A 122,563-nucleotide genomic window follows, 5' to 3' on the forward strand; every position below is an offset into this window, starting at 1 on the left:
AAGTCTGAGAATTGACCATTGAATTTAACGAGGTGGAAGTGTTCATCCCCTTTCAGTTAACAAAATCATTCATTCATTCAAAATATATCAAGTGCGGGGCTTCCCTGGTGGTGCAGTGGTTGAGAATCTGCCTGCCAGTGCAGGGGACACGGGTTCGAGCCCTGGTCTGGGAAGATCCCACGTGCCACGGAGCAACTAAGTCCGTGCGCCACAACTACTGAGCCTGCGCTCTAGAGCCCGCGAGCCACAACTACTGAGCCCACGTGCCACAACTACTGAGCCTGCACTCCGCGCGCCTAGAGCCTGTGCTCCGCAGCAAGAGGAGCCACAGCAATGAGAAGCCCACACACCGCAATGAAGACCCAACACAGCCAAAAATAAATAAAATAAATAAATTTATTTAAAAAAAAAAAAAAATATATATATATATATATCTCTCAAGTGCTGTGGAAAACCAGTGTCCAAGATGGTCCGCAGTGATTCTTTCCTCCCCACACTGAATAGAGCTGAGCTGTTGACAAATAGGATGCTGCAGAAATGAAGGTGTGTGATTTCCAGGACTTGGTCATAAGAGTCATGTGTCTGGAATTAGGTAGCGGTGATGATGGCACAACTTGGTGAATATACTAAACAAACACTGAATTGTATACTTTAATAGTGTGAATTTTATGGTAAGTGAATTTATCTCAATAAAAGAAAAAAATATATACATATAAAATGGAAAAATTAATGAGGTGATATGAATCAGATCAGTCATGTCAGTCATGTCAGTTTCCACAATAAATGTGAATTAAATGAGTATTCTACTTAAAAAAAAAAGAAAGACATTGTTGCTACCAGCCTGCCCTCTGAGATCTCTCACTCTGGGGAAAGCTAGTGCCATGTTGTGAGGACACTCAAGTAGCCCCAAGGAGAGATCTGTGCAGCTGGGAACTGAGGCCTCATGCCTACAGCCAGATAAATGCACCATCTGGGAGGGGGACCCTCCCGCCCAGTCAAGGCTTTAGATGACAACACCCCTGGCCCACGTCTTGACTGCCACCTCATGAGGGGCTCCAGGCCAGGACCATCTGACTAAGCAGCTCCCAAATTCCTGACCCACAGAAACTATGAGATAATAGATGTTGGTTGTTTTAAGACACTAAGTTTTGGATAATTTGTTACACATCAATAAACAGTACAAGCACTGACCCTGCTTCAGACAGTGGCAACGGAGAAATGGGAAAGGCATGGGCATTACCCCTCGGACTGTTGCATTACAGGGGAATCAGCTCCCGTACAGCACTCATCACGGTGCATTTTATTATTTTTTATTATTATTATTTTTTTATTTTTTGGCCGTGCCGCATGTGAGATCTTAGTTCCCCGAGCAGGGATCGAACCTATCCCCTGCATTGGAAGCGTGGAATCTTAACCACTGAACTTGCCAGGGAAGTCCCATTGCAGTGCGTTTTATATCACCATTATCCCCACTTCTCAGGTGAGAAAACTGAGGCTCAGCAAGGTCAATGACATGACCACTTCGTTATTCATGACACAGAGAGACAAGGGCTGTGATAGCTGCCTGCATCCAGGGCTGTGCAGTCACAGAGAAGGGAGCTTTTAACTCTGTTGGAAGCTGGGGAAGCATAACTCAAAGCTTCTAAGTGGGAGTGGGGGGGGAGGATGGATCTTAGAAATCAGAAGCAAGAGAGGGCTGTGGGAGACTTTATATCTTTAAAAAGTATTTAACAGCAGAAAAATCTCATTGTTCCATCTTTTCCTTCAAGTCCCAACTCAAATGTCACCTTCTTGGTGGAAGTTTACTGGAGATACTCCCATAATGCCTTATCTATTTATTGAAAAACATTTATCGAGTCCATACTGTATACCAAGCTTGTGCAAGGAGTCAGGAACACATCAGGCCAGTTCAGTCTTCAAGAGACTCTGTATCCGGTTGGGAGATGGATTTGCTAATAAGTACGGCAGTTTGAGCTCCACAAACAGAATATCCAGGGAGATGCTGTATAGCTTCATGGCAAAGAATGCCAACTTTAGAGAAAAACAGACTGGAAGGTGGGGTGGAGGAAGGGTGTTGGGATTCTAATGGCTATACAAAGGAAGAAATCCTCAACCCTTAAAAGACGGTTTCATCGAAGAAGTGACATTTGAGCTGGGTTTTTTTTTTCGGTTTTTGGGTTTATTTATTTATTTATTCAGTTGCACCGGGTCTTAGTTGCAACCAGCAGGCTCCTTAGTTGCAGCTCAGGGGCTCCTTAGTTGTGGCATGCAAACTCTTAGTTGCAGCATGCATGTGGGATCTAGTTCCCTGACCAGGGATCAAACCCAGGCCCCCTGCATTGGGAACTCAGAGTCTTAACCACTGCCCCACCAGGGAAGTCCCTGAGCTAGGTTTTGAAGGATATATTAGTGACAAACGCGTGATCATCACATTGTGCTACTTTGTTTTTCCAGCTTTATTGAAATAGCATTGACAAATAAAAATTGTATACATTTAAGGTGTACAGCATGATGATTTGATATATGTGTACATTGTGGGACAATCACAATCAAGCTAATTAACACATCGATCACCCCACGTGGTTACCATGTTGTGCTATTTTTAATGTGAGAAATAGTGATACACATAACAAAAGAAGTATCGTGTGGGTACAATCTCTGTGGCAGATCAGGGCAAAGCTTGTCCCCAGGATTTATTCTCCCCTTCTTCTTTTAGATTAGAACTTCCGTGTTTCAGCTGAAGGTATGGCAGCTGAATATCACTTTTCCCTATCTCCCTTTTAATGAGGTGTGGCCACATGCTTAAGTTCTGGCAGTGGGATGGGAGAGAGAATAAGATACAGAATTTCTTTAAAGGGCATCCCCTTGAAGAGGAAAAGTGTGCGTTCTCTCCCCCTGCTTTCCTCCCTGCTGATCATCACGTGGCACAGCATCTCAGACCATGAGATGAGAGCCACACGTTGGGGATGGCAGGGCAACAGGATAGAAGGTGCCTGGGACCTTGTCACCAGGAAACCACCATGTCGGTCCTGGGCTCCTTATCCTCAAACTGTTGATAGAGAAGCAAACTTCTATCTTGTTGGGCTTTCTTAGAGCCACCAAGCCTGTGGCCAACAGATATGCAGACATCATGGATTAGCGCCTCCAAAACCATTCACTAGCCTCCTTTTCTTTGCCTTCCTCTGTTACAGAGGCTAGGAGTCTAAAATACTTATCTTGGGAATTCCCTGGCGGTCCAGTGGTTAGGACTCTGTGCTTCCACTGCCGGGGGCCTGGGTTCAATCCCTGGTCAGGGAACTAAGATCCTGCAAGCTGCGTAGTGTGGCCCCCCAACCAAAAAAAAAAAAAAAAAAAACTTTTATTCTGAGACTCCCATGCAGCCGAGCATTGCCATGTGACTCTGCTTTGGCCATTGAGATACAAGCAAGATTCCCAGGAAGGACATCCCTTTATGAATTTTTTAAAAACTCACAAAGAGAAAGCTTTTGTCTCTGCCTCCTTCTGCCGACCTGGAGCAGCTGCAGCCTTCTTGTAACCATGAGGACAAATGCCATATGATGAAGATGGCAGAACAGAAATGTGGGAACCTGCTCCCTAAAGGCATCCTTGAGCAATAGAACTGACCCCAGATTTCCTCTCCCAGATATATGGTGTCATGCCATATATATATGGTATATATATATATCTTTATCTTCAGAAGCCACAGAGTCTTCTGTTACCTATAAACAAACACATTCCTGAATGATCCATTATGGAATATAAAAGCTAAAAAGAATCTTAGAAAGGTTCTAGCACAGTTAGAGTCAAAGTATGTTCCTAAGAACACTAGTGTTATGGAATGTTAGTTGGCATGCATATTAAAAATGGAGAAGGTATTTGTCAAAGAGCATGGGAAGTTCTGAGTTAACAATGGCAAACAGGTTTTATTTCTGCAGGACTTGTCAGGGCCTTCAGGATGCCAGTGGACCTATGAATCTTTCTAAGGAAGGTATGCCTAAAGCTATTTGACTATAAAACTCCCTTTTACTGGGGACCATTTCTCTGATTAAGTTTTCTCAGAACACACTGAAGGACAGTCCCTGTGTTTAGCATATGAGAACCTGAGACCATTAGCTCTCCTGACACCCAATGAAGGATCCATGAGACCACTATTGTCAGAGGCACACTTTTCTTTGTTTGCTTTTGGCCGAACCACACAGCATGAGGAACTTCCCCGACCAGGGATCAAACCCTCGTCCCCTGCAGTGGAAGCGCAAAGTCTTAACCACTGGACCACCAGGAAAGTCGGCACACACTCTTCTTCGTGGAGGTCACGTGAACTAATTACAACCCCTCTCTGGAGTTTTCTAAGTCTTCTTTTTCTGTCTGGATGCTGGAGAGACTTAGTAGTCTATGGCCAGGGTTGCAGCCTCATGGGGACACGGGCCTGAAAGGATCCCCTCCCCACACGCACCCCAAACCTCCATTTCTGGCTGACACTGAACTCTGGGCGGATGGGGGAGTGGGGTGAACGCAAGGTGGGACCTCACCTTCTACCTCCAGCAATTATGGGCCTCTCTCCCAAAGGCCCAGGTCTCCTTGCAGGAGTTCTGGGGCAGGCACTCTTCTCCCTTTGACAGCACGCAGTGCTTCCCAGGCCTGAGCAAAACAGCACTGGTGTCTTGACGTTGAGGGGGTTCAGGACACACCACCCCAGAACATGCTGGTTTGGCATATTGACAATTTTGAGGTAAGGCACTTGGAAAACAGCAGATACCAAAAGAGATCTCCAACCTCCCCTTTTCTTCCTGAAAGCAGGAGATGAAAGATGCCCCGTGAAAGATGAAAGAATGCCTCCCCTATGAAACATGGCCACCCCCTCACTGCCACCACGGCCGCCGGAGGCGTAGAACATTCTTGTCACCAGAGACCAGGCAGGGGGGGGAGGGGGTGCTTTGAGCCCAAGAAGAGTCTGCACAAACTTTGTTGAAATAACCCTTGTCTGCCTTTAGCATCCCCATATATTTTCCTTTTTTTTTTTTTTTTTACCGCGCCACAAGGCACGCAGGATCTCAGTTCCCCAACCAGGGATCGAACCCACACCCCCTGCAGTGGAAGTGCAGAGCCTTAACCACTGGACTGCCAGGGAAGTCCCAAGCATCCCCAAATATTTTATTTTATTTTAATTTTTTAATGAATTTTATTTATTTATTTTTGGCTGCGTTGGGTCTTCGTTGCTGCGCGCGGGCTTTCTTTAGTTGCGGAGAGTGGGGGCTACTCTTCGCTGCGGTGCGCGGGCTTCTCATTGCGGTGGTTCTCTTGTTGCGGAGCAGAGGCTCTAGGTGCGCGGGCTTCAGTAGTTGTGGCACGTGGGCTCAGTAGTTGTGGCTTGTGGGCTCTAGAGCGTGGGCTCAGCAGTTGTGGTGCACGGGCTTAGTTGCTCTGCGGCAGGTGGGATCTTCCTGGACCAGGGCTCGAACCCGTGTCCCCTGCATTGGCAGGTGGATTCTTAACCACTGCGCCACCAACAAAGCCTCCCGTATATTTTACTTTTTCATACTCTGTTCAACCGAGTATATAAGCACTTAGGCTTAACTGCTTTCTGAATCTTCATGTCCATGTAAAAAAATTATTAAATTATTAAATAAAATGTACACTTGACCCTTGAACAACGCAGGGGTTGGGATGCCAACCCCTGGGCAGTTCAAAATCCAAGTGTAATTTTGCAGTCAGCCCTCTGTTTCCGTGGTTCTGCATCTGTGGACTCAACCAACTGTGGATCGTGTAGCACCATAGTATGTATTTAGCAGAAAAAATTTGCATATAAGTGGACCCACGTGGTTCAAACCCATGTTGTTCAAGGGTCAACTGTATATACTTTTCTCCTGTTAATCTGTCTTGTGTCAACTTAATTCTCATGTCCAGCCAGTGACCCTAAAAGGTAGAGGAAAAGTTTTGCCTCTCCTACAATATTATCTGGCTTAATTAACAGCCATATTTTCTTTTCTTTAAAGTGAAATATCATTAACTTTGCCTTCTATGCTTTGTCCTTAGATGCTGTTCCATCCATGATAGGACCATAGCCAGGGATCAAACTTCATCTGAGCAGCTGGCCTGAGTCTTTCCAGGTAGGATCAGTGGGGAAGGTCAAGGTTGAAAAAAATTATCTTAGGAAAAGGGAGTCAGATGTTCAGAGAATGGACCAACCCTGGAGGGAAAGAGACAAGCTAAGAGACCAGCCCTGGGGGAAGGGGTTTCCAGGCTCCAGGAGTTGAGACTGGACCCTCTGCCCTCCTTTTCTTCTCTCTCCACCACACTCTTCCTGTTTTCCTTAGTCTCCCTCCTCTCAGCCCCCATCCCATTCTGTTCCATGGCCAGAGGCAGCTCTGGGGGAAACAGGGACATAGCTGAGCCTCACTAGGCACAATACAAGAAAAAGCTAAATCAACTACTGCTCCCATTTATGGAGAATTTTCCTCAACGTGCTATAAATACAAGCAGACTTGAGTTGTATCGTACTTAGCTTTATTGCTCTCCGCAGATACAGCATTTTTTATAAATTGAAGGTTTGTGGCAACCCTGCATCGAGCAAATCTATCAGCACCATTTTTCCAACAGCATTATTTTTAAATTAAGGCATGTACTTTGTTTTTTTAGACATAATGCAATTGCACACTTAATAGACTACAGTATAGTGTAAACGTAAATTTTATACACCCTGGGAAAACAAAAAATTTGTGTGACTTGCTTTATTGCGATATTCACTTTATGGCAGAACCGAGCCCGCAATATCTCCAACGTCTGCATAAACTGTTGCACGTGCAATGCATATGTATTCAGTATGTATATGCATATATATATATGCACACATACGTTACGCACATGTATATACTTTTTTGTTATATATTTATTTATTTATTTTTGGCTGCTTTTGGTTCTTCGTTGCTGTGCGCGGCTTCCTCTATTGGGGCGAGCAGGGGCTACTCTTCCTTGCGGTGCGCGGACTTCTCATTGCGGTGGCTTCTCTTGTTGTGGAGTATGGGCTCTAGGTGTGTGGGCTCAGTAGTTGTGGCACACGGGCTCAGTAGTTGTGGCACACGGGCTTAGTTGCTCCGCGGCATGTGGGATCTTCGCGGACCAGGGCTCGAACCTGTGTCTCCTGCATTGGCAGGCAGATTCTTAACCACTGCGCCACCAGGGAAGTCCACACATGTATATCCTTAAGACAACCACTGAGGTAGGCACTGCTATTAGCCCCGTGTGGGAAATGAAGAACTGAGCTACAGAGAGGTTAAGGAACTTGACCAAGGCCAAGGTGGAGAAGCCCTGGGTTTGGGTCCAGACAAATCATGTTCCCGATTCCACCTGCTTAACCACTGTGCAATACACGGAAAGGTTTATAAACGTGTAAGGGGCATCATTAGGAAATTTTTTTAAACAAGTGCACATTTGATTCGAAATATGTATGCATCTGGGAATACTTCAAGCCACCAATTCTTCTGATTTCATATTTTTTTTAATGAATTAATTTATTTATTTATTTTTGGCTGTGTTGGGTCTTCGTTTCTGTACGAGGGCTTTCTCTAGCTGTGGCAAGCGGGGGCTACTCTTCATCGCAGTGCGCGGGACTCTCACTATCGCGGCCTCTCTTGTTGCGGAGCACAGGCTCCAGACGCGCAGGCTCAGTAGTTGTGGCTCACGGGCCTAGTTGCCCCGCGGCATGTGGGATCTTCCCAGACCAGGGCTCGAACCCGTGTCCCCTGCATTACCAGGCAGACTCTCAACCACTGTGCCACCAGGGAAGCCCTCATATTTTTTTAATACCAAAATATTATAGCAGCAGAACTATCGGTATTACAGTTCTTAAAAAGAGCACCATATACAAGGATATTAAAATCTCCCAAAGTGGCTTTGCAATGAGGAATTGCTAATTGCAAATAAAATTTAGAAGGAGGGGAGAGTGGCTGAGTAAACACAGTCCTAGACACGGGGTGTGTTGGGTGCAGGATTGGAATTCCACAGAAGGCCTTTCGGCGTGGCTGTACAAGAAAAGGGAGCCCTTTGCCTGCTATTTTATGTTTGATCAGGTCCTCCTGTTAATAAACTTTCAGGGTTCCTATTGGGCAAACTCCCGGCCATGCTGTAAAAATGCTTTGTCCCCAGAACATATTTAAATTTCAAATGCATGCCTAATATAATAAGCCCAAGCCTAGTGCGGGTTAAATTCTCTGCATAACTTGAGGGGTTATTTCATTTCACTCCAGCTCTTTGGAGTTCTGCAGTTGGGTTTTGTCCACTGCCCCCTGCCCCCAAGCCTGTCTTCCTTTCTCTCTGCAATCTGCTAGTGGCAATTAGCCTAAAAGATATACCTTTGTGCTCTGGTTTGGTTTAAAAAGGCATTAATCTTGGTTATGGGGGATACGCTATGCTAATGTGTGTTTTATTTTCAGCAAGTCTTATTGATCTGTACTTTCCATTCTTCCTTATTAATGTCCAGCAGCCTAACTTTTAAAGGGTCAAATTTCAAAGAGACAACAACCTCTCCTTGGGAAGTACTCCCCCTCATATTTCTGGAAACACAAGTAGACTATTTGGCCCCTGATCCATATGCATGGATGGGTTCATGTGAGCGTCCTGGGGTTTGAAGGTTTGCAATGTAGGCCTGGAAGCTAAGGGTACCCAAAGGAACATTTCTTACTGCACAGCTTTTATAGAACGCTAAGTGGTGGTAGTGGTGGAGGGATGGGGGGAATGGGCGTGGTGGAAATCAAAATCACCTCTTCTGAGTTTGAGGATCTCTATCTTCTGTTTCGGGACTCTCTAAATTTACCATTTCAATAGTTGCCTGGTCCCAGTGCTGTACTGCCATTTATGGAAATTCTAAATGTAGTCACTTCAATGGCTATTGTTAATGACAGCAACACAAACTTAAAAGGAGAAAGATAAGATCGCTCCAACTTCTGGACTTAGCCTTTTCGAATAAATTTCTCATTTTGGAATCATTTTAGTTTTACAGAGAAATTGTAAAGATGATATTGAGTTCCCACATGCTCTCTTTATCCAATTTCCCCTAATTTTAACATCTTACATTTCATGGTACACTTGACAAAATTGAGAAATTAACATTGGTAAAACACTATTAACTAAATTCCAGATTTTGTTATGATTTCATCAGTTTTTCCACTGACTGATGTCCTGTTTCTGTTTTAGGATCTAATCCAGGATACCACTTTGCATTTTTAGGTTTTTTTTTTTTAACTCTTATTTTGTTTTCATCACATTGACCTCCCCACATCATTGCTTTTTGTTTTGTGGGGTTTTTTTTCTTTTTGTTTTTGCTATTAATAATAAAAAAAAAAATCACAGGAGAGCACAATCTTCTGAAAGGAACACTAGAGTCTCTTTATTTATTTCCTAAATGGTGATATGCATCCCACTGGTGGTACACATGAGATAATTTTAGGTGGTATAACAATGAACGTTTTTTATTTAAATAGTTATATTTTTTAATGGCTTTTGGAAAAATATATAACAAGCCAATAAGTCCATTTTACAGACATCATTTCCAAGGATGAGGCTAAATGTGAAAAAGTGAGTCAATATCAAGATGGCTTAAAGGAAAATATTATGTAAGTGATTGTACAAGTGATTCACAGATAAGGGAAGTGCTTACAGGGCTGAAATTTGGAAACACTTGGTCTCTTTCAAATCCTTCCTTATGCACACTAGGAAACTGAGGCCTGTGCCTCCACTGCAAAGATCACTTCTTCCCCGGTGGCCCCATTCCCATGGAGGCCGCCTCTCCGCAGAGCCAGGGTACAGTTCCTGGCTTGTCTGTGTGTCCTGCCAGGTGATGGGTGCAGTTACGGGCTTGAGGTCATTCTGGTCCATCAGACATGAGAGCAAACCTGCCAGGGGCTTCAGGAAGGTTTTCTTTTGTCTTAAAAAAGGGATGCAGTCATCAATAGTGGGCAGGACCTGTAAGCCATGGCACCTCCACAGAATGAGGAGTTCTACACCGCCGTAAAAACAACCAAATCCCACTGTGGAGGGATCGCTAAGGCATGTTGCTATATGAAACAATCTAGAAAAGTATACTGTTGACGCTTGAACAATACAGGTTTGAACTGCATGGGTCCATTTATACGCACATTTTTTTCACTAATAAATACTACAGTGCTGCGGAGTTCACGGTTGGTTGAATCCGCAGGCACCGCCGGGGATAAAGGAGGGCCGACTATGATTTATACGCGGATTAACCCCTACCTTGTTCAAGGGTCAGCTGTATATAGTATATTATTAACCATCTAAGAAAGGGAGGAGGTACAAATACAAATACATGTTTGCCTATATTAAAAAACAAATAGTGGAAAGATGAAATAAAAACTTTTTTAAAAAACTGGTTACCAACAGGGAAGGGAGGAAAATGAGAAGAGATGGGCCAGAACCTTCTCTGAAAACTACTCTGGTAATTTCACTTTGGTCCCATCTACGTTTCTTACATAACTGAAACTTAAATTCGGTTTTTTAAAAAAGCAAGCCCTAAAATTTGAAAACAAATTAAAAAAAAAAAAAAGAAAGAAAGAACCTAACCGTATATTTACTTGGTAGCATAACTACACAGAGAGGAAAAATTTCAAGGGACTTAAGTCCCAAACTCCTTCTGAAATGGAGTAGCTCAGATCTCATAATTTGACTGTGTATCCTTGGCCGGGTGTGTGTGCCCTAAGGACAAAAAACCCTGCAAAAACAAATCTTAAAAACGATTTTTCTTAATCATATTGTTGGTGGTCAAGTTGATACTGCTCTTCTTAGACGGTTATGTATATATTGTGGGATAAAGCAAATATTTGTCTCTTAGGTCAAATGATTACCTTAAAAAAAAGCCTTTTAAATAAAATTTTATTGCAAATTAATATGTATTTATTCTACAAAATGTTGAAGAAGGCAAGTAACCTTAATAAAAATCACCCATCCTCTTATCATTCAGAGATAACCAATATCAGCACTGTATATCTTTTTTTTTTTTTTTTTTTTAATAAATTTATTTATTTATTTTTGGCTGTGTTGGGTCTTCGTTTCTGTGCGAGGGCTTTCTCTAGTGGCGGCGAGCGGGGACCACTCTTCATCGCGGTGCACGGGCCTCTCACTATCGCGGCCTCTCTTGTTGCGGAGCACAGGCTCCAGACACGCAGGCTCAGTAGTTGTGGCTCACGGGCCCAGTTGCTCCGCGGCATGTGGGATCTTCCCAGACCAGGGCTCGAACCTGTGTCCCCTGCATTGGCAGGCAGATTCTCGACCACTGCGCCACCAGGGAAGCCCCAGCACTGTATATCTTTAACTCATTTTCTGTGCATGACTCTGTACTTCTCTTACAAAAATGACATCATGCTGAATATATGTTCAGAATATAACCCATTTTTCAATTTTTTTATTACTGTATGACATTCTTTCCATATCTCTAACCTAAGCGTTTTTCTGCATCTGCTAGTCTGTAAACTCCTTAAGGGTAGGGGCTTTGACCAATATTTCTCCAACTTTATTCACATACCCCAAACTCAAATTTTGTCATATATGCATTGCACCTCTTCAATTATTTACTTAATATTTTCCTTTAGACAACTCACATTTTTTTCTTAGCCTAACCTTATGCAATTGTGTTCTTGAAATTAGAGGCTTGATAAACTAGTTATACGTTCTGCTAATATGAATTAATATAAATACATAACTGATAATGTTCAAATGTTCATCTATGTATGGTTCTAAATCATCTTGTGCACAGCCAGAGGTGTGCATCAGATTTTGGCAAAGTTCTATAGCGTCATATTTAAAGGCTAAATAGAGTTTAGATTTTTTTTATTATTGTCTTTGTATATGTGTACACTTTCTATGAGTTTTAATGCTCTTTGAGAGGTGTGCGACCATCACCACAATCAGGATACAGGAGTGTTCGGTCAGCCCCCAAAATGCCCCCCTGCTGCCCCTTTGCAGACTTCTATTTTCTGGACAGCCCATGATCTCCCACTGTTGGGTCATGGAGTTGTTTCCTAGTTTTCTCTTTGATGATTAACTCACTTCCTTTAAGTATTGTTGTGTTTGAAGCCCTCTGCGATAGCTTCAAATTGTAATCAATCTGAGTTTTCTAAGCACTGATATAAATATCCAGAGAAACATAACTTATCTATTTTTTTTTCTTCTACTCTAATTTTCTATATCCCCTCAAGATTTTATGCATTTATAAGGAAGTCATGGTTTCTGTTGTTTCTGAGCACAATTAAACAAAGATAAATGGTATAAATATTTCAAAGATGAAGCATCTTGGATCTAATACACAATCCACATGGGTGTCTGATTTTGGCTTGGGGATTTTCTGTTCCGTTCCCTCAGTCCTTTCCCATGCTCTTGTGAGAGGCAAGCCACCCTTACATGAATAATACTTCCCAGCACACATGTCCCCTCTTCACTAGCCTGTGTCCGTGAGAGACATCACTAATCAATCACTGCACTCTTCAACTGATCCCCATTACAACTCAGAATCCTTCTCAACCCAGCATTCCAGGCAGTTGGGTGGAGGTAGCACACCACATGAAATGTTTTTGCTCTTCTAATTCAGTCTCAGGTTGAGGTTGAAATAATGTCTCTATCTTGACCTGTTGGGTCTCTTAGCCCACAAGTCTTCAATCCTCACACCTGAGTTCACTTATCCCCACTTGTAGACCCAGCTCCAAGGCTTTACTTAGGGCTGGGAGGAGGATGTAAGGAGTAGCACAAAGTAGTTCTTTGGGGTGATGGAACTGTTCTGTATCCTGGTTGTAGTGGTGGTTACAAAAATTGATACATGTGTTAAAACACATCAAACTGGACACCCAGAAAAAGTCAATTCAAAAAATGTTAACACAAGTGAGCATGGGTGGTGTTATGACAGAGGTGACTTTGAATCTACCGTAATTTATAAAGAAACGAAGTATTGAACTAATTTCCAGCTTGGGTGCTTCACTGGGGGTGGTATACATCTCATACGTAAGTGGACTTATGTCCTGACCCCGTTGAGGGTAGGAAGTGTTGGTCAAGGGCAAAGAGAACTATCTGGTTTTGAGCTTTTCTATTTTGGTCACAGGTGTTCTCATTTCCTAGCAGACAGGGTCCTTCACGGTAGGGTAGTTGTTAACTAGTTAGGGACCCCAGAGCCTTCTCCCTGCCCGCCTCGTTGCACTGTGAACTCTGCTCACACAGGCCTCTCCTTAACTCCTTTGCCACCTTTGGAACTTGGACCACAGGTGTCCTGGAAGAGCCACCTTTTACCCCTTCCCCTCGCTTTCCCTGGTCTGAATCCTGCCCATCCCTCCAGCTGCCTTTCCGTCCCCCGGCCAACCCGATGACAAGATGACTCCCATTTGAATTCACACAGTGCCTGTCCTGATCTGGGCCAAGGGAAGCCTTTCTGGAAATGGACTGGGTCAATGCAGGGTCAGTTCTTAGCGGGAAGTATGTGCCCCACATAGTAATTCATTACGCATGCTCAACACACAACTGGTGTTTATTGGAGCTATTCTAATGACCACCTAAAGCCATGGTTCTCCAAATGCGGTCTCAATCCAGCAGCGTCAGCAGCATCTGTAAACTTGTTATGAATGCAAGTCTTGGGCCCCAACTAAGACTTACTGAATCAGAAACTCTAGGGGTGCTCCCCGACAGTCAGCCTCTGTACAAACTCTCCAAGTGATTTTTTTTTTTTTTTTTGGGTGTGTTGGGTCTTTGTTGCTGCGTGCGGGCTTTCTCTAGTTATGGCGAGCAGGGGCTACTCTTCATTGTGGTGCGCAGGCTTCTCATTGTGGTGGCTTCTCTTGTTGCAGAGCACGGGCTCTAGGTGCGTGGGCTTCAGTAGTTGTAGCACGTAGGCTCAGTAGTTGTGGCTCGTGGGCTCAGTAGTTGCGGCTCACGGGCTCTAAAGCACAGGCTCAGTAGTTGTGGTGCACGGGCTTTGTTGCTCCGCGGCATGTGGGATCTTCCCAGACCAGGGCTCGAACCCGTGTCAGCTGCATTGGCAGGCAGATTCTTAACCACTGCGCCACCAAGGAAGTCCTTCTCCAAGTGATTTTTTGCACTCGCTGAGAAACACTGAAGTTCGAGAACCACTGGTCTCAAGCATTGGTTTATCCTGGCTGCACATTACGGAGGCCTGTTAAATCCCAACATCCAGGTAAGAAATGATGGCATCTTGGACAAAGGGAAAGGAGTTAGACTTCATCCTCTGAAGGGAGGAGGGTCAAGGAACTTGCAGATATATTTTAAAAGCCTCACATTCCGCCTTACCTTGCTTTATTTTTCCTTAGAGTTGTTATCACTCCTGACACATTATGTGTCTACTTCCCTGTGTGTTTGTTGTGCTCAATATATATATTTTTGAGTGAATCATTCACCATGTGGTAATGCCTGTTACATTTGGAAAAAAAATCAGACTGTTTGCTGGGAATCCAACGGGAAAAAAATGTCTGCTGACAGAGGAGGAGACCAGAGAGGCTTAAGAAAATAATGCCCTGTAGTGGCGAGTACTCAGTAGCTGAGAGCGTCCAGCAGGGTTGCTTTCCCGGGGGCTTTGGCTATAGCAAGTCAGCTGTCCAGGAGGATGGGGAACAGCTAATGGAGGTGCCTTAGCATCCAGATCCTGGAATTATTCCTGATCTGTTGTTCACGTGACAGACTGTTGCCTTCTCAAATGGGCTGCTTGTTCCCAAAGAGAAAGGGCTACGTCTTAGTGTCTTGGTGTTCAGTACACATAATGCAGTGTACTTAAAATTCATTGGCTACTTAATTGAGAGACACCAGGCCTGGTGGAATAATAATACAGCTATGGTTTATTGAGTGTAAGCTGGGTGCCAGGTACAGTACTGAATGCTGATGTGCATTGCCTCAAAGAGTTGTGTCCATTTTATGATGGGGACACTGAGACCTAGAGAGATAAAAAAAAAGAAGGGTCTGGCACATGGAGGGGACTCAGTAAATAGCTGTAGAATGATTGGACTCCTGTTATGTGGTTATGCCTCCACATTGTGTACACCCAACCTCTGTTTACTGTGTGGAGATTATAATTGGAGTAGGTAATTTTTCTTTTTTTTTTTGGCTGCGTTTGGTCTTCTTTGCTGTGCGGGGGCTTTCTGTAGTTGCGGCGAGCAGGGGCTACTCTTCGTTGTGGTGCACGGGCTTCTCATTGCAGTGGCTTCTCTTGTTGTGGAGCACGGGCTCTAGGCATGCGGGCTTCAGTGGTTGTGGCACACGGGCTCTAGAGCACAGGCTCAGTAGTTGTGGTGCACGGGCTTAGTTGCTCCACGGCATGTGGGATCTTCCCGGACCAGGGCTCGAACCCATGTCCCCTGCATTGGCAGGCGGATTCTTAACCACTGCGCCACCAGAGAAGCCCCACAATTTACTTTTAAAGTTAAGGAAAATTTCCCAAATCAGGTGCCTTTAGAATCATGTTATCCTCACCTCCACCTCTGTCCCTTCATTGCATCATCCTGAAGGCAAAAACAGACCTCTGTCCCTCCCCCTAATGCCCATCGTCACTATGCTGATTCACATATATCAGATACTAGACTTTGGGAGGGAGAGGGGCTGGCAATTATAAGGGAGAAGTAAGTATTGGCCTCCTTCCTTTATATTTAGAGTGTTCTTTTTAAAAAACAAAAACAAAACAAACAAACAACCTGGTTGCACATTGGTATCAACAAAGACCGTGTTTAAATTTGGATGCTGAATTCCTGGTAACTGAAGGGTTTGAATCATCCTCTCATGCTTTCATTTGTGTCTATTGCACAGTGATTCTGTGCTAGTCATTGTGATAAGCACTAGAGGTACAGCAGTAAGAAGACACACTGACCTAGGCCTTTCAACCCACCACAACAGCAGAGAATTAGAGTTCAGCTCTCCCTTGTCATTAGCTGTAAAAATTATTTTCTAAACGCATCTACCAAGAGCCCCCATGCTAGCCTGTTAGCCCCACCTGAGTGGCTTCAAACCTGGCAGCCCCATCCTCTTCCTCAGGGTGCTTGAGATTCTGATAATTCCTCTGGAAGATTCTCTCAGATTTGTCCTCCAACCATGTTACCTGTTCATTCAGCTTGATGTGACTTGAAATTTCAGAATTTGATTTTATTTTGTGGGATGTATTTATTTTTTAAATTCAAAAAAATTCTGTTCATTATTTGAAAATTCAAATATTGTGTGAATATATGGTATAAAAGTGAAAGTCTACACCATGTCCCAGAGAAAGCCACTATTACTAGTTTGGTGTATTTTCCATTCTTTTTTTAATGTATAAATTAACATATATTATTATCTTTTAAGAGAATTATACTCTTCATACTATCTTTCGACTAGCTTTTTTCTCTAAACAATACATTCTAGATGTGTGCTGTTCAGTACAGTACTATGAGCCTCCTGTGGGAATTCAAATTTAAATACATAAAAAATTAAATAAAATTAAACCTTCAGTTCTTCAGTTACAGTTGCCACATTTCAAGTGCTACAGGTGGCAAGTGGCTACCGTATTGGGCAGACATAGAACATTTCTATCATCACAGAAAGTTCTATTAGATAGCACTGCTCTACATAACTTTCCATGTCCATCTATAGACTTTCTATTTCATTCATTTTTTTTTTACCTCATCATTTTGCTTTGTATGAATATACATCAATATACTTAATCATTTCTACTGCTAGACATTGAGTTTGTTTCCAGTTTTTCACAGTTGCAAACAGTGCTGCAAAGTACATCCTCATACATAAAATGTGCCTCACTTGTGCCCTGACTCTGCAGAATGAAATCCCAGAAGTGAAAATGCTCAGTCAAAAGTTATAAAACTCAATTTAAATTTTCAGTTTTTAAAATAAAACCTTTGTTCTCCAGGAGCTGAGACTGAGAATAGACGTCCCTATTGGTTAATCGGTCTGATTATATATCAGTATAGGGTAGAAGAAAGGAAAATGGTCTGTGGCTTTGGGTAATTTTACTATCCACAAATTATAGCGGTACAATTTGTGAAGTTGCATCTTAAATGGAAATTTGGTTTTAAAGCCAGTGTGGAAGGTAAAAAATACATAGAGTCATAAAATTGCCCTCAAAAAATCTCTTAACTTGTAAATAAACGTCATACCTTCTCTTAATAAGTCTGACATAGCCTGTCATTCCTCTATGGCAGGAAGCACTGAATGTTTAATGGGCCAGAAGGCAGATAAAGAAAGGGCCCCACTTTGGCTATCAGTTTTCCCATCCATGAAATAAGTAGGTTGAAACTCCCAAACACATTTCCAGGCAAAATGGTCCATGACTCCCAAAAATGTACTGGCTAGACAATATCCCTTTAGTGACTGCCTGAAAGAAATAAACATAGCACCAGAAAAGCCAGATGTATAAAGAAAGTAAATAGTCATTCGTTCATAAAATGTTGTTAATGAATCCAGTATTATAACACAGTGCTTCTCAAGCCACTCACTATTTTAGAATATTCAAATAGATTGTACATACACAGATTTCCACTTCTGGCCATGATGGAATAACAGAGACTAGATTTATCCTCAGTCCTTAAATAATTAAAAAACAAAACCGCACTAAATATGTGAAGCCTACCTTTTCAGACATTGGGCAATAGGAAGATCTTGACAGGTTGTCTGAGAAAAAGGAAACAAATTAGTGAAACTTTGATTGCTGGATTTCTGCCTGGAGGCACAGTCAAGAGTGCAGAACATTTCTCCAAAGAAGGCATACAAGTGGCCAACAGTCACATGAAAAGATGCTCAACATCACTAATGATTACAGAAATGCAAATCAAAACTACAATGAGGTATCACCTCACAATGGTCAGAATAGCCTTCATCAAAAAGTCTACAAATAATAAATTCTGGAGTGGGTGTGGAGAAAACGGAACCCTCCTACACTGTTGGAGGAGGAGGAATGTAAATTGGTGCAGCCACTATGGAGTTCCAGTATGGAAGTTCCTTCAAAAACTAAAGATAGAGTTACCATATGATCCAGCAATCCTACTCCTGGGTATCTATACAGAAAAGACAAAAACTCTAGTTTGAAAAGATACATGCACCCCAATGTTCATAGCAGCACTATTTACGATAGCCAAGACGTGGAAGCAACCTAAGTGCCCATCAACACATAAATGGATAAAGAAGATGTGGTATATATATATATATATATATATATATACACACACATACACATATACATACACATACATACACAGTGGAGTATTACTCAGCCATAAAAAAGAATGAAATAATGCCATTTGCAGCAACATGGATGGACTTAGAGACTATCATACTAAGTGAAGTAAGTCAGAGAAGAAAAATATCACATGATATCACTTATATGTGGAATCTTAAAAAAAAATGATACAAATGAACTTATTTACAAAACAGAAACAGACTCACAGACATAGAAAACAAACTTACAATTATCAAAGGGGTAAGGAGTGGGGAAAGATAAATTAGGAGTTTGGGATTAACAGATACACACTACTATATATAAAATAGGTAAACAACAAGGACTTACTGTATAACACAGGGAACTCTATTCAATATCTTGTAACAACCTATAATGGAAAAGAACCTGAAAAAGAGTATATATATAGAACTGAATCATTTTGCTATACACCTGAAACTAACACAACATGGTAAATCAACTATACTTCAACTAAAAAAAAGATTTAATATTGTAAATATTAAATACACTTAAATATAAAACAAGAAAAATTAAATTTAAAAAAATTTTAAAGAATTAAAGTAGAACCTACACTTGTGTGCACATGTTGCCATTTATGGTGCTCATTATCATTTTGTAAATCTGTTCACCTCCAGTATTGGTGCCTTCAGAGCAGAAAGATTCCCCTTTCCTTTCATCACCAGTAGACCTGCCATTCATAAACCATCTCAACTTCTATCCATCTTAAAATATCTTGGGCTTCCCTGGTGGCACAGTGGTTAAGAATCCGCCTGCCAATGCAGGGGACACAGGTTTGAGCCCTGGTCTGGGAAGATCCCATATGCCGTGGAGCAACTAAGCCCGTGCACCACAACTCCTGAGCCTGCACTCTAGAGCCCATGAGCCACAACTACTGAGTCCACGTGCCACAACTACTGAAGCCCGCGTGCCTAGAGCCTGTGCTCTGCAACAAGAGAAGCCACTGCAATGAGAAGCCCACACACTACAACAAAGAGTAGCACCCATTTGCCACAACTAGAGAAAGCCCATGCACAGCAACAAAGACCCAACACAACCAAAAATAAATAAATAAAATAAATAAATTTGTAAAAAAAGAAAGAAAATAAGGGGAGAGATACCCCCTCCCTTTAATTAAAAAAAATCTTAATTTCACTTGAATTTTTCAAACATGTTGGACAAAGTTTTATTTTATAAAATGGTAATAAGCTGTTATAAAAACTACTAATACCCCAAATGAAATTGGATGCATGTCATAAGTAGATGATTCAAATTAAGGAGTGCCAATCATGAAAATATATTCAGCAACATGTAACCTTTTTTACAAATAAAAGAAATGTAACAGTAATGAAAAAGAGAATGCAGAGCACAGAGGAAAATATCCTGCACAGCATGGCTGTCTCACTAAGTTGAGACAGATATTGGAGTTCAAAAAGTCTGAGGTGACTGGAAGTTGTTGGACAGAATTCCAGAAAGAAAGGAACAACACAGAAAAAGAGCTCTAGTGATCTACATAAGGAATCCTTTCAGTCTTTGCTGAATATTATGACATGTGTCCACAATATTGAGCAAAGAGTGACTGGGAAGCTTTAAGCTGAACAATTCTCAGGTCTCAGACAGAGCTGGATATTTTCAAATTCCTACCATCCCGATTGGAGAGCTCTCATTGATCACTCAGGATATTTAGTAAAGACCACAAAAGGGCCACATCTTAATAGTGAGGCTAAACTACCCCTAGATATCCCTGGATTATTCTAGTTGTTTCCTGACAAAGGTTATAAACAAGCCTCAAAAGCATCACACTGAACTGCAAGTAACTTAACTGCCTGCTAGAGCAAAGTCTAACATTCTTCAGAGGAAGGCAATGAAATGCAGATATTCAACAATTTAAAATCACAGTGTCCAGCATCTAATAAAAAAATTACTAGACAAGCAATAAGGAGGAAAATATGACCCATAACCAGGAAAAATATCAGTCAATAGAAACAGACCCAGAATTGAAGAGATGAGGGAATTTGCAGACAAGGGCATTGAAACAGCTATTATAACTCTGTTCAAATATTTAAAGGAAAACTTGAAAAGTGGGGAGAGAAATGAAAGATAAAGAACTAAAAGGAGGGCTTCCCTGGTGGCGCAGTGGTTAAGAATCCGCCTGACAATGCTGGGGACACGGGTTTGAGCCCTGATCCGGGAAGATCCCACCTGCTGTGGAACAATTAAGCCCGTGTGCCACAACTACTGAAGCCCACACTCCTAGAGCCGTACTCTGCAACAAGAGAAGCCACTGCAATGAGAAGCCCGTGCACCGCAATGAAGAGAAGTCCCCGCTCACGGCAACTAGAGAAAGCCCACATGCAGCAACAAAGACCCAACTCAACCAAAAATAAATAAATAAATTTATTAAAAAAAAAATAAAAGGAACTGCTAGTGGAAAAATTACTGGACGATATTAACAGTTTTTTAGATACTGCAGAAGAAAAGCTCAATGAATGAAGACATAGCAATAAAAACCATCCAAATTGAGAGACAGAAAAGACAAAAGATTGAAAAACATGAACAGAGTCACAGTGACCCATGGGACGATATCAAGTGGTCTAACATATGTGTAATTGAGGTCTCAGAATAAGAGGAGGGAAGGAGGCGTGCAGAAAAAATATTTGATGAAATAAAGGCCAAATTTTTTCAAAATTTGGTGACAACTATCAATTCACAAAACGAAGAAACTAAATGAACCCAAAGCAGATAAAAATAAAACCACAAGAAGATATATCATAATCAAATTCCTGAAGTTTTCCTCTGCCATTCTGGTGTGTGCACTCGACTCTGTTCCTCACCATGTCTTCTCACAAGACTTTCAGGATCAAGCAATTCCTGGTCAAAAAAAAGGAGAATTATCCCATTCCTCAGTGGATTTGGTTGAAAACTGGTAATAAAATCAGGTACAACTCCAAGAGGAGATATTGGAGAAGAGCCAAGCTGGGTCTATAAGGAATCGCACATGAGATGGTACACATATTTATGCTGAATCAAGGTCATTTGCATCTTACCATCTCACCCTGAAAACCACTACTATGTGGACAACTGGATGTATTTTATTGGGAAAATGATTTTTCTCTTTGTTTTAGTTTATCTGCACTAGTAGTTTGGCTCAGAAATAAATATGTGAGAACCTTTTGTTGGAAAAAAAGACAAAAACAAAAAACAAATTCCTGAAAACCAATGACTAAGAGAAAATCTTAAGAGAAAGCAGAAGAAAAAAAAAAGTCATTGAATATACAGGAAGAAAGAGTTACATTTCTTGTTAGACATTATGCAAGTCAGACACAATGGAAGTGCTGAAACTGTCAACCTAGAATTCAATACCCAGTGAAGATATCTTTCAAAAATGAATGCAAAATAAAGATCATTTCAAACAAACAAAAATGAGAGAATTTGTCACCAGCACTGCAAGAAATGATAAAGAAAATTTCTCAAATGGAAGGAAAATGATATCTGATAGAAAACTGGATGTACACAAAGGAATAAAAAGTGCCAAAAGTGATAAATATGTGGATAAATATAAAATACTTTTTTCCCCTCTATTTTTAATGTCTTTAAAAGATCATTGAAAAAAAAAAAGATCATTGAAGTACAGCATGGATAAAGGGGAAAAAAAGAAATTTTACAAGGGACAAACCTAACAAATACTACCTCAGATAGGCACTCAAAGTTAACATAAACAGTGTTGATAGTTCGTACCCTCGATGTGATGAGAATGGCTTTACTGCCATGGTCTTCCTCCCACAAACATATGACATCAGACAAATCCCAGTTGAGGACATGCTACAAGATACCTGCATACTACTCCTCAAAACTGTCAAAATGAAACAACATGAACAGTCTGAAAAACTGTGACAGCCAAGAGGAGCCTAAGAAGACATGACAACTAAATATCATATGATATCCTGAATAGGGTCCTCGCACAGAAGAAAGACATCAGATAAAAACTAAGGAAATCTCAATAAAGCATGCACTTTAGTTCATAATTAAGTATCAATATTGATTCATTAATTGTAATAAATGTACCATGCTAATGTAAGATGTTAATAATGGGGGATACTGTTTTTACTGTTTAAAGTAAAATTGACTGTTTAAAGCAAAAATGTCAAAGTATTTTAACATTTATAACCAAAGTAGTAATAAAATTTATGACAAATAAAGCACAAAAGACGTGGGGGAAATGGAAAGATCTTACTACAAGTATTGTATCATTTGATGGTGGACTGCAATAAATTAAAATACATATGATAAACCCTAGAGCAACCACTAAAAAATAAAAAGATATAGCTAATAATCCAACAGTGAAGATAAAATGGAATCCTAAAAAATAACTCAATTAACCCAAAAGAAGGCAGGAAAAAAAAAAAAAAGAGCAAATGAGACAATAGAAAACAAAGAGCAAGATTGTAGACTTAACTCCAATCATATCAAAAATTACTATAAGTGTAAATGACCTAAATATTCCAATTAAAAAGTCAGAGATTGTCAGGCTACATAAAAAGGCAAGACTCGGGCTTCCCTGGTGGTGCAGTGGTTAAGAATCCGCCTGCCAATGAAGGGGACACAGGTTCGAGCCCTGGTCCGGGAAGATCCCACATGCCGCAGAGCAACTAAGCCTGTGCACCACAACTACTGAGCCTGCGCTCTAGAGCCCACAAGCCACAACTACTGAGCCCACGTGCTGCAACTACTGAAGCCCACGCACCTAGAGCACGAGCTCCACAACAAGAGAAGCCTCCGCAATGAGAAGCCCATGCACTGCAAAGAAGAGTAGCCCCCACTCGCTGCAACTAGAGAAAGCCTGCTCACAGCAACGAAGACCCAACACAGCCAAAAATAAATAAATAAAATAAATAAATTTTTAAAAAAATACATCATGTTAAAAAAAAAAAGGCAAGACTCAACTGTATGCCATCTCCAAGAAACCCATTTTAAATATAAAAATATAGAGATTAGAAGTAAAGAATTGAAAGAGATACACAATGCAAACACTAAGCAAAATAAAGCAGAGTGGCTATACTAATTTCATACAAAGTAGACTTCAGTACAAGACATATTACCAGGGATTAAATGGGACATTTCAAAATGAAAATGGGAAAAAAAAAAAAAAAAAAATGAAAATGGGGTCAGTTCACCAAATGACATAATCCTAAATCTGTATATCCTTAATAACACAGAACTGAAAGAATAACACAGGCACATAGTATGGAACTCAAAACAAACAAAAATATGAATTGTTTGACACATTGACTGGGAGTTTATCTGTGAGATAAATTTCTATAAATTGAAGTGCTGGGTCAAAGTACATATTGATTAAAAATTTGATGGATACTGCCTAATTGCTGTCAAGGGGAGATGGTGGGGTAAAGGAACAATTGCTGTTAACAGTAACCTAATAAGAATAAGAATAATAGCTAAGGGACTGCCCTAGTGGCGCAATGGTTAAGAATCCACCTGCCAATGCAGGGGATGCGGGTTCGAGCCCTGCTCCAGGACGATCCCACATGCCACGGAGCAACTAAGCCCATGCGCCACAACTACTGAAGCCCGTGCACCTAGATCCCGTGCTCCAAAACAAGAGAAGCCACCGCAATGAGAAGTCCGCGCACCGCAACGAAGAGTAGCCCCCGCTCGCCGCAACTAGAGAAAGCCCGCACAGCAACGAAGACCCAACACAGCCAAAGATAAATTAATTTTTAAAAAAAGAATAATAGCTAAGATTTTTTTGAGTACCTACCATGTGCCATACTGTTCTCATTTATTAACTTTTTACTCTCATGAGGGAGGCACTCTGCCTCTCGCATTTTATAGAAGACTTCTGGGCTAGCGGATTATAAAAGGGAGCGTGAATGCAGGGAGGGCAGATACTGCAAGTTATGCGTATCACAAATCCTGGAAATCTTCGCTTACACTCATCCTTAATTTTTCCTGTGTGACTGGGTAGCTAAAAATGGAGAATAGAGTAGCCAATTCATCTTCCACGACTCTCTCGGAGGATTGCTTTGCTTTGCTTTGCTTTGCTTTGCTTTGCATTTTAGCTCTAGAGGCTGGAAACTGCCTTCCAATACAGTTTTCTTAATGGACATTGAAATGTGAATTTCATGTAGTTTTCATGCATCATGAAATAATCTTCTTTTGATTGTTTCTCAACCATTTAGCCAGAATAAAGTGCTTCACCTCAGTTGAACACCATACCCCTCCCTTTCCAAGATTTTCACCTCAGCACCACCACCCTGCCCCCACCCAGCTTAACATGCTTCCTTCTATTGTGAAAAGAAAATTCCATGAATGCAGAAGCAGAGACTCATGGATTTTCTTTTTTTTCCTCCTCAAGGTGCTTACCTAAGATGAGCTTTGTGATTGGAATGCAAAGGGGCATCAAATGGACTCCCAATCGCATTAGGGAAGATAAGCAGTTATCAGATGGTTTGACCGATTGGGTGGTGAAGTATTTTCCTGAGGAAACCACTTTCGGTATTGCCTTCAGAGGGGCTTAACAAACTGGTTCTCGCCTCCTAAAGTTATGGTTGCTGACTTTGGCTTTGGGTATACTAATTTTTTTTCTGATCAGTTGCTGCCAACACAGGTTTTGATTTTACAAATTAAAAGGGCTGGAAAATCTCCCAATTATTTTGCCCACCAAGGCAATCTCCAAATCACTGAATGTGCTCTCCACTGTAATCACGGGTCATCTGTTTTCTAAAATCAGAGTATGGGACAAAATAAGTTTCTTTTAGGGCTTTCTTTCAAGATGAAATCTTCCATTTCTAAAAGTAAAATTCCAAGCTGAATTGAGAGCCACTGGCAGTGCCTCCTAAAGTGAAAATTCTTGGGGACTTAAAAAAAAAATTCTCAACTGCCCCCAAAACATACTAATCATTTTTAATCAACTTTTCCTTGTCTTTCTGACTACAGACATTCTCAGCATTTGGAAAAGCCCATTCACTGGACAAGTTGTAATATTCATTATAATCATAAAAATGACAAGGATTTTTAAAGCCAGATGCCAACCCAGTGAGAAAGAGCTTAACAGGACTTTTGGGCTGAGAAGCCCAGGGAGATTTTGAGTCTGCAGTGAGTAACTTGAAGGGAAATCCTGACTCCAATTATAAAGCAAAGACAAAATCCCCTCAATCCTTTCAATACATCCAACTTCTCTGGCCAAATTGTGTTCTTTCTCCTCCCCACACCCTACCCCCTCCAGCATTTCCATAAACAATATGGCTATCAGGCCAAGCCTCTTGGTCAGCAAATAAAGGCAGAGAGCTAAGTAAATTTGCTTCCCAGCAATTATTTTTGTGAGGTCACGGAGTTAAGCATTAAAAGAATACTACTGCGGATGGGGGTATTCAGTAACTGTATGATTTGTGCTGCAAAACTGACAAAAGGAGCCAGCCACTCTTCTACTTTTATACCCACAGAAATCATTGACTATGGGGTCTTTGTTCCCTAAATTCATCTAAGAGGAATCTTTCACATGAACGCCCCTGCATTCCTGCTAATCCCCTCCTGCGCTCTGCTTCCCAAAGAAAGTCCATTTGGTCATTTGGTCTGAGTCTCCACCTGCAATTTATCAGGATAATTATGACCTGAAAAAAAAAAGAAAGAAAGAAAATAAAGCAAGAACAAAGAAAAAAAAAATAAAGAAAAATCCACCAAGATCTTTAGTATCCAGAGCGGGAATGAGCAAACTTCTTCTGTAAAGGGGCAGAGAGTGAATATTTTTAGCTCTGCGACTCATACAGTTTCTGTGGTGAGACTGCCCACCAATGAATGTGGAATAAAAACAGTCACAGATATCACTTAAGTAAATGACGGTGGCAGCTGGGTTCCAATAAAACTTTATGGACACCGAAATTGGAATTTCTGTAATTCTTATGTGTCATAAAAGTAGTATTCTTTTGATTGTTTCTTGACCATCTAAAAATGTAAAAACCATTTTTAGCTCATGGGTGGATTTGGTCCAGGGACTGTAGTTTACAGACCCTTGATCTAGAAGAATCTGGCCTTGGAAACCCCTTTTGGTCTGAATGATGTCATTCATATTTGATGGGTCTTGCTCTTGTCACAGGCAGGTATGTACACTTGACAACACAGCTGGACAATGATTTCTGGATTTTAATATCCTATTCAAAAACGTAGTGAGGAATTCCAGGAATTTAAGCCAGGAAACTGGACTTCATGCCACATACACTGAAAAATCCTCACCAGGCTTTTTTTTTTTTTTTTTTTTTAATTTATTTTTGGCTGCATTGGGTCTTGGTTGCTGCGTGTGGGCTTTCTCTAGTTGCGGCTAGCAGTGGCTACTCTTCGTTGCAGTACGTGGGCTTCTCATTGCGGTGGCTTCTCTTGTTGCGGAGCACGGGATCTAGGCACGCGGGTTCAGTAGTTGTGCCTCACGGGATTTAGAGCACAGGCTCAGTAGTTGTGGCGCACGGGCTTAGTTGCTCTGCGGCACGTGGGATCTTCCTGGACCAGGGCTCGAACCCGTGTCCCCGGCATTGGCAGGCAGATTCTTAACCAACTGCGCCACCAGGGAAGCCCCTCACCAGGCTTTTAATTACAAATTAACCCATCCAAATCCTAGGAAACTTAGCATTCTGGTCAAACAGAGAGCTGTCACCCAAGTGCCTTCCTGTAAACCATGTTCCTCAACCTCAACACTATTGATATTTGGGCCAGACAATGCTCTGCTGTGGGGCCATTCTGTACACTGTAGGATGTTGGCAGCATCCCTGGCCTCTACCCACGCTAGATGCTAGTTGCATCTCCCAAGTTGTGACAACCGAAAATGTCTCCAGCTGTTGCCAAATAACCCCCGGGGGGACAAAATCCCCCCCAGTGGAGAATCACTGATCTAAATCAGCTCTGTCAGTAGGACTTTCTGTGATGATGGAATCGTTCTATATCTGGACTGCCTACTAACTATGAGACGCTTGTGGGTACTGAGAACGTGAAATTTGCTAGTGCGCCGGAGGAGCTGCGTTTTTTAAATTTATTTAACTTTAATTACTTTAAAGTTAAATTTAAGTAGCTATGTGTGGCTAGCAGCTACTGTATTGGATGTGCTGCTCTAACTCGTGACCACCGCCCACCTGCCCAACCCCAAAGCAGGACGGGAGAGGATGCACGGCTTTGAGTTAGGAGCAGGGACTAGAGTCAGACACTGATTCTGACGTTCGTTCATTTATTCCATCAACGCAATTTATTGAGCACCTAAAATGTCTGGTACTGTGCTGAGGATACAAGACGAACAAGAGGAATGCAGTCCCTGTCCCTATGGGGCTTTCAGTCTAGTGACTAGAAGAGAGAAAAATATAAATTTAAGTAAAGTAATTGAAAGTCATGATAAGGGCTCTCTGCAATAGAAAAAGCAGGCTGGGGGAGGTTCTCTTTTAGATCAGATGTTCTAGAGACGGCTCTCCAAGCGATATTTAAATTAAAATTGCAATGTGAATTGTTTGACACAATATACAATGGAATAGAACAAAGGCCTAATGAATGTTAGCTGCTCTTCTTCTTAAAAGCCAGCATTCCTTGACTTTTATGACATTTCTTCCTTGCCAGGAACTCTTCTAATCCTCACAACAGTGTTACCTCTATTATTCCCATTTTACAGATGAGGAAAACTGAGGCATGTTAACTTGTTCAACAGTGCACATCTAGGATGTGATAGAGTTAGGGTTAGAACCCAAGTAGCCAAAAAAGGGTATCTGTGCCTGCTATTATATGAACTTTAGCAACTCATGTGAATTTTCCAGAGCACCCTGGGACCAAAATATACTGGTGTCAGTTTTTAAAGAGCCAGGCCTTACAAACTAGAGGTAGGGAAATAATAATAAGATGTGCTTTCCTGTCCTGGGGAAGAAGGACGTCTGCATTCCTCATCTCTTGATTAGATTCTCCCAGCCACTGAGAACTCTATGTAATAAATTGTAACTCATCTTGAGTGTGTGAAATCTCTTGTTTCTGGGTGCTAGGAAAAACACTGACTTTGCTGCATAATTTCTGGTGAAATATGAGGCACTGAGTCAGCTAGGAGACTCTCAGCTGAACATGAGTGAGAAATTTCAACTCTCCAGTAGTAGCCCTGAAACCTTGACCATCAGAATGAGGAGGCTGCCTCTTCTGACGGCATTCACACCAAGGTAGTCCTCAAAAGAGAGTCAATTCTCATCATTCCAGAAGTACATATTTTAGCCTACCGACTAAAATGTATTTGTAACCCCCAAATCAACACTCCCAGTTCTTTCTCGGTCTTTTGCAGACATGTTCAGAGCTATCCAGACACATGCTCTGCCTTCTCGGTTCAACTCTCATACTGTAAACGGTGTCCTTTTATCCATCCATTTAGTACCATATTTCTCACATCCTTGTGCTTTTTGTTGATTTCATTGTTCAAAATGGTCCCTAAGTGCAGGGCTGAAGTGCTGGCTACCTACCATTCCTAAGCTCAGGAGGCTGTGATGTGCCTTAGGGGGAAAACACAATGTTAGATAAGCTTCCCCCCAAAACCAGTACTCATCAGCAGTCACTCCCCTTCATCCCCTCCCTCCAGCCCCTGGCAACTACTGATCTAATTGTGTCTCCGTGGATTTGCCTATTCTGGACATTTCATGTAAATGGAATCATACAGAACATAGTCCTTTGTGTCTGGCTCCTTTCACTTAGCATAACATTTTCAAGGTCCATCCATGTTGTAGCACGAATCAGTACTTCATTCCTTTTTGTTTGTTTTTATCAGTTTCTCCTTCTTTGTTTTTGTTTGTTTTGGCATTTTAAAAATTTACCCTCTTAACAATTTTCAAGTGGACGTTATAGTGTTTTTAACTATAGGCACATCCTTGTACAGCAGATGTCGAAAACATTTTCATTTTATATTTATTTTTTATTTATTTTGGCTGCGCCGGGTCTTAGTTGCAGCATGTGGGATCTCTAGTTGAGGCATGCGAACTCTTAGTTGCGCGGCGTGCATGCGGGATCTTGTTCCCTGACGAGGGATCGTACCCGGGCCCCCTGCATTGGGAGCGCAGAGTCTTACCCACTGGACGACCAGGAAAGTCTGAAAACTTTTTCATTTTGTTCGGCTGAAACTCTACACCTATTGAATAGCAACTCCCTGTTTTCCCTTCCTACGAGTCCCTGGCAACCCTAAACCTGGCCACCACCCTTCTGCTTTTTATTTCTATGGGTTTGATTACTTTAGATACTTTATATAAATGGGATTATGTAGTAATTGTCTTTTGTCATTGGTTTATTTCACTTAGCATAATGTCCTCTAGGTTCCTCCATGTTGTAGCATATGACAAGATTTCCCTCTTCTTTTAAGGCTGAATAATAGTCCTCTGTGTGTATATACCACATTTTATTTATCCATTCATCCATTGGTGGACGTTTAGATTGCTTCCACATCTTGGCTATTGTGAATGACGTGACGATGAACATGAATGTACAAGTGTCTCTTCAAGATCCTGTTTTCAATTCTTTAGGATATATACCCAGAAGTGAGATAGCTGGATCATATGGTAGTTCTATTTTTAATTTTTTGAGGACCTCCCATACTTTTTCCATAGTAGCTGTACCATTTTATAATCACACCAACAGTGTGTGAGAGTTTCAATTTCTCTACATTCTTGCCAACACTTGTTATTTTCTGGGGTTTTTTTGATAGTAGCCATCCTAATGAGTGTGAAATATATCTCCTTGTGGTTTTGATTTGCATTTTCCTGATGATTAGTGATGTTGAACATCTTTTCATATGCTAGTTGACCATTTATATATCTTCTTTGGAGAAATGTCTATGCAAGTCCTTTGCCCATTTTCTAATCAGGTTGTTGTCATTGTTATTGAGTTGTAGGAGTTCTTTATATATTCTGGATATTAACCCTTTATCCAATATATGGTTTGCAAATATTTCATTGTTTGCCTTTTCACTCTGTTGATGGTTTCCTTTCCTGTGCAGAAGTTTTTAAGTTTGATGTAGTCCCATCTGTCTATGTTTTGCTTTTGTTATCTGTGCCTTTGGTGTCATATGCTATAAATCATTGCCCATTCCAATGTCATGAAACTTTTCCCCTATATTTTCTTCTGGGAGTTTTATAGTTTCAGGTCTCATGTTCAGATTTTTATTCTGTTTCGAGTTAACTTTTGTATATGGTGTAAGATAAGGGTTTATCTTCATTCTTTTGCATGTGGATATCCAGTTTTCCCAGCATCATTTGTTGAAAAGACTATCCTTTCCCCACTGTGTTATCTTGGCACCCTTTTTGAAGATCATTTGACCATATAACGGGTTTATTTCTGGACTCTATTCTGTTCCATGTTTCATTCCTTTTTATGACTCCCTTGTATGAATATACCACATTTTATTTATCTATTTATCAGTAAGTAGATGTTTGGATTGTTTCCACTTTTTGGCTATTAGGAATAATGCTGCTATAAATATTCATGTACAAGTTTTTGCATAGGCATATGTTTTCAATTCTTTTGACAATATACCTAAAAGTAAAATTTCTTGGTCAATGGAAATTCTATGTTTACCATTTTGAGGACTTGCCAAACAGTTTTCCAAAGTGACTGTACCATTTATGTTTCCACCAGCAATGTATGAGCTTTCCAGTTTCTCTATATCCTTCTCAACACTTGTTACTGTCCAGTTTTTAAATTATAGCTACCCTAGAGGGTGAGAAATGGTATTTCCTTATAATTTTGGTTTGTACTTCCCTGATGACTAATGATGTTGAGTATCTTTTTATGTGCTTACTGGCCATTTATGTATCTTCTTTGGGGAAATGTCTATTCAAATTTTTTGCCCATTTTTTATTGAGTTATTTGTCTTAAAAATAATAAAATTTTTAAGTTTCAAGAGTTCTTTATATATTCCAGATACTCATCCCTTATCAGATATATGATTTGCAAATATTTTATGGCAAAGAGTTAATCAGGCAGTGAAATGATCAGATTAGTGTTTTACAAAGATGACTTGTAGGGCTTCCCTGGTGGCGCAGTGGTTAAGAATCCGCCTGCCAATGCAGGGGACACGGGTTTGAGCCCTGGTCTAGGAAAATCCCACATGCCGCAGAGCAACTAAGCCCATGTGCCACAACTACTGAGTCTGCACTCTAGAGCCCGTGAGCCACAACTACTGAGTCTGTGTGCTACAACTATTGAAGCCCGCGCACCTAGAGCCCGTGCTCCACAACAAGAGAAGCCACTGCAATGAGAAGACCGTGCACCACAACAAAGAGTAGCCCCTGCTCGCTGCAGCTAGAGAAAGCCCAGGCACAGCAATGAAGACCCAATGCAGCCAAAAATAAATAAATAAAATTTGAAAAAAGAAAAAAGATGACTTGTACAAGTTCATTCATCCTTAGCTGTTTACCAAGGGATAGTTGATAATGGTACCCCATGGATTTCTCTTTATGTTCAACTCATCAACTAGGAATGGTATGATTTTTTTTTTTTTTTAATTTATTTATGGCTGTGTTGGGTCTTTGTTTCTGTGCGAGGGCTTTCTCTAGTTGCGGCAAGTGGGGGCCACTCTTCATCGTGTTGAGCGGGCCTCTCACTATCGCGGCCTCTTGTTGTGGAGCACAGGCTCCAGACGCGCAGGCTCAGTAATTGTAGCTCACGGGCCTAGTTGCTCCGCGGCATGTGGGATCCTCCCAGACCAGGGCTCGAACCCGTGTCCCCTGCATTGGCAGGCAGATTCTCAACCACTGCGCCACCAGGGAAGCCCAGGAATGGTATGATTTTTACAAATATTAGTTGTGGCTAGAATAATGATACATTTATATGTACATGTCACCATGTATTAGACACTGTCTTAAGCATTTTACATGTTTTAAACTCATTTAGTCCTTCTGTAATTACTCTCATCCATCCCATTTTATAGATGCAGAAATTAAGGTATAGAGAATTTATGAACCTTGTCCAGGGTCACACAGCTAGTGAATGATGGAGCTCAGATTAGAAGCCAGGTTTCTGGATCCCAAGTCTGAGTATTTAATCACAACACTGCAGTGAGACTCGGGGGCAGCTGGGGATCTTTCTTCTCATCTGAAATCTCATTCCTAGTTTGTAACCTAAGGTAGGCTCTCAGCCTCATCATTCTAAAATTGGGTTATTTAATTAGGTAATTCCCAGTGCCTTTTTCTTCTCGAAAGTCTGTGATGCCTTGGCCACATCTCTCTGAACCAGGCGTTTAGAGATGGCTTTACAGCTCTCAATCAATCTCATTTACATTATCCCAGAGAGACAGTTTTATGTTGAGTGATTTGGGGCAGTTTCTGCAGTCACATGTTCTCGAGTTCAAATCCCAGCTCTGCCACTTGGAGGCTGTGTGACCGTGGGCAAGTCACTTAACCCTTCTGAGGCCCAGGATCCTTACCTGTTACATGAGTGTACTAACAACTGTCCCCCTTTTTAGGTTATTTAGTAAATTAAGTGACGTAATGCATTCACAGCACCTTGCTCACAGTTTACACCCAATTACATAATTGTAAATGAAAATAAATAATAGTAATTTAACAACCAGCGACATAGTTATAATTGGTTTCATTTTACTAATAAAAACATTTGGGGTCAGTGACAGTGAGTGACGGGACAGTCCCAAGACCACACTGTTGCTAAGTGTCACTTCAAGACTTTCACCCTAGCCTTCCAACACTAAATCTTGTGGGGTTTTCCCCCCATAAATCTCCCCAGAGGACCTAGGAAACAAACATAGATTTCACCTATGAATTATTTATTCAGTCAGACTCTGGAAACACCATAAAATCTTGCATGACAAAATAAGTCACACACTTTTTCTTCATATTTCACTCAAGGGAACTATAATCATATGTTTTCAAGTTAAATATAAATGGTATTCCATTGAAAGGAACTATGAAAATCAAATCGGGATTGTGTGAAATACTGATATTACAATTTAATAGCAATGAAAAAATATCAATCTAAGATTCAATTATGAGACTTTTAAATTGAGATATTGACATATAACATTGTGTAAGTTTAAGGTGTACAACAACAACATGCTGATTTGATACATTTATATACTGCAATATGATTACCATCAAAGCCTTAGCTAATACCTCTGTCACATCACACACTTATCTTTTTTGCATGTGGTGAGAACATTTAAGATCTAGTCTCTTAGCACTTTTGAAGTATATAATACAGTGTTATTGACCAATTATAAGGTTTAACTGAGTAAAGTTAGGAAGGGTCAATATATATTGTGATATATAGGATTTTCTTTAAAGAAAAAAAAATTCCAAATGAGAAGGATATGAAGGATTAAATTATTTCCTTTTTCCTCAAATTATAAACTCCAAGATTAAACCTGAGGTATCTCTTCCCATTCCAGAGGCTGATTTGTTTTTCATCACTAATAGGTAACATATCTTTTTGGGGGGGGGGGGAACCAAACCCTCAGCCTTAAATGACGCTTATTTCAGGAACAATGTTGACTGATTAGGAGAATATCACTGTATTTATTTGCCAAGGAATTCTTCTCCCTGTTGAGAAGCAAAAGTCATTACTTTTATTTTCTTTCTATCAGCACCACTGTTCGGTTCCTCACCAGTGAGGGGAGAAACGTGAACAGTCAATCCCTAGGGTCCTTTGGTCCAAACTCAATGTAAAATTGAATTCATGCCGGGTGGACCCGGCTGAGTTTCTCTGAAGTGAGCAGCTTGGCAAGGAGAATCCTTGCAGACATTTAATAAGGTTTAATTCAGTTTGTAGCTGAAGCAGCTTGGGCGTGTAAATTGCCGGAAGCACCCCAGAACTAAGGATGCGCCCTCGGAAGCTTTGTCAGGAAGGGGTGGTATCAAGGATCATAAATTGCCCTGTGGCTTTTCAGGATTTTATGAGCTCCCAGGCCTCTTGCACAATAGGCTGCAGGATGACTCTTAACACCTCATTAAGGTTGTTTTTTACCAAATGCTAATAATAAAAAAGAGCCCTAAAAGCCTGGCTCATTTTTATTCAGAATCCTCTCCTCTGGAATATAAAAAGATGTCATAAAATGGAAATACAATGGAGAGCCCACATCTTGGGTAGACTCATTAAAATGTTGGTGTTGACAGAAATCTGAGGAAGTCAAGGCTGGGCCCCTGGGTGGGAAACTGTCTTGCCCTCCTGGTCAAGGGGCCTCCAGTCTCTGGAGAAATGAAAGGCCAGAGGGGCCCGTGATCCCTATATGGCTTCACCTCCAACTGCGAAATATCATTTCAAACTTTTTCTTTCTGATCACAGGACAGCTTTGCCAATGGGGCCTTTTCTTCAGCTGTCTCCAAAGTTCTTTTATTTATTGTATATTCTATGGCACCTATTAGGGCCAAAACTAATTAAAAAAAAAAAAAAAGGTCAGTGCTACGAAGAGGGGTGTATTCATAAATCCCAGGACAATGAGAAAAGTTACTGCATCTGAGCCCCAGAATTTGTTCTTATCTCTGGAGACTCTGGCGTGACACAGTGCAGTAGAATTGGAGACCCACTACATCACTGTCTAGCTGTGTGACCCTGGCACATTTAATGTGGACCCTGGGACCTCTTCTCCCTGTGCCCTGTCTCCTGCTCTGTAATCTAAGACTGGGAGTCGCAATGCCTACCTCTGAGATAGGTTCTGAGGATTGAACAAGATGATGCTGGTAATATGCTTGGTATGAACCCTGGCAGACAGAAAGCCCTCGATGAATGGTACTTAGTATTAATTCATTCATGCATGCAACATGTATTTCCTGGGCACCTATTTCATGCCTAGCACTGTTCCAGCATCAGATGAACACAAAATCTGTACCCTCCTAAACTGACCTTTGAGTAATTGTTCTTCGAGGTACAGGAAGCTGAGGGCAGGAGGGATCTAATAGCTACTGTGCCCCTTGCAAGGCGTGAGATTCTAGGTGAATCTCTCAAGCTCTGGGGTGACAGGATCCATCAGAAGCCGTGGGCCTTTCCTTGGTTTAGACCAGAGTTTCTCAACCTCAGCACTATTGCCATGCACAGCGGATAATTCTTAGTTGGGGAAGAAGGGGGCCGTCCTGTGCGTTGTAGGACATTTAGCCGCATCCCTGGCTTCTACCCACTAGATGCCAGTAGCATCTCCCCCCCAAGGTTTCGACAACCACAGTTGTCTCCAGACATTGCCACGTGTCCCCTCGGGACAAAATCGATTCAGTTTCCTCATCTCTGAGCTGGAATAACAATCTTATCTATTTCACAGATAGTGAGATGTGGGAAGGGAATGAAATAAAGCCCTGCCTGGCGCATGTAAGCCTCAATAAAGGGATGCTTTCCTCTCTCACCTCTGGAGAGGACTTTGGTGTAGCCAGACTTTCCCATTGGTCACAGGTGCTCTGAACTCCGAGATATGCTGAATTTGGTGGGGAGATCTCACCTCGTCCTGTCTCGAGAGCACCCAGGCGGTGAGGCGAGCAGGAAGGGATCTGTGCAGCCACGGCCAGGGTACATCTGTGAGTGATTTATTGACCACCTTTCCAACTTGGCCTTTGCCAGTGAAAAGGTCCAGACAGTTATAGAAAATTAGACTTGACTTTTGAACATGCAAACGCAGTTCAGGTGCAAGTCTGACCCTCTGGGGCCTGCTCCTACCCTCCTGGTTAACGAGGAAAGCATGCTTGCTTCCAAGTCCTTTTTAGTGGGAAGCTTCTGGAAACCCCAGAGATCCCCATTTGTGCAGGAGGCCAATTAAGAAACAAGAGGAAAGAGAAATAGAGCAATTCAGAGCATGGGCTGTGGAGACATGGATACTGTTTCAGTGTGACCTTGGGCAAGTCATTTCCACTTTCTGAGCCTCAGTTTCTTCATCTGTCAGATGGGAATCATAATAATAACACCACCCCCATTTGGTTGTGAGGATTAAAGGAGAAAAAGCAAGTAAAGAGCTATCTTTGCCTAACCCACAGTAGAACCCAATAAATGGTAGCTAAATATGAAAAAAAAAAAAAAATTCCGTTGCCCTGCTGAGTCCCAGGCATTGCTTGTCCTCAAGGCACAGAGGAAGTAGGTTGACCAAGCCACCCAGTTTTTGCCTGTGACTTTCCCAGGTTTAATCCCAGGAAATTCTTCAGTACCTGGCAAACTAGGGACAGTTGGCCGCCCTAAGGAATGACTTCAAAAGTGATTTTCTGGTTCAGTGTCCTGGGTAGAGAGCCCAGTAGGGTAACACTGTGACTAGCTGGTGGTTTGGGAAAAGCCGTGAGCCCCTCACCACATGGGCGGCTCCAGGAGAGAAGATGCTTTGTTAGTTTCGAGGGGAAGTTTACAAGCACTCTTCTTGAAGGTTTAATGGTCCCAGGTGATTTATCTTATCTGGAGAGTCATTGCTATAAGGAGAAACCTGCTTCTCCGAGCTTCTGCTTTCCTTTACCATCAAACCTTTCATCTTCTCTGAGAGTCGTCTCCATCCTCCATAAATAACCTTATTACGGCCACACAAAGGCAGGGCCCTGCCGCCTGCAAGACTGGACTTCTCAAATCGTGGTTTCATAAACCAGTTTGACCAGAACATGGGAATACTTCATAGGATCTACTGGGATATTTTAAATGCATGGAGAGATGCAGAGGGACTAGGGTGGCAGGTCAGTGGGATAACGAGCCCAGAATCGCACACGACCTGCTCTCAAAAGTGGGGACTTAAGGAGAAGTTATCCACTGAACTACCTTCCCCTGGATGTCTCTGAGTACTTAAAACAAAGAATGCCTTCCCACGGTAAAAGTCCTACCAAATGAGGTAAACAACAAGAATGTTTGTATATCGTTGTGCTTTAAACCAGTACCGTCCAATAGAACTTTCCACATTGACGGAAATGTTCTATAATCTACATCATCCAATATGGTAGCCACTAACCAAAGTGACTCTTGGGCCCCTGAAATGGTGCTAGTGTGACCAAGAACTAAATTTTTAATGTTATTCCATTTTAATTAATTTAATTTTAAAGAGCCACATGTAGCTGGCGGCTACCATATTGCGCAGTAAAGTTTTAAAATAATAAACAGATTTACAATAAAAAATATCACTGTGAAGCCTGTGCTTATAATTTCCTTTTCAGATCCCAAAAGTATGGAGGGAATTTAACAACTATATCAGAGCAGTGGTCCTATGCTTTTGTAATGTTATGTGTGCTGGTCATGTCAGAGTTACACACCAACACAAGGTTAGGTATGAACCAGGTCACTGGAGCTTTGCTTTGCTTTTCATACCTGTGATGGTCAACAGAAAATTTGGACACTTAGAATGAATTAAACCTCAGAAAAATTTTTGCTAAAACATTATTAAAACGTTAAATTACAGAATGAATGCATCTTGTATTAAAGATTGATGAAAATATTCAAACAATTAAAAAGGTGTATAAAATGAAAAGTGAACAGCAATATATACCACCTGTAAATTATTTCAGACTTTTTTCTCCATACATTTTAAAAAGTATGTGTGTTTATGGAAAATCACTTATATATATACATATATATATGTGTGTGTGTATATATATATATATATATATATATATTTTTTTTTTTTTTTTTTTTTTTACAAAACTGGGATCAATTATGCATACTGATCTACATCTTGCTTAGTTTTAATTTTAATTTTAACAAGAAGTAGCTTAAAACTTTTCTGTTACAAAATTGTCAAAACCACATAGAACAGGGCTTCCCTGGTGGCGCAGTGGTTAAGAATCCACCTGCCAATGCAGGGGACACGGGTTTGAGCCCTGGTCCGGGAAGATCCCACATGCCACGGAGCAGCTAAGCCCATGCGCCACAACTACTGAGCCTGTGCTCTACAGCCCGCAAGCCACAACTACTGAAGCCCGCACGCCTAGAGCCCGTGCTCCACAACAAGAGAAGCCACCGCAATGAGAAGCCCGTGCACTGCAACAAAGAGTAGCCCCCACTTGCCGCAACTAGAGAAAGCCCGCGCACAGTGAGGAAAACCCAATGCAGCCAAAAAAAATAAAATAAATTAAAATAAATAAATAAAAAAAAAAAAACAAACCACATAGAACAAACAGAAAGTCCACATCACAGCTCTCCTTTTTTACTCCCTTCTTAGAGTCAGTATCGTTGTGGTGTGTAGTCGTCCAGATTTTTCTGTGCGTTTGTACCCATATAAAAATTCATACCTTTTGTGTATTAAAAAATACATAAATTGGATCAAACTGTATATATTGTACCCTAACTTTCCTTTCTCACTTGAAAAAACTGCCAATGTTAGTAATACTTGGAGTATCCCTCATTCTCTTAAACTGCTTCACAGATTTTTTTGAATGTGAATGAAACAGTTTGTTTGGCTATATCTATCCATAATGGAGAGTTAGCTGGGTTCTAGTTTGTCATTACTAATACCACGCTGCAACACGCACTTCATAACCACCATGCTGCCTACATTCCTTGTGGATATTACCCAGGAGCAGGGTTGCTGCGGGGAACGTGACCCACATTTAAATTACCTTCTCTACTGGATTGAATGCTGTGCTCCTAAAATCCTTTTCCTTCCCAGAAGCTCAGAAGGTGACCTTGTTTGGACATAGGGTCATGGCAGATGTAATTAGTTAAGATGAGGTCCTACTAAAGTAGGGTGGGCCCTTAACCCAGTGACCGGTGTCCTTGTAAGAAGAAGAAAAAGAGACACGGACAGAGACCCAGGAAGACACCATGTGAAGACAGAGGCAGAGATCAGAATGATACAGCTACAAGCCTAGGAAGAGCCAAGATTTCCAGGAGCCAACAGAAGCTCTTAGAGCCTTCAGAGAGGGCCTGGTCCTGCTGACACAGTGATTTCGGAATTCTCGCCTCCAGAACAGTGAGGCAATAATCTCTGTTGTTTTAAACCACTTACTTTGTGGTTGCAGCCCTAGGGAACTAATATACCCTTAAAATATTGACACTCCCGCTAACCAGCATATAAGGGTTCCCGATAGCCCTTAAGTCCATACCCTCACCAACACTGAGTGTTACCCCTCTTTTCTTTTAAGTAAATGTTTTATTTTGAAATAATTTAAATTTACAGAAAAATTGCAAATATAGTACAGAGTTCCCTTATGTCCTTCATCCAGCTTCCCCCAAAGTTCACATATTACCGTGTTATTGTGCATTTGTCAAAACTCAGAAATTAGCACTGGTAAAATACTGCTAACTAAACTACAGACTTCATTTGGATGTCACCAGTTTTTCTGTTCCAAGAGCCAACCCAGCAAACCACATTGCATACAGACTCTATTTTTTTGTAATATAGATTTTCATTTACTACCTGGAGGAAAGCAATTTGAGAAGAGTCCTTCTTATCTTTTAACAAAAGTTTTAATAATCGTACATTTGGAACTATTTCAAATATTCAGAGAAATGCAAACAAATAATGGAACAGATAGACCTGTTTTTACACCATCCAGATTTAATAAATGTTAATACCTACAAGTCCATGATTCTTTATCTACACTCACAGAATATAAAAAGCCCTGAAAACCAGTACCTGTAGCTGATGGGAGGCTATGTATAATCCTAATATTTCACCTAATTTGAAATACAGACATTTTATTGCAAATATAGCAATGTGGTTGATTACAGGGGATGCCCCAGGTTCCACGGGGAATATTGTGGATCTCTATCAGATTAGTTTCAAATATCTTTTTATACAATTTTAAAAGGAAAAATATCATAACAGATAGAGCTAACATTCCACCCACCTTTCATGAGCTCATTTCCCTCTATCCCTCCCCCAGGGAAAACCCCCAGCCTGAAGTTGGATTTTCTCTTTCCTGGATGTTTTAATGCTTTTTACTAACATATACTTATGAAAAGAAAAGATATCATTTTGTATTCTTCACTACAAAAATAAGGCACACTTCATGAAGTTTCAGTTTTATCATTCATACTATGTCCTTTGATTAAAATGTCAGAAATCAATAGCAAAAGGATGACTACGGAAACCCCACACATTTGGAACATTTAAAACACATTCTGAAAAAGTCATGGCTAAAGGAGAAATCCTTATTGAATTTGGGAATTATTATAACTCAACAATAATCAAAATGCTACCCAAATCTTAGGGGTCGCGACTAAAGCAGTGCCTAGAAGACTGTGAGGGAATTAAATGCTTAAGAACATAAGTCAGAAAAATAGCAGAATAATCTCAAAAAAACAGAGGAAGGAAATAATAAAAATAAAGGCAGAAATTAACAAAATAAAAAACAGAGACACAAAAGAAAGGATCAACACAATCAAGAATTGGTTCTTTGAAAGTCTAATTAAGATTGACAAATATCCAGCTAAAATATCAAGGAAAAAAACAGAACAGAACAAATAAACAATATCACAAGATGGTAACTATGCATACAGCAAAGTTTTAAAGCACAAGGACATGAGGAACAACTTTATGCCAATAAATTTGAAAACTTGGATGAAATGGTTTAATTCCTAGGAAAATGTAACTTGTGAAAATGAGCTCAACCTGTAGAATCAGATTTTTAAAAGAATTTAACAGGCTGATTCTAACGGTTTTATGACAGAGCAAGTGACCAAGAACAGCCAAGGAAACTCTCATGGAAAACAACTTAGGAGAAATGCACCCTGCCAAATATTAAAGGTCATTTTCTAAATCTATAGTTAATAAGACAATGTAGTATTGGTGTAGGGAGAGAAAACAAAACCAGTGGAATAGAGCAAAGAGCCCAGGAATATAGCCATGGAAAAATTTTAATTATAATAAGATTTAATCTATTATTAAGATGATAGTGTACCTCTGTGGGGAATGAAAGAGAGTCAATGAATGGTGCAAGATAATTAGTTATCCACAGGAAAAAAAATAAAATTAGATCTTGTCCTCATACCAGACATAAAAATCTATTCCAAAGGGTGAATTTTATAGTATGTGAATTATATCTCAAAACCAAAATATATTCCAGGTGATTAAAGACTAAACTGTGAAAAGCCAATATTTAGGAGATAATATAAGGAAATATTTTCATAAGCTTGGGTTATGAAATGATTTCTTGGGGCTTCCCTGGTGGCGCAGTGGTTGAGAATCTGCCTGCCAATGCAGGGGACACGGGTTCGAGCCCTGGTCTGGGAAGATCCCACATGCCGCGGAGCAACTAGGCCCATGAGCCACAACTACTGAGCCTGCGCGTCTGGAGCCTGTGCTCCGCAACAAGAGAGGCCGCGATAGTGAGAGGCCCGCGCAACACAATGAAGAGTGGCCCCTGCTTGCCGCAACTAGAGAAAGCCCTCGCACAGAAACGAAGACCCAGCACAGCCATAAATAAATAAATAAATAAATTTTAAAAACAGCTACAATTGAAATGATTTCTTACGTAAGACACAAAAGACAATTCATAAAGAAAAAATTGGTAAATACAAATACATTAGAATCCAGTGAATTGACAAATACAACTACATCAGGGGACATCACAAAGAAACTGAAAAGATGAGCTAGGAGAAGATTACATTTATAGTTATTAGAAGATTATCCAGAATGTGTAAAGAACTTCTACAAATCAATAAGAAAAGACAAAGATTTAACTGAAAAATGGACAAAATATTTGAATGGGCATTTCTCAGAAGAAACATAAATGCCCAATAAATGGATAAAGGATGACCAACCTCATTAATAATGAAGAGAATGTAAATTAAAATAACCAGGTTGGCAAAAACTAATAAATTTGAGAGCATCAAATGTTGGTGAAGACATAGGACAGGGACATCCCAGGTGGCGCAGTGGTTAAGAATCCACCTGCCAACTCAGGGGACATGGGTTCAAACCCTGGCCCGGGAAGATCCCACATGCTGCGGAGCAACTAAGCCTGTGCACCGCAACTACTGAGCCTGAGCTTTAGAGCCCTTGAGCCACAACTACTGAAGCCCACGCTCCCTAGAGCCCATGCTCATCAACAAGAGAACCCACCAAAATGAGAAGCCCACGCACCGCAACGAAGAGTAGCCCCCGCTTGCCACAACTAGAGAAAGACCGCACACAGCAGCAAAGACCAACACAGCCAAAAGTAAATAAATAAATAAATTTATAAAAAATAAAAACACTCATGCCTGGGTCCCACCGAAGGGATTCCAGTTTAATTTGTCTGGGGGTGAGGCTCAGGCATAAGGATTTTATGAAGTTTCCTGAGTGATTCTAAAGTGCAGAGGTTGAGGGAATTCCCTGGCAGTCCAGTGGTTAGGACTCCGAGCTCTCACTGCCAAGGGCCTGAATTCAATCCCTTGGTCCAGGAACTAAAATCCCACAAGCTGCACGGGGTGGCCAAAAAAATAAGTAAATAAATAAAAATAAATAAATAAAGTGCAGAGGTTGAGAACCTCTGATGGGAACAAATAAAGGTAAAGAGGAGAAGAATTTTGAAGAGAGTCCTGGGCACGCTACACATTGCCCACAAGGTCTGCTTTGTAGCCTGCTCTGCATTTGTCAGATCTCATCTGCCCCTGTATCTCCTCTTCCTGAGCTTCTCACGTGGAGCTCATCAATATCCATGGACGGATGAATTTACTGACTCTGAGGACAGTAGAATCGCTGGGCCATTGAATCTCAGAGTTTGAGGTGATGTTAAAGGTCATGTCACCTCTGTGACATCCCCACCAGGAAGTTTTCAGCCTCTGGTTACTCCTATCAGTGGGGGACTCAGTATTGCTGAGATGAAAGTGGGAAGGAGAGAAAAAGTCAGAGAAGAGCATCCCAGGTAGACACTGGGTGGCAAGCTGGAGGCAAGAGAGACCACTTAGCACCAAGGGCATCTGTCTGGGGACAAGGCAACACTCCTTGCCTTGTCCTGAGGAGTGTTGTTTCCTGGAATGAGGACTTTTCCAGGGAATATTTATGCCATTCCTGGAGACATCATGGCCTTTCCAGGAAAAGGAACTTCTACTGTCCTTTGATTTCTTTTCTGTGATAAGATGCTGGTCCTGGCTTGTAAGTGTCTCACCAACCTAACCACGACGTGTTCAGAGAATCTTTCCCCACCCTGACCTGAGCCTCAGGTCCAGGCCAGTACATTTAGAGGGAACTCACATTAATTTAAACGAACGGTATGGGACTTCCCTGGTGGTCCAGTGGTTAAGCATCTGCCTACCAATGCAGGGGACACAGGTTCGATCCCTGGTCCGGGAAGATCCCACATGCCACGGAGCAACTAAGCCCATGCACCACAACTACTGAGCCCGTGTGCTGTAGCTACTGAAGCCCGCATGCCTAGAGCCCGTGCTCCGCAACAAGAGAAGCCCCCGCAATGAGAAGCCCGCGTGCAGCAACGAAGAGTAGCCCCCGCTCGCCGCAACTAGAGAAAGCCCACGCGCAGCTACAAAGACCCAGAGCAGCCAAAAATAAATAATAAATAAATGAATGAATAAATAAATAAAAGAATACGGTATTTAAAATATTTTTTAAAAGGATGGTATGTTAGGGAATTCCCTGGCGGTCCAGTTGTTAGGACTCAGCGCTCTCAACTGTGTGGGGCCAGGTTCAATCCTTGGTAGAGAAGCTAAGATCCTGCAAGCCGTGCAACGTGGCCAAAAGAAAAAAAAAAAAAAGAATGGTATGTTGGTAAAGCTTAGAGAAAGACTACTATACCTTTCTCTCTACATAAAATGTTATGATTCTTATAAGGACCCATTATACTTATGCAAATCCAGCTCTATTAGCTCAGCAAAAAACTAGATAGATAGATCGATAGATCAATAGACCGATCGATAGATCGATAACATAGATAGATGATAGATAGATAGATGGTAACAATAATGACAAAGCACACAATAATTTATAGAACTTTTTCCCTTTCAAATTTTACTTGGCGATGCAATTTGGTCTTCTCAACAACTCTGTGGAAATCATTTATTTTTTTACCCCATTCACTGAGGCTCAGAGGTTTTTCATTGCTGAGTCCAAGGTCCCAGACCCAGAATTAGTAAAGTTCAGAGACAGCCCTGGGTCTTCCCACAGTTCTCCCCAGGGACCCACCTCCTCCCTGCTGAAAAACCAGAGGGTCTGCCATTGGGGCACAACATGAAGATTCTCAATGCACCACCCCTTTTGCAGCCCTGGAGTTGTGTTCGCAACAGAAAAAGGAGCAGAAAAACGAGAAACTGAGACATCCACACGAGGGTGCATGGGCTGCCATCAAGTCCACAGAGGGTGTGACAGAGTCGACTAGTGCTCTGCCCACTTTTTAGCAGAAACAGAGATGAGCTCCAGCCGCCCTAAGGGACGCGCACACGCCCCACCCACACTCCTGCTGTGCGGTCACATGACGGGCTGTGCGTGGCCGAGCTACGAGGGGCTCCCAGGCACTTCCTTCAGGATCACGCCCTCCCTCCGCCCTCTCTCCTTCTGGAGGATGTGGAGGAGAGCCAGCTTGGACCATGCTGCGTGGGCTTTCTCTAGTTGCGGCGAGTGGGGGCTACTCTTCATTGCGGTGCGCGGGCTTCTCATTGCGGTGGCTTCTCTTGTTGCGGAGCACGGGCTCTAGGCGCACGGGCTTCAGTAGTTGTGGCTCACGGGATCAGTTGCTCCACGGCACGTGGGATCTTCCCGGATCAGGGATCGAAGGATCGAACCCGTGTCCCCTACATTGGCAGGGGGATTCTTAACCACTGCACCACCAGGGAAGTCCCCAAACCCACATCTTAAATAAATACCCACAGAAGGGCAACTAGTGTTGGTTCCCTAACTAATACCTTCATCTGACCTGGAGTCCCTGACCTCGCCCCACCCACTCACAGGCCAAGTGATTCTTTCTATGCAGGGGTCAGCAAACTTCCTCTGTAAAGAACCAGATCGTAAATATTTTAGACTGCGTGGGCCGTACAGTCCCTGTTGCAACTACTCCACAATGCTGTTGAAGCAAGAAAGCAGGCATGGGTGACGTGTAAACAAATGGACACAGCTGTATTGCAATAAAACTTTACTTATGGGCACTGAAATTTGAAATTTTCCATATGATTTTCATGGGTCATGAAATATTGATTTTTTTCCCCCAACAATTTAAAAAAGGTAGAAACCATTCTTAGCTCAGAGGTCACTAAAAAATAGGTAGGGGGCTAGATTTGGATGGCTGTGGTTTGCCAACCCGTGATCTTCTGCAGTCCCCTGGCCAGAGTGATTGATTTAGAGATGGTTGAATAACCAAAGATGGCCAAACCAGAGTCAATCCTGGGTTTTCTGTTGAAACTCTTGTAAAAGAGAAGCTCCTTAATTTCTTCTGGGGTTGTTGATGGGTTTGTCAGATGTTGGCTTGAATGAGCCAGGAAAGCAGATCCAGAGACTGAGAGAAGTTAGGACCTGATGGTACAGGTGGAGCCCCTGGATCCAGCCATACCTGCAGCCTAGAGGTTTATTTATTTATTTATATTGTAGCAAAAATAATAATAACAATGTGAGATTACTCTCTTAATAAAATTTTAAGTACCCTGTACAGTACTGTTAACTCTAAGCACGACATGGTACAGCAGATCTCTAGAACTTTTTCATCTTGTATAATTGAAACTTCATACCCATTGAACAGCAACTCCCCATTCACCCCCTCTCCTCAGCCTCTGGCAATCATCATTCTGTTTCTATGAATTTGACTACTCTGGATACCTTATTTAAGTGAGATTATTCAGTATTTGTCCTTCTGTGACTGGCTTATGTCACTTATTATGCCCTCAAGGTTCATTCATGTGATAGTGTATGATAGGATTTCTTTCTTTTTCAAGGCTGAATAATATTCCCTTGTACGTATTTATCACACTTTCTTTAGCTATTCATCCCTCAATGGACATTTAGGTTGCTTCCACACCTTGGTTATTGTGAAAAAGGCTCTTCAAGATCCTGATTTTAATTCATTTGGATAAATACCCAGAAGTGGGACTGCTGGATCATATACTAATTTTGGTTTAAATTCTGGTTTAATTTTTGAGGAGTCTTCATGCACCCTAGAGTTTTAATTCCTGGAGTTTGCAGTTGCATGAACCTGAACCAAAGCATTAGCACAGAGGGGCAGTATAAGAGGCAGTTATTGGATTCTAAAGTCTGACTGCTGGATTCAAATCCACCTTGTAACTTTGGGCAGTTTTCTCATCTGCACAATCAAAATTTACTTATTAAGGAAATATAATACTTACTGAGTGCTATGATGTTTCTGACACAGAGGACGGTGACTAATACAGAAAAATCCCTGCCCTCATGAAGCTTACATTCTATTTGAAAAGGTAAGTAGATTAAAGAAAAGGAAGTAAAATATATGGCAACTTTTATAGAGATAAATGCTAATGAAAAAAGATTAAAGCAGGAAAGAGTTATAGGAAGCATAGGAGGGGGTGTAAAATTGCATGTAGGATGATCTGGGGAAAATATCTTTAGATGCTGAGTTTTTTGTTTGTTTGTTTTGGGGTTTTTTGGCTGCGTTGGGTCTTTGTTGCTGTGCACGGGCTTTCTCTAGTTGCGGTGAGCGGGAGCTACTCTTCGTTGCAGTGTGCGGGCTTCTCATTGCCGTGGGTTCTCTTGTTGCAGAGCATGAGCTCTAGGCGCTCCAGCTTCAGTAGTTGCAGCCCGTGGTCTCAGTAGTTGCAGCACGTGGGCTCAGTAGTTGTGGCGCACGGGCTTAGTTGCTCTGTGGCATGTGGGATCTTCCTGGATCAGGGATCGAACCCTTGTCCCCTGCATTGGCAGGCAGATGCTTAACCACTGCACCACCAGGGAAGTCCCTAGATGCTGAGTTTTGAGTAAAAACCTTCAGGAAGTGAGGAGCAAGCCATACAGATACCTGGTAGAACGGAACCACATAGGTAACAGCAAGTACAAAGGTCCTGAGGCTGGAGCATGCATGGAGGCTTCAAGGAACCGCAATGAGGCCAGTGTGGTGGAATTGGAGAGAGTAAGAGTAAGACGACCAGGAAATTACATCAGAGAGGGGATGGATCTTGTATATCATAGTCAAGATTTTGGCTTTTACTCTGAGTGGGGTGAGAGCCAGGGGAGGGTTTGGAGCAGAAGAGGTATGCAGGCTCATCTGGGTTTTAACAGGATCCCTCTGGCTGCATGAACAGACTGTGGGGTACGAGGGTGGAAGCAGGGAGGTGGGTAGAGGAGGGAGGCAGTCCTACAGGGTGTTGTGAAGGTCAAATGGGTTAGTTCATGCTCAACCAGTTTTATAATGTTAAAAATCCCTGTCTGGCTTAATCTGTTTCTGTCACTTACAACCCAAAAATAAAACAGGCCCAATACCTCACATTCAAATACTTAATAACAGCTCATGGTAATTCCAAGCTTCTTTCTTTAGTCTCTCCTGATAGACACTGAGTCTCATAAGGACAGGGCCATTGACCAGTGTCCAGGCCCTGTTAAGGGCCAGGATGAAAAATGGCAGCTCCTAGAGGCTGAGGCAAAAGATGGTATGTGAAATGCTTCCCTGCCATTGAATTGTCGCCAGGAGGGAAATTTAAGAGTCAGTTTCTCTGGAGAGTTACTGCAGCCCCCAGCCCTGCTGCTCGGCCCTCAAGAGAGAAACCTGGAATTCCTTTCTAGGAGAGCTTTCCTTTACAAATCCTGTTAATCTAAGGAGTCCTGTTTTCTCTATAAATAAGGCAACAATCCCCAGGGTGGCCTGGGCAGTATCCTCTCAATGCATATGGTATTTGGTACAAAATGGAGGTGAGGGAGTTTGTGGAAAGAAGCAGGGAAGATGTGGAAGAAAGCCAGAGGAGCCTTTTACTTTTGAAGAGCGTGATAGACCGTCACCCTTGAACCCAAATTATGCTGTTTGTTTGTTTGGTGGGGGCCCTTTGACAAAAGGTGCAGCATCGCACTGTTACCGACTGTGTTGATTAAGCCATGTTCATCCACTGAGCTCTTAGCCATCAAGAGCACTGGGAGATGAGTGGGTATCACATATCTTCCTAAACAACTGCCAGGGCAGGACGGAAGTTAAACAGTTTCCCAGATTTTCTCTCTCTGTTCCCTTCAGGATGAAATACTCCCTACAGCCAGAGGCCTAATTCTGTCTTTTCATCTAAACTGGGATCTCCACGGAGTCAGGGGTTATGTTTTATTTGTTTTTGTAATCTCAACGATCTGGCATAGAGCATCAGGCAAGGGAGGCATGAATGAGTGGATGATGGATGGATGGATGGAAGGATGGATGGATGGAGAGATAAGTGTATGGAAGGAAGGTAGGAAGAAAGAGAAAGAAGGAAGTTTGGAATGATGAGTAGATGCATGGAAAGAAAAAAGGAAGAAGGAAGGAGGGAGGGAGACAGAGAGGGAGAGAGGATGGATATATGGATGGATAGAGGGATGGTGAGTGAGTGAATACATGGATGGATGGATGGATGACAGATAATAATAGTGAAATTTTTAAATTTTTAAAATTTATTTATTTTTAGCTGCACTGGGTGTTCGTTGCTGCACACAGGCTTTCTCTAGTTGCAGCGAGCAGAGGCTACTCTTCGTTGTGGTACGCGGGCTTCTCATTGCAGTGGCTTCTCTTGTTGCGGAGCACGGGCTCTAGGGCTCGCAGACTTCAGTAGTTGTGGCACACAGGCTCAGTAGTTGCGGCTCGCGGGCTCTAGAGCGCAGCCTCAGTAGTTGTGGTGCACGGGGCTTAGTTGCTCCGCAGCATGTGGGATCTTCCTGGACCAGGGCTCGAACCCGTGTCCCCTGCATTGGCAGGCAATTCTTAACCACTGCGCCACCAGGGAAGGCCAATAACAGTGAACATTTTTAAGCCCTTATTATGTGCCAGGAAATTTACACAGATTATTTAATTTCATCTTCCCCACCATTTTCAATATATGGAAAATAAGCTTCAGGAGAGCTAAGTCACAAACCCAAAATGACATAAAACTCTGCCTGAGTCCTGAGTGAGCATGCTGAACCATTATATCCTGCTGCTGAATATATGGATGGATCAATGAATGAATGATTTGTCTGCAGGCAGACTTTTCTTTTTTTTTAATAAATTTATTTATTTATGTATTTTTGCCTGCCTTGGATCTTTGTTGCTGAGCACGGGCTTTCTCTAGTTGCGACGAGCGGGGGCTACTCTTCGTTGCGGTGCGCGGGCTTCTCAATGCAGTGGCTTCTCTTGTTGCAGAGCACGGTCTCTAGGTGCGCGGGCTTCAGTAGTTGTGCCACGTGAGCTCAGTAGTTGTGCCACGTGGGCTCAGTAGTTGTGGCTTACGGGCTCTAGAGCGCAGGCTCAGTAGTTGTGGCGCACGGGCTTAGTTGCTCCGTGGCATGTGGGATCTTCCCGGACCAGGGCTCGAACCCGTGTCCCCTGCATTGGCAGGCAGATTCTTAACCACTGCGCCACCAGGGAAGTCCCCTGCATGCAGACTTTTCTTAAAGGATATACAAAAGCTAAACAAGAACAAAACTGATGTGTCCAATGTTACCTTTTCCAGCAACAAATGGAAAGTTTTCTTCCCATTGCTTTGCAAACCAGACAATGGAGATTGGAGCATTAAGAGGAAAAAAAAAAAAAAAAAAAAAAAAAAAAAAAAATATATATATATATATATATATATATATATATATAGTGTGGGTGTTTAAGGAGATTCCAACTTATAAGTTGTTTTGGGGCCCTTGACCATAAAAGGGCTAGAAAAACTATGGATGGAGCCGTGGTCAGAGAGCCTAGGTAGAAAGTGGATTCTTCCCCTGGTTGTCCCCATGTGACCGTAGAACTCACTTGGGCGCTCCAGACCTCAGAATCCTATGGGTCCAGTGAGTAGCATGGACGGGATGATTGTGAAGTCCTTTTCCAAGACTGTTCAGTTTACGATTTACACTCGCCCTTGGCCAGGACAGGACAGAGTCCCCACTGTGCCAAGAGGCAGTGATGGGGAAGTGACTAAGCCTGCAGCCTCCGAATCAATCAGCCAGGGTGCCTGATTCTGACTCTGTGTGGCCTTAGACTGCTGATTTCACCTCTGTGCCTCAGCTTCCTCCTCTGTAAGATTAGAGTAGACATTTATATCCTATAGGGTGGTTGGGAAACATTCCCACAGTGTCTGGCCACCGGTAACCTCAATTTAATGTTAGCTCTTGTTGTTTTCTTAAAATTTGTATTCCTTTGGGACTTGTCTGGTGGCACAGTGGTTAAGAATCCGCCTGCCAATGCAGGGGACACGGGTTCGAGCCCTGGTCCAGGAAGATCCCACATGCCGCGGAGCAACTAAGCCCGTGTGCCACAACTACTGAGCCTGTGCTCTAGAGCCCGCGAGCCGCAACTACTGAGCCCGCATGTCACAACTACTGAAGCCCACGCACCTAGAGCACGTGCTCCGCAACAAGAGAAGCCACCGCAGTGAGAAGCCCACACACCACAATGAAGAGTAGCCCCCACTTGCCACAACTAGAGAAAGCCCGCATGCAGCAACGAAGACCCAACACAGCCAAAAATAAATAAATAAATATTTTTAAAAATTTTTTCTGTTGTTTCTGTTATTCATTACAAAATTAAAGCTACATAGGTAATTCATCTTTATTTTAGAATAAAGTTATTCAAATATAGAGTTAAAAATAAATCAAAGTGGGGGAAGTGGCGGGGGAGTGATGGTGGTGTGATGAGGAGATTGGGATTGACGTATATACACTAATATGTATAAAATGGATAACATAAGAACCTGCTGTATAAAAAAATAAATAAAATAAAATTCAAAAACAATAAATAAATCAATCAAAGCTTACCTTTAGTGCCCCATAGGCCATTACTCTCCCCAGAAATAACCACTTTGTATATATCCTTCTAGAATTTCTTTTTACGTGAATACAATCATTCCATGTAAAGCGTTTCTGCCACTTGCTCTTTTTACTTAGTTGTGAGACTTGGAGGGATTTCTGCAGAGTCGTCATGGATCTGCCTCACTATTTTTAATGCTGCATTGTATTTCATGGGTGGTTTGTGTTATAATTTATCTAGCTATTCTTCTATAGATGGACTTTCTCCTTTTCTTTAATTAATTTTTAGGTTCATTAATAATACATGAATATATTCTCTGCAAAAAAGCTAAAATATTCCAAATAAGACTAAAGTCCCCTTTGATGACCTACTTGCCCATCTTCTTTTCCTCCCCTCCCCCATTAGAAACCCCAGCCGTCCATTCGGAATGTAGGTTTCCAGGACTTTTCCAATGCATGTCCGTAATTATGCATTGTTTTGTGTTTTCTGTGTTTTGTCTTGCAACTTGTTCTAAGTCACTCAGTAATATATGTAGTTTCCCAAGTCTATATAAACCTGTCTCTTTCTCTTTAACTCCTGAAGAATATTTCTTTATTCTAGCCAGAGTTTGGATATATCCCATGGCTTAATAGTTTAGTTCCCTATTGATTGACATTTAGGTGGTTTCTAGTTTTTCTCTCTCAGCCCGCATCCCTATCCACCAGTACCAGGGACATTCATTCATCAGTAATTTGAAAGCAGCATATGTGATACAGAGTAACCAACCAATGAAAGCCCTGTGCTCATGGGACTTTAAACTTAGTTGCTTTTAGAATCTGGTGTATTTGTTTTCCATCAATTTAGACAATGTGACCTAGTGGGAAGAGAGAGGGCTGCAGAACCAAATAGCCTAGCCTCTTACCACCTCCAGCAAAGTTACTTCTCCTTCAGAGTTTTGATACCCTCAGCTGCACCCCTCATAGGACTATTGTGAAGACTGACTTAAATACTGTGGGGGTCACCTGCCCCTTGGGGGACCCTCAATAGCTACGGATTGTCACTGTTAAAATACAGCCCATCTCTTTCTATCTCCCAAAGGATCTGAGGTGTCTAGCTTAGACTTTTCATGCTGCTTTTTTTTTTTTCACATCTTTATTGGAGTATAATTGCTTTACAATGTTATGTTAGTTTCTGCTCTACAACAAATTGAATCAGCTATATGGATACATATATCCCCAAATCCCCTCCCTCTTGAGCCTCCCTCCCACCCTCCCTATCCCATACCTCTAAGTTGTCACAAAGCATTGAGTTGATCTCCCTGTGGCAACCTCTTTCTAAATTGACACTTAAATAACAAACCAAAAAAAAAATCTGAATATTTAGATTTCCTGCCAATTATAAATCAGCATTATGTGGTGATGCATGACCCTCAAGAGAGAAGGACACTTCTAGGAGGCTAATTCTGACGATTTCGGGCTTTTCCCACTCACCCCAACCCGATAATTAATAGGAGCCAGGAAGAAGCGCCTGTATTTCTAAGTGCCGATTCCCGCTGTACTGGCACTCCAAACATCTGAGGGAAAAACAGTTTGTTAATTGCTGTCTAGACAGTTTATTGCAGCAATAAGATCAAAACCCAGAATCCTAACGTTTGTGGTATGAATCATGCAGACTAAACAATTGTTTTATTGCACTTACAGAGAAGTTGATTTATAACATCACTGGGTAATAAAATTCCTTCATGGTTTATCCAAAATAATTTTGCTCCTTTTACACCACTCTGTGATAATTCCACCTCTCTGGGCTGTTGAAATGTGTTCTCTGTCACATGTAAAGAGCTTCTTATCCGATGTCTTGTTGTCATCAAGGGCCAGGGGTCCATGCGTCCTGGTAAAGCCTTTGTGAGGGCAGGCAGCCTGAATGGGGCGGTTGTCATAGCTGCATCTGCCCACGCCAAGACAACTGGCAGTCCCTGAACCTGACAACCTCTTGTTTGTTGGCAAAGGCCAATATGATGGTTTCACCCCATTGACTAGTTCCTGGATGAAATGGACAGAACCGACCAGTTCTTTGGTGCCTCTGCAAGCCTGGGCCAATGCTCCCTCTGCTTGCAGCCATGTCTGCACCCTGATAGCCTGTGGAATATGAGAGAAAGAAGGAACAATCCAACCTGCATCCGTTATTTCCTCCCAAACCCCACAGCTGCCAGTGGAGCAGGGCTGCCTGCCTGAAACAGTGGCTCAGAAAGTCTAAGTGTCTCACTCAAGGTCAAATATTGGGAAGCATTTCTTCTTCAGGTTCTAAGTCCAGTGCTCTGTGACATGGGAAGCCAAGTGACTTGAGAGATTAGTATCAAGTAAATTGTAATATCTTTCCTAAAGGAGATATGCCCATTTTGCTCTTCCCTTTTTTATCCCTGCCCTGAAGACAGTAAAAATCCACAGTGAGGGGCAACTAATCTCCAAACCCCTGGAATCAAATGATAATTTCAAAAATTGATGTGAAATTCATAGGACATAAAATAAACTATTTTAAAGTGAACAATCCAGGGGCATTTAGTACCTTCGCAGTATTGTACAACCACGAGCTCTATCGAATACAAAACATTTTCATCACTTGAGAAGAAAATCCCATATCCATTAAGTAATTACTCTGTGTTTCCCCCTCCCACCAACCCCTGTCAACCACCAATCTGCATTCTGTCTCTATGGACTTACCTATTCTGGATATTTCATATAAGGGAATCCTATAACACGTGGCTTTTTATGTCTGGCTTCTTTCACTTACTGTCATGTTTTTGAGATTCATCCACATTGTAGCATGTATCAGAACTTCATTCCTTTTTATGGCAGACTAATATTCCATTGTATTTATAGCCCTCATTTTGTTTTGTTTTGTTTGTTTGTTTGTTTTTTAATTTTTGGCTACGTGTGGGCTTTCTCTAGTTGCAGCGAGCGGGGGCTACTCTTCGTTGCGGTGTGCAGGCTTCTCATTGCAGTGGCTTCTCTTGTTGTGGAGCACGGGCTCTAGGTGTGCGGGCTCAGTAGTTGTGGCGCAGGGGCTTAGTTGCTCTGTGGCATGTGGGATCTTCCTGGACCAGGGATCGAACCTGTGCCCCTGCATTGACAGGCAGATTTAACCACTGCGCCACCAGGGAAGTCCCCCTCATTTTGTTTATCCATTCATTATGTGATGAGAATTTATGTTATTTACAGCTTTTGTCTGTAGTGCACTGTGCTGATATGTACATGCGTGTACATGTATTTGAGTGCCTGTTTTCAATTCTTTTGAGTATTGTACCTAGAAACAGAACTGCTGGATCACATAGTAATTCTATGCTTAGCTTTTTGGGGAACCACCAAACTATTTTTCAGAACCACTGTACATTCCCACCAGGGATGCATATGAGTTTTCAATTTTTCCACATCCTTGTCAACACTTATTATTTTCCATTTTTATTTTTGTGTTTTGTTTTTGCAAAGACAGCTGTCCTACTGGGTATGAAGTGGTATCCCGTTGTGGTTTTGATTTCCATTTCCCTACTGACTAATGCTGTTGGGCATTTTTTCATGTGCTTGATGGCCATTTTGTATATCTTCTTTGGAAAAGTCCTTTGCCCATATTTGTCTTTTTGTTGTTGAATTGTAAGAGTTTTTTTTTTTTTTTTTTCTTAGATACTAGACCCTTATCAGAGATAGGATTTACAATTATTTTTTCCCATTCAGTGAGTTTTCTTTTTCTTTTTCTTTTTCTTTTACCATTTAACAATAAGGAAAATTTATTGTGTCACATTAACAGAGCGTGCCAAGTTAAGATGGCTCAAAAATGGCTCATTTAGTATCTGAACAATGGGTTAAAGATGCAGGTTTCTCTTCTCTTTCCATTCTGATGTAGTATGTGTCTACTCTGCTCTTGGTGGCTCACCTCACGATTGCCCAGTGTTCTAGAGCTGCCCTTGTTCTAGAAATCACATGCAAACATGATGACGTCTAGAAGAAATATATTTCTTCTGTGAGTCTCTAAGCAAGAATCTCTGTTACAGAAGCACCCATTCCCAGCAGAAGTCACCTCATCCCTCCTTAGGCATGATTTCATGACATGCCCAGGCCTAAACTAGTCACAGATGAGGCCGTCAGAACTTGGAGTTGTCTTTTTCTAGATGACGTCCTTTGATGCACAAAGTTTTTAATTTTGATGAGGTCCAAATTTATTCTGTCTTTTGTTGTTCATGCTTTTTGTGTCACATGTAAGAATCCAGTGCCAAATCCAAGGTCATGTTTTCTCCCACAATTGTTAGGGTTTTAGCTTCTGTGTTTAGGTCACTGCTCCATTTTGAGTTAATTTTTGTATATGGTGTGAGGGAAAGGTCCATTCATTTGGATATAGATTGCCAGATGTCCCAGCACAAATACTAAATTTTGTGGATACTCTTCAGGTGTGATTTTCAGAGGCACCTCTGAAGCCTGAAAATGCTGAAGAACACGTCCTCCTGTGCTCTACGATTCAAAATCCCATTCTCCCCCACTACAGGTCGTGACCTTTGCAGGCCACTTCACTGCTCAGAGCCTTCGTTGCCTTAGCTATGAAAGGGAATTATACTAACAGCATATTCCTCCTGGGATTTCCTGGAGCCCCCAGTAAGAGTAGGTGTAAAGTGCTTGGTGTGATAACTGAGACACGTTGGACAAAGATAGATAATTATTATTCATTCTTAATATCAATAATTACATTATCAATAATTATATTATAATTATTATTTAATTCCTACCACTGTTATCAAGGTGATGTGTTGGAAGGACCTTTGTCCTTTGAAATTCCAGACGCTGTTGCTTGCTAATAATATGGAGAAGAAGTCTGAATTATCTTCCTGAAGGGAACTTGCTGGTTTTTCTGGAACAATCTATTGTAATTACAAAGTACAAGGTCAAAAAGAAAGAAAAGGTGAGGAATCACTTCTTCTTAGCTTCACATATGCTTCCTTGCCCTCCATGATACAAATGGAGACTTGGCCAAACCTGGTGCCCTCAACATCCCCTGCTGCCAGCTCTGCCATCATCTTTAGATGTTCTGGAGAGCATGTTTGGGAAATAATATAAACCGTCAAACTTTCAGAAACAAACATGGGAGAAAATCTTCAGAATCTAGGGGTAGGCAAAGAGTTCTTAGACTTGACACCAAAAGCACAACCCATAAAAGGAGAAAGTGATAAATTGGACACCATTAAAAGTAAAGGCTTTTGCTTTGTAAAAGACCTTATTAAGAGGATGAAAAGACAAGCTACATCCTGTAGAAAATATTTGCAAATCACATACCTGACAGTAGTATCCAATGTGAAGGCTCTCTGTGGTGGTGGAATATATGAGGAACTCTCAAAGCTCAACACTAACATAACCATACCAATTAGAAAATGAGCAGAAGACAGAGATTTCACCAAAGAGGATACACAGAGGACAAACACACACATGAAAGATAATCAACATCATTAGGTATCAGGAAAATGCAAAATAAGATCACAAGTAAATATCACTACTCACCTATGGGAAAGGCCAAAAAAACAACAACAGCAAGAAAAAAAAAAAAAAACCAAACCACATACCGAATGCCAGTGAGTGTATGGAGAAACTAGTTCACCCATACGGTGCTGGTAGGAATGTCAGAAGTTACAGCCGCTTCAGAAAACTAGTTTGGCAGTTTCTTAAAATACTAAACATGCAACCACAATATGTCCCAGCAAGGCACTCCTGGCATTTATCCCAGAGAAATGAAAATTTATGTTCATAAAAACCTGTACCTGAATGTTCATAGCCGTTTTATTCACTATTGGCCCAGATGTTCCTCAACAGGTAAATGGTTAAACTGTGGTACATCCATTCCGTGGAAGAGGACCCAACACTGAAAAGGAGCAAGCTCTTGATACAATCAGCAACCTGGATGAGCCTCCAGAGGATTGGATGCATGAAAGAAGCCAATCTCAAAAGTTACATACTCATACTATAGAATTCCATTTACATAATGTCCTTGAAATGACAAAACTGTAGCAATGTAGAACAGATCAGAGGTTGCCTGGGGTTAAGGAGGGGGTCTGGGGAGTTTCCTGGTGGTCCAGTGGTTAAGAATCTGCCTTCCAATGCAGGGGACGTGGGTTCGATCACTGATTGGGGAACAAAGGTCCCACATGCCACGGGGCGACTAAGCCCACGAGCCACAACTACTGAACCTGCACGCTCTGGAGCCCACAAGCCACAACTAGAGAAGCCCGAGCACCACAACTAAGAGCCTGTGCACCACAATGAAAAAAAAAGATCCCACATGCCGCAGCTAAGACCCAATGCAACCAAATAAATAAATAAAAATTAAAAAAAAAAAAAAAGGAGGGGATCAGGCGAGAGGAAAGTGGGTATGGCTATAAAACGACAACATACAGGATCCTTGTCAGAACAGATGGAAGCGTTCTGTATCTTGACTGTATCAATGTCGACATCCTGGCTGTGATAATTATACTAAAATTTTGTAAGATGTTACCATTATGGGAAGTACTTGGGCTCTCTTTGTATTAATTCTTGCAACTGTATATGAATCTACACATATCTCAAAACTGAAAGTTTGTTTAAAAAAACATATAAAAAATATAAATTTATATATATTTATATAAATATATAATATATAAATATATTTTTAAATACATATAGTATTGAATCTTATTGAATTGTGTTTATATGTCAAAAATGATCTAATATTGGCACTTTCATATGGTTCAGCCTATTATTTTTTTTTCCATTCAACTGAATTGGTAGCATCCAAAACACGGTTTGGCAGCTCACTTTTTCATTTCACTCCACCACGGATAGAATATTCCATATCAGTCCAAACACAGATGCCTCCAGCTGCAGAAATACAATGCCATGTTATAGGTGACCATAACTTATTTTGACAGTTTCCTCTAATGGACATTTTGGTTGTTTCCATTATTTAGCTTTTACATACAATGTTGTCATGTATTTCCTTGAACATATATCATTTGTCATGTGTTGAATAGAGGGTCTGTAGGATAAATTTCCAGCAGAATAATTACTAGGTCAAAGGATATGTACATCTTTTCTTTTAGTAAATGTTTCCAAATACCCCCCCAAGGAGGTTGAACCAATGTTTACTCCCAGCCTCCCACCCACCAAGGCCATGTATGAGAGCCCATGGCCCCATGCTTTGCAAAGACAGTGTTATCAAACTTTCATATCTGCTAATCTGATAAATGAAAAAAAAAGATATCTCATAATAATTTATATTTGCATTTTTCTTATATGCCTAGGTCAAGAATCTTCTCTTATACAGCCTACTAACCTAATCCACAGAATTCATTTGCAATCTCCTGAAGGGATTTTGTTTTACATTTTTTTTTATAGCGTAGAGTATTTGCATACAGTGGAAGATTAAGAAATACTTGAAGATTAATTGTCACACCTGGAGCCAAACTCCTACCCCCTCTGAGCCTCACCCTCACCTCCTGAGGCTACAAGGACAGAATGACAAGGAGAAATCAGAAATGTGCCTTAAGATGAATAGCAAATGGAACTGGACAGCAGGTGGGGTCAGATTCACTAGAAAGCCAAGGGTTGCTTTGCCTAAATTTTCAGGGATATTTTTATAGGCTTCTGGGGCACTAGATTGAAGAACCCACAGAGCTTTGCACCAGCTAAAGAAAATACAGAATTCATAAATGGGTACAAAATGTATCATTATGCTAACCGGCACCTGCCACTGACCTGGACTTAGTTTTTAGGAGTCTTTCAATCCCAAGAGCAAAAGATTCTGTTCTTAACAAAATCAATAATTGCACATTTAATTTTTGAACATTTCAAAAATTAAATGTATATATATTATATGTGTATTTTTTATATATATATATATATATAAATATAAATATATATATATATATATATATATATATAAATTTACAGGGCTGTTTATTACACCTGGTCATTTAACATAAACATTGAGACATTCATTGAAATGCTAACATTCATTGAAAAGGTATTTACATCAATTTACAAATGCCCTGGACCTCTCTTGATCCAGAAGAAAATAGCAGAAACTTCTTATTTTGAAAAATGCGTGGAACTCAGGCTGATAAGAAACCTTTCATGCATTCATGAATGCTAACTAGGAAGATAGTTGGGAACATTCCAGATGTTTATTCCTTTCTCTCTCTCTCACCTCCCCCCCTTGCGTGCTCCTTGATAACCAGGATGGAACTTGGAAAGCTCTTTTATGAAGCTGTCCCATTGTATGCTAAGTTATGGTGGGCTCCAGACTGATCCCCTCACAAAAGTCCTTTGTTTGGGGATTCTCTCTATAAACTGGGACTCAGTGAATTATGCTCCTTTTAGGAAGCTTTCCTTGGCTGATTATATTTACCTAAGCAAGCATTATTTTCTGTCTTGTTCTCTTCTTTTTCTCAAGCATAATTCAGATCTCAGGAAAGCATGAGAAAGATAAGGCAATTGCTAGCAAAACAACGAGGTATTTCTGGCTCCTCTACTCTGAAGATGATTGAAGTGTTTTCGTAACAAGCATGTGCCACTTTTTTAAAAATTGCATTTTTTGATAGAATTTTTCCCCTGGGTACTAGGTTTGTGGGCTACAAAGGACATGAAACGTCCTGATTTTGACATATTTTCCTTGTCTGCTGTTTCTGTTCACTTTTAGTTTTATTTAGTGTTATTTCCATAGTTGAGGGGTGGGGAAAAGAAGGATGAAAACAGCTATTTCCTATTCATCATTTTAATCCTAGAACAAGATCTTTACTGTTTTTTAAATGAGATGGGGGGGGATGGTTTAAGAGGAAAATTACAAAGATTTGTATTTGGGGTACTCTCTTTAAAGAAAACTAGTGGGACCTTTAAGAAAAAAGGTTGAGTCACATAAAATGAGAGAAGCAAAGGACAAAATGGTAATAAAGGGAGCATTGGGGGATGTGCGTGTCCCGTTAGGATGGGGACCGTCCCTCTTCTTCCATGAAAAGCAGCCTTCTTTTCGTGGGAAACCAAGCCCCTGGGTTATTAGATTCACAATGAGTTCCCCAGATGTAGTTCCCAGGAGTAAGGATTCTCAGAGGAATAAAGAGAACCCTAGAGGCTTCTGTTTGTTTTGTTTTGTTCTTGTTTTAGTAAAGTTTTGGCGAGGTAATGCTTCCAAGTGGTTCAAAAATCACAGAGTATAACAAACAGTGAAAAGTCTCTCTTAACTACTGTTCTGCAGTCACCTGTTTGCCTTCTCAGAGTCAACCCCTTCTAGTTTATTTTGTGCATTATAATATTCGGAGATGTGCGTGCATCAGCAAATATAAATATATATTCCTTTTCGAACTTTTCTTACACAGTGTTAACATACCTTACAGATTGTTTGGCACTTTCTCCCATGGACGACACATTGATCTTGGCCATTGTTCCATCTCAGTACCCAGAGAGCTCATCAATCTTTTCTATGGCTGCATACTGTTCCACTGTAAATGTGCCTTAACCTATTTAACCGTCCCCAATTGATGGGCGTTTAGGTCGCCTTTGATCTTTTGCTATTACAAACAGTGCTCCCTTGGCTGATCTTGATGGGACATCATTTCACACATGTGTGAGTAATTCTGCAGGGGCGGCCCTCCAAGTGGAAATGGTGGGTCAAAGAGTTTGTTACTAGCCCATGGGTGGAGAAGGAGGACTTGAGACGTTCGTTGTTATTTATAGGGCTAGGTTTTCATGCCTTCTGTTTTTCACTACCTTCATATTTACATTTAGGTTACCCAAATAATACATGAACACGTTCTCCCTGTAGCTTAAACCAATAAATAAACAATCCAGAAGGATACATGGTAAAATGTGAAAGTCCCCTTTGAATTCTCAACCCCCTACCCTTCACCTCCACATTCTCCTTCTCAAAAGCAATTCTCCTTCTCAAAGTTAACCACTGTGAGTTAGTGCATGTAATTCCAGACCTGTCTATTCATTTACATTTCTATTCACATACATATTTCTATGTAGGTCCAGATAGATAGATAGATATAATACACAAATAGGTGTTCCTATGTATATATATAAATATAAAAGCTTACCGGAGTGCTTGTCAAACTTTTACGTGCTGAAAACTCACCTGTGGGTTTTGTTAAAATGCAGGATCTGAGGGAATTCCCTGGCGGTCCAGTGGTTAGGACTCGGCGCTTTCACTGCTGGGCCGGGGTTCAGTCCCTGGTTAGGGAGCTAAGGTCCTGCAAGCTGCATGGTGCAGCCAAAAAAAAGATTAAAAAAAAAGGCAGGATCTAATTCAGTGTGTCTGAGGTGAGATCTGAGCTTCCCCATTTCTAACTGTCTCCTAGATTATGCTGATACTGCTGAATTTGGGTATCTTTTTGGGTTTTATTTGTTTTGTTTTGTTTTTCTATAAATGAAATCATATCTACTTATTGTTTTGGAAGTCACATTTTTTCCTGGCCAGGCCATTTGGGAAGGTAACATGGATAAGGCCTTGCGAACCTAATGAACAGTGTATAGATATTGATACTATCGACTCTTATGAAAGAAAACCCACTTTAATTGATTTTTCAACCTGGGAAGCCTCTGAGACCTTCCTAAATTGATTCCATTGAATTCCGAACATCAGAGGTGGTAATAGAAGCAGTTTTTATTTGCTGATGAAAGTAAGCCTTGAATGACTTGAGAATTGTTTCTGATTGGTTCATTCTTGTATCTTGGCCCTGATAGTGTGTCTTTTGAGAATGCAACAGACACAAAGAGAGAAGAAGGAAATGCTAGTTTCTCAACATAATTCATGTCACTGGCCAAAACCAGTTTCCACTGGGCATTTTAATTAGCATAGAGAAAACCAAAGAGGACCACAGAGTCTTTCTTCAACGAATAGACTCCTATGTCATTTCTCACCCATGCAAGGGAGGGGCGGATGGTTTGAATTTGGGAAGGTCACTGGAAGGTCGCTGCAGGATCTACAGTTGTTCTAGTTGCTTGAGCCCGAGGCCAGGGATCCCTCACTCCCCTGCTCACCCCTGCTGCGCTCTATCGCCAAACCTCCATGCTACGTCAGGAACCCATCCGTCTGCACCTCCATTGATCCCACTGCTGTCTCAGCTATAGATTGGCAGGAACTTCCTCACTGGTCTTCCATCCACTCTTTTTTTTTTTTTTTTTTTTTTTTGGCCACACCGCACAGCATGAGGGATCTTAGTTCCCCAACCAAGGATGGAACCCGTGCCCCCTGAGTGGAAACGTGAGTCTTAATCACTGGAGCGCCTGGGAAGTTCCTTCCCATCCACTCTTACTTCCTCCAGTGGGTTCTCCAACTGCAGCCAGGGTGGACTTGACTGAACGCAAAATGAATGAATTCCCTACGCAAGACCCTGAAGACATGCCCCATCAGGGCTTGTAGACTGACCTCAAGGCCCTTCCCAAGTAGAACTCCCTCTTCCTCTCCAGCCTCATCACTAGACCCTCCTCCTTGCTCAGCATCCTCCAGCACCAAGGGCTTCAGTTCCTTTTCCTCGCCCAGCTACCTACAGACCATGCTGTTCCCTCTGCCTGGAATGCTTTTCCTGCCCTCTTCACCCAATTACCTCATCCTATAGGTTTCAACTCAAAGTTCCCTTCCTCAAAGAAGCCCCCTTGGACTAACCCACTCCCCCAGTAGCACCCTGCACCTCTTCTTCATACCAGTTATGCCAGTGTGCAATGGTATTTCTCTAAATATTTGAGAGCGATTACTTGATTGAAATCTGTCTCCCTCCAGTAGACCATGGGTTCCATGAGGATGGGAACCGTGTCTACTTTTGTTTGTTGGTGTGTCTCAGTGCTAACCACAGGGCTTGGCATATAGTAGATGGTCACGTAATAATTCTGTTGTTCGAAGGAAGGGAGGAGGGAGGACTCATAGCATGTCGGCTGTTATTATTGCTGTGGACACTGTAGCTAAAGTGACTTGGTGAAGGTTCTGAGAAAGTAGGTAACGGTTTGGGGCAGATTGAGTTGAGATGGTGGAAGGGACCAGAAACCTCAGCTAAAACGTTTCTTTGCGGCTGGACCAAAAGGAAGGATGGTGGGGAATGATGGCATCTCAGGCTCACCTGGATTAGCACTTGACAGGGAGAAAGAACAGCCCCTGCCTGCATTTCAAGGCAATATCTTGACCTCCTGTCCAGACACCAGGAAGTAAGAGTCAACCAGTCTCAACCAATCTTAAGTAACAATGTGGAGCAGGGAAGAGCACCCACCCAGGGGCTATTTGGATCCACATCAGGGTCAAATCTTATCTTGGCCAGTCTTCTTTAACTTTGCAACCTCTCCCAGGTTACACACCAACCGTGACCTCAGCCTGGAAAGATGGTGACAGTCAAGGGTCTCACTTTACGGGTGCAACATAGATTAGAGTGGTCCATGCATCTATAGCACCAGGCATTGGTAAGCACTCAGGACGTGGGATGTCCCACTGTCTGAGCCAGTCGTGAGCCACAAAGAACAACCTGGGGAAGCAGAGTGAAAAACCAACCAAGGCAAAACTGCACATGAGGTCATTTAGTACCTCCAAAGGGAAGGGTGGGCAAAACTTCTGTTTCTAACAGAACCAACTGACCACCATAAAATAGAGCCCTAAAATACGAAGACTTGATCATTTGTTCAGCTTTTTTTTTTTTCCTCCCTATTTATTTGTTTTGTTCTCTGCTATATCCTCAGTGCCTAGAACAGTGCCTGGCATGTGTAGGGATGAGGATGGAGCAAGGGAGGCCCCTTACCTTGGATGCTCCAGGCACCCTGTTTGCCTCACCCTAGTCCCCACCCTGGCCTGGCATATGGTGGGTGCTCAATAAATAGTTGTCAGTTGAATGAATCCAGGTATGTGGAAACAACCAGATCTTTGAGTTGACCTCTTCTCCCAGGTGTTTTGACCTCAGGTTTGAGCAGCCTCAGGCTAACTTGATGAGTTTCTCTGATCCTTGCCTCCCAGGAAACAGACATGATGATCATCAAAACATCAGTGATAATATTGATATTCAGCCTTTCTGGAGCCCCCCATCTCTGTCTTCTACAGTTCTTCCCAGAACACTTGAAGGAGTTATATTTGTTTTTAATGCACCAGGACTGTGAAGTAGGTCATGTAGGCAAGTGGGAGAAGAGAGAGAGAAAACTGCTTGACCTCCTTGATGAAGATAATTTCCATGTAGATAAGGCAATAGGAGGGGTGACTTCATCAATGTTTTCATCCTGCTCCAACCTGCTTGCCATCTAATTTAGTTCTACAATTAACCTTTACATCAAAAGCAAGGTTATGCTGTTATAAAATGTTGGGACATATTGCCTTTGCATTCCTGAATGCTTTCCTTCATTTCCTATTGTTTATTTAAAATTTTTTTTTGCATCGCATTTTTAAAATTTGTATTTATTTATTTATTTATTTGGTTGTGTCGGGTCTTAGTTGCAGCAGGCGGGCTCCTTAGTTGCAGCTCGTGGGCTTCTTAGTTGTGGCATGCAAACTCTTAAGTTTCAGCATGCATGTGGGAACTAGTTCCCTGACCAGGGATCGAACCCTGGGCCCCCTGCATTGGGAGCGTGAGTCTTAACCACTGCGCCACCAGGCAAGTCCCTGCATCACATTTTTTTAAAACTTTAAAATTTATATCTCCACGGAAGATTTTTTTTAAATAATTCAAATTGTTGAGTAGGTAATATAGTCACATGATCCAAAACCTGAAAAGAATGGGCAAAATGGAAAGAGCTCCCCACCCCCGCCCAACTCTTGTTCCTCCTCCACCCAGGTCCCCTCCCATCATTTCTTATAGATTTTTGCAAAATATCTCTACGCAAATACAAATATGGATTCTTATTTCCCTCTGTTTCTTTTACATATGATAGCATACTGTACACATTTTTTTCCCCTGCAGCTTGCTTTTTTCCTCTTAATCACATTATCTTGAAGATCATTTCATATCTGTTCCTAGGAGCTTCCTCATTCTTTGAAAGGACCACATTATAATGTACATAAATGTATACTGTATATAAGGAATATAAGGTAAAAACTCTGCATCTGTTCCCAGCCCCAGTTCTTACTGTCTGGAGTTTTTAACTCACCACTATTAATAGTTTGTGGTTCTTCTTCTTCTTCTTTTTTTTTTTTGAAGTATAGTTGATTTACAATATTATATTAAATTGTGTACAACATAGTGTTTTGATAGTTTTATAGATTATACTCCATTTCAAACTATTATAAAATATAAGCTATATTCCCTGTGCTGTACATGACATCCTTATATCTCATTATTTTATACCTTGTAGTTTGTACCTCTTAATGCCCTTGCCCTATCTTGCCCTCCCCCACCCCTTTCCACACTGGTAACCACTAATTTGTTCTCTGTATCTGTGAGTCAGTTTCTACTTTGTTATATCCATTCATTTTTTTTTATTTTTTAGATTCCACATATAGGTGAAAATATACAATATTTGTCTTTCTCTGACTTATTTCACTAAGTATAATACCCTCTCAGTCCATCCATGTTATTGCAAATGGCAAACTTTCACTCTTTTTATGGCTAATATTCCATTGTATATATATACCACATCTTCTTCATCCATTTATCTGTTGATGGACACTTAGTTGCTTCCATATCTTGGCTATTGTAAATCTGTGGCTGTTCCTCTAGACCATTTTGCATTCCAAATATATTACAATAATTTGAGAATATTTTTGTAAACATTGTATTGGAAATATTAATTTTTCTGGAACTTCTTAAACATAATAATATGTCTTGGGCATTTTCCCCCATCTTTATCTATAGTTTTAACTCTTTTTAACTTGGTTTTATTTTTTGATAGTGCATAGTATTCCACAGTATGACTGAAACACACTTTCTTTAACCCTTCTTCAATCGATCTGGCCAAAGATTTTAAATAATTTATTTCACAAGGAATAAAATTTTCAGCATATTATGAAGGACAAGTACAATATGAAAAAGGAGGAATTCTCTGCAGGAGTCATGAGGAAGGAATCACACTTAATATCATCAATAGAGCTGAAAATGATAAGGATAATACCTTAACCAAAGGATGAAGGTTAACATCACAAATCCTATGACACATTGACAACACAGAGGCCTCAATAAGAAGCACTAAGAATACACTACTATGTGTAAAATAGATAACTAATGAGAACCTACTGTATAGCACAGGGAACTCTACTCATTGCCCTGTGGTGACCTAAATGGGAAGGAAATCCAAAAAGGAGGAGATATATGTATACATATAGCTGATTCACTTTGCTGTACAGCAGAAACTAACACAACATTGTAAAGCAACTATACTCCAATAAAAAAAAAAAGAAGCAGCAGCACTGAGAAAGACACATCACTTCTGTAGTATCCTTGCCAAAATTGCGTAGCATCTAATTATGAGAAAACATAAGATAATCTCAAACTAAGGAGCATTTTACAAAATAACTGACGAGAATTCTTTAAAAGTGTCAAAGTTATGAAAGACAAGGAAAGATCAAGGAACTGTCACAGCTGCCATACGGGATCCTGAAACAGAGAGAAAAAACCATCAATGGGAAAACTGTTGAAATCTGAAAAAAGTCTGTAGTTTAGTTAATAGTGTTGTACCAATGTTAATAGTAATATACCAATGTTAATTTCCTAGTTTTGATCATTGCAGAGTGGTTATATAAGATACTAACATTAACAAAAGGGAAATGTGGTGAAAAGTATAGAGGATTCTGTGTAATATTTTGCAAAACATTATTTATATAAATTAAACATACGCAAAACAATACTGTATATGCATATACATACATATATGTATATTTAAAGATATACAACGTAAATAGAAGATACAGAAAGTGGATTTGAAGGACTCATTATAAATACACATGGGTAGCTGTACATGACAGAGAAGGAAATGGGATTGGAGATGGAGATGAAGGGGAAAATTGTAAAATAATTTGTAAAGGGCACCAATATTCTACTTCTGTATATTGGTCCTATGGCTATCCTTGCACATGTATGAGATTACATACACACATCCATATGTACAAAATTATACACACACTGCCCCACACTCACCAACCCAGAGCATTGCTTATAATCACAAAATACTAGAAACAGCCTAAATACTTAGGTAGAGGTTAAGGGTTCTGACCACCTTCATCTTGGTCCATCCATATGGTGAAATACTAGCAGCGATTAAAAAGAAGGTTGTAAATCTTATAGGTGGGGCTATGGAATAAACTCCAAAATACACTGTTAAACAAAAAAAACCAAGTAAGACAGTGTGTAAACAGAAAGGCATGTGTGTGAACATATGCATGTTTGTTGCCTGTGCATGAATTCTCACTCTCAAAAAAGACACAGAGAAACTGATCCCAGAGGGACCTGGGGCAGGGAGAATGGAGTGGCTGGGAGAGAGGGTAAGGGAGAGGGAGACCTTCTATCCCCATTACCGCCTTTTGAGCCTTTTAAATTTGCTAACGCATTCATGCATTGATTACATAAATAAATAATTTTAGGGACTCCCTGCTGGCGCAGTGGTTAAGAATCCACCTGCCAATGCAGGGGACACAGGTTCGAGCCCTGGTCCAGGAAGATCCCACGTGCCGCGGAGCAACAAAGCCTGTGCGCCACAACTGCTGAAGCCCACGCACCTAGAGCCCATGCTCCGCAACAAGAGAAGCCACTGCAATGAGAAGCCCGCGCACCTCAACAAAGAGTAGCCCCTGCTCACTGCAACTAAAGGAAGCCCACGCACAGCAACGAAGACCCAATGCAGCCATAAATAAATAAATACATTTATTATTTTTTTTAAATAAATAATTTTAGAAGCATCTTCTTCCACAGACCAACAATACCGAACGGAGGCGTGTGATGCATTCCACTGTGCGCCCTGGATTCCTCAGAATAAATCCAAAGGCTCAGTGATAAAATGCAGACGATGATACCGGTGTGCATTTTCTTTCCTTCACTAGAGCATCCTTGGAAGAGCTCAGGCTCTGGAGCCCCCACTCCTGCTCAGTTAGCTTTGTGACCTTCAGCAAATCATCCCACTTCTGTGCCCCAGTTTCCTCATCTGTGAAATGGAGACAATAGCGTGACCTTCCAGGTAGTGGTATCGGGACGCTGAAATGAGACTGTGCACACGCAGCTTTTAGAACTGGCCTGGCACAGGGCACCCTCCTAACGGCGCCACCTCTTCGTGTTTCAACACAGATGACTTCAGGAATCCAAAGCACTGAGCATTAGGAGAAAGAAAAAAATATGCCTAATTCCAGAGATTGTTCAAGAATCTGCTGGTGGTGGGGGGTGCCCTGGGCTCCCCCTCCTTGTCTCTGCCTGCTTTAAATAAAGAACCGAAGTCTCTGGGTTTCTGCCTGAGGCCATCGGGCCAGGGCAAATCTGGGCCATTTATTCTCCCTCTTTCAGCCTGTTCCTGTGTTTACACTACCCTGTTTAGTTTAATGCACATCCCAAGATTACCCCTAATACACATCCTCAGAAATGTTTATGGAAATTCTTTATAAGCAAACGGCTTTATTTCCCTTGAGTAGCTGCAGATACAAAGCAGCGGTCACTTTTTTTTATTGACGGGCTTAAACACCTCGCAGTGCTCCCGGCCTCCACCCCGAGTGGATCTGTCACCCCAGCCCACCCACGCTTTACATCGTGCGATACCGCAGTTCTCAGGAGCCAGTGCTTGCCCATTCTAGACCGGTCCCAGCTTCCCAGCCCCTAGCCATCTTTCCGAAGCAAGAATCCTGACAGCTCTTTCAGACAGCTGGTTCTTTCCTCGGCTGCTGGTTTTGTTCCGGGGGGGGGGTGGGGTGGGGGGAAAGGAAGAGGGAGCAGAGAAAGGCCTATCATTTTGTACTGGTTTCCCGTCCCCCTCCCCACGCAGGTTTACTCAGTGCCTATTAGGCGCCAGGCGCTGTTCTAGGCTCTGGCGATTCAGCCATGAACAAGGGAGTTCTCAGCTATTAGATAGAGAAATTGCATTCTGATGACAGAGGCAGACCATAAATAAACAAGTATAGAAACGTGGTAACTCCTGAGGGTAAGTGCTATGAGGAAAATACTATAAAATGATACAATTAAGTGGAGGGGGCAGAAGAGCCAACATCATCAGGAAAGGTGGCCAAGGAAGACCTCTGAGAAGAGGTCATATTTGAGCAGAAACCAGAATGGAGTGGGGAGAAAGTCAAAGTTCTAGGAAGGGCATTCTAGGTGACAGGAATAGCAGGTGCAAAGGCCCTGAAGCTGGATCTCCTTGCTGTCTTAGAGGAAGAACAAGAAGGCCCATGTGGCTGGAATGTAGTGACCAAGGGCGGGGGGGTTGTAGGGACTCGTGAGGGCGAGGCAGGCAGAGGCCAGCTCATTAGGGCCTGGGAAGCCAGAGCAAGGAATGCTAGAGTTTGTTCTAATTTTAGTGGGAAGTCATCAAGAGTTTTGAGAAGGAAAAGACAGGATAGATCCGTGTTGTTTTTTTTTTTAGTTAATTTTATTGGAGTATAGTTGATTTACAATGCTGTGTTAGTTTCTACTGTACAGCAGAGTGAATCAGTTATACATGTGCATATATCCACTCTTTTTAATTTTTTTTAAAAAAATATTTATTTATTTATTTATATAGTTTGGCTGCATTGGGTCTTCGTTGCTGTGCTTGGGCTTCTCATTGTCGTGGTTTCTCTTGTTGCGGAGCACGGGCTCTAGGTGAGTGGGCTTCAGTAGTTGTGGCACACGGGCTTAGTTGCTCCGTGGCATGTGGAATCTTCCCAGACCAGGGCCCGAACCCGTGTCCCCTGCATTGGCAGGTAGATTCTTAGCCACTGCACCACCAGGGAAGTCCTGTCCACTCTTTTTTAGATTCTTTTCCCATATAGGTCATTACAGAGTATTGAGTAGTGTTCCCTGTGCTATACAATAGGTTCTTATTAGTTATCTATTTTATATATAGTAGTGTGTATATGTCAATCCCAATCTCCCAATTTATCCCTCCCCCCTTCCCCCCTTGGTAACCAGAGTTTGTTTTCTACATCTGTGACTGTATTTCTGTTTTGTAAATACATTTACACCATACATTTGTACCATTTTTTTAGATTCCACATATAAGCAATATCATATGATGTGATCCATGTTTTTAAAAGACCCCTTTGGCTCCTATATAGAGGATGAGTTATAGAAGGCAAGGCCACTGCCTTGTTGAAGATACTGTCTGAGAGAGGACGTTGATGACTTGTTTTGCGATCTAACTGGGAGAGAGGGAAGGAAGGGAATAAATTCAGAATATGACGTGTCCTTGGAGGGATGCCTGTCAGGCTCACTGATGGAGTGAAATGGGGATGGTGAGAAAAGAGGAATCGTGGATGGCTTGAACAACTCGGTTATTGGGTGCCATTTTCCCTATGAGTGAGATTGGAAAAGGAGCCAGTTGGGTAGAGGAAAATTTGAGACGCTTGAAGTCATCCAAATGGAGATGGCACCTAGGAGTGGAACACCTTAGCACCAGAGTAATAAAAGCCCACCCTTAGTCAACACTGTTCATGTGCCAGGCACTTTTGAAGCATTCTCCCACCCATTATTTCATAACATGCTTGCTGTCATCCTGCAAAGTGATTGCAGCATTATCCCCATTTTTCAGATGATGAGATGGAAACACTGAATAGTTTAAATAACTTGTCCCAGGTGACCCAGCCTGGATTTGAACTCATCTGTGTTGGACTTTGTTATGGGTTGAATTGTGTCCCCTCAAAAAAGATATGTTGTCATCCTTCCCGCCCCCAGAATGTAGCCCTATTTGGACATAGGGTCTTTATAGAGGTAATCAAGTTAAAATGAGGGCATTAGAGTGGCCCTGATCCAGAATGACTCATGTCATTTGGGGGAAATTTAGACACAGAGACAGAAATGATAGAGGGAAGGTGACGTGAAGAGACACAGGGAAAAGACGCCCATCTACAAGCCAAGGAGAGATGCCCAGGACAGACCCTTCCCTTGCAGCCCTCAGAAGGAACCAACCCTGCCCACCCTTGATCTTGAACTTCCAGCTTCCATAACTGTGAGACGATACATTTCTGCTGTTTAAAGCACCTGGTTTGTTACAGCAGCCCTAGCAAACTCTAATGCCAGTACTCTTAACTACTAAGCCATGCTCCTCCTATATGATGATTTCTTATTGAGTTGTCTGTCTTCTCTGCTAAAATAGATGTTTCCTGGACAGTTGAAATCATGTAGAGCTTGCACCTCTAGTGCCTCATATGTAAAAGGCACCTGATAGATATGAAATATTTGGGGGTTTTGGCTACAGTTTTGAGCTTGACCTCTCTACAGGAAGTGTTTTCTTCCCATTGGGACAGGAAGCCACCACAACATAAAAGTTCAAGCTCCTCTAAGAGTTTGATTTCTAACCTTAATCCGATATTAATATGTAAGCCCATTTCAGGGTCCCAGCAAGAATTAGACGGCTCACTCCAACAGGCTAACAGGAGAGTTTAATGAAGGACATATTTACAAAGGTGCAGGCAGATGTAGAGAAACCAGTAGGGGTAGGGAAGCACCCTGGGGCTATCAATAGCAGGGGGCTCTTGCCTCCTCTAGGCTGGAAAAGGCAACAGGAAGGAACAGTTAGAAGCACCTGGCAAAAGCTGCCGGAGAGGGCCACCCCACGGGAGCTGTGCCTTCAGTAGAGGGACACAGCCGCTGCCGAACCATGGCCGGCCAAAGGGTCAACACCTCAAACTCACTATCTCCTGACCTCCCATCTCCAGCCCCTGCTCCCTATTGTCTGAAGCCAACAAAAACCCAGATGTCACAGGAGCCAGGGACTATAGTCCCCGAAGGTCAGCCTCCTGGGCACAGAGCAGGAAAGAGAAAATGGAATATTCTGTACACTTGGGATGTCTGCAGAGCTGACACTGGTGAGCCAACAGACCCGACACTGGTGAGCCAACAGACCCCATCTCTTGAAAATCGTCCTATCCCAGCTGGTTATTTATGTTGCTACCCTTTTGCAAGAACCACATAAAATATTTTACATGCTTTTAAAACTCATAAATGTAATGAAGCCAAGATGTTTCAGCAAATGTGCTTGACAGACAAATCCTGCAGAAGATCCAGTCTTAGCTGACGTCAGGACCAAAGGCACATCTCACGACCCACAGAGCATCTGACATGGAAGCCAATAAATTCATCCCCTGACCCACTCAGCCCCCAAGATGTCCAAGCTGTGGTTGGATCTTGAGAATGTATCTATTCCTTCATTCACTTCCTGCCATCCATCTCTTGCAAATAATTACTGCTCTTTGAAAAGCAGAATTTAGCCAGTTGGAGATGCATCGGTAAAGAGAGGTTCCTGCACTTTGTTCAGGCATTGTGCCTACAACCTCCAATTCAAGCTTTCTGAGACGTTAATAAAGACGCATGCACCTGAAACTTGGGCTGATAATCTCTAGGGGCTCAGAGTAAAAATCAGTAAGAGCTTAACGTGAAGCCTGGTACATGGAAAGAGTAGCTAACTTGAGTACACACCATGTGTACTCGATTTCAGTCATCCTCGTAATGGGTGTATAATGTATGTATTATTATCCCCATTTTACAGATGAGTAAGTGAGGCCCAGAGGGAGCTGAACCAACTTGACTGGGGCCACATAGATGGCAGATAGAGCCAGGAGTCAAATCCAGGCAGTCTGATTCCAGAGGACACTCTTAACCTCTATGTAATATCATCTCGATAAATGAAAGGTATTCTTGGAAAAATAGGGCAGTAACGAATGTGTACGGCATGGGTTTGGGTACACGATAAATGGGTACAGATGGTATATTTTGTTTTTTTGTTTTTTGGGTTTTTTTTTTTTTTATAAATGTATGTATTTATTTATGGCTGCCTTGGGTCTTTGTTGCTGCGCGCGGGCTTTCTCTAGTTACGGCGAGCAGGGGCTACTCTTCGTTGCAGTACGCAGGCTTCTCATTGCAGTGGCTTCTCTTGTTGCGGAGCACGGGCTCTAGGCATGCGGGCTTCAGTAGTTGTGGCTCGCGGGCTTCAGAGCGCAGGCTCAGCAGTTGTGACCACAGGCTTAGTTGCTACGCGGCATGTGGGATCTTCCCGGACCAGGGCTCAAACCCGTGTCTCCTGCATTGGCAGGCGGATTCTTAACCACTGCGCCACCAGGGAAGCCCAGATGGTATATTTTGAACCTCAGTCTTCAGATCTGGAACTCAGTCTGAGCCATGTTTCTGACACATGAGTATGCCCAATGACTACAGCTTGGCATACCTGCTAGGTGTCTGGCACGCTATACCAGGCACTGGAGATACAAGATAGGGTAAAATAGATGTGGCACCTACTTAGGTGGCACCTTTAGTCTAGAGGAGGTAGATCTTGGTCATATAAACTCACAAATAAGCAAAATTGTAGCTGTGATAAACGCTAGTAGAGAGGTATCCAGTTCTCCAAGGGTCATGTGTGAGGGAGCCTGAATTAGTCAGGGAGGAAGGGGAGACAGGACTGAAGACAAGATGCCTGAGCTAGGGCTCAAGTTTGAGTCATTAACAAGATCAGGGAAGGCAGAGGGTTCCAGGCAGGGAGGCGCAAAGGCCCTGTGGTACGAGAAGATCTGAAAAGAAGCTGGTAGAGACTTGGAGGCTGAAAGTGGGGAGGTCATGAAAATTTGATGAGAGTTATGACTTCTTTCCCTGGGAGAAGAATATGCCGGTATGCACAAAATTTGTTATACCATGGCAAAGGCTTCGTGGTCCCATCCACAGACCTTGGACTTCAGGTTAAAAATTGCTGCCTTAAAGAAGAGCTTCATTTACACATGTAAAGGGCTCAAAAGCTTTGACAGGAGAAACTATTATCATAATAACTGGTGATATTAAGTCACCTGATAAATTGAGCAAGAAGCTTCCACGCCTCCAGTTTAGATTTTTTTCAGCCACACCCAACAGACCTCAAGCAAAACACTAAAGGAATTTAAAAAATAGAGAGTGGGGAGGAGACAGAAAAAATCCAGAGGATATTGAAATGTAAGCATAACAAAAGAGATCTCAGAGACCTGAAATCTCAAAAAGAGATTTTTTTGTCCCACCTTAGAACACACCTAAAACCCCACCTGGGGATGCTTCCTTTTGATTTTCCGGCTCAGAAACCAGAATCATTTTAGGTGACTGGCCTGAAATCATGCCTTAAAGCCAAGGCTGAGGAGTCTGGCTATGGAATGTGGCAGATCTGGGTTCCAATGCAGACTGGGTCCCAGCTGTGGGAACCTCGGAAGGTCACTTTACATTTCAGTGCCTTTGTTTTCTCATCTGTAAAACGGGGAGAATAGTACGTAGCACCCACCCTCTCCTCCTTCCTTTCTTGCTTACTCTAGGATTTTCTGGTATTTCTGCCAAACTAGTTTTCATCCTTCTGTTGCAGGAAGGGGAACCCCTTCCAGGGGCCCAGACTGGGCCCTTGTCTAACCCTCAGAAATGAATTGTCCGAGGAGACACACGTGCTGACAAAGCAAGAGGCTTTATTGGGAAGGGGCAGGTGGGTGGAGAGCGGGAGGATAAGGGACCCCAGGAGGACTGCTCTGCCACATGGCTCACAGTCTCAGGTTTTACGGTGATGTGATTAGTTTCCGGGTTGTCTCTGGCCAATCATTCTGACTCAGGGTCCTTTCTGGTGGTGCACGCATCACTCAGCCAAGATGGATTCCAGGGAGAAGGATTCTGGGAGGTTGGTAGGACGCGTGGACTGGCGTCTCCTCTCTTCTTTTGGCCTTTCCCGAATTCTTCCAGTTGGTGGTGGCTTGTTAGTTCCCTGTTCCTTACCAGGATCTCCTCTGTAAAATAACTCATGCAAATTGTTACTGTCTTTGCCTGGCGAGGGTGGGCGGTTTCAGTCAGTGTTTCCCCTAACACTTCCTCACCTAGCTTGCAGAGACTTTCATTCCAGCAACACCCTCGTCAAGACCCTTATGAATTTCCTCCCCCAAACCCTTGATGCACAACCCCAAATTAAACCAACTCTCCACTTTCTCCCTAACCTAGTCTCCCAAGTCCTCAAATCTCTGACTAGCTGCTCCCCAGTTCACACCCCATCACCACAAGTCATGATCTCATGCCCTTCATCGTGCAGGAAGGGGACTCCATCAGAAGGGGACACCCCCAACTTGCCCCAGCCCAGTACGTAAACCACTTATCCCTAGATCCATTCTCAGGCGTATCTGCCTGGCACTGTAACAGGTGGTGGGGCTACACCCCACCTTAGTAAACAGGACAAAGGCATTAAGAGGGGACAGATAAGGAATAAATACGAGCAAAATGCATGATACACTGCTGGATCTTGCTGAGAAACCCAAGCAAGACCAGGGCACGATGCTTATGATAACAAGGACCTTGATAGCAGGAGGATGCCAATACCCAAGGGAGGCAGGGGGGTGTCAGGAAAGATCTCTGAAAAAGGGACGGAACTGCAGAGACCGAAGAAGTGAAGGACTGAGCCCCATGGATCTCTGCACATGTCCCAGGTAGAGGAAAAAGCGAGACAGAGGAGCCTGGTTGGAGGACTTGAAAAAAGGTAAGGGAGCAGGTGGCAGAGCAGAGTGGATGAGAGGCCGAGGAGGGAGATGGGAGACGAGCTGGAGAAGAGGCAGGGACCCACCGTGGAGGGATTGCACACCCTTGGAAGGTCTTCAGCTTCTCTCCTCCTGTTAAAGGACCTTCCACCTGAGACCAGCCCTGTCTCCCAGCCCCTCCTGACATTTCAGAACCTTCCTCACTCCATCTCCCTCTTGAAGACTCGAGCTTTCCTTTTCCTTTTTTTTTTTCTTAGCTCCTTGACCAGGGATCAAACCCGTGCCCCCTGCAGTGGAAGCACAGAGCCCTAACCACTGGACCGCCAGGGAAGTCCCTCGAGTTTTCCTTTTGAATTGTATCCTTCCCTCCAACATTTAAATCTCTCCCATCTTTAAAAAATAATAATAATACTGCCTTGCCCCCCCCCATTCCCTTCCAGCTACTGTCCCATCTCTTTCCTCTCCTTAATATCCTCTTTATCAAAAGGCTTTTGCTACCATAGCCTCATTTCCCCTCATTTTGGCCTCCATTATCCGTGGAAACTGTCCTTACACATGTCACCAAGGGTGCTTCCTGGCCTCCTGGCCTTTATCTCTAAATACAATAGGCATTTTCTCCAGCCCTTATCTTCGTCTCTCAGCAGCATCGAGATACTCAGGAGTGTAGACAAGTCCTGCTTCCCTTCTGGAGAAAGCCCCTCAGTTAACCATCACTCACCCCTCTGGGCTCCGCCTCCTTTCTGGGACCACATCGAAAGCCCCAAGGACCTTGTTACCTCTTACTGAACACTCTCTCCCCAGGGGTCATCTGCTCCTGCAGTTTCTAAACCACCTATTAACCGGTGTCTCCCCAAGTTCTATCTCCACCCCAGATTTCTCTTTTAAGGTTCAAAAGACTTCTCCCAAAAAATCCCTGCTGTGAGCCAAGCCCTGTTCTAAAGGCTGGGATTTAGAAGTGAAAGAAACCGTCCAAAATCCCAGCTTCTTTCTAGTGGACGAGACAAATAAATATGCAAAGAATACAGTGTCTGGTATGAAAATTTTCTGCTATGAAAACAACAGAGCAGGGTAAATAAAGACAGCAAGTGATGGGGGTGCCACTCACTGCTGGGTTGCCCTGTGGATCTCAGGGCTTGGCACAGAGCAGGTATTCAGGAAATAGCTGCTGAGCAAGTATAAAGTTGTAGTGGTACAAGGAGAATGATGAGATACAGAGTGTGTAATCTGCCCCACACTTAAGAAGAGTTCCGTCTAAAATATTGATTGATGGGATCAGTATTTTACAAGTGTTTATTAAAATAGCTTCTCTTTGTGGTGACGATGACACTTATCATGATTCCTCGAGTGCTGTTAGTGCATAGTACACGTTTGGTGGCAGGTACAGGATCTCCTTGGATGCTTTGAAGAGTTCTTTCGGTTGGGTCAAGGTAAGCGTCGTTAGTCTCAGAGTCAGGGGCCCTCTGGGAAGGACCGTGGCTTAGGAAGGATTGCTTGAAAGTGGGGAGGGGAACAGTGCTGTAGGGCAACAGGGCCGACATGCATCAGGGCGGGCAGCTGTTGTCATATTTCATGCCTCAGTATCCCCATGAGCCATCTAGAGCGGGGGGTCTCAACCAGGGGCCATTTCTGCTCCCCCTCTCCAGCAGACACGCGGCAATGTCTGTAGACGTTTTTGGTTGTCGTACTGAAGGGACGGGGTGCCACTGGCCTCTAGTGAGTAGAGTCCTGGGATGCTGCTGAACATCCCATAATGCAAAGGGCAGCCCCCGGACAAAGCATTATCCACCCCCAAGTTGTCAATAGTGTGAAGCTTAAGAAACCCTGATGGAGAGTTTAGATGTAGGACAGTGGGAGGGGCACAAAGGCCCTTTGAGAATCTCAGGAGAGCTTCTCGCCAGGAAAATGCACCAAATTTGGTATACGTGGTCAGGAGGCTCAGTCATCCAGGGACGCAGCTCCTGAGTACAAGGCTGAGGTTATGAGCCCTTAATTTCACCACAGTCCTCATTTCCATAAATAATGGTGTTCCAAGTCTTGGTAACTATGTGGCAATTTTTTTTAAAAAAGCAGATATTATGTTTTCCTGACAACTGAGCAATTCATTTCAAGACGTTTATTTTTTATTATTATTATTTTTTTGCCGTGCCGCACGGCTTGTGGGATCTTAGTTCCCCAACCAGGGATCAAACCCGGGCCCTCGGCAGTGAGAGGGCGGAGTCCTAACCACTGGACTGCCAGGGAATTCCCAGAGCAATTCATTTCAACGTGGATTATTCTTCTATAACCAGTGAGACCTCAGGGCCAAAAAACACAAAAGAAAAAGAAGAGGAAGGGAAAAAATGGCATAGAAGAAATGATTACAAATAATAAAAGAAAGATCCATCCCAAAGGAGACCAGTCCCAGCCAGCTTTCAGCCTTTCTTGAAACCTCGACACGAAGCTCACTCCACCTGGGGGCACTTCCTTTGACAAGACGGGAGTACCTTTTCTCCTGTTGGGCACTGTCCAAGGACGGCGGCCTCATTTCTGATCTTCAACTTGTCCGAGCTCATTCCCGCCTCAGGGCCCTTGCTGTTTTTAGAACATTCTTCCTTTAGCTCATCAGCTCTGGACTCAGAGTGGTCACCCATGAACTTCCCAACTCTTTTTGGTCTCCATCTCTGGTCACTCTCTAATTATCTTACCCTTCACAACATGTGTGTGTGTGTTGATTACGTGCCTATTGTCTGTCTTCCCCACTGGGCTCTGAGCTCCAAGAAGCTGGCCCTTCATTGTTGAATCTTGGGGCCTAGAACCTTGCCTGCCCCGTAGGTTGCATGAAGAAGCAAATGGGTGACTGGCGGTCAGAGGAGCTGATAGAAAGCCTGGATTGGCTGCTTCCGAGATGTGAGCCCTGAGACAGGTTACAGTTATTCCCATCCTCGGTTTCTGCATCTGCAAAATGGGAATAACAATACCTCTTTCTCAGAATTGTGAGGATAATTACATAAGGGCCCCAGCACATTGTGTTTAATTTAGTTGGAACCCGATAAATACTGGTCTTTCCTGATAAACTCTTCTCAAAGGTCCAGCCTTCCAGAATCTTCTCCCCATCTGCCCAACCACACCCAGTTCTTTTATACTCCCTATAAAAATATCCCAGAGGTATACAGGGCTTTCTGCATAGCTATGGAATTTTCTCTCAGGGGTCAGATACCGAGGACAATGATGGATTTGCTTAGATTCAAATAGCATTCCCTGGGTTTATGCTGACCTAATCGACTCTCACCTCCAATAAAGTTTCTGAAACTGAACTCACCGCTTCTGACCCTCCCTGTCTTGATATGCTCTCTGTCTTGGTGAAAGATGCTATCAATGCCCACCCCCACTTCTTGCCTCCTTCCCTCCTCCCACCACTCATTCATTCATTCATTCGCCCATTCATTCAATAGCTAACATTTATTTTTTAATACCTTTTGGGTGACACCACTCACAAGATAACTTACAACCAGGTTGTTTTCAGTCCTATGAATTAGGTGCCAAAGACGATGAAAATAACAACATCAGCAATAACGACTTGACATTTATTGAGCATTTCCTCTCCTGAGAGAGATTGGAATAGAATACAGAGTTGGGCAAACATTTTCTGTAAAGGACCAGATAGAAACATTTTAGGTTTTGCGGACCAAGAGGCAAAACTAAGGATATTATGTAGATACTTACACAAGAGAGAAAACAAAATTTCAATTGATGAACTTCCAGATATAACAATACTTGATTATAATTTATTTTTCAATATAGGTTTGTGAGTGAGAAGAATGGAATTCTTCTGGAGAATAACATTGCTTGATTGGAGTTCATAGTAATGTTTCTTGTCCTCCACGAGATGGTGAAGGTTCCCTCTGTAAAGCCCATTGTTAGCCTGCGGGTCATACAAAACCATTGGCAGGCTGGATTTGGCCTTTGGGCTGTGGTTTGCTGACATGGTCCTGAGGAAGTTGCTTAGTTCTGAAAGTTGGCCCTAACCCTGTGAGACCTTGGTTGAGTCATTTACCTTTCTGTACCTCAATCTGCTGCCCTGGAAAATTAGTCTGATAGTAATAGTAATTACCCCATAGGGTACATGATTAAATACATGCAAAGTGGTTAAAACAGTGCCTGGTCCTGAATAACCAATTCCATAAACCCAGGTACTTATTCGACCCGATCTCCAGCCCCATCCTCAATACCCGCAACATTCCTCCAGGGCCTTCTGGTCCCTTGTGGCAAAGTCTCCTTTATCCTCACCCCTTTCTCTGAATGTCCCCGCATCATTTTGCTCCAACTGACCCTGGGTTTGCCCTTGGGGACACAGCTTCCCCTCCGGCTCTCTCAAGGGGTGGCTTCTTCCCTGTGACACCCAAGTCTACCAGCGTGGACTTGGGCTACCTGAGCTCTTTGCTTCTCTTCTCCTCAAACCATTCAGTGCTTGGAGACCCAGAATTCAGGTTTTCCTGTCCACACCCCTGTTCTCGCTGCATCCTCTGCAGACCTGGACATCCTGCTCCTCAGCTTTTGAAGATTTTGTTACCAGACTCAATATCTCGCTCACCTGTAATAATTCTTGACATTTTCCATCTCTGTGAAGATAACCCTTTTGATTCCCAGCTGCTCCTTTCCTCGACCACCCCTCCACAAGGGATCTTGTCCACACCCCATCTCAGTGCACACTCCCGGGCTCAGACTCACCTCGATTCCAATAGCAACATCACCTCCACCAGCTCAATATCAAGCATCTCTCTCTCTGACCCAGTACCTTTCTAGCTCAGTCCTTTGGGGACCCCAAGTCCACCAATTCCTTGACCTTCCTGTAACCTCCACATTTACTGACTGTCATTATTTCACTCTTCTACACCCCTGTCCCATCCTATCAGGCTTGGGCTCTGCGGTCCATCATGATACCCGCCTCATGTTCACCCGGGATGCCACTGCTCTCTTCCTTCTTTGTGGACTTTCTGGGCTAAAACCCCATTCTGGGTGAAATCCAACTCTTAGCCCATTCTGCACCTGCACGGAAACAGCTGAAGAAGGTTGGGGGAAAACTCACAACCGTGACAACTGGCTTCTCTTACATGCATGACCCGCAACGGGGGCCGGGCCACCCCCCGCGCTTCCCTCTCCCATCCATTCTCCATCTCTCCTGGAAGGCTGTTCTACCCCTCCTTTCTCTCCTCTGATACTCAGCGCTCTCTCCCCTTCTGTACTTTTGTTGGTGGAGGACTTCCACACACCCCCAAGCTAAATCAGCCCACTTATCTTGATGTGGGCCCAAATGTTCTCCCTCTCTGCCGTTATGGATGGACTGTATGGGACCATATCACAGGCCAACACCACATCCTTCCCCACCTTCTTAAGATCACTGCTCGGTAATTGTTCCTTTTCTCTCCTGCATTATCAAGAACTCCTCTTCACTTGAATCCTTGCTCCCGTCATCCAACACCTGCTATAACACCTCCCTTAAACTCATATTCCCCCTGAAGCCCCCCTTCCTGCCCCACTCCACCCTTCCCTCCCCCTATTTACCATGAAACGTCTTCAAAAGTGTTGGTCCTACTCACTACCTCCTCCCATTCCTTTTCAACCCTTTCCCATCTGCTTTTGCCCCTATGGCCCCAGTGGAGTCTCTCTCCTGCTGACTAGCCATCTCTACCCAACCGAACCACCAGTCAGGTCCACCTGCCTTGAAAGAGCAGCCCTGTGTTCAGACCTTGGATCACACCCTCCATTATGAAGACTTTCCTCTCTCGGCTTCCTGGATGGCTCTGTCTTGGTTCTGATTCAGGAGATGACGGCCCTTCTCGGTCCCCTTTGTAGGTTCCTCCTCACCTTCCCCCCTTTAAACCCCAGTGTTCCCCAGGCCTCACCTTTGCCCTTGTTTCTTCCTTATCTCCCCTCACTCCCTAGTTGATCCCAACCAGTCCCAAGGCTTCAAATCCCATCTTACCCATGCAAATGTCTCCAGTCTCCTGGGCCTCACCCCTGGACTCCAGACTGGTCTCTCCAACTCCTGCTTTAACGTTTCCACTTGAATCTACAATTGGTGTCTCCAACATAACAAGTCCCAAGTGAGTAATGAAGCCTCCACAGCCATATTGACTTCCCCCAGCCTTCCCTATTTCTGGACACGGCACTTGTTTTCTTCCAGGTGCTCAGGTTAAAAAGCTAAGAATCATCCTTGACCTCTCTTTCTCCCACCCACATCCAGTCTGTCAGCAAGTCCTATCAGCCACACAATCACAATATATTCCTGTCCAAACATTTCTCCCACCTTGAGCCAACCCTTCATCTTTGCCCTCCCGGACTATTGCTATAGAGTCTCCACTGCCCGTTCCCCTCGAGGTGCAGTCTATCACAGCATTCAGAGTTCTCCTTCTAAAACCTAAGGAAAGTCCCGTCCTTCCTCTGCTCGAAACCTTCCAATGACTTTGCATCTCACTAGACAAAAAGCAATGTTCTTTTTAAAAAGGGAGGGCTGTTTTACTGTGATTGTCTTAGCAGTCATATTAAGATGAAGCCTATCTAAAAATTTCGACTCTTACGTGTTTTTGGTGCAGGACAATTAAGACTTTCTTAAACATTCTACTAGTTACCCTTTTTGAGTTATTCTTTACAACTTTGAAATGTCCTGGCAGTTATTTGGGTATCTATTTGTTAAGGTGCCACTGTGATATGACATTTAAAATAAATAGAAGGGGGGAAAATAAAAAAGTAAATGGTGGGAAGGAAAAAAGAGGTCATAGCAGCTTTTATTTGGGATAGATATATAATATACACAAACCTAGAAAAATATACTCAACATGCTAATCATTAGGGAAATGCTAATCAAAACCACAATGAGAAACTACCTCACTCCCATTAAATGGTTAGTATCAAAAACCAGAAAATAACAAGCGTTAGTGAGGATGCAGATAAATTGGAACCATTGTATACTGTCAGTGGGAATATAAAATGGTGCATCTGTTGTTGAAAATAGTATGGCAGGACTTCCCTGGTGGCGCAGTGGTTAAGAATCCTCCTACCAATGCAGGGGACACAGGTTCGAGCCCTAGTCCAGGAAGATCCCACATGCCGTAGAGCAACTAAGCCCGTGAGCCACAACTACTGAGACCACGTGCCACAACTACTGAAGCCCACGCACCTAGAGCCTGTGCTCCACAACTAGAGAAGCCACCGCAATGAGAAGCCCGCGCACCGCAACGAAGAGTAGCCCCCACTCGCCGCAACTAGAGAAAGCCCGCACGCAGCAAACAAGACCCAACACAGCCAAAAATAAACAAATTAATTTAAAAAAAAAAAAGGAAAATAGTATGGCAGTTTCTTAAACAATTAAAAATAGAATTATAGGGGGCTTCCCTGGTGGCTCAGTGGTTGAGAATCTGCCTGCCAATGCAGGGGACACGGGTTCGAGCCCTGGTCTGGGAAGATCCCACATGCCGCGGAGCAACTGGGCCCGTGAGCCACAACTACTGAGCCTGAGCGTCTGGATCCTCTGCTCCGCAACAAGAGAGGCCGCGATAGTGAGAGGACCGTGCACCGCGATGAAGAGTGGCCCCCACTCGCCGCAACTAGAGAAAGCCCTCGCACAGAAACGAAGACCCAACACAGCCAAAAATAAAAATAATAAATAAAAAAAATAGAATTATACACACTACTATATATAAAATAGATAATCAACAAGGACTTACTGTATAGCACAGGGAATTCTACTCAATACTTGGTAATAACCTATATGGGAAAAGGATCTGAAAAAGAATAGATATGTGTAACTAAATCACTTTGCTGTACACCTGAAACAAAAACAACATTGTAAATCAACTATACTTCAATATAAAATAAAAATTAAAAAAAATAAAAAAATACAAATAAAAATGGAATTATCATATGATCCAGCAGTTCCACTTCTGGGTATATATATATACCCCAAAGAATTAAAAGCCAGGTCTTGAAGAGATATTTCTATACTCATATTCATAGCAACATTATTCACAATAGCTAAAAGGTGGAAGCAACCCAAGTGTTTACTGATGGGTAAAGCTATAAGCCAAATGTGGTATATACATACAAAGGAATATTATTCCCTTAAAAATGAAAGAAATTCTGATACTTGCCACACCATGGATGAACCTGAGGATATTATGCTAATTGAAATAAGGCAGTCACAAAAAGACAAATACTGTATGATTCCTCTTTTTATTTATTTACTTATTTATTTTTGGCTGCGTTGGGTCTTCGTTGCTGCGCGCAGGCTTTCTCTACATGAGGAGATCAGGGGCTACTCTTCCTTGTGGTGCGTGGGCTTCTCATTGCGATGGCTTCTCTTGTGGAGCACGGGTTCTAGGCACTCGGGCTTCAGTAGTTGTGGCACGCAGGCTCAGTAGTTGTGGCTCATGGGCTTAGTTGCTCCATGGCATGTGGGATCTTCCCAGACCAGGGATTGAGCCTGTGTTCCCTTCATTGGCAAGCGGATTCTTAACCACTGCGCCACCAGGGAAGTCCCTGTATGATTCCTCTTGTATGAAGTACTCAGAGTAGTCTGATTTACAGACAGAAAGTAGAGTGGTGGTTGCCAGGGCCTGGGGTGAGAGAGAAGTGGGGAGTTGCGGTTTAATGGGTACGGAGTTTCGGTTTTGCAAGATGAAAAGAGTCATGGAGACGGATGGTAGTGGTGTTTGCACAATAATGTGAATGCATTTAATACCACTGACCTGTATAATTTTAAATTATTAAGATGCTAAATTTTATCTTATATGTATTTTATCACAATTTTTTTTTAATTGAAAAAAAAAAAAAACCAAAATTAGAGTCACGCTCTCTAAGGCCATACATGTGCTTGCCCCCCCATTACCTCTCACTCACTCCACTCCAGCCCCAGTGGCCTTTTTCAAGTTCTCCAAACATGTCAAACACATTCCTGCCTCAGGGCCTTTGTACTGTCTGTTACCTCTGCCTGGAATGCCCTTCCCACAGATATCAGCGTGGCTCTCATTTCCTTCATGTCTCCGCTCACATGTCTTCTTATCAGTGAGGTCTTTCCTCATTACTCCACAAAAAAAGCATCCTCTGACGTTCTCTGTTGCTTTCACTGTCTTCATAGCATTCACTTCTAGCTGACACATATTAAAGGTATTTGTTTACGAAATGGCGAGTGAGGTGACCAGGGCCCCTTCTGTCACGGAGTGACTAGTTTGCAAGGCGACTTATGCCTTTCACGGCTTCATCCCATCCCAGCCCCACTCTAGGCAGAGTGCATGTACCCTAGACCACCATTTTTGCATGACCCAATAGTGTTGACATCAGCTTTTTTTTGCCTTTTTTTTTTTTTTGGCCACACCTCTTGGCTCATGGGATCTTAGTTCCCACACCAGTGACTGAACCCGGGCCCTTGGCAGTGAAAGCACGGAGTTGTAACCACTAGACAGCCAGGGAATTCCCTTTTGCCCATTTTAGACTGTGACCACTTGAGTTTTTTCATCCTAAAATCCTCAGCACCCAGCCCAAGGCCTGGTACCTAGTGGACAAAATAATTCTTTGTTGAATGAATGAATGGCCAAGTAAATAAAATAACTCTGGCCCCAAAACTATCATGTATGTTGCAGGTCTACTTAATATTATGAGATTAAAAACCTTCGATAAATATTCCTGCTGGAGCCTGAAAAAATATGTATGATGATGATACATGTTTCCTGAACACCAGTTTAAGCCAGAGGCTTTACGACAATCGTTTCTAATTTTCGGGGCAATGCCACAAATAGAGATTAGTCTCCCCATTTACTGGGGAAGGAAACAAGGTCTGGAGAGACTGAGACAGGCTGGAGGGAAATTACAAAGGCAGGACCCATACCCTGGCTTGTCCACGCTGCCCAGTTTAAGAAATGAACTTTCAGGGAATTCCCTGGTGGTCCAGTGGTTAGGACTCGTCGCTTTCACTGCTGGGGGCCTGGGTTCGATCCCTGGTCAGGGAACTAAGCTCCTGCAAGCTCCACGGCAGAGCCGGAAAAAAACAAAAACAAAAACACACAAACAAAAAACATCCCCAAAACAAAACAAAAACAAACAAAACAAGTTTCAGATCACCTGAAGGGTGAAAAATAGATGAAAACTTTCTTGTTCTTCCCTGTGCTTAACTCTTGTTCTGTTTCTCGGGAGTTTTATTCCTTCTCTTCTGGTGTCTGTATTTCTTCCCCTACGCTTATCACCCCTTCCCCTCCCTCTCCCTCCTATTTTTCTTCTTCAACCTTTGCTTCTTTCTGCTCTTGTCTGCTCTCTTTGCTTTTCCCTCTTTCCCTCCATTTAGGTGCCTCATCTCAGTCTCTGTAACCAGACCAGAGCCAAGTCATTTGTTTATTTGGGAGTCAGAGCTGAGAAAAGAAGTCAAAATCTCTCCACACATTAAAACAAAGAAAGGGACATTTTATATTCCCTTTCATGGTCAAAAGATGGTCCTTTCTTTTTTCCCCTTCACAAAATCCATTTAGGTGTTTATAGACCAGTTATCTTAACAATGACTGTCCTTTGCTTTTCTCTCTGTGCCAATTAACATTCTTAATTGCCTCGCTCTCACTGGCTCACTTTTTGCGTGTTGGGCAGAGTTCTCTGAAAAGTTTATTTTCAATTATAATTTATATTGCAATGACAGATAGATATTTATGACAGTAAACTTTCCTGTGTGCTGGGCTTTTAGCTCTTAAAGGTTTGTTATAATAAAGAAGGCTCATGGCAAATGGACAGAAGTGCCTCCTCGGTGATATTTTTTTAAAGACAAGTTCAGAATAGGTATTTTTTGGAAGGGGGAGGCAGGATGTGTGTCTGGTAGGTAATCAAAAAAAGAAAGAAGAGAAAACTTTTAGGAAAGGTTGCAGGAACCAGTACAGAAATGTTTAAAGAATGAATCACAACTGCTACAAAAGGGAATTCAGTGGAAAGCGTTTTTAGCAGAAAAATTGTTCAATCAATTGAACCTTCAACTTGTTTTTGAAAAGCTATACATTTCTCCGGTCCAGTTACGAAATATGTGAATGTCCCGATAAGCATGTTTATGGTTTTACCCTTTTAGCTTGATCACTCACGTTACCCAGGCTCATGTCTTGCACAAGAGCCCACAAAGGAATAAGAGAGTATTTTCAAAAGCTCTTGAAGGGTTGTGAATTTGTGAAACACCAACATTCATTGCAGAAAGACTCAGGATACGAGGTTTTAAGAAAAGAAATCCAAAATTTGGACAGAGCTGTGTGAACAGAAAGTTCACGGACTTTATTCTCTATAATAAAGACAACTCAAATATATAACAGGGATTGGTTAACTAGATTAAAGGTTCATCCACGAGTGAAAAAATTACCTGATAAAACACATTGACAAAGATTTGTTTTTAGTGAGGTAGAAAAGGCTGATGATATCCTGTTCAAGTGAAAGAAACAGAATGCCAAGATGTATTTTCAAATGGATCTCAACTCTGTAAAAGTTATGATATTCATGGAAGCAAGATGAGAAGAAAATTCACTCAAATGTTATCTTTCTCTCATCTGCAGAAGAAGCAGAAAAATTACTCAAATCATCCCAACGAGTGAATATAAGATTGTATAATCTTTGAAAGAAAAGGCCAGAATGCAGGGCTTTGATTTAGTCGGGGGAGGTTAACAAGGTTCCCCTGGAGAAGCCAAGAGGATTTTTTTTTAATTGAAATATAGCTGATGTACAATATTGTACAAGTTACAGGTGTACAATGTAGTGATTCACAATTTTTAAATGTTATACTCCATTTATAGTTATTATAAAATATTGACTATATTCCCTGTGTTGTACAGTATGTCCTTGTAGCTTGTAAAAAAATTTTTATTGGAGTATAGCTGATTTAGAATCCTTATAGCTTATTTTATACATAATAGTTTGTACCTCTTAATGCCTACCCCTTTATTGCCCGTCCCCCCTTCCCTCTCCCCACTGGTAACCGCTAGTTGGTTCTCCATAGAAGATAAGAGGATTTTTTAAAAATTCTATTTATTTATTTATTTATTTATTTTTGGCTGCATTGGGTCTTTGTTGCTGCGCACATGCTTTCTCTAGTTGCCGCGAGCGGAGGCTACTCTTCCTTGCGGTGCATGGGCTTCTCATTTCAGTGGCTTCTCTTGTTGTGGAGCACGGGCTCTAGGCACACGGGCTCAGTAGTTGTGGCTCGTAGGCTCTAGAGCGCAGGCTCAGTAGTTGTGGCTCACGGGCTTAGTTGCTCCGTGGCATGTGGGATCTTCCCAGACCAGGGATCGAACCCGTGTCCCCTGCACTGGCAGGCGGATTCTTTTTTTAAACTTCTTTGTTTTATTTATTTATTTTTGGCTGCATTGGATCTTCATTGTGGTGAGCGGGCTTCTCATTGCGGTGGCTTCTCTTATTGCAGAGCACGGACTCTAGGCACGCGGGCTTCAGCAGTTGTGGCACACAGGCTCAGTAGTTGTGGCTCGCAGGCTCTAGAGCTCAGGCTTAGTAGTTGTGGCACACGGGCTTAGTTGCTCCGCGGCATGTGGGATCTTCCCGGACCAGGGCTCGAACCCGTGTCCCCTGTATCGGCAGGGGGATTCTTAACCCCTGTGCCACCAGGGCAGCCCTGGCAGGCGGATTCTTAACAACTGTGCCACCAGGGAAGTCCAGATAAGAGGATTTGATTGTGATTTAGTACTTAGTTTTATTAGAAAGTATTTTACTATTGGGGAAAAAAAAAAGGATTAGGTAGTTGCTAATATGGCCTTGAAATCATGTTTCCTATAGACCTGGTTTCTCAGCTTCGGCACTACTGACATTTTGGGTCAGATAGTTCTTTGTTGTCCGGGGCTGTCCTGGGCTATTGTAGGGTATTAGCATGATCCTGGCCTCTACCTAGCATATAACTAGCGCTCTTGTGTTGCCAAATGTCCCCAGTTGGGGGAGGAGGTAAAATTGCCCCCCACTGAGAACCCCTGCCATGGACTTAAGAGAGTCAACCTTCTCTGCAGCGTGTGAGTGCTCCAGACTGACCTAAAGACCCGCGTGCATGGACCACAGTGAGCCCGGCAAGGGACTGAGGGACAAAAAAAACCCAGTCGCATCAACTTCTTTATTCCTAGTCCATCTCCTCTTCAGCTGAAGAAACTGCAGGAGAAATTCTCATTTCTGGAAATTCACTCCTGTTTTAATGAACTTGCTGGAATAGTTTTACTTTTTTTCTCTTTTTGAGTACACAGTTGTGGGCTTCAACATATCAGGGGATATATTAACCGGGAAGACTAATTGGAGCTAGAAATTGTTCAGTACCAATTTGGGAGTGATAAAATGGCAACAAGCAGAGAGATATCAAACGAGGAGGCGGTATCATCAGTTAAGTGGTGATGATTGCAATTAGCCAGACTTTGCACTTATTAATCATCCCAGTAGAAGGGCTCTGGGCCAGGACACTCAGGAAAGTGGATGTTTGGCCCCGTAAGAAAGCACTCCCAGTGAATTACAAGCATGATTTCTGAAGCAATTTTAGCTCAACTTCTAAATCTCTAGATTTCAGCAGCTGTTTCCAGACATATAAAGCCTTCTCTTTGAGGCAGGCAGATATCAAATTGATGAGTCCAGAGCCTCCAAGAGGTTGGTCCATGTTGAGAAAAAAGCCACTCTTTATACTTCCCGACTCCAAACTGTGTATTTCCCAAATTAAAGCAGTAGCGGTTACCACATCGGTCCACTTGACCATTTCCTGGCATGAATAATTAGAGACCCAAAGGGGCAATACTTTTGCAGTGGCAGAACATGATTTACGGACACCAGCCTTGCCATTTCAGTTTTTTCAAGCTTAAGATGCTGGGAATCCCACATAGGAAAAAAACCACACATGTAATTATGGCCCTTTCAATTATAGGGACAACCAAATATCTAATTGCCTTTTTTTTTTTTTTTGGCTGCGTGGCTTGCGGGATCTTAGGCCCCCGACCAGGGATTGAACCTGGGCCCTGGTAGTGAAAGCTGCCGAGTCCTAACCACTGGACCACCAGGGAACTCCCCCTAATTGCCTTCTTTTTTTTTTTTTTAACATTTTTATTGGAGTATAATTGTGTTAGTTTCTGCTTTATAACAAAGTGAATCAGTTATACATATACATATATCCCCATATCTCTTCCCTCTTGCGTCTCCCTCCCTCCCACCCTCCCTATCCCACTCTTCTAGCTGGTCACAAAGCACTGAGCTGATCTCCCTGTGCTATGCGGCTGCTTCCCACTAGCTATCTATTTTACATTTGGTAGTGTATATATGTCCATGCCACTCTTTCACTTGGTCCCAGCTTCGTCCCTTCCCCCTCCCCATGTCCTCAAGTCCATTCTCTAGTAGGTCTGCGTCTTTATTCCCGTCTTGCCCCAGGTTCTTCATGACCTTTTTTTTTTTCCTTTTTTTTAGATTCCATATATATATGTTAGCATACGGTATTTGTTTTTCTCTTTCTGACTTACTTCACTCTGTATGTCAGACCCTAGGTCCATCCACCTCACTACAAATAACTCAATTTCATTTCTTTTTTTTTTTTAAAGTTTATTTATTTTTGGCTGTGTTGGGTCTTTGTGGCTGCACGTGGGCTTTCTCTAGTTGTGGCGAGTGGGGGCCCCTCTTAATTGCAGTGTGCAGGCTTCTCATTGCGGTGGCTTCTCTCGTTGTGGAGCATGGGCTCTAGGCACGCAGGCTTCAGTAGTTGTGGCACGCAGGCTCAGTAGTTGTGGCACACGGGCTTAGTTGCTCCGCGGCATGTGGGATCTTCCCGGACCAGGGCTTGAACCTGTGTCCCCTGCATTGGCAGGCAGATTCTTAACCACTGTGCCACCAGGGAAGCCCCAATTTCGTTTCTTTTTATGGCTGAGTAATATTCCATTGTATATATGTGCTACATCTTCTTTATCCATTCATCTGTCGATGGACACTTAGGTTGCTTCCATGTCCTGTCTATTGTAAATAGATCTGCAATGAACATTGTGGTACATGACTCTTTTTGAATTATGGTTTTCTCTGAGTATATGCCCAGTAGTGGTATTGCTGGGTCATATGGTGGTTCTATTTTTAGTTTTTTAAGGAACCTCCATACTGTTCTCCATAGTGGCTGTATCAATTTACATTCTCACCAACAGTGTATGAGGGTTCCCTTTTCTCCACACCATCTCCAGAATTTATTATTTGTAGACTTTTTGATGAAGGCTCTTCTGACCAAAAACAACTTTATTAGATACACTGTACATATCATAAAATTCACCCATTATAGGTGTACATTTCAGTGATTTTTAATAAATGTATATAGTTAGGCAACCATCAGTTTGTAATTGCCTTTTTTCCCCAATTGTGGTAAAATACACATAACATAAAATTTTACCATTTAACCATCTTTAAGTGAACTCTTCAGTGGTATGAAGAACATTTCGCATTATTGTGCAATCTCCAGAACTCCTTCCATTTTGCAAAACTGAAACTCCATACACATTAAACAATAACTCCCCATTTCCCCCTCCACCCAGCCCTTGGGAATCACCCCTCTAATTTCTATCTCCATGAATTTGACTTCTCTAGGTACCTCATAGAAGTGGAATCACACAGTATTTGTCTTTTTTGTGACTGGCTTATTTCCCTTAGCATGATGTCTTCAAGGTTCATCCAGGCTGTAGCAAGGCAGAGTTTCTTTCATTTTTAAAAAAAATATTTATTTATTTATTTGGTTGCACCAGGTCTTAGCTGTGGCTCGCTGACTCCTTACCTGAGGCATGTGAATTCTTAGTTGCAGCATGTATGTGGGATCTAGTTCCCTGACCAGGTATCGAACCCGGGCCCCCTGCATTGGGGGCGTGGAGTCTTAACCACTGCATCACCAGGGAAGTCCCAGAATTTCTTTCATTTTTAAGGCTGAATAATATTCCATTGTATGTATATACCACATTTTGTTTATCCATTCATTTGTTGATGGACTCTTGGGTTATGTCCACCTTTTAGCTCTTGTGAATAATGCTGCTATGAATTTGGGTGAACAAGTATCTCTTCATGTCCCTGCTTTCAGTTCTTTCAGATGTATATCCAGAAGTGGAAATGCTGGATCCTACCGTAATTCTACGTTTAATTTTTTTAAGAAACTGCCATACTATTTTCCACAACAGTTGCACCATTTTACATTTCCACCAACAGTAATTGCCTTTTAATACTCTATTTTATTTTATTTTAAATATTTATTTATTTATTTGGTTGCGCTGGATCTCAGTTGCAGCTCGTGGGCTCCTTAGTTGCGGCATGCAGGCATGTGAACTCTCAGTTGCGGCATGCATGTGGGATCTAGTTCCCTGACCAGGGATCGAACCCAGGCCCCCTGAAGTTGGGAGTGCGGAGTCTTATCCACTGAGCCACCAGGGAAGTCCCTTAATACTCTATTTTATATTCAGGTCTCCAAAGTCATTCTCCAAGTTCATTTATTGTGACTTCTGTGTTCTGTTACCGTGGCTAAGTGCTTAGGACATAGTGGTGAAGGTGTCTGCCCTTGTGGAGCCTGCAGTGTGAAAAACGAGTAATAAATACATAGACAATTCAATCTATAATTATAAACTTTGAACTATGCTATAAAAGGAAAGAACCAGCTTCTAGCAGATCGACACTAATAGGTGAGACCGTTCTAATTTGGATGAGAAAAAGCCGGTTTTAGGAAGAAACATTTGAACTGAGACTGGAGGCTTAGTAGAAGTGGGCAGGTGAAGAGGGGTAAAGAGTAGAAGGGAAGAAAGTTCCTTGCAGAGCAAAGGTGGGATTTTGTGGACAGAGTTGGAAGGTCTGAGTTCCACAGAGACCTATACCCTTAACTGGAAAGTTCCTGAATTCATATATTCAGCATACAACTGTTAGTACCCACGAGGCGCTGATGGGAGCTTTGAGTTTGTTTTGCCATGGATGAAATGGGAATAAAAAAGGATTTTAATGAAGCTGAAATGGGATTATGTATCCCAGATACCCTTAGACACAGTAAAGCCTCAATGTTCATAGACTGCTTGAGGAAAGATATAACAAGAAGTCGATTTCCAACAATTTCTGCCTGTGGCAAACAGTGAGAAGGACTGGATTATACATAAACCCAGTCACCTAACAAAAGGCATTACAAAGTTTAATACCATCCTTTACAATGATATTTTTTTCCCCCCTGACTCTGATCACACCCAGGTCTTTTGGTCTTAGGGAATATTAAATCATCCAAAAAATTACCGTGGATTAGGGACTGGCCTTCTGCCCTGCCATGCTCTATTTACTGCCCGCCCCCCCCCCCTTTGTTCTAGGGTCTTACTTCACCTCTAGCTTACTAGCTCCTGGCTCATCAGTTGGAAGTAGATTCAAAAAGTGTACTGTGCCTTTCTTTTCTTAATATAATATTCATGGAAGGTTTTCCTTTGGGGAAAACTTCTCTTTGACTTTCTCTGTAGAAGTTATTTCCACAGACTGTGGATTTTTCAGGACAGGCTTAATTTAACGTATGTTTTCTTTTACCACAATTTTTTCTTGTTTAGCTATCTTGTCCATATTCAGCTACCACTGAACGACAAGCATTGGGATGTGATAAAAGAATTTTGAAATCGGGCTTAGGGATTGAGCTCATCCACTTCCTAATTAAGTTATTTCACGTCCTTAAACCTCAGTTTCCTCATTTTCAAAATGGACAAAACAATGCCAATCTCTCTTGGAAGATAAAAGGAGAAAGTGTGCATTTAGTGCAGCCTGTGGCACATACCAGGAGCTCAATCAATTATTATTATTATCACTTGGAGACTCAAGTGGCATAATTTTAATACCTTGTTCTAAGCAGAAATGGCATCGTGTTTTCACTATCACCAACTAAAATAAGTATAAACAACTATATCTTAAATGAAGTTTTCCTTAAACCACTAACATTTCTTGAGCTGTAAACCTAGTGCACATGCATTTAGATTGGTAAATTACATCTACCACACCACCTTACACAGAAAAGGTGTTGGGAATATAAGCAGATTAGTCAGTGAGGCAGTTGTTAATTGGCTTTTTTACTCAGTATGAGAATTCTAAACAGCTTCCATGTATTATTAAACCAAATTCTTACTTTTCCAACTTGGGCTGTTGACTGTAATTCTATCTTTTTTGGTTTAGGGGACTTAAAACAATGCCAAGCATTTTCAAACAAAGACTCAAAAATTGGAGCTTAACCTTCCTTCCTTCAGTAAGTTTTTATTGATGGCCATGAATATCAAAAAGATGATCAAGCTGATTTATTTTCTGCCTTGGGTTGTCCAAACACCCAGGTGAACATATTTATCAGCTTAGCATTCTATTTTGCTTGCATTCCCAATGAGCTTACAAGAAACTCTAACAAGCTGGGAACCTGATGAATAACTAATCAAGAAAATGCAATGCACAAATGTGGAGGAAGGGTCTATAATTGCACAGTTCCTTACAATGAAGTAAATGCTAAATACAGACGCATGCCCAGAGGCACTAGGGAAACACTAATCAAAGACTTAGAAGGCTGAAGATTTCATCATTTATTCAACATTTATTGAGCATTTACATCATGCAAGGCAGTTAATGGAATAAAATATAGAGATTTACTGTAGAGGTGTGTATACATATAATATTATACACACATACACAATTTTAGAAAATTCCAGGCATCTCCGTGTCAGGATGATGCAATCACTTTGAACTACACATCTTTTCCATAGTAAAGTCCATATTGCAAAAAATTCCGATAATGATTACTTTGGCAACACCCAGTTACTATGACAATGCCCATTGCTGATCCATGGGAGATGTAAGAGGATTGTCTCAGTAATAAAATGATGTTATCAGACATTTATGGCTTGTGGGGAAAAAGTGCAGTCCCTCCTTGTTTTGATATTATCTCTGACTATATTTGCTTTTAATCTACCTTTTCTATATTTAGTATCTAGTCATTTTAAATTAAAAAAAAACAAAACCCAAAACCCAAACCAAAAATCAAGGTCTGCACTGACAGTAAACCAAACCTTTTGAGTATGAATCCTGGAGGTTATTATTTAGCATTTAAAGGAAATATATCATGGTGAGGGGATAATCTGAAATTTGGGAAATTTGAAGGCCACCTTAAGAGTTGAGATGGGGTGGGAAGGTTGAATATACCACCATTTACCATTCTTCAGATACCTCCAGACTCAATTTAAACATTTCAGTGAAAAAGTAGATGGGAGGGGACACGGGTCAAATCTCAGTTTTTTGTTTTGTTTTGTTTTTGTTTTTTTGTCTTTTGGTAGATGTAAACACTGAGGCAAAATATTTCACTGAAAAGACCTTCCTCCCCGGCTTGCGAGGATATCAACCTTACAAAAGTAATTTTTGGAGCACACTACCGAATACGCTCGTTCCAAAACTGTTACGGAAGCTCCAAGTTTTTAGTAAATACACAATCATTTTTCTTTTTCTCTCCAAGGACTCAGATAGCTGAAGCGAGGATGGGTCCCCCTCGGATTTCGTCCACGATCCAGCCAATCTGAGCCCGGATGCTAATTAGTTGCTCTCCCTCGAGGAACACGCCTTTGTCGCTTGTAGGGCCGGACTACAAAGCCCAGAATGCCTCGCCCCTCCCTGATCAATGAGGGCCTATTTAAATGATCTCTGAGGTCTTGGACCCAGGCCAATCAGCTGTCAGGGCTCATGATAAATCGCAATGCATTATTGATAATAATAATTACTGGGACATGCGCGTTCCGGCCGAAGGGGGGTAAATTTCCCAACTCCAGGAATTTGTGGCGGAGTGGGCAAATAACCGCGGCTCTCCAGGCGCCCCGATGCTCGCACCATGTCGAGGCGCAAGCAGGCGAAACCCCAACACATCAACTCGGAGGAGGACCAGGGCGAACAGCAGCCGCAGCAGCCGGCCCCGGAGTTTGCAGATGCGGCCGCAGCGGCGCCGGCGGCGGGGGAGCCGGGTGAGTGGGGCTGGGGGCGCACGCCCCGGGCGGGCAGTTTCCGGGACGTTCGCGGGACGCTCGAAGGCGCGGACTTTGGGGAGCCAACGGCTACCACCGCAGGCTGTGGAACCGAGATCTGGGGGCTCAGTTAGTTCCAGAGGAGAGCGGCAGCCTCATTCCCCACCCCCACCCTCGTTAATTTTACACTTCTCCCCTTTTATCGCTTCTCCCCTCTTGTGTAAGTTTCACCCCCAGGTCTCGCTCTTATTGTAAAATTGACCCCCAGCCTCTCCTGTGTCCCTCATTCCTGAAAGGTTCCCTTCTCCTTGTCCTCTGCCCCTCTCGTAATTGGTTCCACTCCCCTCACTAGTAGCCTCCCCCCCACTTGTAACTTAGGCTCCCCTCCTCCCTCCCTGGCGCTGCTTTTTAAAAGAAAGACCCCGGGGGTCCCCACTCTTTCCCTCACCCGTTAGGGTCTTTGTAGGAGGCTGGGGAAGGGGCGCACCCTAGGAAGACCTCCCGGGGGAGCACGATCTGTTGCACGCGCCCCTCCCGGGCCAAGAGGGGGGAGGGGGCGCGACCTCTCCCCACCCCCAGGAGCTGGGGTGCGGGCCACCAGCGCTGCGGAGGGGATTGGAGGGCCCGAAGAGGTGGAGGAGAAGAGCACAGTATTTTCCTTTTTAAAAAAAATTTCTTTTTTGGTTTTCCTCTTTTCTCCCGGGGCTACGCCGCCTGCCGATCTTCGCCCTAACCTTTCGGGGCCTGACCTCCAGCCATCTTTGATTTCCGACTTCCTAAAAATAAACCGCGGCCGGCGGGAGGGGTGCGGGCCCCCAGGGGCGGGGGTCGCGGGCGCACAGCAGCCCCGCTGGGGTGCACCAGCCTGGCGTTTTGCGTGGCTTTTCTAGGGCGCCCGGCTTTCCAAACGCGCGCCCCGGGGGGCCAGAGGGGAGAGGTCGGGCCAGGGCTGGGCGGTCGTGGCCAGGGCGAGCTCTGGGGGCTGACCCGGCCCACGCTTCCTCGCCGCGCGTCTACAGGGTCTGGAGGAGTTCGGGACCCCCAGCCCGGTCGGGAGCGGCCGAGCAAACTCCTCTCTTCCTAATCATGTAACCCAGGGGGCTTTAGGAGCCAGTCGATTTCCCACTATCTCCCCTCCGTCCTGGCCCGCCAAATTGTCGCCTGATAAGTTTTTCGCGTACGCGTGGGGGGAGGGGGCGTTTTTAACGTCCTCTTGGGCCTTGTTGGTGGCTTCTCTCCTCTCGCCGCCTGCTTTCTAATTTCCCAGCCCGTAATGGGGGTGTGCGCGGCAACCCCAGACTCTCCGAGCCGCAACTCCGATGGGAAAACAGTCGCTACGTTTTGGTTACCGTACCTTTTATTTCGGGGAGGGAATGTGGTAAATTTCCTAAATTTGTAATATAATGTAAATCCCTATTTTCCCCCCAAATAACATTTTTCCAGGGCAAATTAAAGAGATCGGCTTGACCGAGGGGGCGGCTGTGCGTTTTCGGGCGTCCGATGGTCAGGGCAGCGTGCACCCAAGGTCGGAGGAGGGTGGACTCTCTTTGTGCCTTGGGAGGGGGAGTGGGGGGGAGAATGGAGAGGCTTCGTTGCCTGGCCCACCTGGAACAAAAGGGTTAACCCTCTGCCCGCCCGCTTCCTCCCGAGAGGAGGGGCGAGCTCCTGGCTCTGACCCCTCCCCTGGTCCTGCTCTGACCTCCCCTTCCCCCTACCCGCTTCATTTTGGGTGGGCGCGCTCAAGTGGGGCTTTTGGTGGTGTTTGGCACCTTAGGGGGAGCTTCTTAAATTAACGGTAGCTGGAGTTTGCAATCAGTTAACCCGAGCTGGTTAGGATCCCGGGCCTGGCTGTGCGCTCCCTCCACGATTTGGGAGGGGGAGTTGCTATTGATCGCTTGGGTTGGAGTGGACGGCCGAGCTGCGCGCGGGCGCCCCCTGGAGGCCCAGCCTGGAACCTCGCCCTTTGCTGAGAGGCGGGTCCCTTCGCAGGTACCGGCTCACACCTGATGGGTGGGACAGGCTGGGGCAGGGGGATGGAGAGCGCTGGGCTGGGCTAGGGACTCCAGTCGGTTGCTTGAGCTATCCCTGGCTGTGCCGGGTTTTCTTTGCCAAGTCTTTGGAATTCTTGGAAAGAATTCTTCGATCCTCGAATGTGTTTGCAGAGTCCCCCAGTTGCCACCATGGGACAGAAGGTAGCTTTCCCAAGCAGTACATTTTAACTGATGAATTTTGTATTTGAGCAGCCTGTATGTATCATTTTAAAAATCCAGTTTAGACTGGTCTTATTTTGCAAAACCAATTTGAGACTCACTTATAAAGAATGTACTTTTTGCGGGAGGAAAATGAAGTCCGGCAAAAAATTAGCAGATCAAAAAATCTGCAGGTGGTCAGGGGACTCAGGCTACATACAGGAAAATTAGCATTTTCTCAAAAGAGTTTCAAATGCCCTTTGTGCTAAACTGGATTACAGCCATCAACGATTAAGATTCCCAAATTTCAAATAACTGCCTAGCCCCAGTTTCTAAACTGAAATGACCTACATTGGCGGTAAGGATTCTGAGAATAGGGCACTTGGGAGCTTATATTTTAATAGAGGGAGAGGGAAATCTTGTTGATCGAAGCGTTAGTTAATGTTGCAGGCCGACTTTCTGTGTTTCCATCTGAGTTTCTGAAAGGGGCTACAACTTGCCCACACCGCTTTTGTTCCGTTAAAAAGAAATTGCACAAGTCAATGCTAGTTGGTCCTTCAAGCCTCTGCTGCCTTCCCACGGTGGGGAGTTGGGGAGCCATCTTGGGAGGGAGGGATAGAGTTAATGCTTCCTCTTTTTAAATGAAGTTAGGTTTTGGTAAGATTTTAGAGTGAGGTGTGCATTCCAGTCTGGTTGTATGACTTTCAGCTGTGTAACCTTGATTTCTGAGCTTTTGGGTTCTTCCTCTGTACCATGGAGATGAAGCATGCTGTTTATTTAGATAGTTTCAACTATACAAGACCCACTGTGTGCTGGAAATGCGATCAGTAATTAATTTTGTTCAAAATAACAATGTTTTATTTTTTATTGTGTCAAGACGGCACTGAACTGCCAAGTTGAGATAATTCTGCAGTTTTATCTGTAGCCTACTGTGTGCCAGACACCAGGCTGGGGACCTCAACGACATTATCTGTAATCCTCATTTTTACTCATTTTAGAGTAAACTTTAACTCCTGGTTGCAATGGCTTGCCCAGGGTTGCCTTGTCCTGTTTGATTTGAGCCTTGCTCTAAATCCAAGAAGCTGTGTTTATCGTGGTTTTAGAAGAGTTGGTTATGGGATGGGATTTTCTATCAGATGAGGGAGCTATGGTGAGTGTTCGGCTGGTTGAGTGTTATCTCTCCTCCTCCCTTTTAATTTTTGAGATGTGCCTTTGCAGGCTTTAGAATAAGAGGTCCTGGGAAGCAAGTCGAAAATAAAGCAGAGTTTGCATTTGGTGCTCTGGGCTTTACTGCCTTGGAAAAAATGATGGGAAGAGTTCAAGATACTCCCTTTTTCATCATCCTTAACCTGTTGTGCTTTTTTTTTTTTTTTTTTTTTAAAGCACTTTTTCTTTTTTTTATAGCTACTTTATTTATTTATTTTATTTTATTTTATTTTTTTTGGCTGTGTTGGGTCTTCGGTTCATGCGAGGGCTTTCTCTAGTTGAGGCAAGTGGGGGCCACTCTTCATCGCGGTGCGGGGACCGCTCTTCATCGCGGTGCGCGGGCCTTTCACTATCGCGGCCCCTCCCGTCGCGGGGCACAGGCTCCAGACGCGCAGGCTCAGTAGTTGTGGCTCACGGGCCCAGCTGCTCCGTGGCATGTGGGATCTTCCCAGACCAGGGCTCGAACCCGTGTCCCCTGCATTAGCAGGCGGATTCTCAACCACTGCGCCACCAGGGAAGCCCACCTGTTGTGCTTTTGATTGTTTAAAAAAGCATCTAAAAATTTTAAAAGCTCTAAATCCATGTAAGAACTGCATCTCTGATCATTGCCATCTATTTTTTTTTTCTAGATTTCAAGTCTATGTCAGGCTTTGTTCTAGGGGGATCTGGGGAAGGAGGCAGCAAAAGCTCCTGCCTTCATGGAGTTTACAAATTGCTTAAAAGATGAGCTCCAGTTGAGGCAATATGGGACGTATCTCTACAGCGTAAATAGCAGAGCTCGCACACCTTAGCCCAAAGAAACTTTCTTTTACTTTTCCTTTTCAGCCAACTTGAATTTTGATCCAAGACCATTTGGAACAATTTTTTTTTGTACCTTAATTAAATAGAAAGTTAATTACTGCTCTAATTTGCCACCTACAAATTGAGTTAAGCGCTTGCTCCTTAAGTGTTTCTCGGATTGCTGAATTCAGATGTAAAATTAAACTGGTAAACCAGTTTCTTTGAACTGGTTCAGTACTTAAGGACATCTCAGTTTCCTTTTGTTTTTTGGTAAGCAGTTATCCTGCCGGTGGGGGTGGGGTAGAAGATGTTTATGTACTCTAGATAATCTGCTCCTTGTAGTTCTTTTAATATAGGAATGGGGGGGGGGGGAGATAAGCTTGAGGCATAATGCTTTTCTGGAGATACATAGGTTTGTTTCTTAAGCATTTTCACTGGCTCCAGAATTTGATTGGCCTCTGGCAGATGAGCTTTCTTCCTATACAATAGTAAGAGTATTTTCTATCCATTTGGCAGTGATTGAATCTAAGCCCCCTGCTGGGTTTACTGCATTCTTCCAACTTATTGGATAACTAGATGCTGAGAGATAACATTCCTAAAATTCGGAGTGGGGGTGGGGTGGAAGGATGGAAGATCTAGTTGCTGTGTAATCCCTCTGAACTTTGCCTTTGCCTTTTGGGAAGGGTTAACTTAAGCATACCCAGCAATTGTTCATAACAGAGTCCGCTTACTCTTTGGCAAATACGCTTTCAGTATTTGCCAGTGGTGGTCTGGATGTCGAAGTACTTTTTACTGCACCAGCAAACAGAGCTCCTGCTGTTTGAAGACTCAAGTGGGATGTTGCCGGTATTGCTTGGAGGCTACAGAAGAGGCAAGCCTGTGTATACAGTGCAGGCAAGCTGGTATTCAGGTTGTAAATCACTCTTGGGAACTGTTGGATCCTTCTAGGCAGGGAGCTTAACCTTTTTTGTGCCACATTCACCCCTTCTCAACAGAATGTATTTAAATGCATACAATAAGATACATAGAAATACCAAGGAAATAAATTGCATTGAGATAACACTTAGTAAAAATGAAAACATTTGTGATATAGTAACATGTGCTTCTTTATGAACACAATAAAGGAGATCTAGCAGTCAGTCAGGTAACCAGAATTTCCAGTAATGCAACCGCATTGACATCATAGGAAAATACCTGCTTTCTGTTGATGACATAGGCATGGGTTCTGCAAATACCGCTGAGGTATGTTCCCCACGCTCATAATTGAAAGAAATGTTAAGTTTTAATTCAGCTGAGTGAAAATAAGGTTGCCATTTTTTTTTCCTGTCTAATTTCATTGGCCCCAGTTTAAAGAGTTATCTCCTTTAAAACCTGCATTGTCAGTAAGGGAATATTGTCCCCAAGGGGGTGAAAATTGGTTTTTTTTGCGGGGGGGGGGGGAATGTTTATTGATGTTACAGTGGTTTGTGGCCTTCCAAAGGACCATAGTGCATAAACAGATAATATAGTATATTGGTGGTATTAAAATTTGGGGGGGTGATTAGGAAAAAAAAACTTTAAAAGCCTTCCTAGAGGGGTAAAATGAAAAAAAGTTCAAGAAACTGCTCTAGAAGAAACAATTATAAATTAGGACACTAACTTTAGTTCCCTTCTTCAATAGTATTTAAGAGTATAATCCCTGCTCTTGTGTTTTACCAGTATGGCACCTTGAGGCAGTTATTTCTGAGTCTTAGTTTCCATGTTTGCAAATTGGGAACAAAGATGCTTGTTTACGGGGCTACGAAGATAAGTGAGTTAAGGTATAGGAGTCTGAAGTGAGTGCTTTGTTGCAGTTTGTGGAGGATGGTAGTAGTTTTGCTTTGGCCCTTAACAAGCATTTGTACATGAGCTTTGTTAAGAGATTTCCAGAAGTAGAATGGCTGAGAAAAGGGGTGTAACATGCTAATTAAAAAGAAGCCAAAGTACAAAAGTGTATACATTTATTTATTTATTTTTTTGTGGTCACGCTGCACGGCACGTGGCTCCCCGACCAGGGATCGAACCTGCGTCCCCTGCATTGGAAGTGTGGAGCCTTAACCACTGCACCGCCAGGGAAGTCCCAAAAGTGTATACCTTTTTTTTTTTTTTTTTTTGAGGAACTTTATTAATTTATTTATTTATTTATTTTCAGCTGTGTTGGGTCTTCGTTTCTGTGCAAGGGCTTTCTCCAGTTGTGGCAAGCGGGGGCCACTCTTCATCGCGGTGCGCGGGCCTCTCACTACCGCGGCCTCTCCCGTTGCGGAGCACAGGCTCCAGACGCGCAGGCTCAGTAGTTGTGGCTCACGGGCCCAGTTGCTCCGCGGCATGTGGGATCCTCCCAGACCAGGGCTCGAACCCGTGTCCCCTGCATTGGCAGGCAGATTCTCAACCACTGCGCCACCAGGGAAGCCCCAAAAGTGTATACCTTTTAAAGTTTCTCTTCCACCCCAGGCCTGTGCTCCAAGAGGCAGGGACCAGCCACAGCATCTATTATTTCAAAAGTTTCCCACGTACATACTTATATCTTTATCCCCAAACACAAAGAGGGGGGAGCACATTATCTATACATCCTGTTCTCTACACTTTTTTTCCTCTTGAAATCAGTCTTGGGCGGTTGTCTTATAGAGCAAGCATATATAATAAAGATCTACTTTATTTTTTTTTTTTTTCTACTTTATTTTTGAAGGCTACAAAGTAGTCATCTTTCCTGTACCCTGATTTATTCAATCAGAACCGTACTGACGGACCAGAGTGCATCCTTTTTTGTTTAGGCTGTTTGTTACTATGAAACCTGTATCCTGGTATCACAGAAAGTAAACTCCTAACAAGGGAATTGCTGGGTGGAAGGAGCATTGCACTAAAATGATGATGTTGGTGGATTGTGCTCTGAAGAAGTTGTATGTATTTATTTATTTTTTTCTAAATTTTTAAAAACATTTATTTATTTATTTATTTTTGGCTGCGTTGGGTCTTCGTTGCTGTGCGCGGGCTTTCTCTAGTTGCGGTGAGCGGGGGCTACTCTTCGTTGTGGTGCGCGGGCTTCTCATTGCAGTGGCTTCCCTTGTTGCAGAGCACAGGCTCTAGGCACGCAGGCTTCAGTAGTTGTGGCGCACGGGCTCAGTAGTTGTGGCTCGCGGACTCTAGAGCGCAGGCTTCAGTAATTGTGGCGCACGGGCTCAGTAGTTGTGGCTCATGAACTTAGTTGCTCCGTGACATGTGGGATCTTCCCTGACCAGGGCTCGAACCCTTGTCCCCTGCATTGGCAGGCGGATTCTTAACCACTGCGCCACCAGGGAAGTCCCAGTTGTATGTATTTATGGGCACCGGCCTACTGGTGTATTTCCCTCCCAAGAGAAACTTTTTAAGTTCCACTTCTAAAGTTCTTGACACAAAATTGCCAAAATTGTACTTCCAGAAAGATTGTGCCAGTTTAACAACCACCCCGCAAACACCGCATTAGAAGTCTTGGGAAAGTGTACCAGTAGATACTATCTTAAGGGTTCTGGGAATTGACGAATATCTTTAACTTGATTCTTGGAAATTTGATTGCTTTGGAGCAGTTGTGGGGCCAGAAGGAAGGAGGTACCTACCTGCTACACTCCACATGGAAGTAGCAGGGGTGTATTGTGTCCTAAGTTAACCTCCCCACACCCCCAAACCTGACCCCTCAAGCTTTCCTGTCCCTCCTGGGGTTTCTGTGGGAAGAAAGATAGTTGCCCCTCTCAACAGAAGAAACATACTATGCTTGGGAGGAAGTGTATCAAGGAAGAGTTCAAAGGGAGGGTCTGGGTCCTGCGTGCCTGGGTTTTAACGTTGGCTTCGCAGTTTACCACATGCCCTACCTTGGGGAAGTTAGTGTCCTCTGTGCCTCAGTTTCCCCCTCTGCTAAGTATAATAGTCTCTACCTCAAGAGTTGTTAATAACATGTAAATTACACCTGGTACCTAGTAAGTACTCAAAAGTTATCTATGACTAGATTTTTCATTGTGTTGCCTTGGGTATAAGTCACATTACCTCCGAGTCTGTTTTTCTCATCTGTAAATGGGGCTGATGTTTAATAGGGTTGGATGAGTGTAGTATGGAGCACGGGGCACCTGGAGGTTCTAGTCTGGACTACAGGAGGCTGGTAGGCTGCTCATCTTTTCATCAGCCCCCGTAGCCCCTGCCTTGCACTCAGTAGGAGGCGAGACGTATTGTTAAATGAGTGAGGCTTTAAATGACTGGTACAAGCATTATTGTGTTCAGCAACCCTAGTTGCCCAGGTAACCGGATAAGCGGCTGAAATAGAAAAGGTGGAGAAACTGATGTTCACTGAATACGTACAGTATCTGCACTTTCAGGTCATAGGATGGTGCCAGGCTCACAGTCAGCACTCAAAAAACATTTGTTAAATTAATCACATCACTTAACACAGGCATCTAACTTATGTGGTTGTCATGATTTTACACATTTAATAGAAATCCTGAGGGGTAAGCCCACCATATCAAACCTGTTTTCCATGGATTGCTCCTGACCTGTTTTCTTTCTCTCGGCTCACCCCCGACCCACATACACCTTGCAGAACTTCTGATGATTATTTAGTCTGAAATTAGGAAAAATTAAGTCAATTTATTAAGGCCACCGTGCTACGGAAATGTAAAAGAACCAGTGTTTGAAAATCTGATGGAAAGCATAGATCTTTCTCAAGAGAAATACACTTTGTTGCAAGATCAGCCCCTCCCCAAATTGTTGACTGACTCCTCAGTCAAAAATCCATGCTGTTGGGAAATGTAATCACCCAAAGAATTGAGGCAAAATGGGTTAGTTGGCTTTACAAAGTGATCATTTTATTTAAAAGATAAGTGGATACTGCCTGGCCTTACCCCCATGCATTTGTACATTTCAAATAGGTTTTGTTTTAAACAAAAATGGTCACACCTTACAAACCGTTCTGTAACCTACTTCCACCTAACTTCTGTCTCCATGTCAGGACATACGGAAATTCTGCATCGTTTTTGTACTGTGGGTAAACCAAAATTTACCTTTTTTTTTTTTTTCTTTTGTGGCTATAAACATTTCTGTGAAAAATATCCTTCTTCCTCCATGGATTTTTTTAAAAAATAAGTTTATTTATTTATTTTGGCTGTGTTGGGTCTTTGTTTGCTGCGCGCAGGCTTTCTCTAGTTGCGGCGAGTGGGGGCTGCTTGTTGCGGTGGCTTCTCTTGTTGCGGAGTGCAGGCTTCAGTAGTTGTGGCTCATGGGCTCTAGAGCGCAGGCTCAGTAGTTGTGGCGCACAGGCTTTGTTGTTCCACGGCATGTGGGATCTTCCCGGCCCGTGTCCCCTGCACTGGCAGGTGGATTCTTAACCACTGCGCCACCAGGGAAGTCCTCTCCATGGATCTTTGTATACGTGTGCAAATGTCTGTGGTTTGGATCTGCACACCTGGAGTTGCTGGGTCTGACGTGTGCCTATATGACTTCTCAGTGGTAAGGTGTACATATAATAGGTTAGGCAAGAAATGAGAAAAATAAAGTAGCTTAGAGATTCTCCACCCGCCAGGACTCAGGCATCTGGCTAAAGCACAGTTCCCCGACAGGCATTTTAACGTGCAGACTAGCAGTCACTGTGAAGGAAATAGGACCCAACTGCAAAAGAAGTCCAGGGACCACTCATTTTCAGGAATAGAACTACCCAGAATAGGATGGTTGTTTGATTTTTGTGTAACAGAGTAGAAGTTGCAAATGGAAGGTGAGGAATAAAATCCATCATTCCCATCCCTTCCTTCCTTTCTTGGGCTTCTTTCTTTGTTTAATGGCTTATTAATCCTTTGATGTCCTGTTAAGGCATTTCTATAGGTTTTTCATAATCAGAAAGGTCAGTGAAGTTTTTTTTCTTGGACATGCAATCTTTCCTTTTTTTTTCAGTGTGTTTTTTCTTGTATGAAAATACTCCTCGGACTATCTGCTTGATCTTCCCGTGTACGGTTCTCCATATTATAGGTGAATTTATTACTGCTCTCATAATTTTTAGCACCTTTAAACTTTCATTGTCCCTGGTGGGAAGGTACACTTACCACATTGTCTGAATGAGTGACTTACTGCAATTTCACTTTCGATGGGCCCAGGATGGAGATGAGCGGCCATGAATTGAGCAGGTTTCCAACATCATTTTACGGTGGCATGAAATCCATTTGCCTTTCAAGCCAGCTCTCAGTTGAGGGTGAGGGCCAGAGCTCCAAGGGGATTATTTTAATGAATTGTATGCGTTTCCCAGGGCTGCCTTAATAAGTTGGCACAGACTAGATGGTTTAAGACAGATTTATTCTCACAGTTCTGGAGGGTGGACACCTGAAATTTAGGAGTTGCAGGGTTCCTTTTGGAGCCTCTGAGGGAGAGTCTGTACCAGGCCTCCTCCCTACCTTTTGTTGGCTTCCAGCCGTCCTTGGCTTATAAAAGCCACATAACTCCTGCCTTGGCTTCGCACGGCCTTATTCTGTCTCATGTCCCTTTCTTTTCTCCTTAAGGACACCAGATACTGGGCTTGGGACCCACCCTAATTACAGTTGTAAAGATTCCCCCCCCTGCCCCAAAGAAGGTCACTTGCACAGGTGCAGGGGTTAGGATTGGACATTTTGGGGGGTTATGATTTGACCCGCTACCTAAGTGATTGGTTCACTGAGACTCTTTGGATGCCTCGTTCCCTTACACAGTTTTGTGCGTGTTGGGACGCAGATCACGAAGACCTCTGGATTGTGAGCTGTGGTTTTTCTCAAGAAAACGCCCTACATCCTTTCTTGGGTAGAGTTCTTAGCTTTTTCTCTCTTGTCGCAGGTACTCCAATGAACCCCCCAGAGAGTGGCGATGACGTGAACGTGGACGGAGCAGGGATAAAGAGGCCTCGGCGGGAGGAGACCCACATCTGTGAGAAATGCTGTGCCGAGTTCTTCAGTTTCTCGGAGTTCTTAGACCATAAGAAAAATTGCACTAAAAATCCACCTGTCCTCATCATGAACGACGGCGAGGGGCCGGTGCCTTCAGAAGACTTCTCCGGGGCTGTGCTGAGCCGCCAGCCACGCAGCCCAAGCAGGAAGGACGGTCACAGAGAGGACGGTGGCAGCTCAGGGGACACGAGGGAGAAGCCGGGGGCAGAGTCCGTCGTGTACTTAAAGACGGAGGCCGCCCTGCCGCCTACACCCCAGGACATTAGCTATTTACCCAAAGGCAAAGTGGCCAACACCAACGTCACGCTTCAAGCACTGCGGGGCACCAAGGCGGCCGTGAACCAGCGGGGCGCGGACGCGCCCCCAGCCCCGCTGCCCGGCGCCAGCAGCATCCCCTGGGTCCTCGAGCAGATCCTGTGTCTGCAGCAGCAGCAGCTCCAGCAAATCCAGCTCACGGAGCAGATCCGCGTGCAGGTGAACCTGTGGGCCTCCCACGCCCTCCACTCCAGCGGCGTGGCCGGAGCCGACTCCCTGAAGACGCTGGGCGGCCACGTGTCCCAGCAGGTTTCGGCGGCTGTGGCTCTGCTCAGCCAGAAGGCGGGGAGCCCGGCTTTGCCCCTGGACACCTTGAAGCCAGCCAAGCTACCTCACACCAGCATCCCTTCCGCTGCCAGCTCCGTGTCCCCGGGGCTGACGCCCTTCGCCCTGAAGCCAGATGGGACCCGGGTGCTCCCCAACGTCCTGTCGCGTCTCCCGGGGGCATTGCTACCTCAGGCCCCAGGCTCTGTGCTCTTCCAGAGCCCCTTCTCCGCGGTGGCGTTAGACCCGTCCAAGAAAGGGAAAGGGAAGCCACCGAGTGTCTCCCCGGTAGATGTCAAACCCAAGGACGAGGTCCTCTACAAGCACAAGTGTAAGTACTGTAGCAAGGTTTTTGGGACTGATAGCTCCTTGCAGATCCACCTCCGCTCCCACACCGGAGAGAGACCCTTCGTGTGCTCTGTCTGCGGCCACCGCTTCACCACCAAGGGCAACCTCAAGGTGCACTTTCATCGGCATCCCCAGGTGAAGGCAAACCCCCAGCTGTTTGCCGAGTTCCACGACAAGATGGCGGCAGGCAGTGGCCTTCCCTACGCGCTCTCTGGCCCCGGCCCCGTAGATGAATCCGGGCTCTCCTTAGACAACAAACCCGTCCTTGCGACGGGGACCCCCAATGTAGGGCTACCTCAGAATCTCTCTTCGGGGACTAACCCCAAGGACCTCATGGGTGGCCCATTGCCCAACGACCTGCAGCCCGGGCCTTCTCCGGAAAGTGAGGATGGATCCATCCTACCTGGGGTGGGGCTAAACCATAATTCCCCGAGGGTTGGTGCCTTCCAAGGGAGTGGGACACCCGAGCCGGGGTCAGAGACCATGAAACTGCAGCAGCTGGTGGAGAACATCGACAAGGCCACCATCGACCCCAACGAATGTCTCATATGCCGCCGTGTCTTAAGCTGCCAAAGTTCCCTCAAGATGCATTACCGCACCCACACCGGGGAGAGGCCGTTCCAGTGTAAGATCTGTGGTCGAGCCTTCTCCACCAAAGGCAACCTGAAGACGCACCTCGGGGTGCACCGGACCAACACATCCATAAAGACGCAGCATTCGTGCCCCATCTGCCAGAAGAAGTTTACCAACGCGGTCATGCTGCAGCAGCATATTCGGATGCACATGGGCGGTCAGATTCCCAACACGCCTCTGCCGGATAATCCCTGTGACTTTACGGGTCCCGAGCCAATGATGGTCGGTGAAAATGGCAGTACAAGCGTTGTCTGTCACGATGATGTCGAAAGCATCGATGTAGACAAAGTCTGCTCCCAGGAGGCCCCTGGCAGCTCCTCGAAGGTCCCCATGCCCCTTCCCAGCATCCACTCGGCATCACCTACTCTAGGGCTGTCCTCGGTGGCTTCCCTAGATGCCCCAGGGAAGACGGGTCTCGCTGGTCTTGTCCTGCAGCGACAGAGCAGCCGAGAGAATGGTTCAGTGGAGAGTGATGGCTTGACCAACGACTCTTCCTCCTCAGTGATGGGGGACCAGGAGTATCCGAGCCGAAGTCCAGATGTCCTGGAGACCGCGTCCTTCCAGGCAGTCTCCCCAGCCAATAGCCAAGCGGAGAGTGTCAAGTCCAAGTCTCCTGATGCCGGTGGCAAAGCGGACAGCTCCGAGAACAGCCGCCCTGAGACGGAAGGTGATAGAGCTTTGGATTTAACTTAGGTCCATTCTGGGCACAGAGTCATCCAAAAGGAACCTGGGTTGAACTTGACAAATGGAGAGTGTGGTATATGTGAAATAGCTCCTCTGTAGGGCGATTAGCCTTTCTGTGGGTACTTCTGGATAGAGGGCAATAATAACTACCTCTGTCGTAGTAGAGACATGCTTTTATTTACGACGGTTCTTGCAGGCTGGGTGTGGACAGCATACTTAATTTTGGTGGGTTTTTATTTTTGTGTTTGAGCCCTGTGAGGGCAACGTGGGTAATCCTAAGTAAATGCTCCAGTAGAAGAATGTTTGAGAAAGTGGGCACTGCTTTTTGGCCAGTGAGATAAGCCATGGTTCCTTGATTCTGAAATCCCACTCCCTTATGTAAAGTTCACAAATTAATAACTCTTGAGGGAGAGAAAAGAACCTAACCTATTTTAAACGCGCCCCATATAAATGGGGTGCCTACTGACGGCATTAATGGCAAAAATGGGGGAACAGCAACAGCGTAGCATCAGAAAGATAGTGTCAGGGCCTACTTTATAAAGGTAACTGTATGCAGGAGTTTGAACTTGGAATTGCATTGCCTGTGACTGTGTTGCCGATACCTTTAAAGCCAAAATAGTAACTTTCTCTGAAGTGTTGGAGTCATTCTCCGTGCAGATAAACAAGTAAAAGGAAAGCTGCTTCCAAGGTGTCAATTTCCTGAACGCTATTTCCAGGCTGTCAAACAGTGGGGCAGTTGTGGTCAAAGCTCCTTTTCTTTTTGGATTGAAGAATGAATGACTGTAGGATGATAATTTGGGATTTTTTTTTTTTTCTGTGCACACCAGGTCGGAGCAGTGGCCCACCGACATTTATCCGAGCCCAGCCAGCCTATGTCAAAGTTGAAGTTCCTGGTGCGTTTGTTGGTCCCGCGACCATGTCCCCAGGCGTGACACCTTTGCTTGCCATCCAGCCCCGACGACAGGCCAAGCAGCACGGCTGCACGAGGTGCGGGAAGAACTTCTCATCTGCCAGCGCGCTTCAGATTCACGAGCGGACTCACACCGGGGAGAAGCCTTTCGTGTGTAACATTTGTGGGCGAGCTTTTACCACCAAAGGCAACTTGAAGGTGAGTTCAAGCCTCGCAGTGCAGTCAAAAAAGAAAAAGAAAAAAGAAGAAAGAGACTTTCTCACATTACGACATCTCTGAAGTTGGGATTGTTCATTGTAGTCAGTGCGTGCGTGAAATCGTTCAAGTCTGGAAACGCGGATGATGTTTGTCGTGTATCGTAATGTAGCGTTGATAAATCCTTTACGGATTTGCCTGTGCTTTCAGACTTGATGACCACCCTGTACGTGGGTTTTTGTTTTCCTGGCCTGCTAGGTTGAAATAAATACCACGAGTTAAACGTATATATAGTGCCACTGGAGTTAAAGGAAGAAAGCCTCCAGGTTTATTGGCCTTTCTTTGAAACTGAACAGCTGGGTTCTTCCAAAGAATGTCCTGTGTCTATTGCTAGGGTAAGTTGGTTCCACCTAAGATATTACCTGGGAAACTGTCCCACGTAAGGATCGAAAGTGGCCTGTGTAAGGACACAGGATGGGAAACCTGGGTTTCCCTCATGGTCCTGCCTCTACTTTGTTCCAGGTGTGTTTCTCTGGGCCTCTTTTCTCTAGCCAGCTCTCCAGTGAGTAGACTAGTTGAATTCTTTGTAGTGAGAATAGAGGTTGAAACTTCATTTTAAAGTTGACCTAGAAGACCTCATATCATGTTAGAAATTAAAAGTACTTATTTAAAAAACTATATTCTTTTAATTTTTTAGTCTAGGTGGCAAAAATGTCAGGGGAGGAACATGGAAGTCATTTAATCTGTAATCCCAACTTCCAGAAATATAAAGCTTAAATTTGTTCAGGGGCCTTGGAATCAATCTGGGGAAGGTTTGGAGCTGCTATTGCTGCGTAAGTGGCTTTGGGCAGGTGGCTCTTGTGCCTCGGTTTCTCAGGCATGGGGATCGTGGTAATGACCTCAGGGTTGCTTGGAGATTAATTGAGTTGTATTAGTGTTTCACATGATGCCAGGAACATCTTAGTAATTTCTTGGAGTGATGAAGAGCAAGTCACTTCTGAGCCCGCTGGGATAACTACTAACTTCTAAGGATGTCAGTGAAGTGACGTGAGAATACTTGAAACCCAGTACCCACCACGTTCTTCAACTCTTTATAAAGAAAGGGATTTGAAAACTCAAAAGCCAGACCAGGAAAATAATTGCAGAAAGGAGGCCGGCCAGGTTGAAGAAGCAGTAAGTGGTAGGATCTCTGTCCTCTTCAGAAGAGTCCTTGCCTTGTCTGCTACCATAGATGAAATAACGTTCATTCCCCGTGGCCTCGTGTAACCTTCCCAACTAGGCTTATTTTTCTCTGCAGCAGTGATTACTCTTGTTGACACACTATGTATTTAGGATGTCAGCTCCATCAGGCCAGGGTCTGTTTTGTTCAAAGATTATTTTTTTAACTCGAATTTTTATTCAAGTAATTGTCGATTCATGCGAAGGGAGCAGTCATACAGAGATGCTTACCCACTGTGCTAGTTTCTCCCAGTGATAGAAGTTTGTACAACTATAGAATAAATAATAACCAGGATATTGACATTGATGTAACCTACTGGTCTTATAGATTTCCCCATTTTACTTATACTCCGTGTCTGTATGTGTTAAGTTCCGTACCATTTGTTAACTGTGTAAGTTTGTGTGTTCACAAGTTGTAACCCTAGCACTTGAAACAACGCTGCTATGTAGTAGGTGTTGACAAAACTGTACATGTGAACAGTGGGAGGGGAAAATTGGAGTGTGTATTCCCCACCTCTGTTGCCCTTACTTGCCTCTAGGCAGGAATGTAGATCCATGGTTGCCAGATGATCTGATTTTTTTTTTTCCCCCAAGAGAATAGGTATCTGTATTTTTTTTTTTTTAATAAATTTATTTATTTTTGGGTGCATTGGGTCTTCGTTGCTGCACCGGGGCTTTTCTTTAGTTGCGGCGAGCGGGGGCTACTCTTTGTTGCGGTGCGCAGGCTTCTCATTGCGGTGGCTTCTCTTGTTGAGGAGCACAGGCTCTAGGCGCATGGGCTTCAGTAGTTGTGGCACGTGGGCTCAGTAGTTGTGGCTCGCGGGCTCCAGAGCACAGGCTCAGTAGTTGTGGCGCACGGGCTTAGTTGCTCCGCGGCATGTGGGATCTTCCCGGACCAGGGCTGGAACCCGTGTCTCCTGCATTGGCAGGCGGATTCTTAACCACTGCGTCACCAGGGAAGCCCAATATCTGGATTTTTTTAGTATGAAATCTAATTTTAAAATATAAGTTTAGATAGACCAAACCCATAGGCAGACTTGACTTTGGTTTGCCCACATGCAATCCCATCTCTGTTTTGGTGGAAACCTTTCTGTCCCTCTTCCCACAGGTCCATTATATGACGCATGGGGCCAACAATAGCTCGGCACGCCGTGGCAGGAAGCTGGCCATCGAGAACACCATGGCTCTATTAGGAACGGACGGAAAGAGGGTCCCCGAGATATTTCCCAAGGAAATCCTGGCCCCTTCGGTGAACGTGGACCCTGTTGTGTGGAACCAGTACACCACCATGCTCAATGGTGGTCTGGCCATGAAGACCAACGAAATCTCCGTGATCCAGAGTGGTGGCATTCCCACCCTCCCGGTGTCGCTGGGGGCCAGCTCCGTGGTGAATAACACCGCTACCTCCAAGATGGATGGCTCCCAGTCGGCCATCAGTGCCGAGGTGGAGAAGCCGGGAGCTGCCGACAGCGTCCCCAAACACCAGTTCCCTCACTTCCTGGAGGAAAACAAGATCGCTGTCAGCTAAGCTACAGGAGAACGCACGTCAAAGGAACAGTGCAGTGACCTCTCTAGAACTGTCCCTTTTTTGTTTGTTTTTCTTAAAGACCCCCATCTCCTCCAGTTTTCTTCCTGATGTGCAAATAATGTTTACAGTTGTGACCACAACCTCAGGCACATCCTACAATCACAATGTTGCTATGCTGCTTTGCAAAAAACAAACAAAAAAGAAAAATCAAAAAAAAAATTCATACTAAAACAAATATAGACTAGTATTTTTTTTTTAATTTTGGAAAGAAGCGGGTCTTGCAAAGTAGTTTTGTTACTTGCAACAAACTATATACATAAAACCTTTGTACAACCTAGAGTAACTGTTTCCAAAGACTGTCACCTATTTCAAGTTGGAAGGTGTTGACGCACCATGGAGAAGACAACTGTTTTGCCTGTTTGGGGGTTGGGGGGAGGGGTGGGTGGGTACTGTATACTTACTTCTGCGGTGACTGTATGCGGGTAAATGGACAAGGTCTGTCGTCTGTTTAGGGACCTGTTTGGTATTCTCCCAACCCTACGCCCATTTTTCTTTTCTTTTTTGAATGTACTTTTTTTTTTTTTTTTTTAAACCAAGGTTGTAGAATTCCAAATTTTTTTTCAACCTTGGAACCTTAAGTAGAATGCCCTCAAGTGGACAGATTTTAGTCCTTAGAGAGTCGGTGTGTGTGTTGCTGCTTATTTAAATACAGTTCATTTGGAGCCCCAAGAGTGCCAAGGTGTCCTCCCTAAGCTTTCCAGATGCCCTTCTTCTTCCTAAAACCAGGAGAGGTGAGCACCTGAGCAGGGAATCTCAGGTGACTTAATTTAGTTCACCGGTGCCTACTCTGAAGAGCTGGGTGTCCGTTCTTGAAGAAACAAACTCACCAGAAGGGCGTGTCTTCTTATTATATACTAATAACTTCTTATACTAATTTGTACCAGAAGTTCCTTGATTGTGACTTATGCCAAGTAATTATGAAGATTTTTTTTTTTTTTTTCTGAGTATTGCATGAAGGCTACCAAGTTGGAACAGGCAAGTCCTGGATGTGAAAGCTTTAATTTATCTACCTCATTCATGTGTTATTTTTGTAGCTATAGTCTCTATTTTCTTATTTGATGACCGCTGAAGTGTTCCTAGGCCCTGTCATAAACCTAAGAGTTGATGTATTGGTGGGAGCAGCTGGAAGTTCAAGATGTTGTTGTGATTCTCTTTTTCTTAATCCCCCTTTTGTATATGTGATATTAAGCAGCCGATGAAGCGTTACTCTTGAGGATTTAACACGGAAGGAGAAAGAAAGACCCACATTTCTGGGTGAAGTCTTTGCCCCTCTATGTGGAAAAGTGGATTGCAACTGTTCTCAAGTCTGTCTCTCGGTAATTGCACCTGACTTTAGGATCCAAAAAAATTTTTTTTTGTTTTGCCAAGTTGTGCCTTTCCTTCTGGAATTGTAAGTGAACACAATAATAGTACCTGTTTACACTGTGAAGTGGATATTGTTACAGAAAATACACCAGAGGCTTTCTCACTTGTTAAGCTAATAATGCCTTGTGAATGTATGATCTACGGAGAAACCCCTGTAGTTTTTACCTGCTGATGCTGTCTGTCTGTTGGAGAATAAATTTTGGATGGTTCTTTTTTTCACCACCAGGCGTGTATGTAAGTTTTTCTGGTAGTTTCTGCTCTAAACTTGAGAATCCTGGACTTCCCTGGTGGTCCAGTGGTTAAGACTCCACGCTTCAAATGCAGGGGGTGCGGGTTCGATCCCTGGTGGGGGAACTAAGATCCCACATGCTGCACAGCGCAGCCAAAAAATTTTTTTAAAAACCCTGAGAATCCTTAATTGACAATCATTTCCAGCTCCCTTGGGACCCTCTAAGTCCTGGAATTGAAGCTACACATCTGGTTACATCTATGCTTGACCCACTACTCAAGCACACACAACTAACTACTTGCTAGTTGGTATCTTTCTTTTTTAAGGCATTTTATTAGAGTCCTCTCCTTCTAGAGAACTTTGCTTGTGTTCGCTTGTAGCTGTGGAAAATTTATCAGGCCCTAGATGATCCCACATCTCAACCCATCCATACCTGGTTACACGTCACTGGGCAGAGAGACAGATTCTGGTTTTTGTTTTTGTTTTTTTTTGGCCATGCCACACTGCATGCGGGATCTTAGTTCCCCGACCAGAGATCAAACCTGTGCCCCCTGCAGTGGAGTGCAGAGCCCTAACCACTGGACCGCCATGGAATTCCCAGAGAGACAGTATTTTTAATCATCTCATACTTAACAGGCTGGCTGCTTAGAAGGGGATGGGCTGAGAATCACATAGGAGGTGGGATTTAATTCCAAGGGAAGAGTCTTAGAGAGGGTGGTGGGAAAAGTGCTCCTTGAGGACAGACATAAGGGCAGGACCATGGTAATGTCCTCCTGGCATAGTACCCTCTTGTGCTGTGTTGTGTCTTTGCAAGATACAGCATCAGGCTCATTATGTAATGGTTGTGGGTACTGCAGCATCCTGGAAAGGAGTCTTTTGACATCCAGGAAAGGTCTAGGAGTTGTGTCCTTATGGCCTTTGACCTGATGTGAGCTCTGCGTGTCAACTTCCTTTGCAGGTGGATGCCCTCCTCCCCGAGGTTTGATGTTCTTTGACCTGAACTCATCTAAATTTAGGGTAAAGCAGCCACTCTGTTGACTGAGAGCAAGATAAACCCAATCATTTAGATAATTGAAATGGAAGGATCTAAGCCAGGGGTCCCCATCCCTGGGCAGCGGACCGGTACCAATCCACGGCCTGTTAGGAGTCGGGCCACACGGCAGGAGGTGAGCGACAGGCCAGGAGGTGAGCGACAGGCGAGCAAGCAAAGCTTCGTCTGCCCCTCCCCATCGCTCGCATTACCGCCTGAACCTTCCCCCACCCCTGTCTGTGGAAAAATTGTCTTCCACGAAACCAGTCCCTGGTGCCAAAAAGGTTGGGGACTGCTGATCTAAACTAATATTCCCTAGTCCCAAGTATTCAGAATTTTCATCCTTTCTCACACTTGATACTACCCTACAGCTAAGTTTTATGTCTTTCTAGATTCGAATGTATGAGAATTGTTTTACTTAAGTGAAAAATATGTTTCCTCCTCTCACATACTTGAGACATCTTTCCAAGGTAAAGCACATTTCTGGCTAATCCTTTTTAAATATCTGCAATAATACAAAAATGTTTAATCAGCTATTGCTAGACAGTATTCATGTTTCCTTCAGACTTTGATTTTGATCATCTTTGTGGTCTAATTTTTCTTGCACTTGACTCCAGGGTGAATTCCTCCTTGAGGGATTGCTAGGACAAAGATTATGAATGTTTCCACGTGTGTTTGCAGTTGTTTTCGTAAGCGTGTATGTGTGTGTGTGGCTGTTTTCTCGGCCTTAATCTTTGAAGCCAGAATAGGTTGTGAGCAGTACAGCTGCCATAGAACGTGTTCTTTTAACTTGAGACCTGCCTGCGTTGTGTCTTCCTCTATAGGTTCTGTGTATTCACAACTGTTTTTGATACTTGATGGATGATGATTTGAGGGAGTCTCAAAAGGCTTTTGACTTTAAGAATAAACTTCCTGTTATTTGTCAGTTATATCTCAGTAAAGCTGAAAAAAAAGAATAAACTTCCACCTTTCCTGCTGGCCCTTTGCTTTCAGTTGGCACGCCCAGAACCTGCTTAAAGACAAGTGTTCTGGGAAAGGATTTGTTACTTTGCATGAGGAACGTGCATTTGCAGAGGGCCTGGAGAAAGCTTGGGAGAGGCCCACCTCCAGGTGGAAAAGTTGCACCTTTATGGCGGCAGAACTTGCCAAGAGCCACTGAGTCAGGTGACAGTTTAGCTAAACCCTAACATCAGGGAAGGTGTTGAAAATCTGCACATTTACAGGAAGCCCTTCAATAGAGTTTCAAAAGTAACTCCCGTTGTTTACAACTCAGCAGATCCCTGAGCCCAAACAGGAAACTTACATGTCAGGATACATAGAAAGTCCAGAAAGAAAATGAGCCAGGAGTTAGATGAAACAGGTACATTTCAAATCTGGGAAAAAGAAGGGTTCATCATGAGAACACTGGCTCTTCATTTGGGCAAGAAGTCCCAGCTCAACCCTTTGGCGGGGTGCCTTCCCTAAGACAAGATAACATGGAACCTTGGATATCTTGTCTGCAAAATTGGGATGATATTTGATTCATAAGACGATGGTGAGATGATGCATTTTTATGCTCATCTAATCTGAGACAGTGTAAAATAGCCATCACTGTTCCCTGTTTAGTTCAGAAAATCAACACTATCCTACTTAGTTGGGTATGATTTGTCCCAACTCTGGATCAGGCAGAGTCTCCGGGTTCAATCTGTTGGGACTGAGGAAGGAAGTCACGTGGGTCAGAAACCCCCAGGCGGTGGGCAGCTCCTTTACCTTCAAGGTGATGTGGTTCTTTGCAGCTCATAACACATGGGACATGCATGAAATGACATATATCATCATTCTCTGATTAATAAACTGCGAAAAGTAGGCTGGTGGGGTAATTTCTAAGGTGGGTTTTCTGCGTGTCTTCTTCAAATATAGACACGTGAGCAACGGTATTTCAGCAGTAGTTACAATTTCATTGGTTCCTACATGTTCATTTTACCCCCTCTCCACCACCGCCTTCGACAAATTACCCCAGGACATTTGGATGCTTGTGGTTGGAAGTTACAAAATGGCAGAACCTTGCTGGTTCTAGGCCCTTTCTTGGTATTGGGAGCCTATGTTGAATCCATCAAAGAGCTATATTTGGCTAACCTTGTGACTCCGACCTTGTCTTGATTGAGACCTAAACACCACAGCAGCTAATTCATACCTTTGCTTGCTTCTCTCCTTGGTACCACTGATTTTATGGATTCTGTAACCATGTAAATCATTTAAAGGGGCACTTTTTCCAGTGGAGAAAGCATATACTTCTTGTGGAGTAATTATTCTCAGTCCTAGCTATTCCCTTAGTTCGGTTTTCTTGTTTCCAAACAAAATCATTAACCGCTTAAATAAGGAATGCTCATTTCTCTTCAAAGAAAATGAGTTAGCTTTCAAAGTTTAATTAAAGTCTCGTAATATGCTCAAAGAAGCAACTGCTAAAAAAAAAAAAAAAAAAAAAAAAAAAAAGAAGCAACTGCTTTTGGCCGAGGGTTTATTGCTCTTGGCATCCACGGAAATTCAAGACTTTTGCCTAAAAAAAACCCCAAAACACCAAAAAACCCCAGATCCTTCCTTATCACTTTTCTGTGACTAATTCCAACTATTTCTTTTTTTTTTTTCTTTTAATCCAACTATTTCTAAATAAAAGAAAAATGGAGAATTAGCTAAGCTAGGCCAAAATGAGGATAAGTAAATTTACCTCTCAAAAGTGGACGTTGCAATCGCGGTATTAAGGTAAGACCTCGCAAATGTGTTTAAAAGAAGCATCAAGCTCTGTGCTTCAAAGTCTAAATATTTGAAAGTGACCTTTCTGGGAGAAGAATGAGCATCCCAAATGACTTGTATTTCTTGCCCTCTCTTCCCCTCCCCTGTCATTTTCCACCCTCCAACCCTTTGTAAACAATCTATTGTTTTAAGGAAAGAAGTAAGTTGAAAGAAATACCAGTGTTCTAAAGACAAGGTGTGGAACAAAGGATACGAAGGTTTATCTTATCCTGAAGGGATAATTGTGGGTCCTTAAAAGCAGTGAAACAAATGACCTTCTCTGGTAGTAAGTGCTGTAGATATACCTGGTGTCAAAGTTAGGTTTGCCCCTTTTCTTATTTACTTCACCTGAATCAGTTTTCTGTTTTGTTTTGCTTTTTAATGTTTGCCAAGTACTCTGATGGCTTTCAAACCATCCTGGTGGGAGAAATTATTTTCAATGACCTTCCTAAATGTCCTGAGTTAATTATCGTGTTGGAGGCTGATTCTATCTTCATCTTCATGTTCTTGTGTGGTGAAGACCACAGGGGACGGAGGAGAGGAAACTATAATGGAATTTAGGATTGCTAATCTTGGAGATTCCACAGAGCAGGAAATTGTTTTTAAAAATAGGGGGGAAATAGAAGGGAATTGCTTAGGGTTGCCAACTTTTTATCAAGTAAGAATGATAAACAAAAGCACAATATCTCTCACATTGCCCTGTTCTGTTATCCACATGGCATTTTGCACTCTGAAATGTTTGCTTGTTTATTTTCTGTCTATCCTGTTGAAATATAACATTTTAGAAGGGGAAAATCAGGATTCCTACAAATGTAGAATGAACGTGTCTAAGATTGTATCAACAGTTTTACAACTGATTGAAAGGAGAATTGAAAGAACTCCCCAATTTCAGGCAATCAGGAAAGTTCAAGTGAATTTACATAAAGATGCAAAAAATGGTCAGTATCCACAGGGCTAGAATCAACTGCATTCCATTGGACAAAATTCATTTGCATTTCTATGGAGAAGAATCATTTGTGTTACTATCGGGTTTCTGCAAGTTAGAGAGTTGTAAAAGAGCTCAAAGACAAGGAAAGACACAGGTAACCTGGAAGAGTGTGCTAGACAGGTCATCTGGTCATCTTGCTGAAGATGACCAGTCTTTTCTTACCTCTAGCAGAGCCCCCAGCCCTAGGCAGCAGGGATTGTGTGTCTCGTTAACTGTATCCCCAAGGCCTGGAATATTGTAGGTCCTTGGTGAAGATGACTTGAATGAATTGTTCAGTGGTGTTTTCCCTAAACTTCCTGTGTCTTTTTGGAGGTAAAAACAGTACCATACAAACAAAGTAATGTTATTAAATCCTAGCTAGATACAGGTGCTTGTGGAAAGTGCTTACAAAGTTCTGTCCCCAAAAAGGGGAGTGAAGAAGATATACTTCTTCTTGATGATGAGATTAGATGAGATTAGCGTTAGAGACACAGCTTTACTAGAAATTATCAATGATTTAACATCACATTCTAGCCCAGTGGGTCTCAACTAGGGACAGTTTTGCCCTCCAGGGACATTTTGCAGTGTCTGAAGACATCAGTGGAGGTCACAACCAGGGAGAAGGGGGTGCCAAGGCTGAGAAACTGTTTTAGGGACTACCTAAACTGTTTTAGGGACTACCTAATGAATGCATTCATTCAGAGAGAATTCATTCAGAGAGAAGATTCTAGGCACCAAAAGAACTTCTTCTCTCCCCAGCCTGAGTTTACCCAAAACATTTTTATTAAGTCATTGTTCCTGTTTTCCCTGCCTCCGTTTCACCCATTAGTGGCCTTGTCTTCTTGGCCTCTTACCACCAACACTCTGTAAACAGCTGCAGCCAGCTTGGTGATCTATGAAAATGAGGGTTCAGCGTGGGCTGGACTGAGTCTCAAGATAGATTATGGTCTGGACCCAACATCTGTTGGTGAGGTTGGGTGACCTCTGTGGGCCTCAGTCTCTCTGATTTCTGGAAAGAAGAGGCTAGACTAGGTTGGTTTATCTGTCAAAGATCTTTCTGCTCCAGCTTTATAGGGGTCAGTGGCTTCTTGTACCCGGGGCCTCTTGGATGGAGACGGCTGTCAAAGGCCACAAAAAGGGCTGCTCCTCAGAAAGCAGGACCCTGAGGTGACCATTCCTAGGACCACGGGGAGAAGGCAGGGCTGGGCCCGGAAGAGGGATGCTGTGCCCCTCCTCCCGTCCTCATCCCATCACTGCCCCAGCTCTGCTGCTCTCCCCAACAGGCTCTCTGCTATCTCACGCAAGCATCTGGATCTCTCTCAAGAAGAGATAAAAGCCTTTTTAAGTGCCTCCTTTCCTGAGGGATTGCCTTGCTGGAAGGGAGTCTTTTAAAGTGTCTTCTGTATTGATTATAAAAGTGCACTGTAAGAAATTTGGGAAATGCAAAGGCAATAAAAATCGCCTCTCTTTTCATATGAAAATGTTATTACCTTTGGAGATGGAGGGGGCTCTTTGGTCTTTTAAAAATGTATTTACTTAAAGAAAGACATTGTAAAAGTGATACCTGTTCACTAGAGAAAAAGCAGAAAGTATAGACAAAACATAAAGAAGGAAAATGTTAAGATCCACTTGGATGTACCACAGTAATGCAAGATGTTAACAAGGGAGACTGCTGGGTTTGGGGTGGGGGTGGATATGAGGTAAGGTGGTTATGGGATGGGATAATGGAGCTCTCTGTACTGACTACTACTAAAAATAATCTAGTGACTGAATTATATTTCAAAAATCTACCTAGAATCTTTTTGTCCAGAGACCACCATTTGATAACACTGTGGTGTTCTTTCTTTAATTAGGAAAAAAAAAAAAATTCATTGTAGGAGGAGGACGAGAAATTGTAATAGCTAAGCTTGATGAAAATTGACCTTGTGGCATGGGCTGCACTAAGTGCTTTACATGTTCCTATTACTGCCCTGAATTCTTCCAACAATCCTGAACTGCCCACATTCTCCCTCTGTGTATGCACTCTTTGAATTGCTTTATGTACATGATTGGCTCATTTAACCCTTCCAACAATCCTCTGAGGCTAGTACTATCCCCATTTTACAGATGAGGAAACTGAGCCTCAGCAGTTTGTAAGTTGCCTCTGGTTCTACAGTTGGGAGGTGGTGGAAGTGATACAGGATCTCAGGTGAGGGAGCCACTATTATTACTGCATATTCTAGACAGTGAGGGCACAGCCTGACAAGGGTGGCCACGGGTGGGCTCTACAAGGATCAGAGGGAGCTGGAAGATCTTTGGAATCAGGATTAATAGGTGCCTGGAAATGTCATGATAACTGAATCCATTGGTCACTGGAGGGCATTTTTCCTGCCTTCTGGATCACGAAAGACCAGGCCTGGGAGCCCAGCTGAGTTCCTTCCTAATCACGTCGCTTTGTGCAGGCCACTCTGAGTTTCTGTTTCCTCGCCTGTGAAATGGGTGTGACCATGTAGACTCAGCTGGCAGGGCTGGGAGGATTAAATGTGGGGCTCCACGTGTGTTTTAGGTGCTTGATTAAAACAAGAGCCCACGTTTACTGAACACCAGCTGTGTGGGGGACCTTGGATTAAAGGGCCACAATCTCTTCGGTCTTGTCTGTTCCCTTGTGTGGTAGTGGAGTGGAGAAGAGGGTCTGAGGTGGGTGGGGTTTGAGAGGGGACCTTAGGGGAGCAGGTGGGAGGGGGTGGGGCCTCCTCTGATGCCATAACTGGTGGGTCAGGATGTTTACATTTCCTCCACTCAATGAGCCTTTACTGAGAGTTGACTGTGTGTGTATCATGCTGTGGGCCTAGCACTGTCCTAGGTACAGGACACAAAGCAGACCAGGTCTGTTATCCAAAGAATGCTGTTTTCCCTTCAAAGGTGCCATGCAGCAACGTCTAATGACATGCTTTTCTTGAGGAACTTCATCGGAACATGAGATGAGTCACACTTCTTGGTTTGGGATCCACTTCACCCAAGGCCCCAGACACAGACAGTTGGTGGCTTTGCCCTTGTTCATCGCAAACAAATTAAAAGGCACCCGCATCCCGCATGAAATGTACTAGATGTAGCTACTTCAAAATTTCTTTTAGTTGCAGTAGGTTAGTTTATACGGTGTTACATTTTGAGGCTCTTTCATTACATATGGATTTTTAACTTCCCTCCCTCCTTCCTTCACCACTATCCATCTTCTTTGTGTTCTTAAAATTTTATCGAGTCCTTGGAAAGTTAGTGGATCCCGGACACTGTGTGGGAGAGGATGGAGGTGCAGATGTTGGTCTGGGTGACTGAGAAGGGTACGTGCGTCAGCCCCAGAGGTAGGTGAAGGAGTGTGTGTGAGAACGAGGGTGTGCAGGTGTGTACGTGCATGTTGTGATTGTGAATCTGAGGGGTCCAGGTGGGAGAGTGAGGGTAGGTGATGGTGGAGGATGGTGGGTGAGGGAGTCTGGAAAGCGGAGTCA

General features: G+C 43.2%; 1 protein-coding gene and 1 pseudogene across 10 annotated transcripts; both read left to right on the plus strand.

Annotated features, from left to right (window-relative positions):
* The first annotated feature begins 6,031 nt into the window (after positions 1 to 6,031).
* SALL4 (spalt like transcription factor 4) lies at positions 6,032 to 114,308 on the plus strand. 9 transcript variants are annotated; one of them, XM_082362692.1, is made up of 5 exons: positions 6,068 to 6,107; positions 94,955 to 95,453; positions 106,457 to 108,793; positions 109,638 to 109,918; positions 112,242 to 114,308. In XM_082362692.1, the coding sequence occupies exons 2-5, from the start codon at positions 95,324 to 95,326 to the stop codon at positions 112,659 to 112,661; spliced, it is 3,168 nt and encodes a 1,055-aa protein (XP_082218818.1). In that variant the 5' UTR covers positions 6,068 to 6,107; positions 94,955 to 95,323; the 3' UTR covers positions 112,662 to 114,308. The 9 variants fall into 9 exon arrangements, with proteins under 9 accessions (XP_082218823.1, XP_082218818.1, XP_082218824.1 ...); XM_082362698.1 differs by lacking the exon at positions 94,955 to 95,453 and adding an exon at positions 81,412 to 81,572 and having other exon boundaries at positions 6,077 to 6,107; XM_082362697.1 differs by lacking the exon at positions 94,955 to 95,453 and having other exon boundaries at positions 6,032 to 6,107.
* Positions 14,719 to 24,572, plus strand: LOC309614412 (large ribosomal subunit protein eL39 pseudogene; annotated as a pseudogene). The gene has a single exon. The product of its transcript is annotated as a large ribosomal subunit protein eL39 pseudogene (transcript).
* Positions 114,309 to 122,563: the final 8,255 nt, after the last annotated feature.

The sequence above is a fragment of the Balaenoptera borealis genome (genome assembly GCF_965194805.1).
Source record: "Balaenoptera borealis genome assembly, chromosome: 16".
Taxonomy (NCBI): Eukaryota; Metazoa; Chordata; class Mammalia; order Artiodactyla; family Balaenopteridae; genus Balaenoptera; species Balaenoptera borealis.

Coding starts and splice junctions, on each gene's coding strand:
- SALL4 (XM_082362692.1), top strand. CDS start 95,324: ATGTCGAGGCGCAAGCAGGCGAAACCCCAACACATCAACTCGGAGGAG. Junction 108,794..109,637: donor CAGCCGCCCTGAGACGGAAG/GTGATAGAGCTT, acceptor TGTGCACACCAG/GTCGGAGCAGTGGCCCACCG. Junction 109,919..112,241: donor CCACCAAAGGCAACTTGAAG/GTGAGTTCAAGC, acceptor CTCTTCCCACAG/GTCCATTATATGACGCATGG.